Source organism: Macaca fascicularis, chromosome 17, assembly GCF_037993035.2.
Source record: "Macaca fascicularis isolate 582-1 chromosome 17, T2T-MFA8v1.1".
NCBI lineage: Eukaryota > Metazoa > Chordata > Mammalia > Primates > Cercopithecidae > Macaca > Macaca fascicularis.
Genome location: NC_088391.1, coordinates 93,402,252 through 93,542,316, shown reverse-complemented (window position 1 = coordinate 93,542,316; position 140,065 = coordinate 93,402,252). Strand labels below are relative to the sequence as shown.

Genomic DNA, 140,065 nt, shown 5'->3' with positions numbered 1-140,065 from the left:
AAGGGTCTCAATATACCTTTAAATAGGAATCTCAAATTTTAAAATATTTTGAAAACACTGAGCCTTATGTCAATACCGAAAAGTCAACTTTGAAATGAAAGGTTGTTTAAAATATTCTATTAGGCCACTTCAGAGTCTTCAAGGGGTGGAAGCTATTGCTATCTCCCTATCTTTTGTAAAAACAAAAACAAAAACAAAAAACATAAACGGGGTAGATAACCTCTGAGTAAATTTGATAGGTGCAAAATTCTCTCTTTAATTATTTCCCCAATAATTATCTATCCTTTTTATCCAACATGATAAAGAGTACTTATCTTCTTGTACCAGATACCATAGTATTTTAAAAGAACATTTAAAATATGAATAATATATCGTAGATAAAATACTCAAAGGAAAGATCTGGAAAACCTGTAATACTAGTGCAATGAAATTAACACAGCTTTGGAATCAGACAAGCCAGAATTTGGTTCTTGTAACCAATTTATCAGTGGCATCTTGAAACCAAAGCAGTCTCAGTGACCATCAGAAAACCAAGGCCACTGTGTACATGTGCAGATGGGGGAGCCTGGGACTGAAGACCTTATTCTTTATCTTATACTTGGAAGAATCCTAGAAAAATCCTAGAATTAATGTTCTGACACGAAGACAGGCAAGTCACTGACTTGCCAAAGAATCACATCATTTTTGAAGCGAGAGGTACTTTGGTCTCATCATCCAACCAGCTCTCCCAATTTGACTTGATGGTTAGAGTGGACAGAGGGTCAGAAGTATTGGTTCATGCGCTAGTTGTATGTAAGTATTGTCTGTGTGTGTGTGTGTGTGTGTGTGTGTGTGTGTGTTCATCCTTACTTTATTGGTGGGACAGTCCCAGTCCCATCTTAAACTCCAAAGAGGGTGAAACATAGGAGGAGAGCAATTCTGTTACTTTGCAGCAACCTAGTGATAGAGCTACACAATTTAACATTCAGTTTCTTCCTAGAATTCACAGTTCACTGCAGGGAGAACATACCACCAAAGCCATTTTTTCTAATTTCATTTTGAGACTCATATGCATTTCATATTTAAGATTATTACTGGTTTTACTAAAACACTGTCAAATATGTATTCCTGGTTCCTTTTGTGCACCATATGAACATACCCATGACTTTTCTAGCAACTTAAATGGGTTCCCCTTAAATATGTATAAAAGCATAACACTATGACAGGTCTTGCCCTGTCACCCAGGCTGGAGTACAGTGGCGCAATCTCAGCTCACTGCAGCCTCCACCTTCCAGGCTGAAGTGATCCTCCCACTTCAGGCTCCCAAGTAGCCGGGACTACAGGTGCACACCACCATGCCCAGCTAATTTTAATTTTTGTAGAGACAATGTCTTGCCATGTTGCCCAGGCTGTTCTTGAACTCCTGGGCTCAAGCAATCCAGCTGCCTCAGCCTCCCAAAGTGCTGGGATTACAGGAGTGAGCCACTGCGCCTGGCTCATTAGTCTATTTAAATGATGCATATCATCATAGGATTGCAAGAATTATTACAAAATAAGCCATATCACCTCTTCTTGCTGACAAAAATAGACTGGAACTCTGGAAAGGGAAACTTCCCCTTGATCCAAGAATCTGCACTGATTATGAGCTGCTGCACAGGAAATTTACCAGGCCTCAGCATTACTCTGTGTCCGTTCTAAGTTAACGTGTCATCAATTCTTCAAAACTCAGCTGTTGCTGGCATATCATTTTCCAAAGGGAGAAGATAAGTTGCAACATCCATCCAAACATGAAATAATACCGTCTTGATGTACATAGCAAAGCTAAGTAACCATACCGAGTGTGACCATTCATTAGGGAAATCTGCCTGCCCACACAGCTGGGAGGCTCATCAGCCCACATGCATTGAGCACAAGGCACTCTTTTTTTTTTTTCTTTTTCCAGACAGGGTCTTACTCTGTTGCTCAGGTTGGAGTACGGTGGTGCAGTCATAGCTCACTGCAACCTCAAACTCTAGGGCTCAAACAATTCTTTCACCTCAGCCTACTGAGTAGCTGGGACTGCAGGTGCATGTCACCACACCTGGCCAGTTTTTTAATTTTTTGTAGGGATTGAGTCTTGCTATGTTGCCCAGGCTGGTATCGAACTGCCTTGGCCTCCCAAAGCTCCGGGATTGCAGGTGTGAGCTGCCACCAAAGAACTCTTTATATATGTAAGGTCATCTAATTCTTACAGCAGCCCTGCTATTATTACTTCCATTTTATAGATACGGAGACTGAGGCTCAAAGGTCAAATAACTTGCCCAAATTTACCAATTAAGGGGCAGCGTCTCAGTTCCACCCTTGGTCTAATTCCAAAGCCTCACTTAGAGAACAGAATGTACAATTCACATCACCTTTAACCTGCACGTTGTGCACATGTGCCCTAGAACTTAAAGTAGAATAAAAAATAAAAAACGATCGGGGTGAGATTTCAAAGGCAGTTACTTCAGGCTGCACTTCCATACGTAGAGAAGAGCCAATCACTCGCTTCCCGTCTGAAAAGTTCTAGGAGCTCCAGGCTCTTTCCTTGAACTGTCCTTGAACACACTCCTGCTTTTCCAGAGCTGTTGCTCCTCTCAGGTCAGCAGAAGCACATGGGGAAGTGGCAGGACCCTGACATGGCAGCCAAGAGGCGTGGGGTCAGGCCCAGCTCTGTTACTATCAGCCAGAGCTTCCTGAGTTTTCTTTTGCAAAGTAAGAGTATTGTACTAGATCCATGATTTCAGCCATGCTATATCCAAACTCAAATAACAGATGCCCGACTTTTTAGTTAGCTTAATCTCAACAGTCTCTTTCTACCCTAAAATGCCATAGTTTGCAGTGATTTCTCACGAAGCCCTCCTTCATAGCTCACCCAGCCCACTGTGATCTCTCTCTCCTCTGAATTCATGACTCATCCTCGCCATATAAAATGCTACCCCAACATTTAGCAAGGCTGGGACAAGAATATAAAGGGAGAACCATGTAGCATTTGTCTAAATATGTAAAATTTATAAATCAAACTAATAAGCTGTCATATATGCTCTATTATTCTACCCTGTCAAAATCATCTTTAGCATGCACTGAAAGCCCAGGCTTGAATTTAGAATCCTCAGAGCTCCTGGAGGCCTGTTCTGGAAAGTGACAGTGAATGCAGAGCCACTCTCGGTCTAGGACTCTGGCCCGCAGCCCTCCCAACTTTATCTCCAACCTGGCTCTGTTTCCACAGCAAGAAGAGGAGTCCCAGGTGTCGACACACCAACACACACACATGCCATCAACCTACACACACACACACACACACACACAGAGCTGTCTCTTGCCTACCACTGGGTTCCTTGGAGAACAGATCCGAGAAGAGGCACATTCAGGAGTTGTGCCTCTTCCCAGATGTGGCTTAGAGTCGGCTCAGGACTTTTTCGACAGGGTATTCTGGAATCCCAGCAGCACAGAGCAGGGTCCAGAAGAAGGTGGGTGGCCCCTTACTTCCTGCCTCCCCTCGCCCCTCTCACACACACACCATGCACTCCTTGCTTGGAAGGTGGCCTTTGGATGGAAGAAAAGCCAGGCTCTTGAAGACATGTGTGCAGAGCAGGGGACCCTGTTGTTGGAGTGCGAAGGCTGCACTAACTTCCTGACATGACTTTCATCCTTTCTTACCTTTACCTCACCTACTTTCCTCTTGTCACATATCATCTTGAGAAAGTTCTGCTTCCTATGAGTCCCAACCTTTCCCTAACTATCAGGGGTGGATAACTGTCTTAGTGTGTTCAGGCTGCTTTAACAAAATACCACAGACTGGGTGGTTTGTAAACAATAGACATTTATTTCTCACAGTTCTGGGGGCTGGAAGTCCAAGATCAGGGTGCCACCATGGTTGGGGGTCTGGTGAAGGCCCTCTTCTGAGTTACAAACTGTGGTCCTCTCGTTGTATCCTTACATGGTGGAAGCAGGGCAGGAGAATTCTCTTGGGTCTCCCCTCTAAGGGTATTAATCCCATTCATGAGGACTTCACCCTCATGACCTAATCACTTCCTAAATGTCCCACCTCATTATGCCATCCTAATGAGAGATTTCAACACATAAATTTGGAGGAGGAAGTGTACAAACATTCTGTCCATAACATAAATAATTGAATATTTTACTTTCAGGCTATTGAGTTTTTCCTCTGCAAAATGCTTTTTCTGTTACAAAAATCTTTATTTAGAATTTATACAGAGTTCTAAAAACCTAAACAATCCATAATCAACCATTTAGATTTAACTGTAGATCACAAGAGTCAGAGCTATAAAGTATTTCTTCACTTAGTGTTTCCTCATCTTTAAGTCAATCTTCTAATTCATTTGTGGTTTACTGTAAATAGATTTCTCCAGCATATTCATCACATAGAGTATGAAAGCTATACTCTCTGAAACCATGTATATCCATGCATATGTTTCTGTTGCTACCTAGATGAAGGATACTTTGGCTGAGTATGGAAACCTTAGCGTGTAGTCTTTTTCTAGCACTAGTTAATATATACAATCCAACCGTTTCCTAGCTTCCAGTGATGACAGACGAGGCATTCCACACAACTCCAAATCCTTTGCTTTAGTAAGTTTCTTATTTTCAGTCTGGAAGCTTTTCAGTTTCATCTTTATGCTTAGAGTTCAGCTATTTTACTAGGAAGTGCCTAGATCTGGGCCTTCATAATCTCTTCTGAAGAGGCATGCACCCTCTCCTTTTATAAAGTTGTGTCTCTCTCCTACTTACGGGTCTCTTCATTACCTGTCCAGTGTTTGCCCCTCTGTTGGTTTCTTTTTCTTCTCCTGGAACTTCTATTATTTGCATGTGAAGTTTCTTAGATCTGTCTTCCAAGTTCCTCATCTTTCCCCTCACAATTTGTGTCTGTTTTGAAATTAGCTTTCATTTGATTTCCTAGGTCACAAATTTGTGTGTCAACAATAAATAACCTCTCTTCAGTTAATCTACTGAATATTTTAAAGGAATCATTTGCTTTGATGGAAGTAAAACTTTTATTGAGGGATAACACACATACATGAAAATGTACAGATTATACATGTCCAACTCAATATATTTTTGTGAAGAGAACAAGAAAATAACATAATAGATTATATAATAAACCAAAATAGAAATTATAAATCAATGGTTTATAATTTCTCTTTCATCACATAGCATATGAGAGCTATACTCTCTGAAACCGTGTATATCCACGCATATGTTTCTGTTGCTACCTGGATGAAGGATACTTTGACTGGGTATGGAAACCTTAGCTTGTAGTCTTTTTCTAGCACTAGTTAATATATGCAGTCCAACTGTTTCTTAGCTTCCAGTGATGACAGACAAAGCATTCAACACCACTCTAAATCTTTAGCTTTAGTAAGTTTCTTATTTTCATTCCGAAAGCTTTTCAGCTTTTCAGCTGATAAATCAGTGGTCTATAATTTCTCTTTTCGTTTATTATTTAATCTGTTATGTAAAAGACTTTAAGTTATTTTATTATAGAAATTTTAAACATGCACAAGATTGCAGAGAATAGCACATGAACTCTAGCACACCGCTCCCCAGATTCAACAGTTCTCAAGAGTTTTCCATACTTACCTACCCACGTCCATTTTCTTTTTCTTTGTTAAAGTATTTTAAAGAAAATCCTAGACAACATGTCCTTTCTCTTCTGCATACTTTAGCCCCTAAAGTATAACAGCATTATCTTCCTTGCTCCCGATGTTATCACACCTAATAAAATTAACGATAATTCTTCAGAGACATTTTATAATCAGACCATGATTAGATTCTTCCAGTTGTCTCAAAAATACTTGTACAGGGTCGGGTGCAGTGGCTCACACCTGTAATCCAGGCATGGTGGCACATGCCTGTAATCCCAGCTACTTGGGAGACTGAGGCAGGAGATTCGCTTGAACCTGGGAAGCAGAGTTTGCGGTGAGCCAAGATTGCACCAATGTACTTCAGCCTGCGCAATGAGAGTGAAACTCCACCTTAAAAAAAAAAAATACTTGTGCAGATTGTTTATTCAAATTAGGATCAAATCAAAGTCCATTCATTTCATTTGCATATTGTAATTTCTAAGTCTTTTTTAATCAAATTGATTCCTCCCTCTCTCCCTCGCTTTCTGACGTTGGCTTGTTTAAGAAGCCAGACAAGCTGTCCTATAGAATGTCCCATATTTTGATTTCTTTTTTGCTTCCTTGTGGTTTTAACTTCCTTCTTTAGCCCTTGTGTTTCTCTGGAGGCTTAGTTAGATTCAGGCTTAACTTTTTTTTTCTGGCAAGAATACATTACAGTTGGTGCTGTGTGCTTCATATCACATTACATCAGGAGGCACCAAATGATCGGTTTCCATTTTTAGTGATGCTGAGATTGATCAAAGAATTCAAGTAGTGACAGCCAGACCCCTCCATTCTTCCCCACCAACCAATCCTGAAGTAATGTTATCCTCTGGTGACTGCTGTGCGACTCAATTGTCTCACTAGGGATGGCAAAGCGACGGTTTTCTCATTCTGTCATTCCTTATTAACTTATTAGCTGGAATTCCTCAGTAAATAATAATTTTCTCTCTCCAATTAGAGCTATTTAATTATCCTGAAAGACAAGATGAGTGCTTAATTCATCTCTTTTAATTGTAAATTTTCAGAGTAAGGAATTGGTGTCCTGGTATTTGCAATAGTGTCCAATGAGCTGGATCTCTCTTTCTCTCATATGTTCAATTTATTCATTTACTTGAATGAATATATTTTTCTTATTCATGCCCAAATTGTGCCCTTTTGGTATGACTTTATACTTGTTTCTCTTTTGTCATACGGAAAATTTTGGTTATTAATAACATTAGTCTAATTATCTATTTTTATTATCCTACACTATGTAAAAATTTCAAAATACTAGTAATACAGTATACCTACTTAAAATTAGACTACCCAGTCAACTCCAACATTTACTCACACTTGTATTTGCCCTTAGAATATATCTCTATAAGCACGCATAGTCAAAATATTATGTTCTAAAATCACTTGAAACAACTCTTTTATCTGTATGCCATACATATTGACTCATTTATTGTTGTTTGAATTTAATTTTAATTTTTAAGCTTTTTTTTGAGATGGAGTCTCACTCTGTCACCCAGGCTGGAGTGCAGTGGCACGATCTCAGCTCACTGCAATCTCCACCTCCCAGGTTCCCGCCATTCTCCTGCCTCAGCCTCCCAAGTAGCTGGGACTACGGGCGTCCGTCACCATGCCCAGCTAATTTTTTATATTTTTAGTAGAGACGGGTTTTCACCGTGCTAGCCAGAATGGTCTCAATCTCCTGACCTCGTGATCCACCCGCCTCGGCCTCCCAAAGTGCTGGGATTACAGGTGTGAGCCACCGCACCCCACTTAGTTTTTAAACTTTTATTTTATTTTTGAATTGTCTCTGAAATCAAAGCTATATAGCAAATGACTCTCAAGAGAGTCCTGCTTACATTCCTGTCCCTTCATTCTACTTCCTCCCTCTCCATAAAAGCAGCCATTTTTGTTAGCTTTAATTTTATCTTTCTAGTCTTTCTTTTAACAAATATAAGCAGTACTTGCATTCTCCTTCATTCTCCTTGCTTGCTTGCACATTGGGTTGCATACTATATATTTTTTATTTTGAGACAGGGTCTCACTGCGTCACCCAGGCTGGAGTGCAGTGGCATGATCACAGCTCACTGCAGCCTCTACTTCCCAGGCTCCAGCAATCATCCCACCTCAGCTTCCCAAGTAGCTGGGACGAGAGGTGTGTACCACTACACCTGGCTAATTTTTGTATTTTTGGTAAAGATGGAGTTTTGCCCTGTTGTCCAGGCTGGTCTCCAATTCCTGAGCCCAAATGATCCACCTGCCTCAGCCTCCCAAAGTGCTGAGATTATAGGCGTGGCCACTGTGCCCAGCTGGTTGCATACTATATGTACTATTTTCAGTGTACTTTCTTCATTTAGCAATATATCCACCACTCACTCCACAGCAGCATGTGGTGGCCCTCCTCATGCCTCTTACTGCTACATGGCATTACATTAGGAAAATGTGTCACAGTTTATGTAACCAGTCCCCTAATTAGATGCATAAATCATTTTATATTTTTGCTAGTGTGCCTTTGGGAAATTGAATTGCTGGGTCAAAGTATAAATGCATATAATTTTTTTCTAGACATTGACAAATTATTCTCCATTTTACATTGCTACCAGTTTTAGAGTGTCTGTTTCTCCAGTCTCTTGTCAATAAAACTTATTGTCAAACCTTTGGATTTTTGTTACTATGACAGATTAAAGCTGGGGACAGTTGCTCATGCCTCCAATCCCAGCACTCTGGGAGGCCAAGGCGGGCGGATCACGAGGTCAGGAGTTCAAGACCAGCCTGGCCAACATAGTGAAACTCTGTCTTTCCTAAAAATACAAAAAGTAGCCTGGTGTGGTGGCAGGCATCTGTAATCCCAGCTACTCGAGAGGTTGAGGCAAGAGAATCGCTTGAAACTGGAAGGCAGAGGTTGCAGCGAGCCGACATCATACCACTACATTCCAGCCTGGGCGAAAGGGTGAAACTCCATCTTGGAAAAACAAAAAAAACAAAACACAGTTTAAAATGAAATCTCAATGTAATTTGACTTACATTTATTTTACCTGCGTGCAATTCAGCATTTTTTCATATGTTTAAGGTCATTTTTATTTTTCTTTGAACTTTATATTTTTGTACATTGTTTACTGTAAGTTAATTTGTACATCTTTTAAACAAATTTTCAGAGACCGATATGGTTTGGCTCTGTGTCCCCACCCAAATCTCACCTTGAACAGAGATCTAGCCCTTTATCAGAGACTTAAATTGCAAATATCTTTTCCTAGTTTGTTCATTCATCTTGTGATCTTGCATCTGAATTTTTTTTTTAGATGGAATCTCGCTCTGTCACCCAGACTGGAGTGCAGTGGCATGATCTCGGCTCACTGCAATCTCCACCTCCCAGGTTCAAGCCATTCTTCTGTCTCAGTCTCCTGGATAGCTGGGATTACAGGTGTGTGCCACCACATCCAGCTAATTTTTGTATTTTGAGTAGAGACGGGGTTTCACTGTGTTGGCCAGGCTGGTCTCGAACTTCTGATCTCAGGTGATCCACCCTCCTTGGCCTCCCAAAGTGCTGCAATTACAGGCGTGAGCCACTGCACCCAGCCTCGCATCTGAATTTTTTGTCATACAGTATTATTTAAATCTTACGTGGTCAAATTTGTACCTTTTTTTGAGACAGAGTCTTGCTCCATTGCCTAGACTGGAGTGCAGTGGGGTAATCATAACTCACTGTAACCTCAAACTCCTGGGCTCAAGCAATCCTCTTGTGTCAGCCTCCCGAGTAGCTGGGACTATGGGTACATGCCACCATCCTGGCTAATTTTATAATTTTTAGTAGAGACGAGGTCTCGCCATGTTGCCCAGGCTGGTCTCTAACTTCTGGGCTCAGTGGATTCTCCTGCCTTGGCGTCCAAAAGTGTTGGAATTACAGGTGTAAGCCACTGGGCTCAGCCTAAATTTGTACATCTTTTAGACATTGGTTTTGGATTTTCAATCATGGTTTTAAAAGTTTTCTTAAATCACAAGTTATAAAGAAATTAACACATCCCTTCTAATACTTATAGTTTCATTATTTACATTTATATTTCATCCATTTGGAATTTATTCCTGTGTATTTTTTTCCACATAACTCAATATTATTTATTAAATAATTCAAAACTTCCCCATGACTTGAGATAATACCTTCACTATTTATTGAACTTCCGTAACCATATATGTCTGTTTCCAGATGTCCTATTCAAATGCAAACTTTGGCCTGTTTTTCTATCACATATCAATACCATGAAGCTTTGAATATAGAAGTTTTATAATGTTTTAAATATCTGATGGGATTAGCCTCCCATATTGTGCTTTTTTCCAGAACTTTCTTTGATAGTCTTGTTTATTAATTTTACTTATTTATTCATTTATTTTTTGAGACAGAGTCTTGCTCTGTCATCTAGGATGGAGTGCAGTGGCACGATCCTGGCTCACTGCAGGCTCCACCTCCCAGGTTCAAGCGATTCTCCTGCCTCAGCCGCCCAAGTAGCTGGGGTTACAGGCATGCACCACCACACCCAGCAAATTTTTGTATTTTTCAGTAGAGACAGGGTTTCGCCATGTTGACTTGGCTGATCTTGAACTCCTGACCTCAAGTGATCCGCCTGCCTTGGCCTCTCAAAGCGCTGGGATTATAAGCATGAGCCACCTTGCCCAGCCTATTAATTTTTTGTTTAACACAAACACTATAATCTAGCTCCAGAGGGCAAAACCAGCATTTTTAATGGAATTGCGTCAGATTTATATAGTAAGGGGGAAATTACATCTTAAGGAATTAAGTCCTCTTATCAAGAACGTATTGTGTTTTTCCAGTTGTTTAAGCCAACTTTGTGTCTTTTATTAGTATGCTGTATAATGTTACTCCAGTCAGTAATGAGCCGCGTACATGACCAAACTACCTGACTAAGGAGTGTGGACCAGGAAGAGATGAAAGAGATAGGGTCAGAAGTCTTTTAAATCAAGTTTTCAGGAGGCTGTTCCAATGATCAACAATATCAGATGCCGGTGGGTGTTAGGGAGAGAAAGGGCCATTGAGTTTTGCTGGTGGTTCACAGAGTTGAAAATATGGCAAAGATTAACTTCCAGGGCCACAATGATGTGACCAGAGTTGGTTAATGGAACTTGAACAATAACACCATAACCTGAAAAGGTGTCAAGAGTTTCAGGGCACCACCATAGTCCCATGAAGGGCCCAAAGGTCAGGCTGTGGGGGGCGGCAGGGACAACACACCCTGCCATGAAATCGCCCCGTTGTGAGGCAAGTAGGTCAACTTGTGTCAGGAGCTTAGTGGGAACCCCGCATCATAAACATGGAGCCCTGCACGTCGTGCCCATCCACAGTGGTGGGTGCGTTCCCACATTCAGCACAACAACGGGTCCGAGGAGCAACGTGGCCATCTGCCTAATGCAGACTCCACCAGCAGCTTGGCTCTAATTGGTCTCATCAGAGAAGGGGCCCTGACCATTTCCATCTATGTGAGTGACCCAGATGTTTCTCTCAGAAGTCACGATTTGTTTCCACAGTTTGTGTGACCTGCAGACGGGATGCTGTTAATCTGGAATCTGTAGTTTTCCAAGTGAGACTGACCAAACACTTAGCCATTGACAACAGCCCAAGAATGACTAAAAATAGGGCAAGTTGCATCAAAGGCAGTCTTGGCTGGATGTACAAGAACAGCCATGCATTCTGCTTCTGAGCAGAGAGCTCACATCTGTTTTTGGATCTGTGTAGTCCCAGCAGCTCAGGGGACAGCACTGGGGTTCAGCTTGGAAAAACCATCAGTGACCCAGGCCCCTGCATTTAGGGGAACCTCTGTAAAGGGAGGGCCCCAGGAAGCCATAGCTTTGCCTCAGGTGGGAGATAGCATTCCCCTCAGAGGGCTTGTGTCCACTGTTTTGTGTACAGCCAAGATGCTGCTGGGGCCAGGCTGTCCGAATTCCATTTTCCAGCCTAGGCTTATTGGACCCTTCTCACCATGTTAGTGATTGAGTCTGGCTTTAAACAGACCAGAGAGTCACAACGGCTTTACAGGTCAGGTGTGCAGTTCAACTAGAGGACAAGACCAAGCTGATAGCTGATTTTCAGAAGGAGTCTGCCTGGTGGTCACAACAGGGAAGTGATGAGTTCAACACTTCTGGGTGTGTGTTTGGGTGGAGGGTGTCTCCCATTGCCAGGGACTCCATTTGGCATAATCATTGGTCACCGTGACCTGAAGCTCAAAGGAACCAGGAGTGCATGAATCTCCTAGGGCACTAGCATGTCTCTGCAGGTGGCTCTTCCCAATCAGAATCATCCCCTCTGGCACTTTCAGGACAGGGAGTATCAGGCATGTCAGTTCCCATCATACCTCTAGATGGAGAAGGAACTATAGCAGCTGCACTGATTAATTTTATCCCTTACAAGAAAAACGTAAATTTTATATTCCTGTTGGAAGGACCCTTTGTATGTATTTCTGCTTAGGTGCAATCAGGAGAAAGAAACCAGCCAGTAATTTAAACAGGGAAAGTTGAATGTAAAAGAATTAGATATAACAAGGGATTGGAATAATGAGGCATTGACTAGTAAAACGAGAACCCTAAAAAATGTGGAAATAACAAATATAAGCAGCAGCCTCCATGCTTAAGGCCGAGATAGAAGTTGCCTCTCCCCTCAAAAGGGCTGAGATCCAGAGCCTGTTGAGAGGGCGTGGCCATGGCTCACTGGATTGCGGAGAAGTCGCTGTGGTGCTGCTGCTAGTCACATTGGTCAGAAATCTGCCCCAGAGGGTTCTGGGAAAGCTGTTTGTAGGGAAGGGCTGAGCTACAAAACTACTCAAGGGTGCTGGTAGGGGGGTGAGTTGCTGCTGCTGGGTGCTGCTGGCTGCCACGCCTTGCGGAGACTGAGAACTAGAGAGGTGATGAGCTCTGCAGGAGCTGGGTCCTGGGGAAACCATGGCTCTAAAGGAGCTGCACACTGGGGAAGCCGCCAGTCTGCAGGAGCACACCTGAACCAAGGGGCAAAACCCTCTCCTCTGTCTAGTCCACTGACAAAGTTAAGCATTGTTCCAGCTGGCAGAGTATTGAAAGGGCCCGCATCCATTTGCAAAGAGTGGGCAAAAAGGGTGAATTTGGAGCTGAAAGGTGGTAAGTGCATGATTGACACAGTGCATCTGTTGTAAGGGACCTCTACTTGTATCTGTATCTTTAAAAAATAACTGGAAGCTAATAGGAGAAAATATTAAGTTAACATTCTATGTGGTGGGAATTTTGGTATTTCTTATATTCATTTTATAACTTTCTATATGTTTTAAATTTAGTAAAGAAAAATCTTAGTGAGAAAAAGTGATCGGTATATAGTAGTTCAATCTCTCTAAAGTAGAGAGTATAAGAGTCTTAAGCATCTCTCTACTTGAAAAGAAACTGACTTGCATAATTTTTAAAAATTGTGTGACCTAAATTCTGTTGAAGAAATAAAAAGAAGTTGTTCCCAGTTTTCATTCGTACATTCATTTATTCTTTAAACTTTTTTTTTTTTTCTTTTTTTTTTTTTTTTGAGACGGAGTCTCGCTCTGTAGCCCAGGCTGGAGTGCAGTGGCCGGATCTCAGCTCACTGCAAGCTCCGCCTCCCGGGTTCACGCCATTCTCCGGCCTCAGCCTCCCGAGTAGCTGGGACTACAGGCGCTGCCACCTCGCCCGGCTAGTTTTTGTATTTCTTAGTAGAGATGGGGTTTCACCGTGTTAGCCAGGATGGTCTCGATCTCCTGACCTCGTGATCCGCCCATCTCGGCCTCCCAAAGTGCTGGGATTACAGGCTTGAGCCACCGCGCCCGGCCTATTCTTTAAACTTTTAATGAGCATTTTTTTCCATGCCAGTAACCAGACCGGGTACAAGGTCTCAACCCTCACGTTCCTTACAGTCCAGTGGGTAGGAGGCAGAAGCAGATTCTCAGATAATTAAAGTGGACTTGATGCAGGTGATGCCTCGTTGTGATGCAGGAAACAGTAAGAATTATCTAGGTAAAGAGAGGCAGGACACATTTTTCAGATAATGAATTAAATGTTTGGGAAGAAAAATGTCTAGCCCAGTTTGTCACTTATGAAATAATTAACCCAAGAGAAAGGAAAAGGTTACACTCTAAATAAAGAATGTCTGTAGACATGAGCTATATTTTAAATAAAATCATTAATAAGTTTGATGGAGTCGAAGTTTTTATAAATGATTTATGAACCTACAGCTCCTATTGTGCCAGAAAAGCTAAAAAAAAGAGAGGCTATATTTGGGCCTCAGTCAGTTTCTTGGCTATCTGCTAATGTTGATGGTTTTAAGTGGTTGGGATAACGTGGCATACATTTCAGACTAGAATCAACACATTCTGGGACAGGTGACATAGACAGCTTTCATGAGATGAGCGTTTTATCACATTCATCTTCTGTAAAGTGAGAGCAGTGTGACATTTCCTTGCTCTCCTATTCATCCTGGGCTTCTTAAAGAGATATTACAACATAAACTTGAGGTTTTCTATGCATGTGTAACTGAGTATTTCTGACTTTATTGTCTCTGTATTAAGGCATGCTGTAATTCTTTCTTTTGGGAGCAATCCCTGTGTTGTTATTCCAATACCTAGAGTGATTCATACGTCTGGAATGACAAGACGATCCCATATTGGAGCCACTAATAATGCCATCGTTATTGCTGTGCTGGGAAGAGATCCAAGACTAGTAACTAAATCAGCTGATCTTTAATGTGTGTAAAGCACTTAAGCTACCCTGCAATTCAGGGTTTCAACTTGCACAGACTTGACGATTGAATTCTGATTTCCACTCAGGGTTTTCTATTAACATTGTGAGAAAGGATTAGTAAAATATTAACTTATGGAATTTTGTTCTGGGAGAACTAAAACAGAAGCTAACCTATTATTGCAAAGAAAGTCTCTTAACTAAAACGTTAAATCTTGAAGAATATCTTTGCTATTTACTTTTATTATGTGTGCAGTTATTAAAAGGACATTTTTAGAGTATTTTTAGGCTTACAGCAAAATTGAGCAGAAAACACATAGACTTCCCATACACCCCACATGCCACTCACCTCTCCCCAGCCTCACCCACTATCAGTATCTCACACCAGAGTGTACATTTGTCACAATTGATCAACTTACATTGACACTTTACCACCCAAAGTCTATAGTTTACATTAGGGTTCACTCTGAATGTACATTAAGACAAATATATGACATGTACTCACCATTATCCTCTCATATAGAGTAGTTCCACCACCCTCAAAGTCCTCTGGGTTCTACCTATTCATCCCCCGCAACCCCACCTCCTGGAAACCACTGATCCTTTTACTGTCTCCATTGTTTTGCATTTCCCAGAATGCCATATGGTTGGAATCATACAGCATGCAGCCTTTCCAGACTAGCTTTTTTCACTTAGTAATATGCATTTAAGATTCCTCCATGTCTTTCCATGGCTTGATCATTTCTTTTTAGTGCTGAATAATAATCCATTGCCTGGATGTTCTACAGTTTACTTATCCATTCACCTATTGAAGGACATCAGGGTTTCTTCGAATTTTTGGCAATTACAAATAAAGTTGCTTTGGAACCAACCCAAATGCCCATCGGTGATAGACTGGATAAAGAAAATGTGGCACATATGCACCATGGAATACTATACATCCATAAAAGGAATGAGATCATGTTATTTTCAGGGAACACGGATGAAGCTGGAAACCATAATTCTCAGCAAACTAACACAGGAACAGAAAACCAAATGCCGCCTGTTCTCACTCATAAGTGGGAGTTGAACAATGAGAACATATGGACACGGGAAGGGGAACATCACACATCAGGGCCTGTCGGGGGCTGGGGGGCTAGGGGAGGGATAGCATTAGGACAAATATCTAATGCATGTGGGGTTTAAAACCTAGATGACTGGTTGATAGGCACAGCAAACCACCATGGTACATGTATACCTATGTAACAAACATGTACATTCTGCACATGTAACCTGGAACTTAAAGTAAAATAAAAAAATAAAGTTTAAAAATAAAGTTATTATAAACATTCATGCACAGGGTTTTTGTGGACATAAACTTAGGGTTCCATAAGTTTTCAGCTCATTTAGGTAAATACCAAAAACCTTGTTTGCTGGATTGTATAATAAGAGTACGTTTATTTAGTTTGGTAAGAAACCACCAAGCTGGGCCAGGTGTGGTGGCCTATAATCCCAGCACTTTGGGAGACTGAGGGGGGTGGATCACGAGGTCAGGAGATCGAGATCCTCCTGGCCAACATAGTGAAACCCCGTCTCTACTAAAAATACCAAAAATTAGCCAGGTGTAGTGGTGGGCGCCTGTAATCCCAGCTACTCAGGAGGCTAAGACAGGAGAATCGCTTGAACCTGGGAAGTGGAGGTTGCAGTGAGTCAAGATCGCGCCATTCCACTGCAGCCTGGACAACAAGAGCGAAACTCTGTCTCAAAAAAAGAAAGAAAGAAAGAAAGAAAATCACCAAACTGTCTTCCAAAGTTGCTGTACCATTTTCGCATTCTCACCAGCAATGAAAGAGACTTCCTATTGCTTTGTATGCTCACCAGCATTTGGTATTGTCAGTGTTCTGACTTTCGGCCATTCTAATAGGTATATAGTGGGATCTTGTTTTAATTTGCATTTTCCTGATGACATGTGATGTTGAGCATCTTTTCATCTGCTTATTTGCCATCTATGTATCTTGTTTGGAGAGGTTTCTGTTCAGATCTTTTGTCCATTTTTGATTGAGTTATTCATTTGCTTATCATTGAGTTTTAAGAGGGTTTTTTTTGCATATTTTGGATAAAAATCCTTTATCAGATATGTCTTTTACAAATATATTCTCCCAGTCTGTGATGTCTTTTATTCTCTAGGTGGTGTCTTTTGCAGAGCGGAAGTTTAAGCTTTAATGAAGTCCAGGATATCAATGTTTTCTTTCATGTCTGGTTTGTTTTTATTTGACTCATTATTTTCTTTCTCACTGCCCTTGATGACTAATAGGGACCTCTCCTCCTCTTTCTGTGCCCCAGTTGGATTATGCCATTTCTGTGGATCCTACACAATTGCCATGGGCATCATATGACATGGTGTTTACAGATGGGGTTTTGAAACTGAAAAGCAGCTGTACACCTATCAGGTGACATTACAAGTCTCTTGACAGTACACACACACACACACATACACAGAAACACACCACATGCACATATATATCCACATGCTTTTATTTCTTTCTTCTTTGGCCAGTGGGTTGTATTCATTATACTAATTAAAAAGAGACCATCCTTCTTTAAAAAACAAAAGAAAGAAAGAAAAATGTAATAAAGAGACCAATTTTTAGTTAGGTGCAGTAGCTCACATCTATAATCCCAAAGACTTGGGAGGTTGAGGTGGAAGGATCATTTCAGCACAGGAGATCAAGGCCGCAATGAGCCATGATTGCACCACTGCAAACCAGGCTGGGCAACAGAGCAAGGAAGACCCCAACCTGTTAAAAAGAGAGGAGAGAGAGAGAGAGACCATTTTTTTTGTATTACAGTTGACAGTAGCATTTGAAATCTAAGAGATAACCAGTAAATGTCATCTTTCATTCCAGAGGTTTTAGAAGGTTAACTTTCTCCGTCTCAGGGAGAAGTGTATCTATTTCAGTGCCCTCTGTCTCTGGAAGGTACAAAAATTCTCACATGTCTCAGGTTCCTCATGCCACTTCTTGGTCTATCTGTGCGCTTCCTTGTGAAATCTAGTTTTAGCAAGAACCCTGCTAAGTCAGTTTAGCCAAAACCTTTGATATCTGATCATCTTCCATCTTCCTCATCTTCAAGGTAAGGTTCCTCATCCTCCACCATCCCTTAGGTGACGTCTCATACCCTGATCTGTCTTCAGCAAGAATCCTGTTAGGTCGATTTAGCCACAATCCTCCTTACCCGGATGTTACCTCATAGTAATTTTCTATCCACTGCCCCCTCCCTGCTCCTTGACTGTAAGTTCTTACTTGCCCCTGCTGTGGTAGAACTTGACCCTGTCAACTTGAAATAATCAGAAGAATTAGAATCCAGCTTGAAAGAGGTTATTTAGGCTTTGAAAAGCTGAGAATATAGAATATCCTTCCAGGAAACACAGACTCCAGAGAAATGAGGTGGGTGCTCTGAAGTTAAAAATTAAGCTTTTGCTTATATAGGCAGAAAACAGAGAAGTTTAGTTCAATTATAACGTTTTCTATACAAGGTTAGTTTATGAGTTACAACAATTTAAATAATGACAGTTTGTTTTCTGTTTGTTTGCATTTTCTTCCCAATTTAAAACAGTATATTTAATATTGCATCTTTAGACAATATTATGTGATAGCCATAAAGCCTTTGTGTGAGAAAGGTAGGGAGAAAGTTTATCTAGAATGAAGATCCACAGTGAATAGGGAAGAGGTCTTCCTCAGGGCCTTTAAGTCATTTACACTTAATAGAACAACATAGGGAAGGAAGAAGGCTAATCTCTAATCAGAGAAACACAGGTTTCAATTGCCTGGGTTATGTTTGCCTGCTCGCCTGACTCAGGTCCCATAATCACATTCATTTAAGGGTCAAAATAATTTAAAGTTCCAAAAGCTTAGATTTTAAGTTACTTATTTTCACAAGCCCCATCTCCCCCATCACAAAATCTCACTGCCGTAGTTCCTCCACCAACCCTGATGGTCCTGAATAACATCTGCTTTACTGTGCTGTAACAAGCATCCCTGAATAATGTTTTCTTTAACAGAAGCACCAAGAACTATCTTTGTGATTTTGCAAGATTTTCCCAGTTTACATTCATCTCCTGCTTCAGGGTTTTCTTTCCATTTATTTTGACAAAACTACATGAAACTTGCAGTTAACTTTAACTGAGTAATTAAAGACAACAAAAAGCAAACAGAGCTGGAGACAGAGAGAAAAAGAACCCCAATGAATTAACTGTGGCAGCACCAAGCGATTTGATGTTTTCTGGCCTATAGGCCTGGCTACGGGGCACCTAGAACCCTCAGGGCTAGAAGTTCCAGCTGCCCATTGACTAAGCTCTAGGAAAGGAGAGGCAGGAGCAGAAGAGGGCGGGGAGGGGAAAGGAGAAGGGCAGCATGTGAAGCTCTAAAAGCTTCTGATTTATTTTGCTGAAGATCTAGTCATCAGCTATAGAAAGAAAGGTGTCATTTGGTAACTGTCATAACCAGGTAGTTTATGATAGCTCATATTACCTCTATCCCACTGTAATGAGAGTATTTATTTGAAGCTGTCTCTCCATCAATTACAGGGAAAGATCTTGAGAAAAAGACAATTTCATGTAACATCTTTCAATATATTTTATTCCATGGTACTTTAGAATTTCTGTTATATAGCAAATGGCATATTTAAAAAGTACCCTTTCTAAATTTCTGTTATTGGTATATAAGAATGCTGTTTTTGGGGTTGGTTGCGGTGGCTCATGGCTGTAATCCCAGCACTTTGGGAGGCCGAGGCAGGCGGATCACCTGAGGTCAGGAGTTTGAGACCAGGCTGGCCAACATGGTGAAAACCCCTCTCTACTAAAAATACAAAAATTAACCGGGCATGGTGGCGCACGCCTGTAATCCCAGCTACTTGGGAGGCTGAGGCAGGAGAATCACTTGAACCCAGGAAGCAGAGGTTGCTGCAGTGAGTGGAGGTTGCACCATTGCATTCTAGCCATCTCAAAAAATAAATAAACAAATAAATAAATAATGCTGTTTTTGTACACGATCTTATACTCAGTTGATAAACTCCTTCATTAGTTCCAAATAGTTTGTCTGTAGAACTTATTGCATATTCTAGTTAGAAAATCATGTCGTCTACAAACATGAAACTTTCATTGATTCCTTTCCTATTGTTACAGCTCTTATTTCATTTCCTTGCTTTTATCATACTGTCCAGACTTCTGCACAATGCTAAAAAGGAACAGTGACAGTGGATATTGTTGCCTTTTTCCTGTCTTTGTAATTTTCCTCCATTTAATGTGTATATTATGTATAAATAATGAATATATTTAATGTGGGCTTTCAGTGGACACGTGTTGTGATGTTTATGAAGTCTACATATATATACATATATACACACACACATACACACACACACACACACATTTTTTTTTGAGACAGAGTTTTGCTTTGTCACCTAGACTGAAGTGCAAGGGCATGATCTCAGCTCACTACCACCTCCGCCTCCCAGGTTCAAGCAATTCTCCGGTCTCAGCCTCCAGAGGAGCTGGGACTACAGGCAGCCACCACCACACCAGACTAATTTTTGTATTGTTAGTAGAGATGAGGTTTCATCATGTTGTTTAGGCTGGTCTCAAACTCCTGACCTCAAGCGATCTGCCCGCCTCAGACTCCCAAAGTGCTGGGATTATAGGCATGAGCCACTGGGCCCTGCCAAAGTCCCCTAATATTTATGTTGGTTTTAAAAGACCATGAATGATGTTGACTTGTACTAAACCTTGTTTATATATCTTTCAAGATGATCATATAGTTTTTCTTCTTTAGTCTGTTAAAGGGAGAAATTACATACAAATTCCCTCTTTCTCACCTCCCACTAATATCACAGGATGTGCCCTGTATTTTTCTTCATGCTTATAGAATAATCATTTGACAAGAGTATGCACACAGCCACACACACACACACACACACACACACTATCAGGCTAGACTAGAAGTATGTGTGATAACAAACCCCCAGCATCTCAGTGGTTTGTCGCCTAAACGTTTGTCTTGGTCATATAAGATCTGCACGCAAGGGGCAGCGGTTGTCCATGAGAAGGTGCAGCTATGGAGGCAGCTTCCTTGAATGCTTTCATTATTTCTCCATCCAAAGACTTTGCTTTTTACTAGAGAATGGGGGCGAAGCAGATTGGAGAAGTTCCCAGAGGCTTTTCCTTCCAGAACCTGGTGGAGTTGGTATGAGAAAGGTGCTATGTCTCTCAGAGACGAAGGAAACAGAACCACAGAACTGAAGAGGCACATCTAGGCCACTCATTTGGAAAGGGGGAGGGCTCAGCTTCCAAGGAACAGGCTCTCTGTTGCTTCTCACCTGGCTAGATATTTAAATAATTCAGCCTATTTCCCCCCAAACCTTGACAGCATGGCCTCATGGGAGAACATGTCTCTCCAACTGAGTCCATTCCTTCCCCTGTTCTAGGGGAAGGAATGAAAGGAATTCCGCGTTGTGGCACATCCCAGAATAGTTCCACCAGGTAAACACATTCTTTCCTAATAGAAATCTGTTGGGAAAAAATGATCTTTCTGAACAGTGGTCAACTGCTGTTGCTAAAATCGGAGCATGATTAGCGACAACTAAGTCCCCTCTCAAAAGTGTCATGTCCAAGCAGCAGACGGCACTATGGAAAGAACGGACAGCGTTGGAAGCATCTGCTCCTGGCTGGGAGTCGTAGGATGTCAGAGTCATGGGGCAGTCTCTGCCGCTGCTTCCCAGGCCTCACAGTAAAACAGTAACCGAGGCATCCTTGCCCCTCCTCAGCTTCCAAGCTGAATCACTGTGAAGAGATGGTGTTTCCACACTGATACATTTATTTCACTTCATTTATCTGAGGATGAAAGTGAGCTGCCGAAAGGTATCATTTATTAAAGTGGAAAATAGAATCAATGTCATTACCAGAGTATCCCTTATTTCAAGCACATTTTCAGTGTCAGACTTTCTCATCCAAACTTGTTTCCCAAGCACGGCGTTCCTCCATGTAATTAATATCACATGCTTATAGCTCAGCTGAAAAGCATTCTTGGCTATTTTGATAACATGAAACCTGGCAGTTACCAGTTGTGATTTACACGTGGTTGCAGTTGGAGATTTTTCTAAAATTACAATAAAATTTCTTTGTGGGGAAATCTGTTTTAAGGACTGGATTGGGGAAAGAAAATAAAAAAATAGAAGTGAACAACTAAGTGTGTCTATTCACCAAAGTGCATATAAGTTTATCAAGGCAACACACTGGCCTTCGATCGGAGCCACTTTACAAGGCAGGTGATTTATGGACAGCCAGGCCGTCCCCTGCAGTGAAGCGTGGGGCTTGAATGCTTAGGGACAGTCATGTGCTATTTTTAAAATGAAAAGACTATAACTTCACTGCGGTTTCCAAACTTATTGGATTATTTTACTCCTATGCTTTATTCCCTTCTTCACTGGTAATGTTGGTCATCTAAGATGAAACGGAAGTAACATTTTCCATGTTCATAAGTCTGACAAATTTTAGTTTACAAAATTCCTTTCTCTGCAGGTGGAGATTTGACACTGTACCTGAGTGGATACGGGATTTAATTGTTACCAGAGCCAAATCCAAGGCGGGAAGAATCCCATCTGAAGATCCCAAGGCACAGGTGTTCTAAGTGGCCTCAATCGTTGCATCCCATATAGAAGCAGCTGGCAGTCTCAGCGGCTGCTTTCAGGGGACTCCCCCAGAAGTCTAGCCAGTGCAGGGATGGGTCAGGGGACATTGCAGCAGCCCTGGACCGTTCGACAGATAGGGTTCTGAGCTTTGGGTCACTGTGTTACCAGCTAATTGAGGGACCGGAAGTTATGAAATTGCCTGATTTCACTATGACCTTTTCTCCATTACACACTGAAAATCACACACATCGAATGTCAGTGGTTCCAGGGTTCTTGAAGAATGTCTGTGTCTCCAATGAAACCCTCACTTCTCTGGGAGGGAATTCCCATTGAGTCTCCCTTGTAAGTAGGCATGGTGAATATGTCTTGCATTTGTCTGATCAGTATCTCTTCCTTTGTGGACCTTTTAGGAAAGATCAGTGTGGAAATCAATGAGCCTCCTATTGATATTCTGGGATGGGAACAAGAATAGCAGCCCATGGCAAGCTGTGGTGAAACAGCCAATCACGTTATTGTCAGTGGTCCCCTGGGATCACGTGCCTGTTATGGAGGAAGCAATGGAGCCAGGGGAGAAATGGACATCATCTAGAGGTTTGGACTTGGGGAAGTGCAACTCCATTGCTTTTAGTTGTAATAGCTGGAGGAGACTTCAGGTTATTTTCCACTGTAGAAAGGGTGGGTCTCCATTGTGAAGTTGTATTTATGGAAATAAGGAAGTATGTATGCACTGGGTGAGAAGAAGGGTAGGAGGGCTATTATAACCCTTGCCTTTTATGAGTTATGACCCTGCATCCCTTTTTTGAGCTGCCAGCCTGCTCTTTGTGATTTGGTGCAAGGCTTCCCACACAACCCAGTGCTGACTATAGGGGTGAACTTAGGACTAAGTTAGAGCACTCAGAATCTTTTTCCCTAGACATTGAATCTTGACCATAGATACACAGTGATGGATGGTGACTGCAGTTGTGGCCTTCAATGGCAATGTTTAAAGAGAAGGTCTGTGAACTCTTGCTGCTGAGATCTCTGAAACCAGAGCAGCCCTGTACCCTTTGTATCTCAAGGCCGGATGTGTTATGGGACCAACAAGTTCATATTCCACTGTGTAGTAGTAGGCCAATGCACTGAGACAGCCAGGAGGCAGCAGAGAAAGTGTAATGATTGCAGGGCTCCTAGCAAGGAGATGGGAGGAGACCCTCAAATCCATTTCCCCGAGAGTTCTGAGTTGCAGTTTTAAAGGGGATCTTGGAGGGTGAGGGGCTGGAAAATTGGGGTCATTGATTGGTCAGGGCGAGGAGGATGAAATCATCAGGATGTGGAGCCTGTGTGCTTTGGTGAATCAGTTTCTTGTGGGGTCCTTCAGACCTGCTGATGCTGGTGGTTTTAGTGGCACGCAGGATGTGAAAGTATATCTCAAAGGAAAACAACATTTCATAAGGTTCCAGTTGTTATCTCTAGAGCAGATAAGGGGATCTATAATCTTGTAACAGGGTCTATGTGATTCTAGGACAAGAAACAAACAACAACAAGGAAGCGTGTCAGAGAACAGGCCGCCCTCACGATCAATGCTGGGTGTGCTGCAAGCTTGTTTCAGTTTCATTTCTCTCCCTCCCTTCTTCCCTGATTACTTTAATGAAGTTTATTGGGATGGTTTCAGATGCTCAACTTTCCACATGATTAGGTGAGTGACCCAGAACCCTTCCAAAGAACCCTGTGGACTCAACCCTCTGCTTGAACAACATACAAGATAATATGAGACATTTATTTATTGAGGACCTTCTAAGCACCTGGCACTGTGCCAGATTCTTTCAGATATATAAAATTTCACTTTCTCCTGATGATTCCGGAAAGGAATGACGGCATCTTATGAAGCTGTAGCAGATGCTGTCCTGGCCTCACTCACATCTCTCAGACGTGTTGGAGTGCCCCGGCTGCTGCTCTGCACGTGTAGCTGAGGTCCTGGTGGAAAAATACCACCGGAGCTCTCTGAAGCTGGAGTGGAATAATTCTGGAGCGTGTGTTTTGTCTCCTTTCCCAGTGTCTCCCCATGGGGCTAAACTCTGGTCACCTGCTCCTGTTGCTGGTCTTGTGGCACACATGTGGCAGGATGTCACCCTTTCCCTGGGTTGTGTCCACTTTCCTTGTTGTGTTATTCATACTGTCCAAATAAAATGCTTTCACTCAAATCCCTGCCTTTGTGTCTGCTTCTTCAAGAAACCGAACTAAGTAAGATGGGGGCTTCTGGGACGCTTGGAAGATGCAGCTCAGGGTTGGTCCTGTGTTAATCCCTCTATCAATGCGAATCCACCTCCACTGTATGGATGAGAACACTGAGACACAGGAGAGGCGAGAACAACTCACCTGACATCACACAGTCAGTAGACACCTGGGATGGCAATTGGGGTTTACCCTTCATGGCAATGTTGATCCTTTTCCTGGCCCAGGGTGGCTTGACCTTTGCACTGTAGACATTCTGAGCTGGGTAATTCTTTGCTGTGCAGGGCTGCCCTGTGCATTGTAGGAGGTTTTCCTGCATCCTCTATGCACTAGATGCCAGGAGCATCCCACCCCTTATTGTGATAACTAAAAATGTCTCCCCAAAATTGCTGAATGTCCCCTTGGCAGGAGGGGAGGATTCCCCCTTGAGAACCACAGCCCAAGAGAGCCAGATTCCATAGGAAAAAGGGCAGTGCCCATCCTGACGGAGAGAGGCGAGTGACAGCACACGGACAGCCTCCTTATGGAGACTTTGATCCAATCTTGTATCTTCTGACTCCAAATCTGGCCCACTTTCCATTATGTAGGCTTCTTGGGATCAATTGTTCCATTGCCGTACTTGTTAGAAAGTTCTTTCCTGTTGAGCCCAAATCTGCTTCCCGGTAACTGACTTCATCAGCGTGCCCTCTGAAGCCATGCAGGAGTTCTAATCCTTTTCATGGGCTGCACTTCAACTATTTGAAAACAACTTGTGTGTCCCTGCCCTGCCCCTCCCTGCCCTGCCTCCCGCCAATCCCTCCCTGAACCTTTGGAGCATCCCCGTGGCTGCTTGGGCACTCAGAGGTTCACTCAATAACAAATTCAGCAACTACAACACCTACTATGTGCCAGGTGCTACCCTATGTCAGGAACAATTCTCAGACAGGGAATTCAAACTTCTTGGTTCCTTCTCAAACCTGCAAACAAGAATTGCCAGAGCCTGGAGTTCATGCATGTTAAAGCTTCGGAGGGATTTGGGCATAGTCTGCCTACAGTTAAGTCCAGCATTTAAAAGCCTTTGATCTACTGTGGTCTAGCTCCAGGCAATAGAGCTCTGATTTGTATCTTAAAGCAGCTATCTAAAAGTTGGCTTTGAAGAAAGTATTAAAAAGGAACTCTTTTTAAAAATTATTTATTTATTTATTTTGATTATACTTTAAGTTCTGGGGTACACATGCAGAATGTGCAGGTTTGTTACATGGGTATACACGTGCCATAGTGATTTGCTGCACCCATCAACCCGTCATCTACATTAGGTATTTCTCCTAATGCTACCCCTCCTCTAGTCCCCCACCCCCAACAGACCCCGGTGTGTAATGTGTCCCTCCCTGTGTCCTTATGTTCTTATTGTTCAACTCCCACTTATGAGTGAGAACATGCAATGTTTGGTTTTCTGTTCCTGTATTAGTCTGCTGAGGATGATGGTTTCCAGCTTCATCCATATCCCTGCAAAGGGCATGAACTCATCCTAAAAATAGGATGCTAGGTTAAAGAGGTACATGTTTCTATCAAGTCACACTTTCAGTAAAATAGCTTTTAAAAAGTTTATGCAAAAAAAAAAGCCTAGAAGTTGATACAAAAACAATGTTCATGAGGTTTCCTTCTCTAGATAGTAGAATCAAAGGAGATCAACATTTTTTCCTTTGTCCTTTGCTTCATTTTAAAGCTTGTAGAATGAATGCGTATGTGTGTCTATGTGTGTGTATATATGTATATAGATATACACACACATATTCATGTACATTGCCATTAGTTTTTAAAAGATTTTTGTAAAATTGTACTGATGGCCATCTTTTTGCTATTTCTCATAGGGACTGATGACACCTGGAAGAAATAAGTCACAGACATGCAGAATGCGATCATAGACTAGGAGCATTTGGGGAATAAGAAAGCATTAGAACGACAGAGCTAGAACAAATGCCGGGTCATCCCCCATCATTTAAGAAAGTGGGAAAGGTGATTTATATGGGACCACAGCACATCTAGATGAACATCCTGAGTGAAAAGTAACTGACATAAAGAACACAAAATAGTGACACCAGAGAAACGAGTACCAAGGGTGGGTACAAAAACATAAAAGGGCTTTTATATCTACTCAAGTTAAAACACCATTCATCCAACTCCCTGGTTGAATGTAGCCTATCACAAATGATTCTTTAATTCCCATTTGTCTGAGGCTTTACTTTACATGACCTATATTCTATTTTAAGGGTTTCTGAGCTTCACAAATGAGCACATGATTTTCCTCCTTCCCTTTCGACTGTCCCTTATTTCAATCACATAAATCACAATGGCTTACTTTTTCTTGGAAGAGGTTTTCTGATTTCCTCTTCTCTTTGCTCCTTCTAAATCCCCCGGATTCAGCGTTAAGCCTTTGACTCCTGTCCCTTCTCATGGATAGACATTCTCCTTTCTTCCTCCCAAAAGCATTCCTTTCCTCTTGGTAGATCCGTGAGTTCTTTCTGGCTGCCAGGATATGGGTCCTAGGCAGAGCCTGGGTGGGCATGTCCTCCCTGTGGCTACCGGAGTTTGGTAAATGAGCACAAAATTCGCAGGTCTGTGCAACTGTCCAACACCCACTTCTTTGAAAAGTGAATTGGAACTCTAATGTTTCCTACCACATCGCAGCTACTGGATGCCACAGGGGTAGCCTCTGTTCTGTTGCAGTGATATTCCTGAAACTTTTGAAGGGAATTCCATTTAATGTTGCTAGGACTGTGTGTGTGTGTGTCTGTGTGTCTCTGTGTGTCTCTGTGTGTGTGTGTGTGAGAGAGAGAGAGAGAGAGAGAGACAGATAGAGAGAGAGAGAAAGAGAATTCTAGCAAAGTAATGTGTCTATGAGGACTGGTAGATAATGCTACCCTAAATAACTTGGGCTTCCACTGGCTGGCTTTTGTTCATAAAATGCTAATCCTTTCAGGTGTAGACCTATATAAAACATTGGGGATTAAAGGTGCACAGAAGCTCCACTCTCTTCTGCTGCATAAGGTAAAGCTATGTTTAACAATTCAAAATTATTCTGGGCTTACTAACAACGAGTCATTTCCAACTCTTTATTAACTATGAACATGTGATGTAGATCATAGACGTGCTGAACTAATAACAGTCAGTAGACTATAGCAGTTCTTTTGCAGATGGCTTTTCAGAGCACAGCTGTCTTCGGGAAAAGTTAATTTATCACATCTACAGTGATGGAGAGGTCATCATTTCATTGCACAAGGAAAACTGTCCTTGGTATTTGACTGAAAATAGTTCTTTCCTTGCATGGAAAATGAAGATGCCTTAGATTGAATGTGCACGGTCCTATGGTGACAGGTTGAAATTCCGTATACAGCGTCACACTGTGTATTTCCTCTGTAACTTTGAAAACAATAACAACAGTTGATATCGCATGAGCAGGAGGCTTTGCATGGGCGACCCCTCTTAATTCCCACAACCATAGTATGAAGCAGTCTCACCGTCATCTACGTGATTTACTTGGATTGTACATGGCACAGGCAAGAGTCAAAGGCAGGCAGGTTTCTCACCACAGTGCTGAGACGTCTACACTGCGGACCCTCCAGATACTTTCTAACAACCAGTCTGCTATTTTCTAGGGGGAACAATCCACTTCCTGCAGCTGTGAGAATGTTGGAAAGAAGGAGCAAGTGAACGCCTGCAAGAGAAACAAATCCTCCTGTGAAGCAGAGCCTGGTAGAGCATTCTTGGCTGGCTTGGTGAGCTGGAAAATCGGGGCAAGTAGTTGATTATGTGATTCTAGAGTCAATGAAAATGCCACATTACTTCCACCACAATCTCATTGCTTTGAAATCTGTTGTGCGGACACGTGTGGGGCACACAGCCTCCCCCAGGTGTAGACAGAATTACCCACATGTTGGGGGCCTGGCACTCTTTCTCATGCTTTGTTCCCTGAGGGCAATTTCGTGCCTGCACGGCTGGATTTAGTGCTGGTCTTAGGTGAGCTAGTCAGTCGTGGCGTGGCTGGCATGTCCAGTTTCCACCCTCAGTTGGATGGAACCTCAATGTGATGGGCAACTCCTGTGTGTGAGGAATAAACCCAGGACAGTAAACACAGATGAGAACCATTTACATTTTGTAAAAGGGACTAGAAAATGTCACTGTGATGGTGTAGACTTCAGATACACAAAACATGATGAGAAATGTCAGGACAAAGCAGGCATAGAAAAACAAGTCAGAACCAAGGCAACGTGGGCTGCGTCCTGCCTGCTGAGTAAGAATGGAGACTTGGGCTGGATGGCCCATCCTGGCTGTGACTCCTGGCATCATCCCTGGCCAGCTGTGCTTGGTCTTGTGCTGGTTTTTAATCTCTCTGAGCCTGAATTTCTCTCATCTGAGACAAGGCGTCATGCCAGTGTCTACCTTATAGGGTTTTTGTGAGGATTCAATGAATACACATCAAGCCCTTCAAGAACTATGCGCAGCAACAATGTGAGAATTCCTCCAGCAATGTCAGGCATCGTATTTTAGGACCAATCAATGATCCCAATAGCTAGGTCTCTTGTTCTGGACCAGGTACCATTTCCTGCACTTTAATAATCACATTCACTCTTCTGTTTCTCACGGCAGCCTTGGGAGGTAGGCAGATATTATGATCGCCTTTTCGCTGATGAGGAAATGGGCCCTGAGGGACTGAGTGAGTTGCCCAGTGTTAGAGAGGGAGCCAAGTCGAGCTCCTGGCCCCGGTCCCAGTGCTTTCTACTGTCTTGCAATAGAGCCTCAGAGGAAAGCAGAGCAGCCTTGTGTTGGCTCCAAATCCCAGCTTCTAATCCATGATGTCATTAACCCCAGAATCCACACGTACCCCCAGTGGTATGCAAGTCTGGACAGATTTTATGATTCAATTCCAGAAGTTATTAGAGATACAGTATGGAGTTCCAGAACTTAGTGATGGGCTACAGTATTTGGAGTGGGGAGGAGGATGGCAAAGAATAACTTTTCAAAAGAACAAGAACTTGCTGTAGGCCCCTGAGCAACATAAAACTGGTTTTCAGGCCAAAGCTGCTGTTTTGGCATTTCTTCATGCACATAGGTTCAGTAATGCTGAATGGTTTCTCTGCATCTTGCTCTGCAAAGCCAGGATAACAGGTCCTTGGGTGGCTGCTTTGCTCACTCAGGGAACTAAGCTGAAAAGCAGGCGTTCTTTTCAGCTAAGATAAACTACACCTTTCGGAGCCCTCCGGGAATGTCTTGGGCTGAGCGACTCGGGCCTTGTCCAGCTTTTTCCTCTCAGCAGGCTCCGGCTATGGACGTGTGTCTGAGCTCCGCGCAGCAGCCTGGGCGCCGGGAGGAAGGACTGAGCTCCCCGGGTGGCTGGTTAGAGGCTGAGAAGAAGGGGGCTTCGCAGAAAGACAGCACCGGGGCAGCCCTAGAAGGTAACCTCCTTCTTCACCACTTCAACAGTTGTCCTCAGTTGCTTTCCTGGCGATGACATATTCAAGTAAATTTCAGTGACAAGAATTTCCATTTCCTTTTAACACTAGATTTTTTACTATAATGAAGCTTAGCAGAAAAGTGCTGTTTTGCAAGCATAAACATAATTCCTGTTTTTTCATTATTTACTTTTAAAAGTAATTCCTGTTTTTTCATTATTTACTTACCAAAGTTCACACATTTGTTTTTATTGCATGTATAGATTTAAGCTTGCTATATTTTTGTAACAAGAACTTAAAAGAAGAAAAAAAAATCTAGGTTCGTTTCTGCTTTTCCCCAAAATACATTCTTGGCAGCTTTGTCATATAGCGAATCTTTAGAAATCAAACTGTATTTTCCCATTAGGACAATGTAACAGTTTAGGGTTACATTTCTGGGCATGGATTCAGTTGTAAATAAATAATAGACATAACAAATAATATAATAAAAGCCAAGATGCAGCATTTACAGTGTTTATAATTAAAGGTGGTAAAAAATACATCCCAATTCTAATAAATGAGAATGTTGTCTATTTTTACTGAATTGTTTACATAAAAATGCAACTCTACCTTATCTGAAAATCTGATCTCTCTAAAACTATCAGAATAGCACAGATAGAATAAATGAAAATATTTCAGGTGTAATAAACATACATTTCTTTATTGTTGCAGAACCTCACAGGGTCTTATGAGAGAATACATGTATGTCTATATTTCCTTGCAATGTTGATTGGAAAAGTGTAGCTGTCAAGCTTAATATTTGTCAGTTTATTTACCTGTGAAATGATGAGCCATTCAAAATCAGCCTACTTACTCTTCCTAGTCTCTAGAGAAAAATAAGTCCCCAGATGGTGACATATGGGAGGAGGGACAGGCATGGCCTGGATGAGAGTGGGGCAGGGCAGGGAAGCGGCAGGGGCTGGTACAGGTCCCTGATACTCTGAGCCACCACCCAGCAGTGTGCTGGTGATGGCTTGTACTGGCACCTGAATTTCAGTAATTTTTTTGTAGCTGGTTGTTATATATAACCATCATTCAAATTTAAGTTAGAATCTTATTATTAAATAGATTATATTAAAGACAAAGGATATTAAAGACAAAGGTATATTAAAAGCGAAGTTGATAAATACTCAAAAGTCATCATCAATTATTCTATTACCTCTTCCTAATATCTACACTCTCGAGGGTAATCGTGTCTATGGTGCCTGTATGGTAGGAACACTACACAGCGGCGAGGTACTGCACGTCTTTCCCCAGCGACGTCATGCTGCTTCTCTGAAATCGGCATGGTGGGATTAATGGTTATTAAACATTAATTACCCTATTCTTCGGCCTTCCTCCTGCCTCTGAACCAGAATTCAGAGTCAGTCTCTCAGTTCTGTGTGGTAGGAGCTGGGATTCTGTTAGATGTCGGTGGCTTCCCAAAAGAGGTGGGGAGAGCTACAGGGCTCCCTCCTTTTTCTACAACCTCCCTACAGCCTCCTACCAGGGCAGGTGACAACAAAGGACAAGGTCTCAGGACTGAATTGGCTACTTTTATTAGAGGGGTCTTGCAAGTTCACTGAGGTCCCAGGTTTCTGGAAGCTCACCTTTTTTGTCAGGGCAGAGAATTCTCCTTCAAAGCGGTAGAACATACTAAATCAAAGTCCCAGGCGAAAACAACACTGTGAAGGGCCGAAGACACCCGTGATACTAATTTACAAATGAGTCACTTCATTCCCGTTTTTTTCAGTGTGCTGCACACTGATACTTTTGTACTATACAACAAAAAACGAATTTCTAGATAAATTAAATGAAAATATATAGAGACATAGAAAATACAAGCTCCGCGTTTTGTTCGTGGATTTAACAGACATGGTCAAATGGTCATGACTGTTTCTAAAGGCTCACTCCAAATCCCTCTACTTACTGTGGAGCTGTTACTGGCATTTGCAGAGCAGTGGCATGGAACTGTTCCAGTGTGTATGGCATGAGTGACACCTGAAACACCCAGAGGCCCTGCCCCTGACCTGAGGGATGCTCTGCTGACCAGGTTTCTCCCAAGACCCACTTCCCTTTGCCTCGTATTCACCTCCTTCTGCCTTCCACCTTGAGTGCCTATTTCAGATTAAAACACTTCCAATGTTCACCGGCTGCCTCCTCTACCTTTGTCCAAAGCCCGTATTTTACCTCCTGTTAAACGTTTTACAGTCATATCCCAGGCCACAAAGGCAGGTTTCGTGCAAACAAAACTGACCTTCCTCCCCGCCAGTCTCCACACTGTTAATTCTTTCCCAACGCTGGGACCAACACCTTTTCCTCTGCTCCTGATCCTTCTTCTGTACACTTTGACTCACTGCTCTTTTTACTCCCAAACACTCTGGAAAACCTGCAAACACTTGTGATCCCTTGGTGTCGGCCCGATCAGGTGCTCTTTTCCTCTCATTTTATATGTCATTTGAGAGCTGCTAGCGTGGGTCATGGGTTTAAAGGAGTATTTAAAGCAATAGTAACTTAATAGCCAGAGCTCAGTTGACATCCTCCCCCAGGGATGTGGGGCTGGCTGGGCTTGGGTGGCTTCTACCTTTTGAGCAGCAATTGTAGGAAAGATTGAAGGAACACGCTCCAGCCAACATGTGGGAATGTTACTTCACTTCAAGACCTAAAAATAGGCAGGTCTGGCTGGGCGCGGTGGCTCATGCCTGTAATCCCAGCACTTCGGGAGGCCAGGGCATGTGGATCATGAGGTCAGGAGTTTAAGACTAGCCTGACCAACATGGTGAAACCCTGTCTCTACTAAAAATACAAAGATTAGCTGGGCGTGGTGGCACACACCTGTAATCCCAGTTACTCAGGAGGCTGAGGCAGGAGAATCGCTTGAACCCGAGAGGTGGAGGTTGTGGTGAGCTGAGATTGTGCCACTGCACTCCGGCCTGGGCAACAGAGACTCTGTCTCAAAAAGGGGGGAAAAAATGCAGGTTTGTGTTTACCTAGTTGCTCTGTATCCAGACAGCTCATTTGTGCAATTTTGCTGGTAAATTCGCCGTTTTTCCATCAGCAAAACATATGGTGGGGACGGATCCACACCTCTTCTGTCCTCCCCTAAATAAAGAAAGGGCCCAGAGCATTCTCTGGCATTTTGTCATGTGACAAAAATGTCACATCCAAATTTCATGTCCCCGTCATCCCATGTAATTCAATTTTGTGCCAATTTGCAGGCGTTCTCCTTGATAGCATCATCCCCTGTGTTTAGGGAAAGGTCGCTCAATCTAATGCCGTCTTACAGTTGTACCAAGTGTGTCTTTGCACTGGATTTTAACAAATCATGAACTCCAGTTTATTTTTCTACTTCACAGAATCCAACAGGATAGAAGCATCTCTTCACAGCCTCCAGAAATTTGTTCCTACAGATTACGCCAGCTACACTCAGGAGCATTATCGGTTTGCAGGAAAGGAGATTGTCATCCAGGAATCCATAGAGAGTTACGGAGCGGTGGTGTGGCCAGGGGTGAGAGAAGTGTCACGTTTGTGATGTCAGGATTTCTGGAGATAACAATTCCGTACTTCCGAGTTGCCTTGGACAATTTGTTAAGTTCCTTCATATCCTGTGCTTCTCAATTTGAGAAGCCCCTGGGGGTGTTGGTGGTGGGCTTGGGATCAGCAAAAACAGTATTTCTTTCAGAAACACTGGTTTTACTTTAAGCTCTGTTTCTTGAAACATTATTTTTATATTAAATAAACTCAGCTATATGAGGAAGTGAATGCAAAACTTATATACATTGTTAAGAAAAAACCCAGAGATTTAGAGTTTAGATATTGCAGTGGGCATCTCCGAGACATGCCCGTCAACCCTCAGACATTCATCTCTCTCTCTCTCTCTTTTTTTAAATTTTGAGACGGAGTCTCACTCTGTCGCCCAGGCTGCAGTGCAGTGGCACGATCTCGGCTCACTGCAACCTCCACCTCCTGGGTTCACGCAATTCTCTTGCCTCAGCCTCCCGAGCAGCTGGGACTATAGGTGTGTGCCACCACGCCCGGCTAATTTTTGTATTTTTAGTAGAGATAGAGTTTCACCATATTGGCCAAGCTGGTCTCCAACTCCTGGCTTCAAGTGATCCGCCCACCTTGGCCTCCCAAAGTGCTGGGATTACAAGTGTGAGCTACTGCTCCCGGTCACCAGCCATTCATCTCTTTTCCATGGGGGCTGTGTCGGTAGGGACGTTTGGAAGCATGACTTTGCGGCATGTTACCCCTGTCACAGCCCTGAGAGGATGGCGCTGAAATGAGGGCAGTCCTCTGGATTTTGAGTCAGAAAAGCTGCCATTTCCGGGCTGGGTGGTCACAAATGTTCACTTCACCTCCATTTGCCTTCATTTCCATGTTTAAAACCTAGGGTGGTGGTAATGTCTACAGCACTCCTGACGTGGTTGTCAGAATTGTGAGAATTAATTTCAGGTTGTGAGATTAAATGAAGTCCTAGTGTAAGCTCAAATGAGCTGTCCTCATTAAAGTAATATTCTTGCCACCTTCAGCTGAGGAAATGGGGATGCGGGCCCATATGCTGGCGTGGTAAAGCTCCCGACTGGGGTGCAGGGCAGAGCCAAGTTGGGCAGTGGCCCTCGGAGCCAGCGCTGTCGCTTTTCCCACTGCAGATGTTGTCAGCTTAGAAAGGCTCCAGATCAGAATTTCTCAATCTGCAGTCTTGTTAAAATGCAGATTCTGATTCAGGAGTTCCAGGGTGGGGCACATTTCTTACACATTGCCAGGTGATGTGTATCTGCTGGGCCAGGGCCGCCACACTGAGTAGTCCTGGTTAGTGGTTCCATAGGGCTCCCTCAGGTCATCTGGTGATGACACAGGATGGGGAGAAGGGTAGCCAAAGGGCTCCAGGCTCTTAGAGTGTCGACCTTCACTCACTCCCAAACAGGGAGCTCTATTTTTACACCTTATGCATATAATTTCCTTCAACCAAAGGCTTTTCTTTGCCTTAAAAACAAGTTTGAAAATCATCAAACTACTCACAGCTTCCTATTGTAACACATTTGGCAAATAGACGATAGCAGTGGTGTAGCGATAAAGTGGTGTAGTAAGAGATAAGAGGCCGGGCATGTGGCTTACGCAGTAATCCCAGCACTTGGGGAAGCCGAGGCAGGAGGATTGCTTGAGCTCAGGAGTTTGAGCCCAGCCTGGGCAACATAGTGAGACCCCATCTCTCTTTAAAAAAAAAAATAAAAACGAAGAGATCAGAAATTGAAAAAAGACTATTTGTCCACCTGACTGTTTTATTCTGAACAAGGTATCATTCATGTACCAAACACTAGCCTCTCACGAAACCTGTTTCCTGAAAGCTGCATAAGAAGGGTATCTAGAGTGGGATGGCACCATTTTCCTGTGCGACTTCAGGTGCAACTCTGTGAAAAGATCCCTTCGGAGTTTGCTAACAGGACTAGGGGCTGGGGGGAATGTTTACAATGTCAAAAGACATAGCTGTTCCCGAGAAAAGCTTGATCTCCAGATGACACCCTGGGGTCAGCCCCTCACAGAGCAGGGCACCAGGAAGGATGCCTGCAGCCATCTCCAGAAAGTTTCTCAGAGCTGCCCTCTGAATGGCTCCAGGTGACACTCTCTTCCTGATATTGACCTCCTCCCCCCCAGCCCCCACTACAAATACTACTCTTCTTTCCTTAAGGACCAAATAACTCCTTTCTTTAAAACTTCCCTTCTAGACTCTGGAGCTCCTTGCAGTGTGCTGCGGTTGGTGCTGTTTATGTCACACCCATGTTGCTATTTCACCCACCACCCTGGCCTTCCACACCAGCTGGCTTCTCCCCGGCCCCTTGAAGTCGGCCCTGACTCCTCGGCAGCTCTGTGGTGATCCCTCTCCCCTCAACCTGCTGTACGCTTCCTCTACAGCACTTACTTCCCCAGAATGCAGTTTGTAATTGGCTGACATGGCCCCCAAGCCCCACTACTGAGTTCCCAGACAGTAGAGATGACTGCGTCATATTCATCTTTGCTTGTAGCAGTTCAATATGAACAGATGAAGATGAAATGGAGTGACACACAGGATCAGGTTGGCTACTAAACCTACCACTGGTGATCCTAAGAGTGACACATCTCAAATCATCCTGGTTGCCCCCACTCCAAACTGGGCCCCAAATAGAAAGTAGAGTCCAGAGGAAGATGGGGGCATATCGTTAGCTAGGGCCTAAATGTGTAAGTAAATCATAGAGTTCATTATTTTTTTAAATCTCAGTGTTCACATTCCTCACTCTAGGTTATTTATACTCAAATTTAAGTAACTTTGTCATTTCTTCTCATAACTCTTCCTAATCTCTCCATTCCAGGGCACTGCTGGTTGATTCCTCATGGCCATAAATGTAAACACCTCAGCAATCAATGCAAATCAAATACCCTTTACTCTTTGTGGAAAGGTTAGAGGAAGGTGGAGGCAGAAGAGAATGAATAAAGAAGAAAGGGATGTTTGATTTCCTGTATAAAAAACTAACAATATTTAGTTATATATTGTTATATATATAACTAAACGTTGATATATAAAACATTTTATATGTATTATATATAAAATTTATATTGTTATATATATAAATGTTGATATATAAAACATTTTACATGTATTATATATAAAATTTAGTTATATATTTATATATAACTAAATGTTGATATTTATATATTATATATAAAATTTAGTTATATATTGATATATAACTGTTGATATAGAAAACATTTTATATCTAATATATAAAATTTAGTTACATATATTGTTATATATAACCAAATGTTGATATATAAAACATTTTATATATATTATACATAAGATTGTTATATATTTTTATATATTTAAATAAATGTTGATATATAAAACATTTTATATATATTATATATAAAATTTATATATTATATATAACTAAACATTGATATATAAAACATTTTATGTATTATATATAAAATTTAGTTATATATTGTCATATATATAACTGTTGATATATAAAACATTTTATACTATATATAAAACTTATATATTGTTATGTATATAACCAAATGTTGATACATAAAACATTTTAAAAAATCTCCTTGCTACTACTCAAAGTGGGTCCATGGGCCAGCAGATGAGCATCATGTCAGGGCTTGTTTAGACGTGCAGGATCTTGAGTCCCACTCTTGACCTACTGAATGAGGATGTGCATCTTTAACAAGCTATCCAGGGGATCTTTTTGCACACTGAAGTCTGAGAAGCAATTTCTGAACAGTCTGTTTCTTAGAAGAACCACATTTTAAAAAGTCACTAACCCGTTGTTCAATATGGCAAAGCACTAGCCAACCTGAATTTTGGTAAAGGAGTCAGGAAAGAGGTGTTCAAGTTTATAAAATGACATTTAAAAAAAATTATTTCTATAATTTAAAAAACTGTCTTACAAGAAAGAATTCTAACATAAAACAACATTCTTAAAGCAGCTGGAGACCTATGATTAAACCAGTGGAAGAAGTTGCTGTTTTTTCAGCCCAACATTGCCCTGATTTGAAAGAGCTAAGCTGATCTACCATTCTTCCTATGCTTTGGAGATTGAGCAAATCTGATGGAGGCAATTTTAACAAATCTGTTTCCCCAGTTCCTTAGATGCAATTTATTATTACTTCTTTATTTCAAGAGGTCTATATATGGCATTGAGTGTACATTTGGGTTCTGATGAATATAAACTGAACATATATAATAACATGTCTTTTAGTATTTAAATTTGGGTGCCAGAAAGGGTTGCTACTGACTTCCAACGTTCCAATGCCCACATGAAAAGTTATAATTATTTTTCAGGCTACGGCTTTGTGTCAGTATTTGGAGGAACATGCCGAGGAACTGAATTTCCAAGATGCAAAAATACTTGAAATTGGTGCTGGACCAGGCCTTGTTTCCATTGTGGCCAGTATTTTAGGTTTGTTTATTCCTGACCTACTATCCAGACCTTTACTGTAACAATAACAAGTGCTTACTCTATGACAGGCTGTGGTTTAGGTGCCTGGCCCTGACTTCACTCAGTGACTCTCCCAAAAATGTCATGCAGCAGGAATTACTGCTGTTATCCACAGAGATAACTGAGTCTCAGAGAGGTTAATCAACTCCAATCAACCAGTTTCCATGGGACGAAGTTGAGTCCAGAGGCATGACTCAGTCTCTGTTGTCAATCTCGGGGGTGGGGTGAGGTGGGGGAGCTACTGACCTCAGGTGGTTGGAGGCCAGGGAGGCTGCCCAACATCTTACAGTGCACAGGACAAGACCACCCACAAGGAAGAATTAGCCAGCCCACATTAGGTCAAACATGTCCAGCCCACCCACCAATAGAGCCAAGACTAAGGAATCCAGTTGTTTCTTGCGTCTCTCCCTGTGTCTATGTACACTGTGGTTGCCCAGATGTTTCCAGGTCATTGTTGCAATTTTTCTTTCTCTCTTAGGAGCTCAAGTCACAGCAACAGATTTGCCTGATGTCCTGGGAAACCTTCAATACAATCTTTTAAGAAACACACTACGATGCACAGCACATCTGCCTGAAGTGAAAGAACTGGTATGGGGTGAAGACCTGGACAAAAACTTTCCCAAGTCAGCTTTTTACTATGATTACATCCTAGCCTCGGACGTGGTCTACCATCACTACTTCCTGGACAAGCTGCTCACCACCATGGTGTACCTTTCTCAGCCAGGGACGGTGCTGCTTTGGGCAAACAAGTTCAGATTCAGCACTGACTATGAATTTTTAGATAAATTCAAGCAAGTTTTTGACACAACACTGTTGGCTGAATATCCAGAGTCATCAGTCAAACTTTTTAAGGGGATACTAAAATGGGACTAAATCCAACAAAATGCCTTTCACAACGTTAGTGTGTCTTTTGAGCGATGTGTTAGAAATTGCTTTGTTAATAAAGACTTCTTTTATAGGATTCAGAAGGTAGTGCATACAAACAACTTGTATACTTGGAACTAATGTAACAATACTGCAGAAACTTTCTAAGATAACTTAAGATTATCTGGTTAATCTAAATATCTAAAAAGAAAAACTATAAAAACATGAAAAGTAGCTTTGTTGGTTCCAACGAAGTTACATGTTTAATAGATCTTATATGGATAAATTAATAAGTGAATTTCTTCCCTGTTTCTGCTATAGAGCATATGTTTAAACTTGTCAATATACTGCTGTCACATGATTTTTGAAACTGGGCTTGACAGAGTCACTATATCTTAGCTTGAAGACTCTACTTTTGCAGATTTTTAACTGCAGCAAAAAGAGGATATTGAATGATAGAAAACAATTAATAGGCTTAAAGTTGATTAAAAGTGAAAAATAAAACTGCTGGAATAAGAACAATGTTGTCTTAAGAACTTCTTAATTTACAAAGACTCTCCCTCCGTGTCCATTATCTTAATAATTTCTAGTTAATTTCTATATTGTCTGCTTTTTTTCACAGTATTTTAGGCTCTCCGGTCACATACTGTTCTACATCATATCTCTATATATCTCTATATATCTCTCTCTATATATAATACATATTATATATATTTGCTTTTACAACCATTTACGGAAAGGTAAGAACCTTCTTAGCCTGTACAAACAGGCAAGTTAGATTTGGTTCACAGCTCATAGTTTACCAACCCCTGGAACTGCAGGCAATCCACAGTGAAATTATTAGAATTTGTAAGAGTTTAGGCAAGGTTGCCAAATGTCAATAGTGAAAGCTCAACCTTATTTGTAAATTCTAACTACAGATAGTTAGAAAATGAAATTTAAATAAAGATACCACTTACAATTGCCATATTGAAGACTGAGGAATCAGTCTAACAAAAGATGGGCAAGAAGTTGATGCAAATGTATCTAGCATTATCGAGACAAATTAAGACTAACATAGGTAAGTGGGGAGACATCAAGTTTATGCATTGGAAGACACTGTAAATATGTCAGTTTTCTCCAAATTGATCAACAGCTTATGTGAAATCATTGTAAAAATCCCAATATACTTTCCTGTGGAATTTGTCAAGCTAAGTCTAAAATCATGTGAAAATAAAAAGGCCAAGAAGAATCAAGGCGCTCCTGAAGAACCTGGTGGGAAGATCTGCTTCATAAGAAGTAGTACTTTAAAGAGGCAATAATTGAGACAGCAATTAGTATGATTTGCTATTATTAATACATATGGGTATTTCTTAAAGTGATCTTTAAATCTGCCTGTAAAACAAGAAGTATCTGTAAGTTTAAGGAACAAATGGGCATTCTAGCCATAATTCAAAAGATTTAATTGTCTCTATTTTCTCCTTTATTGATATTGCTTTCTGAGAATGAGTCTCTAAGGTAAATTTCGTGATGTTTTTAAACACTCTTCAATTTTTCTTGATGGTGATTAAGGTTTCTTCTTTTAAAATAAACAATAGCTGATTCATCAACAGCAAAATCTACCTGATACAAACCTGTTTCCAAGATTTTAAGACTAATTGTTTTTTAAAAAGGAAATCATGCTTCCCCCTACTCCCACATATATATAAGCGTGTGTGTGTGTGTGTGTGTGTGTGTGTGTGTATATATATACATACATATGGTGCTAAAGAAGTTGCCTTTCTCTCAAGCAAAAGGGAAGGAAAATGAACATTCCTTTTGCAATGTCCTTTACGATACAGAACTTATAAGATCAGAACCCCCAAAGCAGAAGATAAGTTGTAGGAAGAGGCAGTGTGTCTTCTACATTTGGATGCTATGTGAAAAGCACAGGGTGTCTGCCTGGTGACTTCCAATTATTCTACCCAATTTTACTTGGAGCTGCTTCTCTGTCTCGTGTGAGCAAGGCCAGGAAAGTCACTCAATCTGGAAAACGTTGATTTGTTAGTATGAAGCCCAGTAAGCAAGTCAGTTGATTTCAGCTTAAAAATAGATGTATACATCAATGGAACAGAGTCCAGAAACAGACTCACACATATACAGCTAACTGATATGTGACAAAGATGCCAAGGTAATTCAATGGGAAATTATAGCCTTTTAAATTAGTGATGTTTGAACAAATTGTACACACACACACGACCTTGACCCTTCTTTCATACTACACACGAACATTAAATTGAAATGGATCACAGACCTAAATATAAGAACTAAAGCTATAACAACTGTAAAACTTCTATAGGCAACATAGGGTAAAACCTTTGTTACCTTAAGTTAGACAAAGATATCTTAGATGTGATACCAAAAGTACAACTTGTAAATGAAAAAAATGCTGAGTTGGTTCTTATGAAAATTAAAAAGTTTTGCTCTTCAAAAGACTATTACACACACTGGGCCAGGTGCGGTGGCATGTGCCTGTAGTATCAGCTCCTCAGAAGGCCGAGGCGGGAGGATCACTTGAATCCAGGAATCTAGCTTGGGCAACATAGCAGAAACACACTGGGAGAAAATATTTGCATCACACACATCTAAAAAACAGCTTGTATCCAAACTCTCACAACTCAAGACAGACAATCAAACAACTGAAAAAATGGGCAAAATATCGGAATAGAAACTTTATCAAAGAAGATATACAAATGTCTAGTAAGTTCATTATTTACTGGAGAAATGCAAATTAAAATGAGATACTGTATCACAACCAGTAGAATGGCCAAAGTTAAAAAGGTGACATTATCAAGTGCTGATGAGGATGTATGAAGCTTGCAACTCTCACACATTGCTAGTAGGAATGTCAAATGGTACAGTCATTTTGAAAATGGTCTGCTAGTTTCTTACAATATAAAAAGAAATATACCATGTCTCAGCAATTTCATTCCTAGATTATCTATACAACATTACTTGAAAAGATATGCCCAAAGACTTGTGAACAAACTTTCACAGCAGCACAGCAGCATTATTCCTAATAGCCTCAAATATAAACAATCCAAACATCCATCAACTGGTGAAGGAACAAAATGTGGTACATCACACAACACAGTATACACAGCAGCAACACGGAATGAACAGATACACCCAAAGTGGCTGAAACTCAAGAACATTACACTAGGCAAAAGAAGACACAAAAAATTAAAAACTGTGATTCCATGTATATGAAATTTCCAGAAAAACTATAGGATTAGCAGTTCACCGGCTGTCTGGGGCTAGGGGTGAGAATGGAGACTGGCTACAAACGAGCTTGAGGGAGTTCTTTCAGATGATTCGGAAGTGCTAAAAACCCAGACTGTGCTGATGGCTGCATTCTAGACATTAAACTGCACACTTGAAATGGTTAAAGTTTATCATATGTACATTACACTTGAATAAAGCTGTTAAAAACCCCATGGTTTGTCCCAAATGTTATGCAAATTTTCTTTCAAATCCTAGATCTTTCAAATACATAATGTAGAGGAATCTACTAAGAAAATTAAAGCAATGAAACTCGTTCCTTTAAATCTCTTAAACTTTTCACATTTCCAGGGCAAAGGAATATGATCATATGCTTATTTTGTAAATCAAGTGTCCTTTTAGAATGGCTGAATTGATTAGTTATCTTTTTCTTTACATTATTACAGAAGATTTTAAATAGATGAAAGTAGACGAACTGTATATTTTAAATACGTGCAGTTTATTATATGGCAACTATAGCTCAATATTCTGCTAAATAATTGTATTTCAATTCATGGAAAACCGTGGTTAATCTAAACCATTACTTTCTCTGCTCTCATATTAATTTGAATCAAATCAGACAAATCATTCCTTTTGTAAATTCAGCTTGTATCTATACAAGATACATAATCACAATACTATCACATCTAAAATTTTATATTAACACATTAAAATATGCAGTGTTCAAATTTCCAATTGTCTCATAAGTGTCATTACATTTATGTTTAGTTTCAATCAGAACCCAACCAGGTACAAATTTGATTAATTAGTTATGTCTCTTAAATCTGATCCTCCCTTCATCTTGCTTTTTTTTTTTTTTGTAGAATTTCATACTACTGCATTATGCAGACTGCATCATTAGAGTGTCGTTTAACTTGTTCCTCAATCCTCTGTTGTTTCTGTAAATTTTACATCTTTTTTTTTTGAGACGGAGTCTCGCGCTGTGTCACCCAGGCTGGAGTGCAGTGGCGCGATCTCGGCTCACTGCAAGCTCCGCCTCCCAGGTTCATGCCATTCTCCTGCCTCAGCCTCCGAGTAGCTGGGACTACAGGCGCCCGCCACCACGCCCGGCTAGTTTTTTGTATTTTTTTTTAGTAGAGACGGGGTTTCACCATGTTAGCCAGGATGGTCTCGATCTCCTGACCTCGTGATCCACCCGCCTCGGCCTCCCAAAGTGCTGGGATTACACGCTTGAGCCACCGCGCCCGGCCAAATTTTACATCTTAATGACTCAGGCTTGAAACCATCTAGCCCAAGCCCAACTTAGATCTCCCAAATTCCAGGCAAGTAACTTACTAGTGAAAATAAATTATTGTAGACAGCTGAGTTTTGAGGTAGCTTAACTTTTAAAACCACACATAAACTGAAATTACAAAATATATTTTCAGTTGCTTTGTATTCTATTTGCATTTTGGGTAAGACCTGGCCGATTCTAGAGTGAATTTGTTTGACATGACTGAGTAAGCAGGCAACCCTAGCTGCACAGTGAAAACCTGACAGCTGGCACTGACACTGGACCTGTAGTTATACATGTTTGTCCTTCGAGAGGACTCGGCTTGAATTCATTACATACTTGCCTGATGTTTGAAATCCTCTCACAAATCAGGGGTTCTAAATGAAACTAAAACAGTACATTTGCAGAGCTGAGTGCAGAGATATTTTGCAGCAAAGTGCTGGCAGGCACTGCACCATCACATCCTGACCTGGCTCTCGGTACCAGGAGGGCAGGTGGAAATTCTGCTGATTGGGATGCCCAAGAACCCTTCATGTTAGAGCATCACTTACATCTTCCTCTTCTGGTTTTCAGGATTTTACTTAGTCAGCTACCCTTTCTCAGTTTACCTCCCATGACTACCGATAAATTTTTCTCCCCTTGGTTTACTATGTTAACACAGACTCAGGCTCATTAAGTTCAGTTTCTCACTTTTTCATTCCTCAGAAAATTCTCTCCATTCAAGGTTTTCTCCCCTTCCCCTTTTGGGGAGACAGCAAGGATCCCTCTTATCTCCCTATGAAGGCTTCTCTGACTTAGATCCTAAAGGGAAAGACAAAGACACATGTATTCTGAATGCTGGGTTGTTGGGAGGACAGAGAAGGAAATACAGTGGAGGCAAAGACTCAGTTAATTCAAATGAAATAATTTTCTAGTTGGAACAGTCACACTGATTCAACACCATGATTTTCTTAAGGAGATTCATGAGGGTCAAGTGATTTGGCTTGTCAGTACTTGAGCCAGGATGAGACAGCAGAGACCCAGGCTGTGGCTTCCAGTCATCCAGTCCCTGCACATTTCATTAGAGCTGGGGGTGGAGAAATGGTTTGAGATTTGTGGTGCCTAAGAGGAGGAGCAGGTGGGGCTCTTCTGGGGTAAAGAGAAGTTCTCCCAGGAAGCAGCCTAACATGAGGAAGGAAAGAAATCCCATGAGATGGCAAAACTCCTCCCAGTAACAATTGGGAACTGCCTCTTCTTATTGGAAAGGGGCCACAGAACTAGTATTGGGCACATACTATGTACTGTCTCTAATGGTTCTTTAAAATGTTATTTTTACCCAGTTTTTTCAATTGTTTTCAGTGGGTGTGCGCAAACATTGGCTACTATGACCAGAAACAGGAAAACTGCTTGACTTTTTGAAGTACCATCCTACTGCTTGTATTATTTTTAATGTAATCACATAGAAACAGTAATGATTTTACTGAGGACATCTTCTGGAGCTTACTTGGGTCCACTTGTCACCACAGAAATGCAGAATGATCCAGACAGGAAACAGGAGCTAACATGGCAGCTTTGTATAACTGCCTCCAGTTACAGGAGTCATAAATGAATAGGCATGGCTCTGTTTCAGTACAACTTTATTTACAAAAACAGGCAGCAGTCCAGTTTGGGTTAAAGGGCCAAACGTTACTGATTCCTGCTGTATGTAGTACTTACCTGAAATAGCAAAACCTGGGTTGTAAAGCAAGGTCTGTAATTTAATTTCCAACAGGTGATCAGCAGTATAACCTTGGGAAGTCATCCTACCTTTACTGGGCTTCTCCATTCTCTTACTGGACTAGACCTATACAAATGGGGACCTGTATGTCTGTGCAGGTGACAGTCTGAGTGTGTGAGAGAACATGCATGTAGCTGTTCATGAATGGACTTCAGACCCTACATAGCCCAGAAGTTGTAAACAATATGCTTATACATGTATTTATGTTTCTCATAAAGGCTCTAACACTTTCATGAGATACAGCAAAAACAGGAATGACTAGACAGGATTACTGGTAGGCCTTTTGCAGCAGTAAATTTTAAGAGAACAAGATAAAAAAATACATACACACAATTTGCCATTAGATAAGGGATCATAAACTTTTTAATACTACTTGTGTCTGTTTATTTGGTGGAGGAATGATGAGAGATGCACATGTAGTAGCCAAAGATAAAAATAATAAAAAAGTTAATCACACAAGAATTGGAAATATATTCAAATAATTGTAAGCCTATAAGAAACACTGTAAAATAGATTACCTTATGTTTAATTTTTTGTCTATGTATTTAATGTATTATTTGTTACAACCCCAAATTTTATTTATGAAAAATTAAGACCAACTTTAAGAAGCTTCAATATTCACTTTTATTATTTATAAAAAAAAAAAATTAAGGTACCAGAGTGCATATGGTGTACTGTGATCTTGGTTTTGCAAATTTATTCACGTGTTTTACATTATTTCAATTTTAATAAACATATCATATGTGTATCTTTACAATACCTGATAAAGATTCAGCTGTCTGGCACTTACACATGTATTCATAGAGTTCATTCTGATGCTCTGAACTTCTAGAGGATGTGAAAATGACTTGCCTATAATTACCCCAAGATGAAGCAATTGCCACTCATTTGTGCTGGTTCTATTTTTTCCCCTTAACTCAATGTAAACATTTGCCAAAAAGAAAAAAAAAAAATCTGGAAATGAAGTTCTGTTAATTTTTAGTCCAATAAATAATTTTAGCTACGCTTAATGTAGCTTTTTTAAGGCCTTCATACAATTGAAAAAAATTAAAGTTGAGCATGTTAAAACCCTGTTCATTTATAAAATAAAAAATAGAACTTTACAGGTTTGCAGTTAAAAGTTACCCTCCAAAACCTATCATGCATGTCATAAGCTGCAACCCAACTCGAAGTCCTCTGTGCTGGCAGGCAGGGCACATCCCCGTGCCAGCAATGTGAGGCATTAAGAAAACATCATGATGTCAGAGGTCTAGATTTACATGTATTAAGCCACACGTCAGTGAATTCTCTGATAAATACACGTCATTTTAATAATCAGTATTGGATAGTGGATGAAAACATGCATTAGACTAAAAATGCCACAAATTTGTTTTTATATCCATTCACTATAAAACTTCCTTTTTTAAAATTTAAAGTCTTGTTTCCTATTTTAGAATACGCAATAATCGGGAGGATACATGATGGGGAGCCAGTTTTCAGTAAAAGATGCACAATGGGTCCATCCAAGTAACTTCATCAGCTACAACAAAATACAATAATATATTATTATAAAGGAAGTGACAGATTTTTAAGCTCAGTATTTAGAATAAATTCTGTATTAAATATTTAGTAACAGTAAGGTAGTAGCATACAGAATCTTCCTTGCACCAACCGTCACCCACCCACTGATCTTTCTTCCCACCAACCAACTTTTAACTGTCAACCAACTTTCCTACCAACCAACCTATTCTTCTCATCATTGTCTCTACCAACTGTCCTTTTCCCTCTTTCCTATTAACCTGTCTTCCCTTCTTCCTTCCAACTTACTTGGTCCTTTCCTTCCTACCAACCTAACTTCCTTTCATTCATTTTTTTCTGAGTAACTATCATGTCAAACACTGGGAAAACAGCATGGAACAAATTCACCTCCTTTCAGGAAAAACAAATAATACGCAAATTAATAAATGAATAAACAAGTAATAAGATATTTATCAGGTGTACGGTAGACATAATATTTGATACAATATAAACTAACTGGGGAGTTAGATGGTTAAGAAAGAATCTCTATGGAGGTGACACTTAAGTGGAGTTTGAATGACAAGAAGAAATTTGTGTGAAAATCTGGGAAAGACATTCCATCTAGCCGGAGTAGTTAGTGCTGAGGTCCTTTGGTAGGAAAAGGTGTGGCTGTTTCTGCTAAGCAGAGATGCTGGTGTGGCAGAAGCAGAGTTTATATGGGCAAGTGTGATATGAAATAAGTCTGGAGAGGTAGGTAGGGGCCTTATGGACCACAGGGGAGAGTTCGGATTTTATTCCAAATGTGATGGAGATTCAACAGCAGGTGTCAAAAGACATCTTTTCCAGCTGCTGTGTGGAGAATAGGCAGCAGGAGCGGGGCAGAGTGGAGGGCACACAAATTAAGAAACACTCCCTGATGTGAACGTCGGCAGGGATCACTGGCTTTACAAACCTAAGCGCTCACGGATCCGATTCCACATGATGAGAACCACATTAGACATATCAACACCTGGCTCCAGAAAGAGTTCTCTTAATCTAGTCAAAGATCCGGAGGAGCTCATTTAAAATGTCCTGCAATTTGGACTGACTGGTGAAGGTAAACAAAAAGCTCTAAGAGTAAATATGAATATATCTTACTCTAATTATCAAACATTTTCAGAGGAACCTACTGGTCAGTTTTACATCCAAAGCGTACCTTGCATATAAGGTATAATTAACCTGGACTTGCCCTTTAGCTGAATCTGCCACCACCAAACTCCCCTGCCTTAACGTATCCTTTAGGCATAAACCAATTACGCAAGTACAAAGACGAGGTCAGACTAAACTGACTTCTGTAGAATTCAGCTAATTTTTTTTACTTGACAACTAACTTGTGCAGAAAGTTCAACTACAGAATTTCTCTGCACATAATATGATACATGGTAAAATAATTTTAAAAATGCCTACCACCTCAAATGAAGAATAAAATCAAATATAAACTCCAGAAGTTCAACCATTTTAGAGTTGAGGCAACGTGCATTTAAAAGGGTTTCCTTCATAAAGAAAAACTGGCTTCTACTTTTACAAAATTCAAAATGCATTTGCCCTTGCTGAAAACATTTGAGGCTAGTATCAGTTTTTTGGATAGCAGTGAAAAGTGTTTTTAAAATTTAAATAGCTTATGGACTGTCTCTCATGTATTTATTCTATAGTTCACATTATGCTAATTAGTGTAATAACTGGTCACAATAAAACCATGATTTCTATATCACAGTCCTAATCCTTTCTAGTTATCTTGTCACTATGCAATATCAAAGTGATGCTTAACAGTGACATTTTAAGTATCACTTACTTGAATACAATTTTTCCAGTTTTCTTTTGTTGGTTTTTCTTCCACAAGTTTAGTTGCAAATTTAAGGCCTCTCCCATACATTTTATTTACTAATGCATGTTTATATGCAAATGTCAAAACCTACAATGTAAAACATGATAAAGCTTGTTTATAAAATAATTTACATTTTAAGGCATTAGTTTTAACAATAAAATTAAGGCTTTAACAGAAGTGTAGCTTTTGAAATGAATATGGTATATCGAGTACATTTTTAAACACTTTAAAAAAGATAATTAGTGTCTTCAAAAGAGCTGAGTATTCCACAGAATGAACCATTTGTTTTTTAGGAAGAAAACTAATACGAGAAATTATTAGCTGTGGAAATCCACTTAAAAATACCTTTTCATGCATAAGAAACCAGAGCTAACATAAATAATTACAAAGACGCAAATCAGGATAGAAATACAAAATGCAGAGTCAGTATAAACTGCCAAAATTGCAAATGAGGATAGAAGTCAAAAAACAAGTATTAGATTATATAAGCATGGATTCTTTGCTACAAGTTTTTTACCTGTAATTACTGCATCTGTCAAATATACTTATAATCATTTATATATATTTTTGGTCTCTACTTTGGAATGTGGAGAATGTACTCAAAGAAAATCCTATGACACTGATTTGTATTCTTAAGTATTTAACAATCGTTGCCATAAACACAGTAAACAGGTAATAGAATGCATGACCCCTAATATAGTAGTAATATTGCAAAAATAGAATGATCTAAAACAATTTTATTATGATGTTCATCAAGTGTTTGTCAATCTCTGTTAGATTCCTCAAAGACAAAAACCAGGTTCTTATTCATCTTTATGTTTCCAGTGGTAAGCAGTGTTTGGCACATAGCAGGCCTTCAATAACTGTTCCCTTGTTTGTTCGCAGTAACAGCAAATATTGTTGGGGACACTGCATGTACTTGACACTCACTCATCACAGCCTAAGGCAGGTCATGCAGATAAGAAACTAAGGTATCACAATTTAGTAAGTTGCCTAAGGTCACATATAAAAGTGGTAGAGACAGGAGCCAAACTCAAGGGGTTTAATTTCAGATTCAAATTCCTGACCTCTGCTGCAATACTGGCTCTTTCAGTTTCCCAAATATAACTGAGTACCTTCTATAAATGCACAACCGTACTGTGCTGGAAAAATCTGAAGCATATAAGAATTTTCTTCCCACTTCCAGGGTCCTTTACTGCAAATTACCAGTTAATTCTGAGAACAAGCATCTGTCTACTAAAACAAAACGATGGTCTGTGATAAGTGAAGGGAATCCTACTGACTCCATTTACTTTATTTTCTTTATTTTCACAGGAAAAGAAGATTAATGACTTGTATAATCTCTATTGCAAGAATTATAGTAGAGACCTAAAAGAAATTAACCATGTTTTTGTAACCAAAATCCAAAAAAGTTCATCAACAATGCTTTTCCGAATTGGGTTTTAAAACTGATTAGCTACAAATCAAGATGATAATTATTTAGAAGTTCAAGAGTTTTGAGGAAAATAAGTAACATCTAAACTAACCAGTATGCCCCCTCAACCTGCCCCCAATCTCCTATCACCAACAAATTAGCATATAAATAGAGAAGGGTAGGCCTGAAGGCATTTTCTAGAAGACTGTCTTAATTTAGCTACATACATAACTGGTTTAACTAAAAGCCTACTACATATATTCTCAAACTTTTTAAAATTATCATGGTTTAACAGCCAGTTTGCAGGCCCATAAAATAATGTTTTTTTAAAAAAGGTGAGACAAACACGAAGTACTATGCTAAACATGTCATATTCAGAGCCCAGCTTAACTCTTTCCATTTACCTCCTTCCTCTTGTAACCAGCAATGCGGCACAGAGAGGTCTGTGAAGTAACCCCGAGAACTTTGCCAAAACAAGAGGCAGAAAGGTTACCTTATTGTCAAAAAGATCAGTCCATTTAGTAGTTTCCCAAAATGTTTCTGCCAGAGAATCCAAAGGACTTTCTCCTTCTTCCTCTTTTCCTTCTGCATCAGTGGAAATGGCTCCATCTTGAGCCTGGGTGTGAAGAAGATGGTCTGCCAGGGCACAACCTTTCCTACAAAGGGCATCTACGAGGGTGGATTTTTGTTTGTCCATGTCACTGTACAGCAAATTAAAAAATATTTCAGATATCAGTAAACTGTCTTTAAAAGTAAATTTTTATCTGAACTTAAATTTATGTATTCTTTTGCTTAAGATTTATAATGCAGAAATACTGTATATCCAGGTACATATGCTTGTATTGTACATCAAATAAGATGCCTTATTAGTAAACATCAAATGAGCTACTATATTACACATATAGATTAAATGAGTTAGGGTAGCTGCACCTTGTTGAAACAGAATGCCAGAAGCAACAGAGTTGAAAGGTGAATCACTATTCTAAATTCTTTTAGCTATGAAACTCTTAATGAGGTCAATGTCGTCTGAGTTTTCAGATTTCGTACAGACAGCAATCATTATGTATTTGTCTATGTGTACACACAGAGGTCATGTCTTAAAACTTTCAGTTCACGACTAGGACAACCAAATATAATGCTTTACTCTGAATGTGCCAGCAACTGTCTCAGCATTTTAACACGTTAATTCATTCACATTCAAACCACTCTGAGTAAGAGAGACTATTAATCACTGCCACGTTGCAAAGGAGGAAACTCAGGCCCAAAGAGACTATGCTATTTGTTCAAGGTCCTCCACTTAGGAAGTGGCAGATCCAGGATTCTAAGCTTAGCAGTAGAAATCTGTAATCTGTGCTCTTAATCACTATGGCACACTGCCTTGATCCAGGGCAGGCATCTTTGTTTTCTTCAATGCATTCCAAGTGCCTAGGATAATGCCCGGCACAGAATGGAAACTCAATAAATCATTGCTGAATGAAATACAACCACCACCTACACTCCAGGGGAAAGTGTTAGTCTCTAGAATGTATGCTTATTTGAGGCATTCTGTCCAACTCACGTCAGATACACGTGAAAAAAATGTGGACTAGAAGTACTGAGAAAATGATGATGAGGCACTTAGCTGTGGAACAAACTAACGGCTAAGAGTGACTCTGAAAGACTCAGAGTGAAACGTGTAGCATGTGAAACCTGCCGGGACTATACCATCAATAAGGATCTGCAGTAGGAAAGGCAGCCATCAGCCCAAAAACTTGACAGCTCAAGGGCTCACCCACATTAATCTGTGCACCAAAGAGTCCTGTTAATCTAAGAGGCCGCATGGCAGGGAACATGAATGCTAAGTACCACGGAAAATGCTGTTGCTGAAACATTGCCGGAGACTGGGGTATTCTCAGAGGTTCAACGCCCATTTGATCCGGTACCTTGAAAGTGAGCAGGGAGGCAACGTGGATAGTAGAGCTGCTGAGAAATTCCTTCAGACTGGCAGAGTTCATCAAAGAGGACAATTACCAACCCCAATACATTTGCAATGTAAATGAAACTATGCCTAAAAGATCCCTCAGTGCTTCTCAGCACAGCATTTCAAAGCTTTAAGAACCAACTTTCACTCCCTTTTTGTGGAGATGTTTCTGGGTACTGCTTGTACACACTGGAATTAAGAAGAAAAGGATTTACAAGTAGACTTTTGGGGCTTCCAAGCTGTGGGGCATCTGCATGGCTTGTCATCGCCTGACCCACCCTCCTTCTCCTCCTCCACTCTTAGATGCCAAGTGCCATCCTTAAATGTCTTCTCAGCAGTTCTTTGTTTATGCCTTCCAACAACCCAAGGTGTCAGGCACAACTACTATCCTGATTTTGTGAAGCAGAAAAGGGGCTTGGAACAGCAATGGGTTGACAAGGCAGGTTTCCACACCCAGGCCAATGCTTGTAGAAGATCGATCAGGGTGGTGGGTAAAAGTTAGAGGGAAAGATGGAAACCTTCTTGGAAGGCCGGGGGGTTTTGCAAAAGCTTTGAAAGAGGATTTGGTTGAAGGCAGCCAAATTCTCTTGTCTAGAGCCTGAGAACAAAGGGCAGATAACAATGGAATGTAAAGAAACTTATCAGATAAATTTGTTTACTCCTGTCTCCAAAAACCAACCTTTGATCATTCACTCTACTTGGGGGTCGACAATGTTTATTACCCACAGATTGTGTTTGCTCCAAGCTTTTGTCATTAAATCTGTGCTAAATAAATGTGAACATCGCTGGCTTGGGGGGACTGCTATCTCTCTTCGGCCCCTAGTGCTGGCAGACCCCTAGCCCGCTCTTTCACTGGATACCTGTGCCTGAGTACTCCTTTCCTTTCATCCGTCACTCAGTCAGAGTCTGCAGGACAGACTTGGCAGGTGGTGCCCCGTGTGAGGAACGCCGCAATGGATCACAATGGAACCCTCAAAAATGAAGGTGAAGAGACTGCGCAGTCAGTAAGTCACTGGTGCCCGCTTGGGATTTCCAAGTTCGAGGGAATTGTTCAGGCTAGGGTTTCATCATGGGGCAACAGTTATCAGCTCAACAGCAACAGTATATAAAACTATTGAAACAGCTGCTTAAAGCTAGTGGAGCCTCATTTTCATAGGCTCAATTAAGGGACCTAATGCAAACTGTTGTTTCCCATAACCCATGGTTCCTGGAAGAATGTACGCTAGACATAGAGCTCTGGGAACAAGTCGGGAGAAATCCTAAACATCATGCACAAGGGCAACAGGTCCCAGTAACATCTCTAAGGTTACAGGCCTTAGTTAGGGCTGCTTTGGTCCCACTGTACACAGAAGAGCCTACAAAGGGAAGGGAGGAGGAGCCATCATCTACCTTACCACCTCCTCCTTCTCCCTCAGCCCCGCTGTTACAGGGCAAAAATAACAAAGACAGAATGGAGGTTTTGCCTGAGCTCCCTCCTCCAATAAATTGGAGAAAAGACAAGGAATATGCTATAGCTATGGGACCCTGTCTTAGGCAAGTGGCATTAGAAGGGGAGCTCTTGGCCTGCCTGGTAATGCAAAATCGACAAGGCAATTAAGTGTATGAACCGTTAGTTTTAATGCTTAAAAAGACATAAGGAAAAGCATAAAAAAACAAAAACAAAACAAAACAAAAAAAAACAGAGCTGCTAGCCCATTTACAAGAGGGTTGAGGTCACTCTGCAGATCTCTAATACTGTTATTAGAGATCCACTGTTACTCCTCCCCTACCCCTGACGAGGTTCTCTCAAAATCTTATTTGGGTAGAACAGTGACCTTTAAAGGGAGAGAAATTACAAAGAGCCCATGAATCAGCTGAGGAACCATTAAAAGCCAGCCATATACAACCGTCAAACAGCACTTGGAATTCGCCTATTTCTGTCATTCCCAGAAAGTCTGGCAAATGGAGACTTTTGCATGACTTATGGGCTATCAATGCTAATTTGCAAACTATGAGGCCCCTTCAACAGGGCCTCCCTTCCCCAGCGGCGATTCCTATAGATTGGCCTATAGTCTTATTGACTTTATTGACTTAAAAGACTGCTTTTATACTATTCCCCTTGCAGAACAGGACAGAGAAAAATTTGTGTTTACAATAGCAGTTATCAATAGAGGCCAGCTCGCCAATTTCATTGGAAAGTACTTCCTCAAGGAATATTGTGTCAGTATCAGGTAAATCAGGCTTTGCTCCCCAGTAGAAAAGACTTGCCTAATTGCAAGATTATTAATTTTATGGATGATATTTTACTAGCAGCTCCAACAGAGCCAGTACTTTTAAGTTTATATGCCGCTGTCGTAAAGAATACACAGTTAAGAGGTTTAATCATAGCATTTGAAAAAGTACAATTGTCTTCTCCTTGGAAATATCTTGGATACATTCTAACTTACCGGTCAGTAAGACCTTAAAAAGTTAAATTAAATACTAACAACTTACACACCTTAAATGATTATCAGAAATTACTAGGCGATATTAGCTGGCTTCGCTCCACCTTGCGCATAACTACTGATACATTACAAAACCTGCTTTCTATCCTAAAGGGCAATACAGCCCTAGACTCTCCCAGGTATTTCACTCCTGCAGCAAAAAGGGAAATTGAGGAAATACAGCATGCTATTTTTCAGAGGCAACTGGATCACAAAGACCCACAATATTCAATATTCAGTTCAATTGTTTGTTTTTCCTACTAAGCATTCCCCAACAGGATTAAATAGGACAGATGTCCCCAGGGCTATGCTTCCTAAAATGGGTTTTTTTGCTCATACACCGGAACTAAAACTCTATCTCCCTATATCCAACTAGTTAGTAAAGTCGTCTATTTAGGCTGCAGATGATGCCATCAGTTGCTAGGTATGACCTTGATGTCATCAGAATTCCTTTAAGTAAAAAGCAATTCGAGGCAGTCTTGCCCTTATCTCTAGACCTGCAAATAGTACTCTCTGATTATACAGGCCATATAGAGCATGCCCTTCCTGCTGATAAACTACTTCAGTTCTTATCTTGTACTCCTGTAGTTATGCCTACAAAAGTGGTTCACCCTCACCATACCTAATGCTTTAATGCTTTTTACTGACGGCTCTGGTAAAAAATGGGAAAGTGGCTATTTGGTGGAGACTGCGCAATTCCCTCATTCGTTCTGGATTTAATAACACTCAGAGAGCTGAGGTTGGAGCCTTAATATTGGCCCTGGAGACCTTTTCTGCTCAGCCTATCAATATTATTAGTGACTCTGTTTACTCTGTTTGTTTATTGCAAAACCTTGAAACAGCCCTCATTAAGTCCACTCTTGAGCCCACCCTGTGTGTAGTTTTTCTTTGATCTCAGCAATTGGTGGATCAACGTACACATCCTAGTTTTATTACACACATTTGGGCCCACAGCTCACTGCCTGGCCCCCTAGCTTATGGCAATGATCAAGCAGACCTGCAGATTATGATGTCACTGCTTGACCAAGCCACCCATTCGCATCAACGTTTCCACCAAAATTGGAGAAAATTATCTAACCAATTTCAACTTACCCAAAGACTAAACACATTATCCTGCAATGCACAAACTGCCAGCTCACAGGCACGTCCGCTCCTTTAACAGGTGTTAACCCTAAAGAACTAGATCCTAATCAGCTATGGCAAACTGATGTTACACACGTCCCTAAATTCAGAAAACTAAGATATGTACATGTATCTGTTGATACCAATTCTCACCTAATCAGCACACATGCTCTTCCTGGAAAGTCTGCCTAATATGTTATTAAACATCTTCTTTTAACTTTTGCATTTATGGAGTGGCCCACAAAAATTAAAACTGATAATGGTCCAGCTTATGCCAGCTCAACATTTCAGCAATTTTGTCACACGTGGAGCATCCAATATTCCACAGGCATCCCTTACAACCCCCAAGGACAGGCCATAGTAGAACGTGTCCAATCTGCCCTTAAAAATACGCTCAGAAAATAACAACAACAACAAAGGAATATGAGTAAGGACCCTGCAACACCACTGGCACAAGCCTTATTTACCCTTACTTTGTAAATCTAAATGATGAATTTCAATCAGCTATAGAAAAGCACTTTGCTAAAACCTCTCAAGACATTAAACCCTGCAGTTTTATGGAAAGATATAAACAGTAATGTATGGTGTGGTTCAAATGAATTGTTAACGCTGGGAAGAAGATATGCTTGTGTTCACACCCCCTCAGGTCCTCTCTGGATTCCAGCATGAGGCATCAAACCATACCATAGCATGGCTAGGACCCAATCTGGTACCAGAAATGAATAAAATGACCCTGCAGGACCCATAGCCCTGGATGATGCGGCTTCTTCAGACGACACAAGCCCCGGACATTACCTGGGGGATGCTGAAGAAGAAAACTCAGGAGGCTAAGCGAATCCTGCTCCAGACATAGATATCATTCACTCCAGATAATCTGTTCCTTGCTATACTTTCTGCTGTACACTGCAACTCTCATAGGGTATTAAACCTTCGTATTCTCTCACTCTGCCTGCAACCCGTACCTGCTACCTCTACTGGGCTCATCTCTTAGATTTGCCTTTCTTCTGCCCTGTTACCTGGGCAGACACCACCTTCCCAGGCTCTAATAATGTAACTGCTTGGCTGGAAGGGGTTAATACACCCCCAGTGGGGTTCCTTAGTAACAGCACACATTGGACTGAGGTGCCAAGAAACACTACACGTCACTCCTTGATTGGAAAAGCATGTTACTGATTATACTCATGTTTGTCTTATATTATTTACTAATTCTAGGAATGCAAAGCTGGAATACAAGCAGTAATCATTATGCCAGACAAACTGATTACTGCACACATCTGTACTCTTCAATCGACAAAACCTGATGCAAAAAACAGAAAAGGGGGAGATGTAGGACACCAGTCAGGGTGGTGGGTAAAAGTTAGAGGGAAAGATGCAAACCTTCTTGGAAGGTTGGGAGGTCTCACAAAAGCTTCGAAAGACGATTTGACTGAAGGCAGCCAAATTCTCTTATCTGGAGCCAGAGAGCAAAGGGCAGGTAACAAGGGAATGTAAAGGAACTTATCTAGATAACTTTGTTTACTCCTGTCTCCAAAAACCAACCTTTGATCATTTGCATGCAGGACTGCTCTCTACTCGGGGGGTCGACAATGTTTATTACCCACAAATTGTGTTTGCTCCACGCCTTTGTCATTAAATCTCTACTAAATAAATATGAGCATCACTGGCTTAGGGGGACTACTCTCTTCGGCCCCTAGTGCTGGCAGTCCCCTAGCCCGCTCTTTCACTGGATACCTGTGTCTGAGTACTCCTTTCATCCGTCGCTCGGCCAGAGTCTGCAGGGCAGACTCGGCAAATGCTGCCTGATGGATCCTGGCTGCCCAGAGAAGGGCTGGAATGATGCAGAAATCAGAAGGCAACCTGGAGGTGACATAGGTAATCTGCATTTGTCAGACCTGGGTTAAATTAGCCGTAAGAGCCCTTTCTATTTTAGCATCCTCTGATCATGTACTCTAAATGCTACATATCTAGAGTATTCCTTTCCTCTCCTTAGGTTGTGTACTGACTGGCTGAGATTGAATACCTTTTTAATACATGAGGCTTTTTCCACTCAGGAGAAAGTCAGCTTTTCTTTCTACAGGTTTTTACAATTTGAAATATTTATTAAAAAATACTTGTATTTCATTATCTCTTAATAATTTCCTATCTGGCAATTTCATCTTCTATATTAGATGGTAAGTTTCCTAAAAGTAGAGACTATTTTGTTCATTTTTTAAGTCCCAGTCAGTGATGCCTTACATGAAGTATTTGCTCAATAAATACCTTGAAATCAAATTAACAAAAAGTTAATATCATTTTTAAGATTAGAAAATGGCATTTTATAATATTTGATGTTAGTGATTTAAGAGAAAGCAATTTTGCATGGAAATGAGAAATTAATGCTTAAGTTGGCTGCTACTTGCCCACAGATGACATCTGTAAGAAATGTTAAGTATTTCCTGATAGCATCTTGTAAAATATTTCAACTCTAAAAATTGTCTTCTGTCTAAACACAACCTGGCCAGAGTCTATTTCAGTCCGGCCAAAGCAAAGGCCTGGAGAGAAATTCTTTAATTACAAGGATAGACAAGTTGACCCAGTGTTGCTAAAAACTTAACGCAGCTCCACTCTCAGCATTTTTACAAAGTTTTATGGCTTCTTTCTAGTTTTATCCCGGCTTATTTCCAATAGCCATGATAGTCAGTGTCTAGTAATCTCCAAAGAGTAGAAATTAAAAAAAAAAAAAAAAAAAAAAAAAAAAAAGAGATTAAAAACAGTGATTAAAAAAGACCAATAACAAAATAAAACTAATTTTGTATTAGTTTATGGCTCACTGTAATCCGAGATTGAGTTTCCTCTGTGGATGGTAAAATTGAGAAAACCATATGTGTTATTTCATGTAATATCTGAGTTTGAGAAAATCATATTATTTTCACAAAGTATAAAAAATAGCAAAAGCTAGAAAGTATATGGGATAGTTAATGTCAGGGGCTGCAGAGAGCTCAAGGGAGACTCAAAATGGGCCATTCTTTTTTAGCAACTGGTTATCACTGGTGATCTGCAGAAGACAGTTTTAAAGTGACCAAGGCCAGCCTCCTCTTATAATAAGATGAACAATGATCACCCTGAGACAGAAAGGAACACAATGAGGATGTGTGGGAGGCAGATGATGCTCCTTTTTCTGTGAGATAATAATGAGTTATGTTAACCTTCTCAAGAAGGCAGTAAGAATATACAGAGAAAAGAAAGGGCATGGGCTGTGGAGGCAGACCCTGATTTGACTATGTGCTTTCCAACGTCCTAGCAGTGGCAACTGGGCCAAGTCATCTAACCCCTCTGAGCTTCAGTTTTCTCTTCCTTAAAAGGGGGATACAAAGGCCTCTGCCTTTCATGTTGTTTGGAAGACTAAATTTAAATAAAACAATGTATTTAAAACGCCCTCAATAGTCCCTTGTATATAATCGGCACTTAATAAATGGCGGCTGTATTTTCTATTATTAACAACAACAACAAAATGGCAATGGTCTGAGACTATTCTTTTGAAAAATATGAAAAGGTAATAACAGTGGCCAAAGAACTAATTTTAAATACATTCTATCCCACTTGCAAATTATAGCTTGTAAGATTCGTAAGATCCTATAGTGTCAATATAAATGATATAATGGAAAGAATTCTAGCAGTTTAGAATCCAACTATTTTATGTAGAAAAAATACTAAAACTGATAAAATTTTTAAGGAAAATTTAGTATTTTCAGGCAGCCTGAATAGTTTTGGTTAATTAGTTATAATAACCACAAAAGAATCAGGATATTTCTACTAGTTAACGATCTTGTTATGTTGAAAATGAACCAAACTGATAAACAAGTAACTGACATTGGAAGAGCTACCATGAGGTGATGGTTTAAGAGTTCATGGAAGGGTGAAAGTGACCAAATGGTAGCTTGGTTCAGAGTCACTGCACCATTATATCAACATATGGAAATCACACTCTTGCACAGAAGGAACCATACCAACCACTCATAAACCCAGGGAAGCTTCTCTATTTACACACAGCATTAGGTTTTCTAAAGGCAAAACTCTAAATTCTTTCCTTCTATTCTCCCTAAGTAATACTATAAAGCCAGTTTCATAAAAGTTGCCAGATAGTTTTACCCAATTTTATTTTTTATCATTTATTTCACTACAAACCAAATATTGGGTTTTTCATGTTATTGGACCATAAACATTTTACAAATTAATTTTACAGTGTTAATTTTTGTCTTCCTGATATGGTCCAATTCACATAAACCCTCTCAAGTGGTTGGACTGCTTGATCCCAGATACTCATATCTCTCCACCTTGACAGTACTTAATAGCAGAGAAGGCAAACTACTTTTCTTGGGCTTTTAAAAAGATTGGACAAAATTATTTTAAAATTTCTAAGGAGAGAGTATCCAAATAGTGTTAATTCCCATTATAAGGATATAACAAACATCAGAAAAGCAATATTCTCTATATTATTAGTCCCTACTTTTAAAACAAGTTAACTAAGAAATGAGATGCAAGAAAGATTATTTACTGGTTAGGTACTTTTTTATAGTAGCTGCATCAGGCCTGGGATCAGTCTTCATCGCAATATAAACTGCTAGGGCTGTTTGATCTATATGAGAAATAACAGCATTTGCCGCGTCAACAATTTCATTAAGTCTTTTCATTCGTTCCTGGAGATGAAAAAAGAAGTAATAAAAAATAGGTACATCAATCAGCATATGAAAGAAATTACACTTCTGCTGTCTCAACCATGAGAGCTACAACTGCAATGTGAGTAAACTACATAATTGAACCCAGGGGGCTCCATGCTCTCTCCTAATGTGATTTTTCTAATTGCTGATATCTATAAAACTTGAGCTCAGATGTATAATAAAAATACCTTATTTACATTCCCTGCTGGAGTACAATGGTAAAGTAAGCAAAATATAAACTTCATAAAAATGTAAAGTTTTCTTTTTTTTTTTTTTTTAACAAAGGTAATTCCTTTTCTATATTTCTTAAGATTCTAGAAATGTGATTGGCTATTGTTATTACTCTAGTTGCACACTACCTGAAAACAGGGAGGAAAAAAAAAAGCCCTAGCTGATGAAACCAGTTCTTTCTGATCCATCATGAAAAACACAAAGATGACAGTAAACATTATAATCAACAGTCTAACTGTGATTACCATGATGTTCCCAACAATTTGCCTCTTTCTTGTTAAGGTCCTTTAAGAAATCTCCTTTAAACACCCTTTGGTTCACTCTGAACCCTTGATGATTTTTATCTGATTAGGACAGCACTTTGCCACTGCTTTGATGACTAATGAGAACTGGTTCATCTCATCACAGGCTAGAACTACAGCCAACTCTCACAAATGGGAATCATTAACAAAGTTAATGCAAAGTAGGAATTCTTTCAGCGAAGGTGTTCAGATTTCCACCTGGCCAGGATTACTACCTTCTGCCCCTTACCCTTTAGGTTAAGGTAATGAAAACAGTCCTTAGGGTATCTTCTCTATTACTAATCTCACTGACCAAGAATCCTAAACTAAACTCAGAGTAGTGGCTAGGTCTTATAATAACCTTCATGAAAACAGCTTAATACAACATTCAATTTGAGAAAACATGTTTTAGTTAGCAAGAACAGAAGAGAAAGATAATAATGCACTTTTCCTCAAAACACAAACCATATCTAATTACAAACAAAATAAGATGTATTAGAATGAACATGTCTAACCTTTTCAGCATCCAATTGATGAAGTCGAGCAACGTACAGAGGAAGATAATTAGGATATGTTTCTTTCAATTCGTTATAAATGTCACTAGAATCCAGCCTAAGTATGTAAGAAGGAGATAAATATTTACTTTTTCTTTTAAAAAGAGTATTTATGTCTTCTCTATTATTTAACATTGCTTGGAAGTTTAAGCCAATAAAATAAGACATTAATCTGAAATGTATAGTCATTGACAAGGATTATCATTATTGGCAGGTAGTATAAATGGTTAACTAGAAAACAAAATAAATCAAACTGGGCTGGGTGCAGTGGCTCACAAGGTCAAGAGATCAAGACCATCCTGGCCAACATGGTGAAACCCCATCTCTACTAAAAACACAAAAATTAGCTGGGCGTGGTGGCACACGCCTGTAGTCCCAGCTACTCGAGAATCACTTGAACCTGGGAGGCGGAGGTTGCGGTGAGCTGAGATTGAGCCACTGCACTCCAGCCTGGTGACAGAGTGAGATTCCATCTCAAAGAAAACAAAAACAAAAAATAAAATAAAAACTGAAAATCATTTCAATTAAGAGTTCAATAAGATATCCAAATAAAAATATGCATCAATAGCTTTCTTATATACCAGCTATATTTATTTAAAAGGAAGAAAAGCACATTCACAAATAGCTAGAAAGATGAAAAGATTTAAAAATGTCTAAGATCTATTAAACTCTTCTGAAAATTCTAAAAAAAAATAAAAATTTAAACTTTTCTGAAAATTCTAAAGTCTTGAATGAATACAGTTATTCTACATTTCCTGATGCAGAGGCTGAATAACATTCTCAATTCTACCTGATTATATGTATCAGGATAAAAACAAATTAACATACAAATGCTAAGTAACTAGCACCAGAAATGGGTAACTTACATTAAAGTCACTTACTATATCAACAAAACTCCATAGTAGCATAAAAATAAGGTTGACTGGGATTTTGATACTCTTTCTTTTTTTTTTTTTGTTTTGAGACGGAGTCTCGCTTTGTTGCCCAGGCTGGAGTGCAGTGGCCGGATCTCAGCTCACTGCAAGCTCCGCCTCCCAGGTTTACGCCATTCTCCTGCCTCAGCCTCCCGAGTAGCTGGGACTACAGGCGCCCACCACCTCGCCCGGCTAGTTTTTTGTATTTTTAGTAGAGACGGGGTTTCACCATACTAGCCAGGATGGTCTCGATCTCCTGACCTCGTGATCCGCCCGTCTCGGCCTCCCAAAGTGCTGGGATTACAGGCTTGAGCCACCGCGCCCGGCCCTAACTTTCTATGAAAATAAATTTAACTTGTAGACAACAAAATTTACACTAATTCTTAGTACAAAAAAAATTAAGTCCTGTTTTTCTCTTTTCCCTAACAATTACACAAGGGCAAAATCAACACTTTCATTTTACATGTTAAAACTACTGCACCTTAATTATAAATTTTTTTTTTTCCAAAAAACGTTCTAAGGTTTTTTAAGTTTTGTAAGGGAATGGTAATAATTTTTTGCTGTTTTCTTCTAAAACACCTATTAGGTAAACCTTTTCAATTTTTTCTCCACACAATTTTCCCATTTTAAGTGTGAATTTCAATGTTTTCCAGCATAGTAACAGATATATGCAACTATCACAACAGTCAACTTTAAATATTTTTCATCAGTACAAAAAGAAATTGACATACCCTTTAGCTATCAGATCTCCCCAACCTCCCCAGCACTAAGCAACCACTAATCTACTTTCTGTCTCTATAGAAAATTTCCTCATTCTGGACATTTAATATGAATAGAATCATATTAATACAAGGTATTTTGTGACTGGCTACTACCACTTAACATACTATTTTCAAGGTTCATTCATGTTGGAGCCTGTATTAATCCTATTCATGGCTGAAGAGGAGTCCCCTGTATGGATATATCACATTTTGTTTGTCCATTCATCAGCTGATGGATATTCCACCTTTTGGCCATTATGAATAATGCTGCTATAAACTGTCATGAACATGTTTTTGTGTGAATATAGGTTTTTATTTTCCTTAGGTATATACCTGGGAGTGGAACTGCTGGGCCATATGGAAACTAAGCTTAATCATTTGAAGAGCAGTCAGATTGCTTTCCAAAAAGTCTGCATCATTTTTGTATTCTTTACCATCAATGTCTGAGGATTCTGCCTTGTCCACATACTTGCCAAAACTCATCATCTGACTTTGTGATTCTAGCCATCCTAGTGTGAAGTTCTATTTCATTGTGATTTTTATGTGCATTTCCCTGAAGACTACTGATTTTGAGCATCTTTTCATGCACTTACTGGTCATTTGTATATCTTTATAGAAATATCTATTCAGATTCTTCACCCATTTAAAAAATTGGGCCATTTGCCTTTGTATTACGAAATTGTAGGGATTACTTATGTATTCTGGGGGCTGGGTGTGGAGGTGGCTCATGCCTGTAACCCCAACACTATGGGAAGCTGAAGCAGGAGGATTACTTGAGGCCAGGAGTTCGACTAGCTTGGTCCACACAGTGAGATTCCATCCCTTAAAAAAATTAGCTGGGCGTGGTGGCGTGCACTTGTAGTCCTAGCTATTTGGGAGGCTGAAGTGGGAAGATCCCTTGAGCCCAGGGGTTCAAGGCAGCAGTGAGTTATGATCGTGCCACTGCAGTCCAGCCTGGGTGGCAGAGTGAGAGAGACCCTGCCTCAAAATATTTTAAAAAAAAAAGGTCAGCATTCTTTACATATTCTGCATACAAGCTCCTTAAAAATATATAACTTGCAAATAGGCCTTTTTTTGCACTTTCTTGATGCTATGCTTTGAAGCACAAAAGCTTTTAATCTTGATTAAGTCCAAATTATCTATTTTTTTCTTATGTTACTTATGCTTTTGGTATCTTTAAAAATTGTTTGCCAAATGTGAGGTCATGAAAGTTTACCACTATGTCCTCATTGAGGAGTTTTATAGTTTCAGCTCTCTGATACATTTTGAGTTAACTTGTATACATGATGTGAGGCAAGGGTCCAACTTCATTCTTTTCACATATGGCTATCCAATCCCAGCATCCTTTGCTGAAAATACTATCCTTTCCTCATTAAATGGTCTTTGCATCAGCACCCTTGCCAAAAATAAAAATCAGCTGACCATAGACACATGGTTTTATTTCTGGACTCTTAATTCTATTCCATTAATCTATATATGTCTTACCCTTGTGCCAGTATAACACTGTCTTGTTTACTGTTGCTTTGTATTTAAGTTTTGGAATCAGGAAGTGTGAGCCCAACTTTGTTCTTAATTTTCAAGATTGTCTGGCTATTCTGAGTCTCAGGGAATCACATATGACTTTTAGAATCAGCTTGTTAATTTCTATAAGAAGTCTTCAAGGATTCTGATGGGAATTCAACTGAATCGTTCGATCAATATGAAGAGTAGTGTAATGATGTTAAGTCTACTAGTCCACAGACATGGAATACCTTTTCCATTTACTCAGGTCTTTTAAATTTCTTTCAACAATGTTTTATAGTTTTGATGTGTAATTCTTACATCTCTTTTGCTAAACATATTCCGACACATTTTATTTTTTTCAATGTTATTGTAAATGGGATTCTCTTAATTTCCTGTTAACTTTAAATTATTGATATATTTGGACTTAGGTCTTCGATTTGATTTTTTGTTTTTGATGTATCCTATGTCTTTTTTTGTTCCACTGTTCCTCCTTTACAGCTTTCTTTTGTATTAAGTGATTATTTTTAAATGAACATTTAAATTTATTTAATGATTTTTTTCAGTTTATTTTTAGTTTTCCTTAGTGGTTGCTCTAAGGCTTACCATATACATCTTAACTTATAAGAATCAGCTTCAGATTTTTCCTAGCTTAATTTCAGTGAGATATAGAAATGTTATCCATTTATAGCTCTACTCCCCTCTCCTTCCTTGTGTAGTATTATTCTATCTGTTGTATCTATTACTGTTATACACCAATCAATTGTTATAATAATTACTTTACTATCTGCAGTCATTTCTTTAGCCCAATACAGTTTTGCTCCTTTGTGCTATCAGTAAATATATATTACAGAATATTACATTTAAATATTACATAGGCCTAATATATACACAACATTCATAGAAGAGCTTTTTAAATTAGTTAACAGGAAAAAAAGGAGAACTTCATGCTTTTATAATTCCATAATAATTAACTTTACCAGCATTTCTTTCCCCACTCTCACCGACGTAGATTCAAATTACTGCCTGAGATCACCTGCTTTCAGGTTGAAGAACCTCTTTTAGTACTTCTTATAAGGTGGGTTTGCTAGCAACAAATTCTCCGGTTTACCTGGGAATTTTTTATTTCATTTTCATTTTTAAAGGATAGTTTTGCTGGATATAGGATTATTGGTTGAGACTTTGAGCACTCAGAATCCCACTGCTATCTGACCTCTACTGTTTCTGCTCAGAAGTCAGTTGTTAACCTTACTAGTATTTCTTTATAAGTAATGAGGAGTTTTGTCTTGCTCCTTTCAAGATCTTTTCCTTATCTTTGACTTTCAGTATCTTTAACACGCTATGTCTATTTGTGGATTTCTTTCCATTTACTTTGAGTTCATTGAGTTCCCTGGATATGTAGGTTAATATCTTTCAATAAATATGGGGTGTTTCCAGCCATTATTTCACTGGATATATTTTTGCTTTCTCTCTGTTCTCCTGGTACTCCTGTTCCATGGATTTTGGTGCACTAATGGTATCCCACATTTCTCTGAGGCTCTGCTCTGTTCATTTTTTTTCATTCCTTTTTTCCCCGTTTTGGAGAGAACCCTTAGGTACAGGGACTTCTCTATCTTCTGTTGCAAATGAAGTCAATTCCTTCAGGAAGAAATTAGGAGTTGTCAGTTTTATGAACTCCTTAGGCCCCACTGGCAAAATCACTAAGCTGAAGCTCTGGAACAGGGAGTGGAAGAATGGCAGGTTTTTCTTTGAGTCACACGCCCACTTAAGGAGCTTAGCACTCTCCTGTGGTCTTCTCAGCTTGCCTCGTGTGCTATGGAACCACAGCCTCCTGGATATTAGGGCCCCAGTGTTCCCAACAGTACTTCACAAGTAAGGGTTAGCAGAAGAAGAGAGTCCCCACCTTTTGACAGCACTCAGCAGAACTGAGCCGCTGCAACTGGCAGTGGGTCAGGATGAGAAATGATGACATCCTGCTCCTCCAAGGAGGAAAGCCTTTCCTCCCCCAGGAGCTGGAGCTCCTGAAGGCAAGATCGGAAGTAAAGTTTCTGGCTCACTGAACTGTGAGAGGAAAGGGAGGCAGTGGTCTTGGTTCAAATATCACAGACTCTTGCTTTTCTTACCCAATTTTTGTAGGTATTTTTGAATAGATGTTTCTTCATTTGCTGTATGTCCTTTGGACCATTTCCAGGGGCTTTTAAAAGTTGTTTTGTTTTGTTTTTAAATAATTTTCACTAGTTTTACTGGGGACCAGCATCATGGGTCTCCTCAGGCTGTCATGCCAGAAGACAATCTCTGCAATTTCACTTTTGAAGAATTTATATTTTATTGTCAACTGTTTACGACATCCTAAAATCAGGCAGAGACAGACCTGAAGACTTTGACTTCCAGTGGAGATACAACTTAGTTTTAAGTGGGAAAGGTATATTTGCATGTGAACTGACATTACAATGGTTCAATCTCTGGGAAATATTTTCACATCATGATGACTTCTATTCCCTCTAAAACCATGTAACTGCAAGGATGCATACATAATCAGCTAAAGAGGATTCCCATAAAATATCAGCAGTAAAAGAAATATTGCACAACAGATGGAAAAAGCAAATGATTTGACTACATAGAATAAATTTCAAGTAGAAAGTAAGCCCAAAGTCAAAGAGTAAACTAGAGTAAAATCTGTGGCAAGTGCAGAAAAGCATTAATATCTTTTATGTAAAAAGTTTTAATCAACCAGAAACATCTAATGTCTCAACAGGAAAAAAAGGTGAAGAATACGCTCAACTGTCAGAAGCTACACTAATAATGAATGATACCATCTAAAAAGCTCTCCTTTAATAATAACTAGAGATGTAATTTAAGACAGCAGCAATGGCCCGCTTTTGCATTGTGTAGTAGCACACATACATGGCTAGATGAGTGTAAATTATTATACTCATCTCAGAAGGCAATCTGGCAAAATATAGCAAGACGATTTTTACTTTTAAGATGCCACATGATGGAAATTTTTAAAAATCACCTTTATGTATAAAAATGTTTATCACAGCATCAGGAAGAAAAGCTATAAATATATATATGCAAAATAAAACGTTTAAATACATTATGTTGCATCCATAGAACCATATACAACACAGACATTACAAATGGTATTTCACAGGGCTGTTAAATCATAATAAAAAAGTAACTGAAAAATGGAAACTAATTTTATCCACACTTCTACATGTACAAACACAGAAGAAAAAAATAATATGAGGACAATGACTATTTATGAATTGTGGGCAAAAGTGATTTTTCTTTTTTATACTTTCCAATATAATTATCTTCCAAGAACAAATTAGAGTGATTAAAATAAAAATTAAAACATTTAATCACAAAATTACAAATTTATAATTTAAATAAATTACACATTTATATAAAAAGAGGAAAATTTAAAAGCACCTATAATCCTACCATCTGCTGTTAACATTTTAAAATACGGTCTATGTATATATACACAATATTGTTATAGTTGAGAAAACAGAACTAAACATTTAAAGAATTAAAATACATTTAAAAACCTACTTTGTCATCCACTGAATTTTAAGATCTCGTAATGCTTCAGTAAACTCTTCTTTCAAATCTTTCTCTTTTTCTGAATCTTTTTCCTTATCTTTGCTGCCGTTCTTAGTCTTTGTTGGTGGAGGTATTAAGTAGTAATGAACAGGGATTACATCCTACGAATGTGGAGAGAGATTCTTAGATTAATATGCTTAATTTTACATATGTCAAAATCATCTTCAATAGCTACATGTCATGTAACATGGGCTGCACCTGAGTAGTACTACACTGTATTCTAGATTCTAAGGGTCACAATACACCAAAAATTCCAATCTCTGGTCACAGTAATTTTCTCACAAACTGATGCTGAGTACTGATACTTCAAATATCTCCTTTAAAATAAAAGAGAGAAGAACCCACTTTTCTCCATTTGAGTATATTTGGTATTCTTGGCTTTACTTGGCAGACAGATGACAAAAGTACCCTAACCTTTCACATTTTAAATCTGAGAAGAGGATGAAATTAGTCCAAAGTAAAAAAAGATCCTCTGAGTAAATTTAAGGGGACATTTACACCTTCATTAAACCAACAGGACTTACTGAGTCCCCGCGACGTGCCAGGTAATGCTCGAATAGGTAAAGAACACACCAGATGCTGACATCTGATATAAAGAAAACAAAACAGAATAAAAGGATAGAGTGACTGTCAGGTAACAAGGGGGAGCCGATGTACACAAAGTGGCTACGGAAAGCCACTCTGAAGAGGTAATATCTTATGCAAACGACCCTAAATGAACAAGGAGAAGATGAGCAAGTGTAAAGACCTGAGCTGGGTATAAAGCAAGCACAGCTGTATCTTCTGAGAAAGCAGGTGGCAGCCAACTTAAGTAGGGCTTGAGAGCATATGGTTTAAAAAAGAAAAGAAAAAATACTATATATAGTATTCTAAGCGCACTAAGAAGCATACCAGAAGAGTTTTACAAAAGACAGTGACATGATTAAAGATTTCTGCTTTCTGTTTAATGACTCTAGTTCCTGTATGGATGAAAATTTTGGTTTGTGTTCTATTTGGAAAATAGATTATAGAGGGTAAACGTGGAGGCAGGAAAACAAGAAGTTAGGAAACAAACCTAGGAAACCCTACACTGCGCCTTAGACTAAAAACAAAATTGGAGAAAATGAACAGATTTGAGATCTTTAAAGGTAGAACCAATGCGTTTGCTGACAATGCTGAAAAATATGTAGATGAATAAGATTAGGGATGGAGAATGGAAAAAGCAGCTCTGTGAGTGAGAAAGGGAAAACAAAAAGCACCTGGGATCATGGAAGCCTTGAGGAAAAACCAGCAAGAAGGAAAATGATCAACTGCCCACCTAGCTGAGAGGCAGTGTACGATGAAGTAGGAAGGAACTGAAAACCTGGCAGCACAGAGCCTGCTGACCCCCCTGGACAAGAACAGTGTCAGGGGACAGTGGAACAGTCCAGGCCAGAGAAGACAGAGATGAAAAGAGAATGGAAGTCAATATGTCTGTGGGTCTTTTGAGAAGTTTTGCTTTGAAGATAGCAGCAGAGAAATGGAGAGTAACTGTATTTATTTTATTCACAGATAAATCTTGACTTGTGAAAGGTAAAGCATTATTTGGGAAATGAAATCACATGCTATACCTGCTAGATTTGTTTTTGGCACAATAACTGGGTGTCCTTAATTAAGCCATTATTTATTAAGTCAGTTCCTCAATTTCTATCTTTGGGTTTGTATTTAAAATGGTGCTAAATTAAAATACTATATTCATTTTAATTAACAAAGTTCATAAAATTGAAACAAATGTTACCAAAAAGACATTCACTGAAAAAGCTTTACTCTGGTTGAGTAAAAAAATAATATTGCAAGTCCCCACCTCCCTGTAAATAGGATGTTTAGGAGCATATACTACACAAATATTCCCATTTTAACAATTTTCACAAATAAACACAATTTCAGGGTATAAAATGATGTAACAGTAAACCAGGAACTATGGTTGTAGTTCTAATAGTATTCCAACACAAAATAATAACTGCTATCTCCATACTGATTCATTTAAAGCACAGAAAACCACTTTGACATCAGATATAACCATATAAATCCATTCATAGCCACTGGCTGTCATTCTCCCTCTGAGGTCAGGGAGCCAGAACCTGTAAACAAAGTCCTTATGTGAAACATGAGACTGGGAAAAGGAAACAGGTCTACTGCTTGGGCTAGCTCTTTCAGGACCCAGCTGCCTGTCCTTCTCCTCTCCTTCTCAAGGTTCACTCTCTGGGCAGGCACTGCCCTGAGCAAAGCCAAGGTAAGCGCAAAATCTGAGCTGATCTTCTACCAGCAAGTTCTTATGAAAACAGACTGCATCCGTGTCATCAGTACAGTAAAGACAACACATCTAGGAATTGAAGGGGCTAAGTGGCCTCCAATATTTACTTTCTGTTAATATAGCTCCATTTTCCATGGAATTGAGCTTCTCTGCCACCCAGTGTGCTAGAATGAGCGGTCTCCAGTCTTTCTCCCTGAGCTTCCCGCACCTCCTCGCCGTATGAGGGAGAGAGGTCTGCTGCTCTTAGGGAGGCAGCCTGTATGTTGTGAGGCACTTCCTCCTCAGACTCAGAGATATGTGCTATTGTTTTAGTACAGAACAGAGAAAAGAGAATTGAATTTAAAATGAGCCATCTTTAAAATTAATTTAGGATTTACAATGAACTCTAACAAAGACCTATCAAAAGTAGGAAAAAAGATATCCTAGCAACCTTTAACTATCATTAAAAGCAAAAAAGAGACAAAGAAAGTTTATGATGAATTATCTCACGGAAACAAAAATCAAGGTTTTGTAATCAGCATTTTACGTATTAAATATATCAAATTAACTATAAAAGTTAGTGTAATCCTACAAGATGTTTCAGGACAGGGAATTTTTTTATTAGTAAAAATTATAAACCTGGTAGTTTTAATTTCTAATCAAAAGAAAAATGGCGCTATTTCTCACTTGCTGTATCACAATAATTTCTTCTTTGTGCCAATATTAATATTTTTATGACAATTCTCAAGGGGTTAACGTAGTATCAATTTAATAGAAATAATTTTGTACCTTTAATCTTGAGAAATCTTGATTATGGTTTAAAGAGACAGTCAAGAAGAATCTTCAGAGCAGAAATGCTATGAAGATTTCTCTACAGTACATATTTAATGGTTACGTTTAGAAAAAAAGCATTCCAGCTACTCACGAAGTATTTCAACAGTGTTCAAACTGAACAGTGTTATTTAGAAAGTCAAACTCACCTGCCAAACCAGTAACTACTCTCTGGGCAACACAATGCACTGTAAGTTAAATTGTGGTTCCAAATAGCAATTTCTTTAGTTCTTAAAATTATTAGTAACTGAATATTCAAAATTTTAAAAGCTTCACATACACCATTTTAAAGATGTATATCATATTCGAGTGCTATTTATGATCTGTTAAAAGTGACAATATTCAGGCTGGGTGCAGTGGCTCATGTCTATAATTCCAGCACTTTGGGAGGCTAAGCCAGTAGGATTGTCTGAAGCCAGGAGTTTTAGACCACCTTGGGCAATAAGACCTCTCTCTACGAAAAGTAAAACTTAGCCAGGCATAGTGGCACATGCCTGTAGTCCCAGCCACTCCAGGGAGGCTGAGGTGGGAAGATCACTTGAGCCCAGGAGCTGGAGGCAACAGTGAGCTACGATTGTGCCACTGTAATCTAGCCTGGAGTGTAGAGTGAGACTCTTTAAAAAAAAAAACAAAAAAAGTATATTATTGCATTTTACAAGGAATTTTAAAAAGGGTGACATACTTTTTCAAATCAAGTCACTGAAACCCAGAGAAAAAATCTATTAAGAATTATATACAAAATGCTATTTATCTTCATCAACCGGGAATTATACATGTATTTTTTTCTTCGTAATGTGACTGTAAAACTATAATACTAATTATTTCTAAAATAAGAGCTTTATTGTGTACTTGCATTGAAGACAGAAAGGAAGAAGCAGAGATAACTCTAGCTGCTAAGTTCTTCAAATGAAGCTTTACTAATCATCAAGTAAATGCCTTTCTATTCATTCAATGTTTTCCTAACTATACAATCTAATTCAAACAAAATCTACCAAAACTTGCAAAAGGTCAACTAAAATAAGAAAAATAATTGCTATGGCTTTCGTGGTAAGTGCCTTCTATTTTTAATAGATTCCTAGAGTACCTTTTCCTTGTTCTCTAAAGCAGTGACTTGCAAACTATTTTCACAATGTCCCAAAGATATACACATTAATACATAAAATGAAATTACAATTTTATGAGTCTGATGAACTGACATTTCCTATTTTTAAAAAAATGTTGTTTTTATCCCATTACATGGCCCCCAAATCGGTCAAGACACCCAGGTGAGAAACACTGATCTTTAGATCTTTCTCCAGAAAGATGATTCCTAGTTATCTGTATTTTGTTTGGACAAATTATTTACTATTATGTAATAATATGGACATTTCAGAAGACATCTTAATAAAGGAATTTAAGCTGTTTACAGAATGGTGATTCCCCAGTTCCATATCACTATGAAATAAGAAATATAAAGTTATCTTTTGTTTATACATTGGGACATTACTGATTTTCCCACTGTAAATCTTTCTGTTTAAAAGGAAATCATGAAAATGCTGAATGATGTAGCAGGTCTTCACCAGAAAGCGTATTAAATATGCAGTCCCTTTCATACACACACACACACACACACACACATATTTGTTTTGAGACAGGGTCTCACTCTGTGGCCCAGACTGAAGTGCAGTGGTGCAATCTCAGCTCACCGCAGCCTCCGCCTCCCAGGCTCAAGCGATCTTTCCACCTCAGCCTCCCATAGAGTAGCTGGGACTATAACTGTGTGCCACCACGCCTGGCTAATTTTTGTATTTTTTTGTAGAGATAGGGTTTCACCATGTTGCCCAGGATGGTTTCAAACCCCTGAGCTCAAGGGATCTGCCCAACTTGGCCTCCCAAAGTGCTGGAATTATAGGCATAAGTCACTGTGCCTGGCCCTAAAATATATTTTTAGCAGAAATTTTCTTTTCTGAGTTAAATCTGGCTCCAGCAGTAAATCAAAGATTGCTTAATATGCTGCAGAGAGGCTGATCAGACCACTTAGTAGCGATGGCCTTAAACTCTGTGGTCTTAGCGTAAGCTTTAATTGTCAGTGAACAGTCCTTATTTCTGTTCCTGCTACGTCCATCGCTCTTTCTTGTTTCTGTTCTTTCAGAACCAGAATTGATACAAGAGCAGGGAATAAAGTTCACTTTAAAAAGCTGCAACATTTTATTAATCAAATCACCCAATTTAAAAGTGCTTTTAGACTTTAAAAATAATTAAGCGCTTTAGCTTATATGGCTAAAAAAAAAAACTATCACATCCATCTCTCTGTAAAATTGTAAATATGAAAAATTTCAAATATTGTTACTTGTTATCATATCTGTAGCAAGAAATGAATAGCATTAAAATGTCTGTATACACAGAGAAAATGAGTCTTCCAGGAATTTATGGTGGGGAAAAAAAAACCCTTTAGAAAAGCAGTATGTCAACAATGCTTGTAAGTAGAGCTAAGAGTACTATACTTCAGAATGCAAAGAAAGGAAACTAAGGGAGACTTATTTAAAAAAAAAAAAGGTTTATAATAGTGACAGAAAAAAGTTTAATATGCAAATAAGGCTTTAAGACATCTTTTTTAAGAACTGACAATCAGTACCTTTTTAAATTTTCCTTGTCGTTTTGCTGCAGACTGCCCCTGGGAGTTAGAACGACATTCTGTAAGAAAACATGCATAATCTACACAGGATGGAGACAGAACCTCTGTCTAATTGTCTTTCAGTTTATGTTCCACCTGTGTCACACCACTTAGAAGGCTCAGGTCTGTGATCAAGATGGCACGCTTTTAAAGAAAGCAACATTGCCACTTTCATTTCTTAAATAAGAAAAAGTACTCAAATATGTTATTACTAAGAGTACCTGTCAACTTCTTATTGAAAAATTTAGTAGATCAAAATCCATTACTTATGAAAGCATTTCTTAAAATAGTAAATTTAGTTGATGATCTAATCTGATTAAAGGGTACCACAACAACCCCACAGCCTATGCATTCCTATAAAAAGCAACAAAGTTACTGTGAAAGTCAAAGTGAAGTAAAAGTTACCTTCCCAACTACCAAAAAACAAGAAATGCTAAACCACTGAGAAAAGATTACATAAACAATGTGATGGAAGTTACTATGAACTCAACAGCTTTAAGTTACTGCTTTCTCCCAGGAAAGTCTCCCTTGATAAAGAGCCACCATAGTTAACACCACATATTTGTAATTTAATTTCACAATTGTCTCCTAAAACAATATAGCTGGGAAGTAGTAACTATTTCTGAATTGCTAAAAGCCCATTATTTTACTAATAATGCTTTTCTGTTACACTCTTCACAAGTAAACAGACTCTTCAGAAGTGTCATCTGTCATCTGAATGAAAATTCAGAGCTGAAGCCCAACAGCTGAAGCCCAATAGCTGAAGCAGCTATGCTTCCTGTGAAATGAAATCTACAAAAAAGACTACCAGGGTTTCTTAAATCAGTGCATGTATTAATTGCAAATCATTAACTATTGATTTACTTCAAATTATACTAAAGTATGTATGTATAAACAGTCTAAACTGAAACGAGACCCAAGAAATGTCAGGGTAGGCAACTTTTTCTAAGCACAAACTTCCCCAATTATGCTTCAATGACAGTAAATAAATGGCCTTTGATTCAATACTGACAATAAATATATATAATTCTTAAGATATATGAGATCTACTCATTCTGATAACAGCATTTATGTAGCAGGCTTAGCTCTGTAAGAAGTAATAGTAAAGAGAGATACAAAACTGTTAAGAATGACAACTTTTACTGGCATTGAGCTAAAATGATTTTTATGACAAAAGGTGATAGATCTATATAAACACCATTCTCATAATACATTTTTAACGAAAACACAGAAGGAAAAAACAAAAACAGGTAGGTACTTGTAAAATTGTAACATTTATCTCTAAACAACAATAAGAAACATATTTCTAACAAAAAGCATCATTTTGAAATTAAAAAGCAATACCAAAAGAAGTATCTCATATTTTCCTACTTGGAAACCATGGAACCATGTTTCCATGGTTTCTACATTGGAACCATGTGAAATTCCAATGAGAAAGGTCTGTAGAAGTGTGAAGAAACATGTTTTAGAGTAATAATTGTTCTGACTACTTTTTAAAAGCACCCCAAGATAATCTGATTTATTCCTATGTCCATAATCTTATATTGGTTAAATTTCTATAACATGTTCTAATCTTAAACATCATATTTTTTAAAGCCAATTTTGATTTGTATTTATGTGTTTCACGGGAAGTTCAAGTGTATTAGCCACAGGAGGTAAGACAAGTTCAGGGCCTGAGTACTGCCGGCTTGTGAAAAAGAAGCCTAAATATTTCAAAAGTAGTATACATTTTAAAAGACAACTAAATATTAACTGACCTTCACTAGTAACCTGGGAAAAAAGGATTAAATTTGTTTTCCCAAGAGTATCTTCTCTTTTACCCATTCTGAAATGTAGAATTAATTCTTATCTTTAAAGAAATGGAAATTTTGTAATAGGTAATTTCAGTGTTTAAAAAACTAATACTTACAGCTTTCTTTCCTAGTTCAGTCTTTGACAATGTTAAGGATCCTGCAAGATAGCATCCAGGTCCTGCCCCTTTAGGTATTCTAAACAAGAGAATTCAAAGAGAAAAAAAGCAACAAAAGAGAAAGTTTCACAAAGACAAGTAAGGGGAAAAACATGAAAACAATTCCATATTGAATTCATTCCCATAGCTAAGACTTCAAAAATCAAAGGAAGAAATGACTTCAGCCAAAAAAAAAAAAAAATGACAACATACTCCAAATTTAGCCTAGATGTCATAAACTTACATTAAAAGGACTACAGTGTATAAGATGGGCAGTAAGTATAAGCAATGTTATCACTTACTTATCGTCAGGTAAGGAAGTAACAAAGAATGGCTGGTTATATTTGGGTGGTAATGTCAAGTTGCTCGATTTCTTCTTCCCTAGAAGTGCAAAACTATGATTTTCATGAATATCTAAGCTCAAGGTATTAGACAATCTATGAGAAACAATAAATGGAAGGTCTTTAAGGCGTTCCAAATCACTGATTTGCTCATGGCGAATTTGCAGTCGAATTGTATAATCTCCTTTCTCCAGTTTCAAAGAATACTAAAAAAGAAAAACAACATTTGGGAAAAGTTAAGTTTAACCAAGTCAATGGAAATCACTGAAAGAGGATACAGTGAAAGTTGCCATTCACAGACTTGCTTATAATATGTGAGGTACAGTGCAAGGCACTATCCAGACTTTCATATACACACAAAGTCCCTAGTATGCTGGTCAGCAGACAGGACCAGGGACATCAAGTGACTTGCCTAACATCACACAGAGTAAAGTATAAGAGAGCTGGAGTCAGGTCTGACTTCAAAGCCCTTATTCTTTCCAAAAATATTAGCAAAATTGGGGCACCACAGAATATCTAAGACAAATACACACACGTAACTTATGACTACTGGTAATCCTTATTTACTTTTAGAGACGGGGACTCGCTATGTTGCCCAGGCTGAAGTGCAGTGGCTGTTAACTGGTGCAATCATAGTGCACCATAGCCTAGAGCTCCCGGGCTCAAGCGATCCTCCCATCTCAGCTTCCTGAGTAGATGGGATCACAGACATGTGCCACCATGCCCAGCTGATCTTCAAATTACAACCAAAATGTCACTCCTTTATTACAGACTTGAAACAAACAGGAAACCAATAGAGATCAAGGAATACAAGTTCATTACCCAGGTAACAGGTTCAAAAGGATGAGATGCTGTATCCTGTGTCAGCCACTTTTTCTGAGATTTAAAAAGTAACCAAAGTAATAGCACTGCAGTAGGCCATTCTGTAATGAGATGTGACTGCTACTTGCTTTGAGGAAAATAGATTATCACTCCTTTAACAACGAATTGAAAAAAATCTCCATAAATTATTTTCATTTGTCAGCATAAAATTATACATGTTACAGGAAATGTCTCATTTCTTTGCAGTAATCTCTAAGGGATAAAATATCTATAAATTATGTGATTTTTCTCTTCAATAAAACAGCACAAAGCATAGTGCCTGGTATGTAGTAAGTGCTCATTACAGAGTTGTCCAGTAGGGTAGCAAATTTAAAAGTACAAATGAACCGAAGACACGTGGCCACTGCTGCAGTGCTCTCTTTAGCCCCCTCAGACTTAGGATCATTTCAAGAGGTTCACGTATCTTTGATGTATGCTTTGATCTACCTTCAGGTAGGTAGAATCAGTGTATAGGAAGGAGAAACACTACACACACCAAAAGTTATGCTGGCCAACGTGGCAAGCTTCACCTTTGTCCTCCTCTAATTCAGCACAACTACATGGTGAAAGAGTTGACACAATCTGTTCCTCACCAACTACAACAAACAACAGGCTCTTATGGTTTGTGAAAGTACTAAATGCAAAGCTATCATTTTCTTTTTTTAAAGTATGAACGTTACCATAACAAGAAACCAGGATTTTGTTAGTTCAGGAATGAGCTTCTGTATTTTATACCTGATGTGGATAGGCATCACCTGAACCCATCTGTCTTTTGTTCTGGTCAAAAATAATCCACAGTTGGCTGTCAAATTCAGATTCATATAATAGTTCGCAAAGTAGTGGGCAGCTTGGAGTTACTTCCCCACTCTTGGGCTATTAAAAAAAAAAAAAAAAAAAGGATTACTTTGCATGATTTGCATATAATTTCTGATACAAATTTTTAATATTGTTATTGACATGAGACTTTTTCATTTAAAAATGAAAAGTACTTGTGGCAAAAAATTTTGAAAATATAGAACACATAGTATTTTGGCACTTATAAAAGTCACTGCTCTCTTACAAACTTTTGAAAACACACACCTGGCTATGTGTATTCATTAATAAAGCAATATATACATATTTCAGGACCTCTAATTACTTTATAAAACTGTAATCTGAAAACTCACTGAAACCAATTCATTTCCCTAACATTATAACCAAACTGATCTGTGTTTCAGTAACAGTTTTATTGAAATCTCATTGATCCAGCATTTACACTGGCCTCCATTACTTCCGCCACCCATTCCACCTGGGAGCTACTCTGATCTTTTCCTGTTCCAGTGCCTTCTTCACAGAAAGCAATCAGGCCCAGCACCATCATCAGAAGACAGATGGTATTTCTGAGCCTTCTAATCATCCCTGGGTCAGATGGACAGTGATCAGTGATTTTATCAACTAAGGCTCAAGGTTAGGTCACCACTCAATTACATTTTGTGACTTTACGACTGAATGGTATTTAATTACAAATTATAATTTCCTAAAGAGTAATTCCAAATTAACCAATGTTAATCACTTGATTCTGTTTTATATATATACACCATATACACTGTCCTTCCATTTTTGATTTTATGAATCATAAATAAAACACAAAAGTTCATTCTTTACTAGGCAAACACTTACTTGATGAAAGTTATATGTCAGGACCATCTCATAAAGTTGACGGTTATTTGGCAAAACATCTCTTGATCCTAAAGGTTTTGTTTTTGCACTCACTGGGCTGTAATGAGGAAACTACATAACTGGTTTGATTCAAGAGTTCATTGAAACAGACAAAACCATAAGCAACAAAATCTGTAACATATTGCAAAAAGTGACAGATGAACCTTCCTGAGAGCTATCCTTTTCAGTATACTCTACAATATTTTAACCATTAACTTACATAATTCTTTGATTGAATCATATCAATACATACAGTTTAAATTTTGCAATAAATATTACAAAGGCAATCTTTTCATGGCAAAAACATTTTCAAATACCAACAAATACCTCTTAACACAACCAAATCCCAACACTAGGGTGACAACTAAAAGTGTTGTAAGACAGGTTCTGATTTGTACTCCTTGTGCAAACTATTGACAGTACTGTGTTGTGCACAGCACAGACCTCCCCAGGCCCCGGGTGCTCACCAGATAGCAGGTGCCACACTCAGCCCTCCTCCTGGCCGAGGGAATGGTATTTTATATTTTTAGTAGTCCTCTGAAGGAAGCTGCTAACGTTCAGATTTTATAAAGGAGAAAACTGACACTGAAAAGCACGTTTTAAATATAGTTTAAAATGTCAGTGAAACATAATCTACTCCTTTAAATTTAGCTCCAATTTTTTAGATTTAGGAAGACAACATTAGAATGATATAAATTGGATCTATCTTCAAAGTTGTATGTTTTAATTTTTATTGATAATTCTAGGAAGCGGTGTATCTTTAGACATTACCGTGTCACTGACGATTGTCCCTAAATGGTTATTTTAATGCACTTATGACTAGGCTGCATGCTGATGAGCAACAGAAACCAGGTATCTTTATAACACAGTGAGTATGTGAACACAGGTCACAGTGCCCTGCTTTTGTAAGGGGAGGTGCTGAGGCACAAACAGCAGGCTACAGTACTTAAGTTTCTACCATTCAATAAAAATTTCAGTATTGCAGTTTCTACAAATGATTGCATTAGGACTCACAAAATAATATCAGAGAGAATGTTAACTTGCTATTTTACGGCAAGAAATAAAAAGGTGAATGTCCACTGATGCAACCTAGTCACGACAGGGATCGGCTATCCACCATCTTTGACTTTGCTGGTCAGGTGGGACAGTGAGGCTGGAAGCTGATACTGGGACTGCCTTGCAGAGATCGGCAAGGATAAAATTCTCACCTCTAGCATGCAGATGGGTTAAAAAAAAAAAGGCTCTTTTTTCAGAGTGTAAGAGATCCCCCCAATCTCTATTCAATATTTGTAGTCCCTAAAACATTGAATGATACCGTAGTGTTTGGACCCAGTTCTTCAAAGTTATGCAGGGAGCCAGATCTTCATATTTCAAGGAGGACTGAACATCAAAACGGTTGATTCCTTCCGACGCATGCTACAAAGGATATTTGTCAAATTACTTTCTCAAACTTTACGAAAAATAAGCAATATTTTGTACCTAAAATAAATGTGTCTAATATAAAGTTTGTAAGTACCCACACACAAAGCCTACTATTATCTTCAGAACCACAGGTAATTTCCCCTCATTAAAGTTTAAATCTAACCAATGAAATTACTCTCCAATAACACAAGTAACTGACATTAAAAATCATGAAAATGTTATGGAACTTACAATGTTTAACTGAGGAGCAGTACACACTATCCCATGGAAAGAAATGGTATAATCAATGTTGACATCACTGAGACTTGCCCACCAACGAGCAATGCAAAATTCAATTGCTTTTCCACCCTGCAAATAAAAGTAAATAAAATATATCTCTTATTTTTCTCAAATTACAGAATATAAATACTAGCTGTTTCAGAGCAATTCCATGTTTTCAAACTTTTCCTATTTGTAGCAAGAAAACTCAAAAATTTGAACAGCTATGCTAAGAGTTAGACAAATCATTTGCATGTATATTTGCAAAGATATGGTGCAAGTATTTAAATATACATAGTTATTTACTCATAACCCTATGCTTCTTGTCATAAAAGATCCTAGGCAGCTTCTGAAAGCACATATAATAAAGCAAATGTGATCTGATTACTTCAAAGTGAAATAAAAAATTAGGACCAAAAGAAAAATAATCAAGTATAATGACACAAGAAAGATACTACAACTTTGTAAGGTATACTCAATAGGCACAGTTGAGTTTGGGCTCAAAGCTGCCTGGCAGCTAAAACAAAATGACATTACGGTCATTTACATCTTTCTCCCTGTTAAAAAACAAAGATAAGAAAAGAAGAAAAAATTGCTCTTAGCACTGAGTTTTAAAGTACGTTTTCTAGCAATCAGTGAATTTAAAAGTTTAAAAAGATGAATCATGCAACACTGATCCATGGAAGAACACAAGTGAAAAGTAACCAGAAACAAAGAGATACTGCAAAAATCCCACAACCAACTGAAAACACAAAGGAGCGAGTTGAAGGAAGAACATCAGTACTCTTCCTTCTGTGGAAGAAAGACTAGTCATCGTTTCCAACACCACAGATAAGAATGTAGTGCTGCCATCATTTGAGATAACTTAGATATGAAGCAGTAGCAGTCTTCCTCTAATGCAAATTAGCCTCATAGCTTCTTAACAACACAGCATTAGTAAAATAACTTAAGTGACATGCAAACAAGTCTTAAAGAAATTAATCTACTGTACAACAAAGAATAATCTAAATCAGGGTCCAAACTACAAGACACCAGAATCTACCAGACTAGTATGTTTCTTTGATTAAACTATTCAAGAATTACAGAGATAATTACCTCTAACTTGATTTCAAGTACCCTAATTAGATTTTCTATCTTCCTACTTCATTTTCTTTGGCATTAAAAAATATATTATCCCAATGTGCTAAATACAAAATATAAAATCAAATGCAAATACTTAGTCTTAGCCCATACCAAAAAGGCAAATAAATTGTTTTAGGATTATAAACTGTAGTTAAACTTACTAGGACAGGAAAAGCTTCAGTCAGTGTTCCTTTCTCTGGAAGAGAACAAAACTTATAGAATTCATGGCTTCGATATGCTCTTTGCTTCACAAGCTGGACTGCATGAAGAACAAACTTTGCTGACACCTCAGAAGAACATGAACACACTGTCACTTCTAAAATGAGAAAGAAAGAAGCAAAGCTTTAAACTTTTAAGACCTAAAATTGACATAGAGTGGCTTTAATAATGCCCACTTAGGGAATAATTCCCATGTAGGGAATTAATAGGAATCAAAAATAAAATGATACACTCAAATCTGCATATTTCCATAAAAACAAATAATAAAATATTAATAAAGTTAGAGGAGTAGAAGATTTTCTATGGGAAAGAAAGAAACTGGTATTAAAATGAACCAATATCATGATGCTGTAAACACCTGGAAACAGCAGGCTGTCCACAGATGCATACACAGTTATATTAATTGGGTACCTTTTAAAATCCCTCCTCGTTTTAGCTGCAAACCAATCAATTCCAGATAAAGGTAGGTAGGTTATACTTTTGGGAACCTTTATTTGTTATCATGCCTCAATTCCTCATTGATAACTCCTCCTAATCTCTCTTCTTGGTCTACTTGCGTGCTGTGTGCTTCCACAAAGCCTGGCAGGACTACACATGCTTAACTTTACTCTGAGGCAGCGCTGGAGGTAAGCCAAGATCACCACAATGCCAGATTGGCAGCTTCTCTAAAGAATACCCAAGCTAATTCAAGGGAACTGAAGCAAGGCGCAATCCCGTGGCTGACAAAACCAAGTGGGCACAGAGCTCTCAGGACCTAGTCAGTTGCTAAGAATACAAAATCTAGTGTTATGACAATATTTCTAATTATTTGAAATAAAACTAAGACTGTTAAATGCTCTGAACTACTTGCATTCTAGATCACTGGATAATTTTTATTCAAAAAACAAATTCTTTCCAATACCGACCTAAACCAATCATAAATCAGTGCCATTTATCACTAAACAAATACCCAATTCAGTATTATAGATTTGTATTCTTTAATTTACTAGTGCACAGGTTACCAGAGCCTGGAGCTGTACAACTCCAAGGGGCCCTATGAGAATGGTACCCCAGAAATGTTGAACACAGCAACTCTGAGTCCACTCCCTAGAAGTACTGTCAAGTGTGAGCGAAATCCCAACGAAGACAAGCTATGTATCAAGTACTCTATAAAATCCCTGATCCTTACAACAGACTAACAACTATATTTATAGTTGAAACAGAAGTTCAGAAAATTTAGAAACCTGCCTTCAGGTAACCATTAGTGTATGGCAGTGTGGATCCAAACTCAGACTTCTCAATTTCCAAAGCCCATGGCCTTGCCGCTACTCTGTGCTGTCTCCCTCTAATCCAGTTCTCTTAACTACGATGTCTTGGACTAGATGCTTTTAAGGCCTCTGGAAGCAGGGTCCTTGTCTAAGTAGCTCACCACCTTAGCCCGTTGAAAAGGGCCTGGCACACAGATGGTACAGAAAAATATGCTTAATGAACGAGTCTAGTACAACCCCTGATTATCCTTAGAAGCCTCTCAATGCTGCAATAGCTCCATTATAACCCAGTATGCAAATTAACAGGCAATATTGGGTACTGTTCAATTCATTGCTTTAGCTCTCAGCTTTTGCTATTATTTTGCCCTTACCTAGTTACATAAAACAAGGAAAGTCTTGTATTTCCTGTGATACCAGGTAACAAACAGATGGACTGCATACAGATAGATGACCACAAGATGGTATGGGGAATCAAATACAACCAGTTATTCCCAAACCAGGTCATACATGTGTGGTATCAATATTGCATTTTCAATAAAGTCTCAGATGTAAATATATTTGTACTTTCATACAAGTACAAAAAACACACTCCGGAGTAACATACAAGCCATTTTTACTAATGACACCTATCTACCTTATAGGGTTCTGATGGGACTAGACAAGATAATCTCTGTAAAGTGCTTAGCAGAGAGGCCAAATCCAAGAAGTATCAACAATGCTGGCTGCTAATTTAAATTGGGTGACACTTGCTTGACTGCCCATATTTGCTTCCTTCTACCAATGTGAGTGAGCTCTGACAATTGACACACCCCTCCATACTGACTGTTAAATTGTAAATTTAGGACATATAACTTGTGAAGGAAAATATGGTATACCCACAGCTCTTGTATAAAAGAATGACATGAGCACTCTCACAGGACTATAACATGTTAATTCAAGAGCTTTGTGTTAGGCAATCATTTACTCTCAACATTTCAGAGACACTGAAGTGAAAATCTCTCATAAACAGAGCTTCAAAGATTTAAAAGCTCTATTTCTAAAATTGTAAGAGTTTAACAGTTTGAGGTTTAAGCAACGCTGCATTGTTTAAACTGATTTGTAGTATTTTAAAAACTAGGCCGGGCGCAGTGGCTCATGCCTGTAATCCCAGCACTTTGGGAGGACGAGGCGGGTGTCTCATGAGGTGAAGAGATCGAGACCACCCTGGCCAACATGGTGAAACCTCGTCTCTACTAAAAACACAAAAATTAGCCGGGCGTGGTGGCGCACGCCTATTAGTCCAAGCTACTTGGGAGGCTGAGGAAGAAGAATCGTTTGAACCAGGGAGGTAGAGTTCGCAGTGAGCCAAGATCATGCCACTGCACTCCAGCCTGGCAACAGAGTGAGACTTCATCTTAAAAAAAAAAAAAAAAAATTACTACCAGATAAGGCATTATTCTAAACTAAGCTCAAACCTTAAATACTAAAAACATCTTAAGATGCCTTAATTTGCTGTATGGGCCAATGCAAAATATTACTAGATCTTAAAAACGTTTTGAACTTTACAGAAAGTCTAAGGTGCCCAAATATATATATATTAGTACCATTAGTACCAGGGAAATACATGTTACAGATAAATGAACCTCATATAGCTATAGTCATTAGAATGTAAACAGAGATAAGTGGTCATGTGGATTTTAATTTTACCTACCAGCCCATGTTGCACCCTCAGGAACCTCAATAAAATGCCTTCGAATTTGGCCAGGTTTAAAGTGTACATCTGTAAAGGCTAGATCGTAATGTGATGATTCATTTACTCTGAAAATTAATAAAAATAATTAAATGTATATATTTATTATAAGACCACAGATACTCTGGATTTTATTGGATAAATGCAAAATTTATCCAATTCATTAGAAATAAACACAGGGACTTAGAAGCTGGTTACAAAACAGTATGTACAATATTATTCAATTTCTGCAGTAGGTTAGCAGAGACAACCTCTGAATAGCAGAGTACAGATGATTCTATTTTTTGTCTATTTTATGATTTTTAAGATACATTCACACACACTATTTAAAAAGCATTCTCTTTTTTGTTAAAGGCATTCTACAACATTCACAGAATTTTCCAATTACCAGATTCTAAACTACAGTGAGTCCTAGATATTAAAATCAGTGACAAAGTTTTATGTCACTGATATTATAGCTATGAGACTAATGTTAAATTAAGCTCCTCCTGTAGCTTCAAAACACTCCCATGATGTAAAATAGTAAAGAAAAGGCAAACTACTTTCAAAGCATTTTTGTAAGAAATCAATGAAACAAAGTTTAAATTCATAACTACCCACCATGGAAACAAATTTTATGCTAGAGACAAATTCTTGTCAGTAGGACAGTTAAGTGAGTGCCTACGACATATGAGGCCCTGTTATTAGGAGCTAGAAAAGGTAACAAAGAAGAAAATATGATTCTTTACCCTAGACAGTCTAGCATGGAGAGAATCATCATCAGAGACATTTAACATAAGATGCTCCAGATAGACAGGAAGAGTTAGGGAGCCTGGGAAGCTTCCTGAAGGAGATTGCGTGGCAGCTGACTCCTGAAGGTCTTACATATTACCTTGTCTAAATTACTACTGGATTTTGAGGGAATATACGGCTGAGAATTTAACTGCTGCACAATTTTCCCATGTGTACACCACTTTTTAAATTTATTCTCCTCAATTTCGTCCTGTTTCTCATGGGCAGGTATCTGTTGCATACTTAATATTTACCAGAGTAACTAACAGAACTGTTAAAGTTTAGAATTTCCACTTGGCTTCCAGTACTCTCACAATCTCAATCTCACCTTCATCCACTAGATAATTTATTTCATACATCCTGTATAACAGTAGTCCCTGTGCCTTCAGTGGGCTCACAGTCAAATAGTGTAAGTTAAATAAAAAATTACAAAATATTGGCTGAAGTCTGTTCAGGGGCATGTAAAATGTGCCACGAAGCAGAAAGAAGGGACTCCCTTCACCCAGGGGTGACCAGGAATGCACTTGGTCATTAACTGAAGAGACAGGAAACTGAAACCAAGTTATCAGCTGTGTACATGCACAAATCCTGAGAAACCTGGAGTGCCAAAATCAGTGAATTGGCCAAAATGTGTAATTTGGTGTACGGAAAGGCAGGAAACACTGTCTACAGCTATAACTGTGAGGGAGATTGTGTGCTATTTTAAGGAGCTTGAACTTGATCCTTGGAGGTGCCACTGATATATTTTAAGCAGGAAGTAATATAATCTGCTGATTTTTTCCTTGGTTCCTGGGGAATAAGATGGAAAGTTAAGACTTTCTTAACTTCTGTTTCTACAGTAGATAACTAGAAAAGTGGGAGCATTAAGAGAAGAGAGTAAATCCCAAACATGAGGGAGACAAAAAGGGCAGGAATGGAGGCGAATCAAGTAATATTGTCAAATATTGCAGTGGGATCAGATCAGATGAAGGCTGAGTTAGCCTCTGAACTGGGCAATACAGAGCTCAGAGTGACTCTGGTGGAAACAGTTTTGATGTAGAGGCAGGGGAGATGCCAGGTGCCATCAGTTACTCTCAGAGTGCACAAGACACAGCATGGCTGACTACATGACACCTAAAAATGCTAGCTGGGAGCAGAACTAAGACAAAATCCCCACTACCCGGTTCTGCATTAGTGATCCCTTAAAAGTTCACAAGACTCCATGAATAGCCATTAAAATCTTAGAAGTAACAGTAAGCTGTGAGTAACCTGTTACTTACTTGGCTGCTATAACTGCAGTGATGGGAACTCGGAAGAGCGGACCTGCGTTAGGGGATGCTATATCATAGCCACATACCTTGAAAAAAGAATTGGTAAGTTTCAGTATCCATAAACAAACGTTTAAAAGGGGGGAAGAGGTCTAAACTATTGACAGAATAAATCAATCTACTCTTAATATGTCAAGGTCTTAACCGCAGGCTGACACCAGTTTCCTGACACTAGGTCACATAATTAATAGCAAACAGTCCAAACAAATGTATAGCAACATTTGACTAGTTCAAATGGGAAAATGAGACGTCAAGTACAAAGTAAGTGCATTTTAATTACTCCCAACTGAAAATTAGCTCAAACTAGTACTATAGATAACTTTAGATGTGGAGACACTGTTGTGATACTATTCTATGCCTGGTTTACAACTATTTGTTTAACAGATGCTTTCTTCATCTGAGTACTAAAAGGTATAACTAGCTGGGTGTGGTGGTTCACACCTGTAATCCCAATGCTCTGGGAGGCCAAGGCAGGAGGATCACTTGAGGCCAAGAGTTTAAGACAAGCCTGGGCAACATAGAGAGATCCCATCTTCACAAAAATAAAAAAATTTAGCCAGGCTTGGTGGTGCACGCCACTAGTCCTAGCTACTCAGGAGGCTAAGGTGGGAGTATCCCTTGAGCCCAAGAGTTCAAGGCTGCAGTGAACTACGATCACACCACTGTACTCCAGCTTGGGCAACAGAGCAAGACTCTGTCTCTTAAAACCACAACAACAAAAAACAACAAGAAGAAGAAGTAACTGCAGCTTTGTGTAGCTGACAAAAGACCAGTTAGAGGAAGACCTAATTGAAAGGTTCTGCTGTACCTCTTCTTTCTTTCTACTTATTCATACAAGGACAAAAGATATTCTTTAGAAACTTCACTGCTTAAATGAATACAGACACACCAGAAGAACTGCATAACCTGGCAGGTGGATAGGTCTAGCTATTTCTTAGCAAGAAAGCAATACATTGCAAATATACTTTGGATTTTTTTTTAACCTTTTAAACATTTTAAAGAGTGAAGAAAGTAAAACTGAAGATACATCAATACCTCTGTATAATGCAATCCTTCTCTTAAGCCCCTGGGATCCACACGTATGTTTATGTGTCTACATTGATTCATGAGTTCCAAATGGCTAGGACACTGAACCCAAGATGAATTTGAAGTCAGAGCTAAATGAAGCTGAAGGGATATTTTTTCAGAGTTTTCTGGCATGAAAAAGACCAAAAATTAAAGATGAGTATTTTTTTCTTTTTAAAAATGTTGCATCTTCCCAAATAAATTTAGCAACTTAGTTTGGTTGGCGGTAAAATGCATCCAAAACACAGCTTAAATAAAACAGTCAAACAATCTTCCTTACAATTTAGATTATTCATGATTCATTTATACTTTCACCAAGCACTGGTATGACCTTAAAATAAAGAGTTTAAGTGAATGTTTTCATTACTGCACACAGGTAATAGTATTCAACTGAAATGAAGACAGCCAGATAATAGTGATGACTATTTTTTTTCACACCTAATCAAGCTGCAATTCTCCTAGAGTGCTTCTACTTCTCATTCTTCAACTGAAAGCTCTCTCTTATACCTAAGCAGGTAAAGTGGAAAAGGAATTTGATGTTTTATCATCCACAATTTAATAAAGCTGCGGGTCACTGAGGCTCATTCTACTGTTTTCTTTGGTAGTTTAAGATGCTAACTAAATTGCCATTGTACAAGGACCCCAAATTGCTCTAATATTTTCTCTTATGACTATAAGATTTAAAATAATCATACTGGCAATTCATGTATTCTCTTCATAACACTGGCCCAAACAGCAATTCTTCATTATGATACCACTCATTCAAATAGCAAATGTGAATACTTCAGCTTACTGCCAGCCTATTACTGACCTGTGTTCTCTGGAAATACAGGTTCAATGCCAACGCCATGATCTGAAGGTGCAGCCACCTGAACAGGATCTCGGAGGTAGATGCCACGGTTATTTCCAACAGTAACAGTAAAACCTAATTTATTAGCAAATGATGTATTCTGAACGAGGTAGTCATAGGCTTTATCAACCTAGTGAAAAGAATATACATGGTAAGATATAAACAGTTGGGTCAAAAAATATTTTGTTGCAAATTACCAATCAATTTGATTTCAGTTGTAAAACAAATAGTGTTTATATTCACTTCTCAAAACTACCTGGTACCCCAACTAAGAGGATAATTCTACATTTTTAGAAACAATACCAGTCACATCTTCCACTCCACCCTATTCACACTGTTATTCTCAAGTGACCAAATTTAGGAACTAATCCCTATGCCATTATGATTGGACAGTTTTTGACCTCGATTTCTTTGCTTTGAATTTCTAACCTCTACATGGCCTCCATCTACTACATTTCCTGATCTTAGTGCAATAGATTTGTCTTAACCACAAAATTTGTTTGTGTATCCTTTTTGCTTAGAGTTATATGGCCATATAATCTATAATTCAGATACACTGAATCGTTGTTATAAAATGAAATATTACCCAATAATACCTAAGATATTATCTTAATGATACTTTACAACCCATTTTTCATATAGGCAACAATACCTGAATAATACCATGTCCTTGAGCAAATACTTCTATATTGTCAGCCTTCACTGCAGTGTTTTCTAGAGCTCTTCTGACTGAATGAACTGTGTAGTCAATGTTATTAGCTTTCAGACCTAAAATTAAGAAACAAAAACAAGTAGTGTAGCACTCACTATCTGAAACCTTAGCCGCCCAACAGTATGATCACCTGTAGACTCTCTGGTTTTAATGTCTTGTGTTTTAACACTCATTTAAAAATCTTTTTTGAAGACCTGAACTAAACAATCTGACTCAAACTGCTTGCGTCATATGAAGGTTTTATTCCACAAAAATCACGTGTTCTCATTATGTGGTGGGCAGAGACTCTGGTGTGGGTTTTGTACCGTAATATAAATGTACAAAGCAGACACTGAAAGGCATGTGAATGACATTTTCTTTAAAACACTGCTGGGTTAAACTAAACAAGATGGCTGTTGGCGTTATAAGCCCCAGGGGAACTCAAGCAAAAAAGATGCTGAGGTCTCAAGACAGACCAATAAAATCAGAATCTCTGAGGACTGTCCCAGAGATTGCTATTTATTAAACACCTCTCAGATGATTCTAGGGTACAGCCAGGTTGGGAATTACTGTTTTATGGGAAGAATACGGAGGCCACCAATTCGTAAGATGAGTGCTGTATCATTCTTGTCCTCTCCAGAGCTCATCAAACACATATACATCGATGATACTGTCAGACACAACGCAAGCATGGAAACACTATGAAGTTATAAAAGCAAATCAAGGAAATGACCAGTTTTGTGAGAATCTAAAAAAGGTGAAGCTCCATCAGAGGAACTGACATATGAGCCGCCTCTTAGAGAACGTATAGGAGTGTTCAAGGCCACAACATGGCAGAAAGGAGTACACCCAAAGATGGAGGCCAAGAGGCCTTGAAATATCTGGTGAGGCTGAAGAGAACTAGAAAGAGGGTCATGTTAGGATCCATCCTAAGAGTGTGGGCTCAACCTAGAAAAGGATGGTAGCACTTGACAGTGGTATATCATCACAGGTTTATGCTGGTAGCACCAGTGTGGACAGGCCATGCTGAGGAGATGTGGTCAGCAGAAGAAACTGTGGTGTGGGTCAGAAAAGGGGTGAAGAAAGGAGGCAGAGGAGAGACAACTTAAAGAGGGACATTTCTGTGGAGGGAGTTTCATAGCAGCCTGGCTACCCTAAATATGAGTCCTGGCTAAACCCAGTGTCACTCTATTTAATCCTGGGCACCACTCTAGAAACCCCTCCTTCTCTTTCTACCTCATTTTGCTCACAGTATCCGTTAACTTCTAACACGCAACATCTACAGTTTTTTATTTTGTTCAAAGTCTGTTTATCCCAACCATAATATATATGATATAAACTCCACATAAGCAGGTAGTTTTGATGCTTTGTTCACTAATTTAGCCCCGGAGCTAAAATACTGCTTGATAGTCGTTAACAAATATACTACTGAATGAATAAATACACATTCAAATTGTCATTATCACATAAGTTGTTACCTTAAATTCTACTTTGTGCCAAGGGAATTATCAATTCTACCACATGTTCTTACCATGAGAGCTTCAGAAAACAAAAATATCTGTCTGCAATAATGTAAGGACAATAAGGAACATGCTTACCTGAAAGGATCAGGGCAATGCCTCCACATGCATTGGGGGAAGACATAGATGTTCCATTCATTAGCTGCGTCCCTCTCAATGTCCAGTTAGGAACAGAAGCAATGGCTCCTCCTGGTGCACTGATACTCACACCAAGGGCCCCGTCAGCACTAAATGAAAAGCCATTGAAGTTTGCTTAGGATGGTGAAAGCTCAACATAACACGGGCATTTTTAAGACAGCCACTGGTTAAATCCAATAGTATAACACTGTGTACTAACTGCACTCATTACAAATAATGACAAAGATATTATTATGAAGAATCAATGGGGGAAAAACACCCAGCATAGCCATTTTCCCATAGGCAGCATTTATTTTTTCCTTATAAGCGTACAGAAATGTCCGTGTGTATATACATATCTGGGCATGTGTGACAGGCCACAGTGTCAGGTATATTTAGAGAGATGAAACAAATGTCACTGTTCTGACTCTTTGATGAATGTACTTCTCTCTTATCTGTAATAAGAAACTTTCCTTTTGTTTAACGTCTAATATAGCACTGTACAATAGAAATATAATGTGGGCCATATAAATTAACATTTTCTATAAGCCACATAAAAAAAGCTAACAAGACACTAATGCAATTAATTTTAATACGTTTAACTAGACATAGCAAAAATATTAGCATTTCAACATGTAATTAATAGAAAAAAAAGAAAAATGAATTCATTTACATTTTTTTTTGTACTAAGTCTTTGAAATCTGGTGTACATTTTATACTTACAGCACATGTCAATGCAGACTAACCTCACGTCCCTGATTGCTGCAATACTGGATAGCTCATGTCTAACAGGACTGCCCAGCTGACAGCTTCAACCAAGCAAAGTCTGATGAATTAAAACCCTTAGAATTCATAACCACATTATCATCCAACAAGGCTCTGTTCTCTGCCCCAAGTAAAGAAGGAATGGCACAGAACAGCACACTACTTCCACCTTCCTGGCAAAGTGGCCATACATTCCCCCACAGAGGCTGCCAGACTCTCCTTATACCAATCTCCCAACTGAGTGAACGATTTTACTCGCGTAAAAACACTAGGGCAATTTGGCTTTACATTTTTATAGAGAACTGAAAGCAATACATATATATTCCTCTTGAAATGGGCTGATGGCACCTCTTTTAGGAAATATCTTAGAACGATTATTATTAGGGAAATATCTGTTGACCTGTGAAGATGTTCACGATGTAATACTGAATGACAAGTAGGTTACAAAAGTGCCTGAACAGTGTCATCTCCCACTAATTCATGGGAGAATGACTAAAAGGATGTTCATCAAAATGTCACCTGTACATATCACAGATAACAAGGTTTAGGGTGATTTTCTACCTTCTTGTTTGCACTGTATTGACTAATGGTATTCAAAATGAGCATTGGTATTTGATAGCATTAGAAAAAATAACTGGAAAGAATCATGAATTCTGACTACTTATTGCTCTTTACTAATTTTCCACTAGCCTGTTAAAGTGGTAAATGATAAAGCATTTCTATGTGTTTAAATCAGTATTCTAAAAATGAGTCTCAGCTGGGCATGGTGGCTCAAGCCTGTAATACCAGCACTTTGGGAGGCCGAGGCAGGCAGATCACGAGGTCAGTTCAAGACCAACCTGGCCAACATGGTGAAACCCCGTCTCTACTAAAAATACAAAAATTAGCCAGGTGTGGTGGTGGGCGCCTGTAATTCCAGCTACTTGGGAGGTTGAGGCAGAAGAACTGCTTGAACCTGGGAGGTGAAGGTTGCAGTGAGCCGAGATCATGCCACTGCACTCCAGCCTGGATGACAGAGCAAGACTCCGTTTCAGGAAAGAAAAAAAAAACAAAAGTCTCATGAAACAGAAATGTTTCCTTAAAATTCAAAAAAAGCCAGTAATATTTTTCTTCTCAATTTATATAATAAAACTTCACAACCTGTTTATGTAGCTGTGATTACATGTGCCTCCCACCATGCCCGCCTAAATTTTATATTTTTAATAGAGATGAGATTTCACCACACTGGCCAGGCTGGTCTCAAACTCCTGACCTCAAGAGATTCTCCTGCCTCGGCCTCCCAAAGTGGTGTGGTGGGATTATAGGCGTGAGCCACTGCACCCGGCCCAGACATTTGGTAATACGTCTTTAAGAAATATGCCACACGTGTAAATGCCTGGAAGTAGTAGATGCTGTGTGTCTCAGTCAATGCTGATGTGAGGCAGTGTTTTCCAAAGATAACAGAACATGCTCTGCTCAGTGACCATTAGTCAATGCTTTATGTTTTGTACCATCTAATGTAATAATTAAAGCAAATTATTTCTAATAATATTTCATGTTTATGAAAAATGAAACAAATTCAATTCTTAGAACATCTGGTTTGTGAATCAGTATCTACTTTAATCCAAGCTTCCCCCATAATTCATGAACTCCTTGGTATTTTCTTAAAATAATTCTTTAAATGCTCTATGGCAAATATCAGCAAAGGCTGGTTTAAACATTCTCTAATACTTTGTTTTTACATTGACAATAAGATAAAACTTAAAATTCCAAACTCAGTTTTAGAAGAGAGTAAGTTTAATAATTTTACACTTTTATTAACTGAACATAAAACACATCAAGCTTTGCTGACTTTTGGCTCTTATCCTAAGCCACTCTTACTGAGTGTCTTCAGCTGGGCTGGCAGGGGCAGTCTACAATGACAGTGCAAAGCAAAGCTTTTTGATCCATGTGGATGTCCACAGCCTGGTTGTTTTCAATGACATTTGATAATAAACTACTAAGATTAAGTTTATTTTTTAAAGAGGAATCACCTAGAGAAAATGAGGAAGATACCTGTAACTCAAAGAATGTAACATTATTGCATCTCACCTGAACACAATTTTTCCAATCTTATCTTCCAATATTTCCCACTAATCTTATACTTCAAACATACTCAGTTACTAGTTATTTCCTCAAAAAACTTTACTCTAAAACCTGCTCATCTTTGGGTTCATGTTATTCTTGGCATATAGAACTCTTTTCTTCTGTCTCTCAACATCCTATCCATCCTTTAAGGCCAACTTCAATACCATCTCCTCCATGAAGGGGTCAAGTGATTGCTCCCACCTCTGGAGTCCCATCATACTAAAATGGCATTTGAAACTCAGATCACAGACTGTTCATTTATGCCTTGCCCACTGTAGGCACTAAGGTATTTGCTGAACTAAATTCAAAGTCTATTCTTTTTATAAATTAACTCCAAAGAGATGAATTAAAATAGGCTTTATTTTTCATAAGGTTTATGTACCCGTTGATGGTATAAGGAAGAATTACATAATTTAGGACTTAATACACCTCTTGAGAAAATTAGTTCCCAGAATCAGATAAATATAGTTCAGAGGGCTTCAGGGAACCAAAAGAGATAAACTTCATTTCTCAATCAGAACTTGTTTACTTACAGATCTCACCCAAAATTGCTCAAAGTAAGTTATAATTTCAAAAACATGAGCCACAGGTATGTGGGCCCTATAACTGTGATGCTTTATAATAAAGCTCAGGGCTTTTGTTTCACCAAAGTTCAAATATCAAAAATTATTTAAAACTAGGCCATCACTACTATATAAAGATAGCCAAGTCCCCACTTTTTCTTTAGATTCTTATAAATGAAGAATTATGGATATAGGAATAAGAATTTATACTCAGAATAGTGATGTTCTCCATGTAACAACAACACTATTTCATTTATTTTAATTATCTGTCTTTGAGATAAGACTGTTAATCAAAATGAAAATACTGAAAAAAAGTAAAAACCAACAGAAAAAAACTAGCACACTTATCTAAAACTCTGCCCTTCTCAACAATGTAAAGTTTAACCAAATATACGTACTGGTCCCGTGTTCTACCTATACCTACCTAGGTCCTCTAGAAGACCAAGTGTATTGATTTGCAGGTAATTTCTCTCTCAGTGAATACTCAGCAACCATCATATCAGGAGAAACATAAGCACCAACACCTATGGGACGGATTTAATCATTAAGAAAAGAAAACAAATAGGGATTCTGATTCTAAACCCACTGTTGGCTTGAGTGAACTGCCTAATCTCTCAACACCAGTCCTCTCTCTAATACAATGAAAGAATACAATTTAATAAGGAAACAAGGAAAGTCTACTATGTACCAGACATTTTACTAAGAACTTTGCTTTTGGATACAAAATACCTATCTCCCAGGATTATTTTACAAATTAAATATGCTAATGCACCTAAAAGCATGCGTTTATATTTCTATGAAACAACTTATTTCAGTCCACTTTAAATTACAGTCAGTTCTAGATATGCCAGTTCCCCTACTAGACTGTAAGTTTCCTGAGGACACACTTAAAGTGTACAGTGTCTTACACGTAATAGAGATACAAGTAACATTTTATTAATTATTGTTTTTTGTTTGCTTGTTTTTAAACAAATCTATTTCTAAAACAGGAAACTAACCTATCACACTTGATGTAGTTCCACCTGGACAACCAACTGTAGACAGGCATGGACCATTATTTCCAGCACTTGAAACATAAATTATATTATGCTTCCATACTGCTTCATTAATTACTTCACAAATTCTCCTGAAAAAGAGATAATTCCTTTGAATATATAATCAGCCTCTATTCCCAAAGTGTATATAGTACCAAAACCTTGTTTAAATATATGGTTACATAAATTTTGGTACACCCACCTTTGGTGGGACATGATACAGCTATTCTAGGTGATATACCCTACTTGGGCTTCAGGGTGGGGAGGCAATTATAAGGCCAAATTAAATGTGGGGAAAAATGCTAGATGTAAAACAAAAATATATGGGAAAATATACTACAAGGTAGCAAAATATTAGTAGTGACTGGGGCAATAGGTGGTTCTATTTCCATTCCCCAGTTAACATACTCCTGAAGACACACCTCAGAAGATTCATACATACAATTATGAGCAGAAATTGACCCAAAGAACTAGTATCTTTTGTGGCAAAGGTAACTAAGGCCCTAGGAAGAACTTAAGAGCAAGATTTTAAAGTGTAAGAAACCTGCTTAAAGCTTGATAGCAAACAAGAAAAATGTACTGACATTAAGTAAAGGAGATGAGGTTAGACCATGAAGAAGTGAGAGAAGAGGGAAGAATGAAATGACTGATGATAACAGGGTGCATGTTACAAGGACGGTAAAGTGATGTCTCAAAAACCAGATGATAGCTTGGTGATGAGAATGGGGGAGAGATGATCAATAAGTAAGTAAATACTCAAGGTAATTTCAAATAGCTACTAATATGAAGAAAAAAAAGGAAGGTAACATTAAGGTCAAGGCCATGACACGATTTGGCAGCAAAAAGACAATGAAGGCAACAAGGAAGGAGGGGAGTGGGGGTACATCCTAGACACACTCGAATGGATTGAGGAGATGTGAAAACTGACCGAGTCAGTGAATATATGACACCAACAGTAAGTTTTGCCGATGAGATGCAAGTCAGTAAAGAGAACAGCAAAATTTTAGCAATTCTGGGGGTCTGTTGGGTATGTATATACAACTGGGGATGGCTTCAGAGGGAACTGGGTTCCCACATGCACTTGGGAAAAAGAAAAAACCACATTGGTGCGTCAGGTATCGGGGGAACCCACCCCAATAGTTCAACATAGGTTCTTTTCTATTTCCCTAAATGTCGGTCGGTCTGAGAAATACAGGGAAAGAGTACAGAAGAGAGAGATTTTAAAGCTGGGTATCTGGGCACACATCACATAGGCAGGTTCCGTGATGCCCCCCAAGCTGCGAAGCCAGCAAGTTTTTATTAGAGATTTTCAAAAGGGAAGGGAGTGTACGAATAGGGTGTGGGTCACAGAGATCACATGCTTCACAAGGTAATAAAATACCTCAAGACAAATGGACGCAGGGCGAGATCACAGGACCAGGGCAAAATTAAAAATGCTAATGAAGTTTCATGTCCCACTGGGCACGCACTGTCATTGATAACATCTTATCAGGCCACAGGGTTTCAGAGCAGACAACCAGTCTGACCAAAATTTATTAGGTGGGAATTTCCTCATCCTAATAGGCCTGGGAGCACTACGGGAGACAGGGCCCCGGCTTATTTCATCCCTTATCTGCAACCGTATAAGACAGACATTCTCAGAGTGGCCATTTCAGAGACCTCCCCCTAGGAACACATTCTCTTTCTCAGGGCTGTTCCTTGCTGAGAAAAAGAATTCAGCGATATTTCTCCTATTCGTTTTTGAAAGAAGAGAAACACGGCTCTGTTCTGCCTGGCTTTCAGGCAGCCAGACCTAATGGTTATCCTCCCTTGTTCCCTGAACATTGCTGTTATCCTGTCCTGTTCTTTTTTCAAGGTGCCCAGATTTCATATTGTTTTTTTTCAAGGTGCTCAGATTTCATACTGTTTAAACACACATGCTTTATGAAAAACGTGTACAGTTAATGCAATCGTCACAGGGTCCTGAGGTGACATACATCCTCAATTTATTAAGATGACAGGATTAAGAGATTGAAGACAGATATAGGAAATCACAAGAGTATTGACTGGGGAAGTGATAAATGTCTATGAAATCTTCACAATTTATGTTCAGAGATTGCAGTAAAGACAGGCATAAGAAATTATAAAAGTATTAATTTGGGGAACTAATACAAGTCCATGAAATCTTCACAATTTATGTTCTTCTATCATGGCTTCAGCCTGTCCCTCCGTTTGGGGTCCCTGACTTCCCACAACAGTAATGATAATGATGGATAGACTGTTAGACCTAAATTGCCTGGGAAGAGAAGTGAGGATGCAGTGAATCTGACAGTGAAAAAACACCAGAGGAGTCTGTGGGTTGCACATCTCAGAAGAACTGTGAGGGAGACCTAACCAAGGAAGGGTCACAAAGGACAGCACAGGAATGCTCAGAGTTGAGACTTTAGGCATGATGCAATGAATGGCATCAACATCATCACAGATGTGACCACAGGAATGGGGGCATGAGGCCTACAAGACACACAGTTACCATCTAACCACTGCAACTGTTCTTTCTTCCACTGTGACATTCAATCCGCTTATGAAAAACATCTAATGCTCTTCACTGGCTAAGGTTCTATGGCTAACAACTGTCAAGGAACACTCACCCAGAATTTGGCCAGTGAGTTGCTTCTCCGTAACTGTAGTTGACAAGATCACACTTATGATTTATAACTTCTATCATCTATTAAAAAGATTAAAGAGTCTAGTTTAGGCAACAATTTATAGAAACAGATTAGCCAGTAAAATAAGGGCATATATATAATCCTATAGTTTCTTAGCCAATCATATTCTAATTTATAAGTTACCTCCAGGCATATCACCATATACCTGGACATATAAGTACATAAACACAAAAAGGTAGGAGGAGACACATAATAAAGTAGTCAATGAAAAAAAAAAAGCTAGCATTTCTAGAAAAGAGTGGGGTTAGAGGGGGAGAGTGGTATAGGGAATGGAATGGTCCTTCCTAGGTTAAAAAAATCACTAAAATTAGGGCCGGGTGCGGTGGCTCACGCCTGTAATCCCAGCACTTTGGGAGGCCGAGGCGGGTGGATCACGAAGGCAGGAGATTGAGACCATCCTGGCTAACACCGTGAAACCCCGTCTCTACTAAAAATACAAAAAAAAAAAATTAGCCAAGCGTGGTGGCGGGCGCCTGTAGTCCCAGCTACTCGGGAGGCTGAGGCAGGAAAATGGAGTGAACCCGGGAGGCGGAGCTTGCAGTGAGCCGAGATCGCGCCACTGCACTCCAGTCCAGCCTGGGCGACAGAGCGAGACTCTGTCTCAAAAAAGAAATCACTAAAATTAAATATACTTTCCTACGTTAAAATGACGTACAGAATATTAGCTGAGGTTTTAAATTCCTCTTAGGCTAGAGAAAGCTGGCTAAGAGGTCTTTCAAGTATCTCAAAATTGCTTGTTAGGAGATTTGCTAGAAATGACGAGTATGAAGTAAGTAATTTTTTCACAAAGGTTAGGCCAAATAACTTACCATAATAATATTTAATAAAAATAAAAATAAATTAGTAAATATTTTTGCTTTGTTAAACAAAGTCCTGTATAGTATATATATTTCAACGTATTCTTGGTAAACCAGGAGCACTTATAAACCTAAAAATATCCAAGATCATTAATCATTAATCTTCTGAATCAACAACTCACAAACACTCACAGCTCTTATGAGGCCTGTGCCTGTTTCCATTGTGCTTAGTCTTGTATCACCAATCTTGATGGAAAGAATTTGAGCACCAGGAGCTACCCCATTCCGTTCAGGTTCTTCTGGAAAGTGTCCAGCAGCTATACTAGCTACATGTGTCCCATGAGCTCCTAGAGACATAAAGGTGGGGAAATGACAAAACATTCTCATGGACTGAAAGGTCATTCAATTCAATTTGTACATTATTAATCATGATAAAAAGAATACACATTACTCTGCTACCCTGTTCATGGAGAGCAAAAACTCAAGTCACAAAGGAAAAGTATTTGCAACATATATAGCTGACAAAGAGCTTATATCTGGAATATATAAAAATCTTTCAAATTCACAATAAAAAAAGGGAGAATCCCCCCTTCAAACATTTGAAAAAGCATTTTATAAAAGAAGATATCCAAAGGGCAAATAAACACACGAAAAGATGTTTAATTTCACTCGTCATCTGGGAAACGCAAATTAAGCCACAAAAAGATGCTTCTACATACCTTCTAGAATTGCCAAAATGTTAAAGGCTGACAAAAGCAAGTGTGGATGGAAGTACATACCACAAACTGCTGGCTGAAGTGAAAGCTGAACACTGCCACAGCCTATGAGCCAGCCATAACTACCTCTAGCTACACACAATACAAAAATGTGTGCATACATAACTAAGACACCCGCAAAAACGTTCATGGCAGCACTGTTTATAAGATTCAAAAACTTAAAAACAACCACAATATCCATTAATAGTACATGGTTACACGTATATCAATTCATAGAACTGACAATTATACAGCAATATATATAAACTACTACTATGTACTATGAGATAAAGCTCACAAAAATAAGGCTGAACTAAAGAAGTCACACACAGAAATGTATATTGAAATTTCATATAAATGAAAAAAAGGCCGAACCATCTGAAACTGGCACTATTTTATCATTTCTGATCATAAAAAGAGCAACATCATATGGTCCAAACTAATGTGGCAAAGGAGATCAGGTTAGTAGTTAACTGTAGGAGGTGGGAGGGTAGGTTACTGATTAGGAAGGGGCATGATGGGAGTTTCATTATGTTTTATTTCTTGACCTGAGTTACGGTTACAAAGAAGTGTCCACTTTGTGGTAATTCGAAGAGTTGTACAACTTGTGATTTGTAACTGTTTTTATACATGTTATATATAAAGTAATACTAAAACAAAAAACTAGCCTTTTAGTGAAAAGGTTTCTTAAAAGACATGAATATAGAGAAATACTCCACTACTCTCAGAAAAACAATAATACAAGCACAATGATAAATGACAACTGGCACTGGGCCTTAACGTTTGGGGACTATAGTGTGTTAGAGCTCCGGGGGAAGTAGGCAGGCATCTCTATGTGGCTTTGAATGGGGTCTGCAGCAATGTTGAGTCTCCTCTGCTCTAGCCAGATGCTGTCATGCAAGAAAACATTCACCCAACGTTGCGGATTCTGGCTTTCTTATTTTTTTCCCCAAACAAAATTGGGAAAGCACAATTTTAATGTGATTTTTTTCCAAAATACCTTACACCAGTTAGAATTACTACTATTAAGACTGACCATAGCCAAGTGTTGCTGAGGATACGGAGCACCTGGAATTTTCATACACCACGGTGGAAGTGAAAAGGGTATAGTCCCTTTAGATAACAGCTTGGATGTTTCTTAAAAAGTTAAATGGCCGGGCATGATGGCTCACACCCGTAATCTCAGCACTTTGGGAGTGCAAGGAGGGCGGATCACAAGGTCAGGAGTTTGAGACCAGCCTGGCCAACATGGTGAAACCCTGCCTCTACTAAAAATACAAAAACTAGCCAGATGTGGTGGTACGCGCCTGTAATCCCAGCTACCCAGAAGGCTGAGGCAGCACAATCACTTGAACCTGGGAGGCAAAGGTTGCAGTGAGCCAAGATTGTGCCACCTGCACTCCAGCCTGGGCGACACAGTGAGACTCTGTCTCCAAAAAAAAAAAAAAAAAAAAAAAAAAGAAAAAAAGAAAAGAAAAGAAAAAAGGTAAGTACATATTTACCATATCCAACTAGTTCTCTCAGCTATCAGCCCCAAAATAAATAAAAATATATGTCGACAGATACCAAAACAATCTAAATGTCCATCAATGGGAAGCTGGATAAACAAACTGTGGTGTAGCTATATAAAGAACTATTACTCAGAAATAAAGAGCCAACTTTATAATCATAACATGAATGAATCTCAAAATCATTATGCTGAGTGAAGGAAAGAAAACAGTATTTTTTATTCCACTTCCATAAAATTCTGGAAAGTGTGAAATACTCTGGAGTGACAGAAAACAAATCAGCGGTTTCCTGGGATGTGGGTGGAGAGAGGCTGGATAATAAAGAGAACAAACTTTTGGGGGTAATGAGTATGTTCATTACCTTGATTGTGGTGGTTTCCTGGATATATTTATATATTTACATAAAAGTTTATCAAAGTATATACATGTATGTATGTGACGTTTTTGTACTGAAGCTATACCTCAATGAACTGGGAGGTAGGAGGGGGGCATTAAAGAGTTAAAGTCATTCCACTTCATTCTCCTTTCTCCCCCCACCCAAGGAGGGAGAACCTCCCCCAGAAGTAGCCATCATCCTACTTTGTGCATAATCTTTCCATCTATATATTTAACATTTTCACCATACAAACACACATATCCATAAACACTGCACAGTACTATTAGGCATGTTTTAGAGTTCTACATGTTTTATCATCAATATAATTTATGTATTGGGGTTCATACATATAGCATTTTGATTGCTATATAATACATTCAGCCCTCTGGATCCACAGGTTCCACACCAACTAGATGCAATTTAACCAACCACAGATCAAAAATATAAATATTAAAAAAAATAGTATAACAACTATTTATATAGCACTTACATACTATAAGGTATTAGAAGTCATGTAGAGATGACTGAAAGCATATGGGAGAGCATGTGTGTAGGTTATACACAAACACTACATCATTTTATATCAGGTACTTGAGCATCCAAGGGACATTCTAGAACCAATCCCCCCAGATACCAAAGGATGACTGTATGATAGTAAGAATAACACACAGTTGTTGAAAAAATCTGTTTTTTTGTTAATAGGTATTTAGTTTCCAACTCTTTGGAAATCACACAACGCCATAGTGAGGATTCTTTTATCTGATTCTCTGTACTCATGGGTGAATTTCTCAAGAGTTAAGATTTCGAGGCAACATTGCTGTTCATAAGATAAATTCTACTGATGGATTTTTTTTGAGATGGAGTTTTGCTCTTGTTGCCCAGGCTGGAGTGCAATGGCACAGTCTTGGCTCACTGCAACCTTTGCCCCCCAGGTTCCCCAGGTTCAAACGATTCTCCTGCCTCAGCCTACCAAGTAGCTGGGATTACAGGCATGCACCACCACACCCAGCTGATTCTGTATTTTTAGTAGAGACGGGGTTTCTCCATATTGGTCAGGCTGGTCTCAAACTCCCAGCCTCAGGTGATCCGCCCGCCTCGGTCTCCCAAGGGATTACAGGCCTGAGTCATCGCACCTGGCCTATTGATGGATTTTCTGATGTTGGACCATGCTTATATTCTTGGACTGGATCCTATATGGTTATGACCTTAAAAAACAACATCTTGCAGGTGAATTAAATCACATTTATGATTCTGGACCTAGTCCTTTAGCTGGGATCTCTAGCTTAAAATTCTCTAGAAGGTTGCTGTGGGCTATTACAATGTACCACTTATCACCTCATATATCTATATCTCATTGGTCAGTCTGAAATGGGATACCTCCGCTGGTCACAATGGAGAGCAGGTTTCCATCATCGTATATATTAACGGAGTAATTCAACATCTCAGCTGTGCCAAAAGAGCCATATTCTTGGGCTTCTTTGTAGTTTCTCAATACGGTAGATTTACTCAAGTCCCCATCTTCATTAGAATCAATGCAGGCTCTATTAATTAAAGAGAAACGGAGACAGTAAAATTTATTTTCTTATCTTTTTAAAAATCATGTAATACAGTCTCTCTGCTACTTTACTACATTACTACTTCTACCATAACAAATACAATGACTACCTGGTTTAGGCTGTTTCATAGAGCGGGCAGTAAGGATTAGGTAAGACAGCTTACAGGAACCAGTTCTTAAATCATGCACAAAGTGCTTTAAAAATACTGTCCTTCACAAAACTTTAGGTTGAAAATCACCTGAACTCTTAAGAATTAGAGCTAAAACTTGGCTTAGAGTTTTAGAGCAGTTTAGGATAGTTCAGACACGTGGCCTAGGTCTAATTTCCAGCGGCTGCTTTTAGTAATGGCTTCGAGAATCTAACAGTTTACACAAGTTCTTTGAAACTAGGTGAATTTTACTGAGCTTCAGTCCTATAGTTATAACAGACTTTTATTTATTTCTCACAAAAGCACTTTCTACATTATTTTATGGTTGTCTTCCTTCATGTTTTTTCCATTTTACTAGCATTTTAGTTTTTAAATTACATTCCAAACACTTTAGAAGATAGCCTGATTAAAACAAAATACACCTAACATTCAAAAAGTCATAAATGAAATGAACATCATTAAAAGTTCAATATTATGTTTTTAGCTGTAAGTATGTTTTAGCCGCAAGAACTGTGGTTTTTTTTTTTTTTTTTTTGAGACGGAGTCTCGCTGTGTCTCCCAGGCTGGAGTGCAGTGGCGTGATCTCGGCTCACTGCAAGCTCCGCCTCCCGGGTTCACGCCATTCTCCTGCCTCAGCCTCCCAAGTAGCTGAGACTACAGGCGCCGCCACCACGCCCGGCTAGTTTTTTGTATTTTTAGTAGAGACGGGGTTTCACCATGTTAGCCAGGATAGTCTCGATCTCCCGACCTCGTGATCCACCCGCCTCCGCCTCCCAAAGTGCTGGGATTACAGGCTTGAGCCACCGCGCCCGGCCAAGAACTGTGTTTTAACAAGCTATGCAAGTCAGTCAAAATTGCCAAGTAAATTAATGGAAGCCTATTGGTAGAGCACAGAGAGAAGATTTATCATAAATACTGAAGCATATTTCATTAACAAATTACAACACTTTGGAAAAAACGATTCTTAAAAATTTGTTTTTATGCATGCCCTAATGCGACTGATGTCATTTCAAATAATCCAGAATATACCAACGTATAGGAAACTAAACACTTATGGGGAAAATGAAGCAAACAGCAAACAAGTCACGTATTAAAACAGAATCAGGCTTGAGACTGGTTGGTAAAATGCATGTCGCCAAATCTTCCATATGCTACAGAAAGTAGCACTTGTCTCCAAAATGTATGCAATCGGCCAGCATCCATCCTGGAAGTCATCCATGAAGTCCTCCCTCTGCCCTTCCCCAGCCCATCTAACTGCACAGTCCCATCTCCACAATGTGTCTGCCTATTTCCACTGTCTCTTCCTTACCTCTGTTGCCTGACGAGCTGATGGCCTGCTCTGCCTCTACGTTTGACTCCTGCTTTTTAAAACCTTCCATGTCTTCCAACGGCTCTTAACACTGAAACTCCAGAGCAAGGCCCCTAATAATCATCTGCTCACCTCCCTTACCTCTTGCTCCCATCATATCCTTTGTGGCCACACCAAACTTCTCACAGTTCCTCCAACATCCTCCGGATCTTTCCCCCACCCTTTCTACCTCTCTGCTTAGTTTACTGTGATGATCCTTCAAGTCTCAATTTAAGATGTCATTGCTACTTTTGGGAAATCTTTCTCAATGCTTCCTAGACTGGTTCAGACGTTCCCAACACTTGCTTCCATGGAGTCTAGAGTCCATAGAGTAGCTTCTATAGTGTCAACCTGATACAAAGAAGGTACTCAATAAACATCTGCCACATGATTAAAGAATTAATGAAATCATCATCTTTAACAACATTCTCACAGCAAATACAGTGACACATTCCACAGGTCAGTTTCTTATAACCACCATCATTGGAGTGACTCAACAATACAACCAACACATCAAAACATAAATTACTACTGACTTCCCTAAATAACTCGACAGGAGAACTATGAATGTGGTGCAAGGTTATAAGTTTCTGAAGGTCTAGTTGGCTGAATTCAAGTAGTAGTTAGAATACAGAGAAAGGATACGAAAATGAGGCTCATACACAGAGCAGGGTACATGTAAGCTGGGAGGATGATGAGGAAAGACTTTTGTTTTACGTATTTCTCGACCTTTTTACACATCTCTCAATTTTCTATGGAAAGAAGATAGAGCTTTCATCAAGAAACTAAAGGAAACATGACATAAGCAAGGTCAAAACCCACCGTAAAGAAATCAACTAATAGCTTCTCCTTTATGTAATCCTCTGTAAACACTGCTTCTCTCAACCAGTTTTTGTTCCATTTGGAGTGACAGTGAGTCTGAGGCTCTGCGTCCTGACAGATGCTCAGAGCAGAGTCATCTGAGGCCACCCGTTAAATGCAGAGATATGTGCTTAACAATTAGCAGAAATGTGGAAGAGAGAGCACCCGCTGGACATTCGTCATCAAACAAAACAAAACAAAAAACCCAAAGTACTTAAAAGAACAGTTCACTTTACCTCCCTTCGGAAATGGTTGGCATTTTTGAAATGTGAAATGAGAACATCTGCAGACAGGACTGGATTAACCTTATGTACCCTGGGATCTTCAAGGTTCTCTTCAAAAAATTTTGATCTAACCTGGAGATCAAAGCCCTACAGGATATACTGTATTATGCAAAGAAGTTACATTTTATCTAGTACCACCTGAAAGTATAATTATGCCATATTCATTTATTATAATAAAATGTTCTAAAATGTTATTCTAAGATTTCAGATTTTATTTCATTTAATGTTAGATTAAATTTCATTTCTAACTCAAAAACTCTAAACAAAACCCTTAGAATAGTTATCAACAAACTGCTACAAGTGAGTCACTTATCAAGTACTGTGAAGACCAAGGAAACCCTGTGGAAACACACACTGGCACCCTGAACATCCTGACTCCGGATTCCTTTTCCTAGGACAAAGTCATCTGCAGTGTTTTCAGAACCTAGAGCAAACACTTTAAATGAAAACACCTACTGCCTCACTACTCAATCCCTGCTAGTATTTTAGTATTTCTCTAAGTCCTTTTGTCGTATATACTTTCCTAAATATGTGGTTTTGTATTTAGCATTTTCCTTGAATTTAACCTTGCCTCCTTCCCCACACTAAAACGCACCTAAGGCTTATCACTGAGTGTGACTGTATCATGTTACCCCAGATGGTGGATGTACCAAGGTTTATTATTCTTTATAAAGCCTCTAAAAAATAATTTTTCAAAACGTGCATGCATGTGCACACATCAAAACAACATATGTGAATACACATAAAAGTGCATTAATATTTAATATCATCTAGATTGAAAGTAATGTGCAGCAGCCATTTTATTAACACCATCGTCCCCAAATTGAGCCGAAATTTCTCATTCAACTGAACATTGTATATACCTTTGATTAAAGATGAGTTAGTACCTGCACACGTGGGAGAAGGGTGCATTGTGAAGGTAAACAATTGCGAGAGCAGTGAGGAAGCTGTCATGGCATGATCTGTATCTGCCCCACCCAGTGATGCAATTCTTTGCATATAAGCAGGGACACAGACTACAAGTAATTCTTGACTACAAGTTTAAGAAATAGTCCCTGTTTTTTATTTTGCAGAAATCCTAAAGCACACATATGGCTAAATATGTGTATTAACATGTCTTCCTGTTTTCATGCAGATAGTAACTCAAGAAGGCAGACTAACCAACTCCAAGAAGCACTATGCAGTATATAAGGCACTAAAAAAGAAACTGAAAAACGTACATGATAGGTAACTTGGTATAAATCACATTATTATTATTATTTTTCAGTTTTAGTACTAGAAACAGCAGCAGCAATAATAGCATACACTGATTGCTTACTATATCTAGAAACATCAAATTTAGTTTTCTCAAAGCCCTGTAAGTACCACTATCTCAAGTAACAAATGAGAAAACATTTACAAAAATACAGATGGCCAACATACTAATAAATTATTAATGAAATAGGTTTCTTTAAATCAGATAAAATTCAGGTTTAGTGTCAAAAATCATAACTAGAAGTTCAAGGGGCTTGTCCAAAACGACCCAGATTTGGCCCTCAAATGATTCTGCTGAGTGATACTGTCACGAATAAACCAAAATTTTGTGCAGCTCTGAGCACTTAATGTTCTTCAGAGTAGATAAGAAAACATTTGTAAATGAAGATCTATAAAATACATCAAGTTTACCTCCAGACTTCACCATCATGCCACACCAAGCAGTCATATACAGGGCCAGGATCGCTGTATTTCTTCTCGAAAGAATTCAGCAATTCCACTTGACTTTGAAGCTCCTCCTTGATGAGTTTATTTGCCTAGTCAATTGGAAAACTGATTAACATTAGTACATTCTGTACTTCTGAAAGTTGTATTAACATACAACAAAAGATACAATGTTAATCAATAGTAAATTTATTTTACCCTGAAAAAATGTAAGAAAATTTTGTTCTATCTATGCAACTTGTCATTCAATTCAATGAAGCAGATATCCATTCATACAGTAAAGATCTAAACAACAGTTATTTTACTCAATCTCATTTACTCACTCACTAGGCCTGCTTTGGGAACTACATTGTGCTACATGTTGGTGATTCCCTTTAGCCAAGATATGCTTGTTACGTATTTCTCATCTAACTCATTTCCAAAAGCAACTCTAAAACTGCTACAAAATAGGTTATCTATTGACTTTCAGATTTTTATATCAGGACCTTTTCTATCTCAAATTTATTTTCTTAAGAATCCAAATAAATAATAAAACCCATGAATCATCTTATCTCTTTTAGAAACTGCTATGTTAAAAAGAAACACTTAATGGGGTAAGTGAAACCTTATTTTAGCTCTGTGGTCATTAATAAAACCAAGTACTTTACATTCGATAATGTACAAACTAGACAACAACTGGCACTAGCATGTGTTACCTCTCCAAAACATTTCTCTAACCTAGAGTATATATAAAAAATAAGTTAGGTACTCAAATAATTAGGGAAATGACTGGTTTAAACAGAAATAAGCTGGGAGATAGAAAGGCATATAAATACTGATATTAAGACGAATAATATCTCTAGACTCACTATGTTACTATATTAAGATCCAGCAGGGGTTGACAAATCATGGTGCATGGGCCAAATCCAGCCTGTGACAAAGTTGTGTAAATGAAGCTTTACTGGAACATGGCCTTCCTGGTTCAGTTACATATTGCCTATGTTTTCATGATATAAGGGGAGTGTTGCGTAGTCATAAGAGAGTACTAAAAATATTTACTATTTGGCAATTTATAGAAAAAGGTAGCAGTCTTTGATCAAGAGCACCTAATATTGCTTAAAATCAATCTGCCTTCTATAAATAGCATGGTGTGAGTATTAACCTAGAGGGAAGAAATATGGATTCAATTCAGAAACTTAGCTGTGCAATCCTGAGCAAGTTATTTGTCCTTATGATAATCTGAGGCTGTCACATCAGAAACTAGTAGGATAGCAAATTATCTTGGCCAATGATTACTAAATTCCACGCAAATCACAATCATGTAAAACCTACCACAAATATCGATGCTATTTCTCATCCCACATAGTAAATCAGAATTATCAGGGGATAAAGCCCAGAAATCTTAATTACTTTTAAAATAATTCAGGTGATTTAGAAATAATCAGTTCATCAGTATCAGTTCCATAAATCAGTATATGGGAACCAAGGACTACACCCTCTCATGTTTTGAAACAAGGACCATGAGGTCTAACATATTAACTGAAAAATGAAGTATTCTGAAATCCCTTTTTAGAAAAGTGACAATAATACATATAATTAGAGAATACATAGGCCAGGCACGGTGGCTCACGCCTGCAATCCCAGCACTTTGGGAGGCCAAAGTGGGCAGATCACGAGGTCAGGAGTTCAAGACCAGCCTGGCCAACATGGTAAAACCTCGTCTCGACTAAAAATGCAAAAAAAAAACCAAACAAACAAACAAACAAAAATTAGTTGAGTGTGGTGGCACATGCCTGTAATCCCAGCTACTTGGGAGGCTGAGGCAGGAGAATAGCTTGAACCTGGAAGGTGGAGGTTGCAATGAGCCGAGATCACACCACTGCACTCTAGCCTGGGACAGAGCGAGACTCCATTTCAAAAAAAAAAAAAAAAAGAAAAAAAACCAACAAAACATACTATATAGTTCCATTTTACACAAATCAAAGTAGGCAAAATCATCTGCAGTGTTAGAAGTCAAGGCGGTGGTTGTCTTTGGGAAGAGAAAGGGAGCAGTGATGAGGAAGGGGCACAAGAGAAATTCCCAGGTGCAACTTTCATGGGAGAATTCATAACTAAACACAATTTTTGTACTTTTACCCTATATGTATTATATGTTAAGTTTTAAAAATTCATACACATGTACATTGACTTGAGGATAAAGGAAAAATTAGTAAAATTAACTAACTTAAAAGAAAATTTGTGAAAAAAGAAAACTTGTGAAAAACAGTCTATTAGTTCTCTAAAAACTCTATGGGAATATGGTTCTAGGATAATGTTTAAATGAAATCGACTAGCACCAACTTGAGAAGACCCGTTGTTGGCAACATCAAATTCTTCCTGTTTCCTACAGGCTTCTGCAAGGGCCACTCTGTGAACAGGGTCCCAGATCTTTTCCTTCCGTTCTTTCTGCAAAGAGAGAAAAATTGTTATAATTAGGCTGACAAATGCTCAGGTAAACCTAGACAGGCATTTGTATGTGAACTTTGTTGTTACAGCTGTGGTGCTACACAATTCTCATAGAGAGGTTTTAAAAAATCATTTCTGGCTGGGCGTGGTGGCTCACGCCTGTAATCCCAACAATTTGGAAGGCTGAGGTGGGCGGATCACCTGAGGTCAGGAGTTCGAGACTAGCCTGGCCAACTTGGTGAAACCTCGTCTCTACTAAAAATACAAAAATTAGCTGGGTGGGGTGGCAGGTGCCTGTAATCCCAGCTACTTGGGAGGCTAAGGCACGAGAATAGCTTGAACTCAGGAGACGAAGGCTGCAGTGAGCTGAGATTGAGCCACTGTACTCCAGCCTGGGCAACAGAGTGAGACTCTGTCTCAAAAAGAAAAAAAAATCATTTCTAATGAAGAGGATAAAGCCATGGATCACTTATTAAAAACTGGTTAGTCAATTCATTGCACCTACGGTTTAAGAGAAGTTTACCAAGACATATCCAGATGTATTGTTATGTGTCATATTCCCCAATTTAAAACCTTCTCTTCTCCAGGAATACCTAGTACTACCTCAGAAAACTGACTGAATTCCCAGTCATTAAAAGGAAGAAAATGTTGTATTCTGGGCCCATACAAAATTGGGAAATGCCATAAGCCTAGCAGAGGACTAGATTAAGACTACAGCTGCACTTTGACAGATAATGCAGGCTTCCTCAATTTCCTCCCTCTCTATTTTTTTTCCATCCTCTTTGACTTGATAGGGTTCTGTATTACTGAAATTGGTTTTAACCTTATCTCCAGTGTCTTTAACTCATGGTATCTCCCCACACAGCTAAAGGAACAGTCCACGTTACTTTAACAACACTATATTTGCATATTAAATTATATCCTATCAACACAGCTGATTAAATTTAATAAACTGTATAAAATGCAGTCATGCAATGGTTCACACCTGTAGTCCCAGCACTTTGGGAGAATGAGGCAGGGGGATCACTTGAGCCCAGGAGTTCGAGACTAGCCTGGGCAACATGGTGAAACCCCATCTCTACAAAAAATACAAAAATTAGATGGGTGTGGTGGTGTGTGCCTGTAGTCCCAACTACATGGGAGCATTGCCCAGGAGGTTGAGGCAGTTATTAGCTGTGATCATGTCACTGCATTCCAGCCCGAAATTTTAAAATAACATATTATGCAATAAAAGTTATATGCATTATTCTTGTTTATTTTGCAGAATGATGAGAAACTGACAAATAAGGTAATCTGAGTAACTTCTTACGCTTCACAGGCCCTTGGGGAAATAACACTACAGAGGCAAGGGCCCATACATCTTATTCATCAGGCTCACTTCCCAAGATTATACCTTATCTTACAGCTGCAACCCTGGACTTGTATTAGGTACTTGTATTAGCTACTTGTACCAGCATTCTCAACACAGTAGTCACTAGCCACATGACACTATTTAAACTTAAATTTTAAAATATGACATAAGATAAAATTTCAATTCCTCAGTCACACTAGACATATTTCAAATTCTCAATAGCTACACAGCTAGTGACTACCATAATGGTCAGAGCAGAAACTGAACATTTCAAACATTTCCATTATCACAGAAAGTTTACTGAACTGTTTTAAAGCAGGCTCTTTATCATTCTGCTTACCACTCTTATTTTTCTAACGGCACACTGGTGCTTCTTACACTTCAGCAGTTTTAGGTCTGATTAACACTTACCTTAATACTAAATGATGACTAAGTGGGAGCAAGAAGGCTAGTTAAACAGGGGACGGACATTATCACAGAAACTACAGGAACAGAAACGAAAAGGTGGTCTGGACTTTGAATTCACTGTCTTTAGCCTTTTTCAAGTAAAAAAGTCCTTCAAAAATCCAGCGAAAGCTATATCCCATCTCCCAGAAAAAAACACAAAAATCTGAATAAAATTTCAGTGTATTCACAGATTCCCTAAGCTTATCCATGTACTCAAGATTAAGAATCACGACTTTACATGGATGACATTCCATTGAGCAGAATCTTTAAGCAGTCATTGTTTGAAAGCCACCAATCCCCCAAAAAACTAAGAGTTAATAAGATTTTATGAAATATTTCTTCAGTAGGAATAAAATCTGAGGAAGAAGACAAGTCAGAAGAATATAAGTCATTGGTACCAGATTGTACATTACCTGTATCCTTTCCTTGAGAGCCTTAGGATAGAAGTCATAGCCATTTTTTATGCCAATATGATATTTGCCTGAGGGATTTGTCCAGCTTGCAGGAATCTACAGAAAAAAAAAAAAAAAAAGGGTAACCTGTTCATTCACTAAATGCTTTCCAATTCCAATGATACACTACTGAGCAAAAAAGTATATTACTTCTACTCTAACAAGCTTAAATTGGATAAGGATGCTCATGTATGACAACAATGTGTTTAATACTCTTAAGTAGTTAATGTCTTTATCACTTTTTTTCTTGTCCATAAATAATTCAACTAGAATAATACCTTTCATTTATACAATGTTTCGTAAAAAGTGCTTTCAACATACACTGTCTCAATAAACCATTAAAATCTGGTAATAATCTTTTAAACTATCTCAAAGTATTTTAAAACACTTTAAACTTTTAGTAGAGCAATGCACACAGTATGCTTAGTTTACAAATAGAGAAAGCAAAGCAGCAGAGAAATCAAATCACTTGCCCGAACAACAGGAAAGTTGAAAACTGGAACCTAGTTCTATCATGGAAATCAAAAATTCTGTATAAAGGATATGGGATTTAAAGTCAGATAAATCTGGCTCTGAATCCAAACTCTATCACTAACTAGAAGGAACCCACAGGCTTCTACTTCGTTATCTGTAAAAAGAAGAAAATCTCTACCTTATTCTTGTGAACAACAAAGTGAACTGAGCGTCAACCAACATGAATCATCAATCAAGAAAATGTAGGGAATTTATACTCTTTGCAATCATGGAACCGTGGTCATCAAAACCAGCTTTTAAATATGTATAAATGACAAGGTTGAAACACGCAGAGCTGGTAGCCTCATCAATCCTCAGTTGTGCAGTATCTTTAACTCATCCCCATGTCCTTCATCCAATTACTTCCCAGGCAGAAAACTTTTGGATGAAATTTCCTCACAACTAAATAGAGGAAAACAATCATTCACAGAGCTTCAAGGAGCTATTAATACTACGTAGTGACCTTTTGAAGGCCTATGTGCTATTAATCACTTCCAAATCAACTGGATGTCTGCAGAATGTATAATTTCAAACATGTTGGCATACAAGCTAGCACTTTTCACTCAAAACTTAACCTTCTTTAGAGAATAGGAATTCTGAACTTTAACGTTTTTGGAACAGCCCATGGCAAAACAGTAAGCACTGCAACAACAAAATGGGAAGGAGTCATTAGCTTTTAAATTCAGAGTATTTATTCACCCGTGTCCCCTACACAGGTGGCTTTGTAACCCTCAGCAAGCAGCAACTTCTTTGTACAAAGACATTACAGAAAATCATGAAATGCCAAAAGATTAAATGAAGTAACTAATTAAAATAACTGCAAAATAGAAAGGCGTTAAGTTATATAGAATCACACAATAAAAACAATCCAACAGAATTTATATTTAAATATAAATGAGATCCAAGTCTGCACGGTTCATGGAAACAGATACTTCTCAAATCACAACTATGTATTTTTCCTTACCACGAAGACAGACTAGTTACAAAAAGTACACCAAAAAAAATCATATAAAAGTTATAATCAGGGCTATCTAACTTTAGGCGAGTAAGAGTAAAGCTAACTTTATGAGGCAATTATGAAATTTTATTTTGCATATTTGAGTATTCTACATAAAGTTATTTTTATTTCTAAGAATAAAATCTTTACATTTGACCATTTTAAGTTGGTATCTTAAAAATAGTTCTAATTACACAGTAACTACAATGTATTAAGACTGATTTTCATATGATACAAGTAATCTTTTTAATTACCAATTACACCTCATTTCTCTGACTCTCTTAAAGAGAGGATGCCTAACAAATCGAACATTTTTCTTAATGGGCCAAGTGTCACCTGAGTGTTAGGGCACCATGTGGTGAAGTCCTCTTAGAAGCTTTTTTTGCTTCCAAATGATTTCAGTCTTGCCAGCCTCATCACACAGGCCAGGGCACATGCACACTGTTTCCTTTGGCTGTCACTGCATCTAAGTACCATGCTGAATCTGGCCAAGTCATTCAATATACCTGGATTTATCTTTATTTATTTAAAAAAAAAACAAACCAAAAACATTTAAGACTAAGTGTTGATTTTTAAAATGACTTCCAGTTAAATGTGGTAAAAATGAAAAAAATTCCAAAATGCTACTAAAATTAGAATAAAGGTGGGGGAAGCATCCAAAACCAAAGGGACAAAGAGAATATGAAAGAGACTTTAGAAGCTCACCACATTTTGAAGGGTGCCAACTGAAAAGAAGGCACTAAAAATTAGAGTGAAAATTGTGGAATACATGGTGCTGGGTGAAAATTGTGGAATACATGATGCTGGGACAACTGGGTCTTCTTACAGAAAAAAGTAAACAGAACTCTTCAAATTAAGCATATAAAATCAATTCCAGGTGAATTCTAGAACAAACGAGAAAAGCTGTGAAACTTCTTAGAAATATAGGAGAATATCTCTATGATCATGGGGTCAGAAAACACTTGTTATACACTGCTAGTGGAAATGTCTTTTTGTAATTTTTTTGAGAAGGAGTCTTGCTCTGTCGCTCAGGCTGGTGTGCAGTGGTGCCATGTTGGCTCACTGCAACCTCTGCCTCCCAAGCTCAAGTGATTCTCCTGTCTCAGCCTCCCTAGTAGCTGGGATTACAGGCGCGCACCACCCTGCCTGGCTAATTTTTGTATTTTTAGTAGAGAGGGGGTTTCGCCATGTTGGTCTGGCTGGTCTTGAACTGCCGACCTCAGGTGATCCACCTGCCTTGGCCTCCCAAAGCGCTGGGATTACAGGCGTTAGCCACTGCGCCCGGCCTGGAAATGTCTTTCAGTACAAACACTTGGTCAAGGAGATGTCCTGTCCAATTAAAAAACACACAGTTGGAAAAACTGTTTGGCATGACCTAGTGACATATCTCCATGATTCAGCAATTCTACTCCTAAGAACACATCCTGGAGACATCCACACACATGTGCACAGGATACACACACATCACAGCAGAATGGATAGAATGTGGTAGGTACAAACCATGGCATATTGCACAGCAATGAAACTGATAAATCATTGCTGCCCGTGACAACACGGGCAAGTCTTACGAAACTGAAATCTCACAACACCAAGGGAAAAACGATGTATGACGAAATTTTATGAATGAAATGAGACTGTTCATGTAAAGTTCAAAACTGAACAATATATTTTATGTAGCCACACAGATGTGGTAAAACTACACACAAAAAAGCAAAGGAATGATTATCACAAAAGTTGAAATAGGCTGTGCTGTAGGAGGATGCAGGAAGTTTCTGATGTACGGCAATACTCTTTATCTTGATCTGGGTGGGTACCATGGTGTTAGCTATACTATTCATAAAACTGTATATATGTGTTTTATGTACTTTATGTATGTATATTTTATAGTAAAAGGTTTTAAAGTTATATTCCCCTTTCGTACTTTCATCTGCTCATGGGAATACCATAGGCCATAAGTAGCTTACCATTGGTTTCTCAAGGAGGCCTAGGAATGTCATTCTCAGAGAATGAGGTTACTGAAGTGTTCAAAGCACGTAACAGTTATCTTAAACTGACAGAAAAATAAAAAGTCTGTTAGCAGTTTACGGGCTATGTGAAAAAAATAGACTATAAACATTCAATTCATTTCAAAGCATGATGGCTGCGTGCGAAGGCTTACGTCTGTAATCCCAGCACTTTGGGAGGCCGAAGCGGGTGGATCACCTGATGTCAGGAGTTCGAGACCAGCTTGGCCAAGATGGTGAAACCCCACCTCTACTAAAAATACAAAAAATTAGCCGGGCTTGGTGGCGGGCGCCGATAATCCCAGCTACTTGGGAGGCTGAGGAAGGAAAATTGCTGGAACCCAGGAGACGGAGGTTGAAGTGAGCTGAGATTACGACACTGCCCTCCAGCCTGGACGACAGAGCGAGACTGTCTTAAATAAATAAATAAATAAATGCATGACTATATCAAAGAAACCTGAAGACTTCATTGTGCTGCTTTCTAAAAACTGTGTACCAAAGAGTTGCAGAGATGCAAGTAGAATCCCAGTGATTAATAATTTTTCCTTTTATTGATTACTGCAAAATATCTAAACACCTGCACATCTCTGAAAAAAATTAAACTGAACATGTGTGTGAGTACACTTTATGGATGGATGGAGAACAGAGTTCTAAGAAGACTGGTGGAAAATTTGTGTAAGAACACTCCCATTGCCTCATCTCACATCCCGCCCAAACTTCACCAACCAAGCAATCTCCGGAGCTGAACCGGAGAAAAGCTGATACGTCAACTTTGTCAACACAGCAAAGAAGAGGTGATATGTCTTGGCTGTGTGTCTCTACCCAAATCTCATGTGGAATTATAATCCCTTCCTGTCAGGGGAGGGACGTGCTGGGAGGTGACTGGATCATTGGGGTGGGTTTCCCCCCGCTGTTCTTATGGTGATGAGTTCTTAGGAGATCTAATGGTTTAAAAATGCATGGGGGTCAGGCACGGTGGCTGACGCTTGTAATCCCAGCACTTTGGGAGGCTGAGGCAGGTGGATCACCTGAGGTCAGGGGTTTGAGACCAGCTTGGCCAACATGGTGAAACCCTGTCTCTACTAAAAATACAAAAATTAGCCGGGCGTGGTGGCAGGCGCCTATAATCCCAACTACTTGGGAGGCTGAGGCAGGAGAACTACTTGAACCTGGGAGGCGGAGGTTGCAGTGAGTCAAGATCATGCCATTGCACTCCAGTCTGGGTAACAAGAGCAAAACTCCATCTCAAAAAAAGAAAAGAAAAATAAATAAATAAATAAATGCATGGCACTTCTCCCTTTGCTGGCTCTCTCTCCTACTCAATCATGATGAGAAAACACATCTTGTTTCCCCTTCACCTTCCACCATGATTGCAAGTTTCCTGGGACTCCCAAGTCATGCTTCCTGTTAAGCCTGTAGGACTGTGAGTCAATTAAACCTCTTTTCTTCATAAATTCCTCAGTCTCAGGTAGTTCTTCATAGCAGTGTGAAAAGGAACTAATACAAGATGGATGAGACATAAAAATGAGTCTGCATGACATCACTCCAGACCCCTTGCATGGTGTGGCTACCTGAATATCTACGGCCAGACTTCTTGCTCATTCCTCTCCTAAACCCCAGGTCAAATGAGCTAAGGACTTCTTTAAGGTAACAGGGCATCCCAGTGGAAAAAATACAGTGTATACTGATATTACGAAGGTCCCCCTAAATGTTATCATTACCCTACAGTGAAACCCACCAAAAGACCCCACACAAGCAGAGGAGCTTCGAATCACTTTTTCTTGTACCTTGCTAAAATAAGACAGCCAGGAATGATTAGACACCTAAACAAAATATCTAATGTAAAAAGCAGAGAACAAGGAAAAGGAGGAGGCAGAGAAGGAGGAAGGAGAGGGTGAAGAAAAAGGGAGAAAGAAGAGAAAGCAGAATAAGAGACTAAGAAAGGAGAACAGGAGGAAGTGGAGGGAAGAAACAATGAAATAGAAATAAGTTAAAATTTTATCTCAGAGATAAAATGTTGCATACATGATACAAAAATATGCTCCCAGTGAACATGAAGGGGCTTTTGCAATTAAAAATAGGCAAAATTTAAAAAAATTCACACAAGGGTTACAATGTTGAGAAAATGCTGGAAATCTCTCAGGAAGGAAAAAGATAAAGGCAGTGAAGAAAAGGAGGGTGGAAAAGAATTTAAAAACTGGAGGATCGGCCGGGCGCGGTGGCTCAAGCCTGTAATCCCAGCACTTTGGGAGGACGAGGCGGGTGGATCACGAGGTCAGGAGATCGACACCATCCTGGCTAACATGGTGAAACCCCGTCTCTACTAAAAATACAAAAAACTAGCCGGGCGTGGTGGCGGGCGCCTGTAGTCCCAGCTACTCGGAGGCTGAGGCAGGAGAATGGCGTGAACCTGGGAGGCGGAGCTTGCAGTGAGCCGAGATCGCGCCACTGCACTCCAGCCTGGGTGACACAGCGCGAGACTCCGTCTCAAAAAAAAAACACAAAAAACTGGAGGACCAAGTCAAGAGGTCCAATGTGCAATTAACCAAAAACAGCAAAACAATGGAGAGGAAGTTACCTATGAGAAAATGCAAAAAAATGTCTTGGAAATAAAGGACCTGAGAATTAAACTCTCTTCTTCCACATATTAATTCTACAAATAAAGACTAAGACTAGAAAAAAAAAATCAAGAAATAAAAACTATTAGCATGTTATTTTAAACTGAAGAGAATTTAATGTATCAATGCACTGCTGAAGTAGAAAACAGTAGGGGAGAGGTGTTACGGGGATTTAACTCTTTTTGTTAGAAGCCTTGTAAAAATATTTGTCTTTTTAAACTATTAAGACATACTGAACACAATTAAAAATTAAGTGTAAAAACCCACAATGAAGGGCTGAGAATACTTAATAGTAGAGCTAAAGAAATATGTCTCCAAGCTGAGAAAAGACAAACCTTATAATTTTTTTGACTTTATATAGATATCAATATTTATGATACATATATAATTCTACCTTTGAACACTAGTGATATTGTTAGTTCATGTGGTTTATCTAAAGCAGGGATTACTACAGCTATTTAAAAACAAATGAGACCACGCATGGTGGCTCATGCTTATAATACCAGCACTTTGGGAGGCTGAGGCAGGTGGATCACTTGAGGTCAGGAGTTTGAGACGAGCCTGGCCAACATGGCAAAACTCCATCTCTACTAAAAATATCAAAAAAAAAAAAAAAATTGGCCAAGTGTCGTGGCACATGCCTGTAATCCCAGCTACTCGGGAGGCTGAGGCAGAAGAATCACTTGAATACAGGAAGCAGAGGTTGAGATGAGCCGAGATTGCACCACTGTATTCAGCCTGGGCGACAGAGTAAGACTCCATCTCAAAATTAATATAAATAAATAAATAAATAACTGAGTAATAATTTTATATGGTTCTAAGCCTGCAGGACTTACTGGGAATTCTCTCTAGTTTCCCAGAGTGCCATAACTCACAAGAATCCCAAGTTTCCCTTTGAAACATATTCTAACAATAAGGTTCACTTGGTGGAAGACGGGCCAAACTCTAGAGCAATTCAGATGGCTGAGCATTTGTAATCCGAAAATCTGAAATGCTCCATTTAAGTGTAATGTTGGCACTCAGAAAGTTCTGGATTTTGCAGCATTTCGGATTTTGGATTAGGGAGGCCCAACTGGTATATACAATGCAAATATTCCAAAATCTGAAACCTAAAACACTTCCGGTCCCAAGTGTTTCAGATAAGGGATTCTCAACCGGCAACATAAACTGGATGACTCTGACAATTGAAACTTTTTCATAGTTCCAGCGGCTGGAAGCTCAGCATCAGGGTGCCAGCATGGTTGAGGGCAGGTGAAAACCCTCTTCCTGGCTTACAGAGGCCACCTTCTTGCTGTGTCCTCATATGCCCTAGAAACAGCCTGCTCTACAGAGAGCTCTCTGGTGTCTCTTCTTACAAGGGTACTAATCCTATCCTGAGGGGACACATACTCATAACCTCATCTAACCCTAAATACCTCCCAAAGGCCCAGCCTCCAAATACCATCACACTAAGGGATAGGGCTTCAATGTATGAATTTTGGCAGGGGGTAGGGACCCACATAATCAGTTCATAACACATGGAAAAGGAAGTATAACCTGGATTATTAATGGCTGCCATCTGCCCATGACAGCCAGATTTCTAAGAAGAACCAAGTCCCTCCACTAAGTGAAGGCAGGACCTAATGAGATGTCACTCCCATGATTACATTATGGTATGTATAGAAGGTGAAGGGATTTTGCAGATGTAATTAAGGACTCTGAGCAAAGCAAAAGGGAGATGATTCTCAGTGGGCCTGAACTAATCAGGTGAGTTCTTTAAAAGAAAGACTGGAGTCATCACCAAGGTCAGAGATTCTCTTACTGTCCTTGAAGAAGCAAGCTATCACGAGTTTTACAGTTGCAATGAAATGAATTTTTCCAACAATCATGTAAACTTGGAAAAGAAGCCTGAGCCTCAGCAGAGCCTTTAACCTTGACTGCAGTCTTGTGAGACCCTGAGCAGAGATCCACAAAAAGCCATGCCTGGACTCCTATCCCATGGAATCAGGGATATAATAAATACAGAAATACACAAGGTTTTAGGCTGCTAAGTCTATGGTACTTTATTACACGGCACAGACAACCAATATGCTGCCACAAAAAGTTTATTTGAAAGACAAGGCCTAAGTACAATTCAGATAGATGGTAAAAGGTGGGAAAAGCTAACTAAATAATCATAATTTTATATTCCAAACTAATTCTGCTTATTGCTTTAAATGATAGAGTACAGGATCACAAATTATTGCCATCCTTCATGTTCCTTAGCTCATGAGCCGCTCTGTGCTTGTTTTATACTTATTTTTCATGTTTAGCTTACCCAGGCCTTTCTACCAAGGACATAGAATAAGACAAAGCTGGTAGGCCAGGCACCATGGCTCACGCCTATAACCCCAGCACTTTCAGAGGCTGAGGCAGGCGGATCACAAGGTCTAGAATTCGAGACCAGCCTGGCCAGAATGGCGAAACCCTATCTCTACTAATAATACAAAAATTAGCTGGATGTGGTGTAATCCCAGCTATCTGAGAGGCTGAGGCAGGAGAACTGCTTGAACCCGGGAGGTGGAGGTTGCAGTGAGCCAAGATAGAACCACTGCACTCTAGCCTGAGCAACACAGCAAGACTCTGTCTCGAAAAAAAGAAGTTTAAAAAAAAAAAAACAAAAAAGACAAAGCCGGCCATTTAAGTTAACAGCTACTATAGCCTAAGTATTTCTTCAAGTTCACTGGGAATACTATGAAGGGACAATAAAAGATGAAGGCAAAGCTATGATGTGGTTACTTTCTCTACCTTTATATTCAAAACAAAATTTGGCAACCTCATTGAAAAATACAGCCCAATTCTAAGCACCTCATCAAACAACAAAATAATGGCTTCTTCTAAGGCAGCCCCAATGACTCACTTCTTGTGAAACCCCTTCCCCTTCAGTGTGTGCTGGATTTCTCAACTCACTTCCAATAAGCTGAATATAGTCAAGTGACGGGTGGTCCCTTCCAAGATCACTTTTACAAAAAGTCTGTGGCTTTCATTGTGGGGACTCTCTCGGCTCACTTCCCCAGGGAAGGTGCTGCCAGGTATTGTAGCACTGTGGAGAGGCCCAATGGCAAGAAGACAAGGCCTGCCAGTGACCCTCCAGGCTTGGAAACAAACTTCCCCTCCTCTCCCAAGCTGAGCCTCCAGCTGAAGTCACAGCCATGGCTAACCGTTTGCAACCTCCAAGGCGATTCTGAACTACAGGAACCCCATTAAGCCACACCCAGATTCCTCACTCACAGAAACTCCAAGGTAATAAATATTAGTCATTTTAAACCAGGAGGTTTTGAGGTAATCTGTTATGTGGCAATGGATAACTAATACCCCATCACTAAATGTAAGGTAAAAACATTAGATGCTTTGAGGCAAGAGTAAAAAAAAAAAATTCAAAAAGAAGACAAAAGCTCTGACCTTAAGCACTCTTCCTGAAAGGCCAACAATTTCACCATCCTTCGGCTCTACTTCCGTAGCAGTATTCACATCGCCACTTCCTGTTGTATCAATGATATCAACAATTTTTGGTTTTCCATCAGTTGTAACCTGAAAATTAAGAAAATTAAAATATGAATGGTAGATTTTAGGTTTTTATTCCTAAAGAAAACAATGCAAACCCACGCATATATGTGTGTGTGTATATACAAAATCTGCATTCACTTAAAAAAGAGAACTGAATTGTTTTAAGCCAAAAGCCTGGACATATACTAGTAAGAAAATTTAATTGTGGAAACACTACAGAATCCTTCAAGTGGTTTCATATATTCAGTTAACAAATATTTACTGAGCATGTACTATAGGCGACACCCTATTTTAGGTGCTAGGGATATGGCAGTGATCCATACGCAAAAATCTCTGATGATCTTATAGTGAGGAAGCAGTTCAGTTAATAACAAAGTAAAATAAAGAACATGTCAGATGTGCTATCACACTGGGTATTAGGGAAAAAAATAAAAAGAACACGTCAGATGGTGAGAATTAACTACACAGAAAAATTAAGCAGGGAAGGGAGATGGGTGGTGTGGAGTTTTCAATGTAAGTTTGACTGGTCAAGGAAGATCTTACAGAGACGGTAACATTTGAGAAAAGATCTGAAGATGGTGAGCTGTGGGTTGGACAAGTATAGAGCTTTAGGGGGAAAAATGTTTTAAATGGCACCATTATTGGATGCCACACTAGCACCTCAAACACAATGAAGTTCAAGCTTAACATGCCCCCCCCAACCTGATTTTCTCCAGGCTTTGCCATCCCAGGAATCCCCACACCCAGCTGTTCACCCCGGAAATTTAACAATCCTCCTCTGATACTTTACTTCAGTTGACTCCTCACAGTGAAGCTAACAGGAAATCCTGTTAATTCTTTGTCTAGAGGATAGCTCAAATCCATCGCATTTTCACTACCACTATCTTAACACTCCAAACCACCACCATCTCTTGCCTCCATGAGGTGAATCACCTCCTAAGCGGTCCCTCGGTTTCCACTCTTGGCTCCACCAAAAGTAACACAGGCTGAGTCCCTAACCTGAAAATTCCAAATGCTCCAAAATCAACATGAAGCTCAAAGGACATGTTCATTGGAGCCTTTCGAATTTGCGATACTCAACCTGTATTAAAACAAGCTGTATTTTATCGGTCCTCTCCTTTAAGCCCATCGATGTATTCACGGAGCCCTCAGAATACTTGCATAAAAAGCCTCGCACCATCTGATCCCTGCCAACCCGTTACTCAGGAGTCTAACCACACCAACCTCCTTTCAATTCCTGAAACATGCCAAACTTTTTCCTGCCTCATGACTTTTTAAAACAGGTTCCTTCTGCCTAGAATACTTTATCTCTTCAGTCATTCCACAGGACTCTATCCTCTCAGTTTTCTATTAAAGTCCCTCCTGCAGAAAGGCCTCCTCGATGACCTCCTTTAGGTGGCTGCCATCCTAAACTTGATTATTCTTTCTCATTGTACCTCATTTCCTTTACAGAACATAATTCTATTTCTAATCATACAGGTGGGTCATCTTCATCTGTTCCCCCTATTAGAATAGAAAGCTCCATGAGGGCAAGAGCCATGTCTACTTTATTCACCAACATATACCCACTACCTAGCAGTGCTTGTCAGGCATTCAATGAATATTTAATTACTGAATTACAAGACATAAGTTACTCAGCACTAAGACTGATTTTCAAAGGTTTGATTTCTTGCCAGTCCACAAATTTTCATTTGAGCCATAACATGATTGCTACAAGTAACAGTATATATTTTCACACATTTTTGTGGGAAAAATAATTTCTGGGCTCTTTCTTGGCTAGCTTTCCAAAGGAAATATGTTGCATTCGGGAATATGTACTGAGTTACCAGTAGGAATCAGACAGAAAACAGAGACACAAAGACTGAAGGAAAAAAAAAAAAAAAAAGACACCATCCTCAAGAAAGAAACAGAAACATAAAAACCATAGAAACTGTCAGTAAAGTGGAAGAGCCCAGTCTTCAGACTCCAATTCCACCTGGAAATTCACACTCTTTAAGAAAAAGCTTAATGTCCGCTGCTCCAGGTCTTTCTGACCAACACCAAGTATTTCCTCTGCAATATCCTCCAAGCTCTGTAATTAAGGTACATCCTAAAGAAGGAGAAGGAAATTCACGATGTGGAGAAAACAAAGGCACACGTTTTTTTTTTTCTTCCTTTACCAGACAAAGCAAATGGGTGGCTGGTGGACCCCAAATCTCATTTCAATCTTGTTGCCATGGAACAACTGAGGGCCTGATAGCTGAAGGGGCCATAAAGGCCTCCCAGGCACAGCTGTTATTTTCATGTATGGTAATTTTCAAGTTGGATGTTTACTTCTTGAGAACTGTCCTATAATCGTAACAAATAAGAATTCTAATAACTCAGAAAGCTCAAAGTCATAATTCAAAAAAAATCACTGTGGGAATCATACCAAACCCTGATGATACAACTATAAAACTCAGATACTGATTCTGAAGAGATAGACTATGTGTCTCAAAAATATAATTAAAAAAGAGAAAAATGTAAGAAAATCTACCAAAATAAAAATGGAAACAAAGTTGATACTACTCTATAAAATTAAAACTAGCTAGGTCATGTACTAATCATATAAAAAAAAACCTATTTTAAAATGTACCCCAAATAAATACGAAATTTGAAAGATATACAGTAGGACTAAGAACCCAAATCACCTATCTTCACCTCAATAGGCAAACCTGAGTGACTTGAGATCAAGAATAACAAGAGAGCACTAACAGGTCAGACAGATCCCTCTCCTTAGAAACCTCATTATCGATATATGAGCAAAGGAAAAAAGTCTATTGGGATTTAATGGCTTATTTGTCACCTATTTCCACACGCTTATAAGGATCTCTCTCCCACACACACACATTTTCATTACAAATTATTATACGTGCAATTATTCTATCCATGAATTTCTTACTTTAACATTAGATAAAGAAAACCACTTCACTAGAAATAAAAAGACAAAAACAGAAATGTAGGGTCAGAGGAGGGTTTTAAAAAGGCAAATCCCCTGAGGATTTTGCCATGGGGTTTTCGGAGAAGTAAAGGAAAGGAGGAAGGTGAACTGCTAACAATGGAACTATATTCCTCATCTCTGAGAATGGGGAGGCTTCACATGAGAAAGAGGGACTACAAGCATGGGCAGTTAGTATGGGTAGAGCTTCAGTACTAAATCCTGGGTCCTGGGGTGGAAGACTGGGAAATGCTTACTGGGCTATGTTGGCTGGATGAAACAGAAATCGCCCAAAGCTTTTCCCAAAATGTCAAAAATCTTTGTGTATGTCTCCACTGTAACCATTAAGGTAGAGGAGTTAGTGAAGGTTGGAAGATTTGCCAAACATGTGCAGAGAGGATCAGAACAAAAGGTGGGGTGTTTGCAGAGAGGACCAGAACAAACCTCGGGAAGTTTGCAATCTACCATAAACAACACAAAGCTAATGAATTTACTTAAAATTTCAGGAAAGATACTGAAAATATTCTTTTAAGCAAATAAAGATTTAATAAATATTAACCAGTGACTTTTATTCTGATATTATAAGGATTAATATAAATAAGACAATCTTTGCTTTCAGAAAGGTTATTGTCAGTTGGAAAGAAAAGTAAGTAGAGAGATGATCACAAAACAGGACAATAAATAATAGCGGTCAGGCCAGTCTGGGTAACACAGTGAGACCCTGTCTCTATAAAAAAATAAAACAATTAGCTGGGTGTGGTGGCACATGCTTATGGTCCCAGCTACTGCAGAGGCTGAGGCAGGAGGACTGCTTGAACCCAGGAGTTTGAGGCTGAAACGAGCGGTGATCCTGCCACTGTGCCACTGTACTCCAGTCTGGGTGATAGAGACCGGGTCTTTGAGGGAAAAATAATAATAATAATAAAATAAAAGAGGTTAGGACACTATCTATGAAAGCATATAAAAACATGTAAGAACACAAAACCAGCTTGGGGGGAATGAAGGAAAGCTAACTGAAAGAGAGGTAATAAAAATTTTAGTGCATGTAAAAATAGATTTTTATGAAACGAATTGTAACCTCCTCAAACCTCAAACTTCCTCAAACCTCCCTCCATGAGGAAATTATATTCCTTCATTATGCACACACGTATTTTTTCCATTCAACAAAAACATTTAACATTACAAGCACATTTCATACAATTTTGATAGATGCTTTCGAAGATTTTTAAGTTAACCAGGAAAAAGTTATCTAAACAGAAATACTAAAATAAGTACTTCAGGTGCTATTAAGGGGATCTGAGCAAATTGCTATAAGAACAAAGGGACAAAAAGCCTAAATAACTCTTAGGAGGGATTGGGCCTTACTCACCTCTGAAGCTGCAGGCCCTAACACAATGGCAAACACACACATAAATATGAGGTGGGGTGGGCACAGAATTAAATCAGTTGATTTCCCAAAACATAACTGTGTCAAGACCCGCCTGGATCTTAAAAGGATGAAGCAGGAGTTTACAGATGATGGGTAGTAGAAGTCTGATGGAAGATGAAATGCCACATGCAAACGCATGTATTGGCAAAAAGACCTGAAACATCTGGGTAAGTGAAAGAGTGAAACGGTCAAGGAGAGGCAAAAGATGAAAGATGGGATGAAGGGGCTGTGGACATAAGAAATGATGAGAACTGAGGCTACGTGAGGAGGGCAGAGTTGGATGGCAAACGGCCTCATATATATACCATTCAATTTTTTTTTTTATTTTTACACAAAAGCAATTGAGATTCCAAAATGGCTTTGTTTTAAATGGGGGTATAATACAAGGTTTGTTTTTTAAGGAATATAACTCTAGAAATGTGAAGGATGTATCAAAGAGAAACAAGACTGGTGGAAGGAAGACCTTCTGGCTACTGTGTATATATATTCTGGACTAGTCCAAGTTCCATTTGGTCTGTGAAACCTGACCAGCCCAGCTCTTACTGGCCAGTGCTCCCCACCAATCCCCGCCCCATCCCCCCAATAACCCCTGTCAATCTCTGTAACAGTGACAGTTTGCAAGACTATATCATTTAACACAAACTTAGCCACCTAGTAGGTGCCTGAATACCTGCTGAGGAAATATGAAATCAGTTACGTAATTACTACTCTTCTCATGCCACCCATCCTCCACTTTATCATGCCCACAGAGCTGTCACAAAAGAATTGGGGCCAAGGAAGTCACCAAAGACTGTGACAACTCACTATGTTCTTCCAAGTTTTCACTTGTGCCTCTAGTCCTTTACTCAGACCCCACCTGGCTTTCCAAACGGCCAGTTCAGCCTCACCCTCCTCCTATTTCATTCTTTCCTTCCTTTTTATTTCTATCCATCCTCTAATCTTAATGATGTACACATGTATCTACAAAACAAATCTGTTAAAGGTACAGGAAAAAAAATTCTCCTGTTTGTAAGCCACCTTACCCAATTTCTTTTAACTGGCTATGTTTAGGTAAATATCTGAGTCAAGGCTGTTAAAAGAGAAAGAGTTATGCTTTCATTTGATTTCAGTATTTTATTATCTGAATATTTATTACATGCAAATATCTAACGTATATTTACCCTCCAAATAGTTGGTGATGAAAGATCCAGCATAAACTTCTATTCACTTATGGTGGGAGCTAAACACTGGGTACACATGGACACAAAGATAGGAACAATAGATACTGGGGATCCCAAAGGGAAGGGGAGGAGATAAGGCTGAAACACTACCTACTGGGTACTATGCTCACTACACCTGGGTGACAGGATCAAACACACCCCAAACCTCAACATCAGGCAATATCCCCATGTAACCAACCTGTACTTCTACCTTCTGAATCTAAAATAAAAGTTGAAATTACATATAAAAAAAGAATAAAATAAATATCATTGCGAAAATAGTTTAATATTTTTCTTGAGCATTTAAAAAAGTCACATGTAATTAGTCCTCTTATAACCAATTTTCACAACAACGCTGTGGGGTGAAAATTATTGTTACTTTAGAGAGAGAAACACAAGAATGTGAGAAACAGATCTGGAAATTCTACCAACAAATTCTACCAAGCAGCACTTCTCCAACCTTTTCTGACCCTCTTATTATCCTGACAAAAGAACCGGTGAACTACTTATCCCAGCTGTTTTCCTCCCACTCATCCTATAAAAAGTAAACACACTCCACAGCAGAATGGAAAGCATTACTACTTTGTAATAAAGCCTCAATGAGTTGATCGCTGCCATTGTTTTAAGTCTTTAAGCTATTAATACAACGACAACTATACAACGCCAGTTACTGGAAGGGAATTCAGTACCTGCTCCTCTTCTGATTCATCAAAGGTGTGCAGTACTCCAGAGTGGTGCTGAAGAACACACACCAGGAATCAAGATTCTCAGGGGTTTCTAAGCAGATTCGGCCAGACTCCCCCTAGTTACTTCCAAAATGCTACCTCAATAATCAGAAAGCACGATAAAGGATCCAGAAGGGAAGCGATATTGTGGGGAGGAGGATGAGTGTTTAGTGTAGAAAGGAGGATAAGATAGCCCGAGGCTGATCAACGAGAGATCAGCATACAGTAGGATTAGTCAGGGATGCTGGGAGATGGATCCTGAACAATAGTGAAATTTATTACTGGATTTCAGCAAAGGGCTAAATGTACAAAAGTTAAACTTTACAGACTTTAAACAGAATGCTTTCAACGAGAAACAACATACTTAAAAAAAAAAAAAAACTACCTTCTGGTATGATACCCTGAATCTACAGATTTTAAAGTTGCTTAAGGCAAAACTAAGTAATTTTTAAAAACCGTTTTATGCTTTCAGGTTTAAAAAAAAAAAAAAAAGTCACACCATTTCATAAGGTCTGAGAGGCTCACCAAAACCAAACCTAACTGAATTCTCCTTATGTAAACGAAGACTAAGCCACAAGATTCAATGACCCTAAGCAAATACGCTGCAGAAGATCGTTTAAAAATAGAATACACAAAACTACCACAGGAAACAATTCCGGAAGCGGACTGGGTTATCTTCTGGAAACCCAGCTTTCGTGCTTAAAGACAAACTATTCTTCCCCAAACCAAAGCTCCCGATCCCTAAACATTAAGTTCTCATGTCACTTGCCTATCTGGTGTCCCCACCCCACCCCAATGATAAAAGCTGTAAAATTCTCTTTAAAAACGTCAGGCAGGGACCAGTGTCCGAGGCACGAGGGGTCTGCAGAGGAAGGCGGCGTGGAGGGAAGGAGCCTCTGGGGGTCCGGCCTGGCAGCGCCGAAGCGAGAAGGAAGGGGGGTCCCTGGGGCCAAAGGCGGACCCAGGCTCCCCCTAGCCAGCCGCGCCGGGCACGCTGCTTTTGTTGGGCCGGGAACACGGCCCAACCTGGGGTCCAGGCCCTCGCCCGCCCAGCGACCCTGGCACGGTGCGCCGTTAGTACCCTTGGCGGGCGCCGGTCCCTCCAGCGCCCGGCTCTGACCTCTGCCCACCCCAGTGCTGCCCACCCAGGCCTGGACTCGGCCGCAGAGCGGGGCTTTGGCATGCCGGGCTCCGAAGCTGTGTCCCCACCCGCGTCCCCGGCCGCCCGCGCCCCCACGCCCGGGCTCTCGGGGGCTGCCTCACCTGCATGCCCGGAGCCCCCGGGTCCACCCCCGTGTCCAGGACGGCGATGAGTACCCCCCGCCCGTCATACTCCGGGTAGCGGCAGAGGAAGGAGGCGGCTCCGGTCTCCTTCTTCGGCAGGAGACCGTGAAAAGGGAAGGGCTCCTCAGTCGCAGCAGTGGCCATGGACGCAGGATGGAGGACGAGGAAGCGGCAAACTGCCAGGCTGCGCGCGGACTAGCAGCGCGAGGACACCCGTGCGGCCTCGGGCCGGAGGCGGGGGCGAGGGGCGGGGTCGGCCCCTCTCCCACCAATCCCGACCTGCCAAGGAGCGGTGGCCAATCACGTACTACTACGTAAGCCAACGGCGCCGCTCTCAGGAGCTAGGCCCGAGTATTGCCCGGGCTGCAGTGAAGGGGGCGGAGTCTGAGGCTATTACTGGAGGGTTCGGATCTCGAACCTGGGGTCCTAAAGAGGCCCGCGCTTGGGGTTTTAGGCAACAGCAGGCCTCTAAGCAAAGAGTCCTGGTGTCTCGGACCGAAACACTCCCCGAGAGACGGGCAAGGAGATAGACCGCCAGCCAGGAATAGTGGGAACCCTTCGCTGGGCAAACGATAGTTTCCAAACTTAAGGTTGTGGATGAAACTTTTCGGTGCGGCTGCTGCAGGGGCCCCAGACCCGGGGTGCTGACCCGAGGCGAGGGAGCCGGCGCACGCACGCTTAGCTGCTAAGGAGCCCGCGGTGTCGGCGAAAGCTCCGGACACGAACTTGGAAGGTCGCAGGTTAAGGGGTGTAGGCTTTGGGTTCCCCTGTGTTGTTATGCGCCTTTGATGGGGGTGAGGTGGTGAGGGGGAGCAATAGGGTGGAGACAGGCAATAGTTTCAGTCAACAGGAAGTGAGTTGTTGGCCATTCCGTCGCCTTTGTAGCCAGTAACAAAGCACGAGACTGAAATGGGCCCCTCCTATCTGCTGATCCTTACCTTCCAGGATTTCTGAAAAACATCTTTTTTTCCCCCTCTTACACTGAAGTTTCTGATTGCTCTTTACGGCTCTCCACTCAATTATAGAGCCATAATTTGTAGTTTTCCAAACTCACAGTGCCTGCTGTCAGTTGCTGCAAGCTGCACAGTGGTCCTCTAATGATCTTTATGTCTATGCTCATGCCAGGGTAATCTTAGCCTTTTATTGTGCCAAAGACCCCTTTGGCAATTTGGTGAGGCCTATTTCTCAAGCAGTGTTTTAAAATGCATACAATGAAATATATAGGATTACCCAAGAAATAAATTATATTGAAATGCTGTTATCAAAAATAGTAAAGGCAATTTTGTTATATAACAATAGCTTTACATGTGGTATATAGTTACAGGTGTGCTTCTTTTTCATTAAATAACAGGAGCGAGGGCCAAGGCTAATAAACTACCATAACTTCAAAACAATGAAGAATATAATTATTTGGAGATAGCAGTGAAAACTGCACTATGATGAACTGATTTTTATTGGTAACGTAACAGCAAATGCTACCCTGGTTTTGCCTACATTCATACTTGATGTGAAAAAAATTAAGAGGTTTGTATCTTTTTTCTACAGAAGTTTTTGAACCCCTTGGATTCTGTCTATGGACACCAAGTTAAGAATACCTGGTATAAAGGAAAGCCTTATGCATGTGGTTTCCAACCCACAGAATTTCAGAGATCCTCCATGAAGTCTCAAAAATTATTCTCATGGCTGTGAGTTTCATGCAATGGTTTCAGCTGATTCCTTGATCATTTATTCAGTTCATAAGTCTTAGAGAAGCATGTTCTCTTTAGTGCAGAGGAAAAAGAGAAAAGTTGAATGTTTTTCTTCTTATTCCCAATTGTTTACCTCTAGAAAAGAATTCAAATTAACACAGAGGAAAACAGAATAACAAACTCGCAGAAGACATTCAATATAGAGCTTACAGTGACAGAATAGATTGGCTCCCAGTTTCAAATGAACCATAGTCCAATCACTTCATTTTACAGATGAAGAAACAAAGTTAACTGTCATGGCTTACAAAACAGGTTAATGAAAACACTGGATATGTCTTCTCACAGTCTCTCCCCAGTATGTTCTGCCACACCATGTGCGTGACTTTGCCAGAGTATCACCCAATGAATAAATGGGGAATGAACAGTTCCTTATGAAACCTAAGTGGCAGACTTTTTATTAGACTGCTGTAACCATGTTCTTTAGATTTTTCTTTTCTTTTCCTTTTCTTTTTCTTTTTTTGACGCAGAGTCTCACTCTATGGCCCAGGCTGGAGTGCAGTGTCACAATCTCCGGTCACTACAACCTCCACTTCCCGGGTTCAAGCAGTTCTCCTGCCTGAGCCTCCTAAGTAGCTGGGATTACAGGTGTGTGCCACCACACCCGGCTAATTTTTGTATTTTTAGTAGAGATGGGATTTCGCCATGTTGGCCAGGCTGGTCTTGAACTCCTGACCTCAGGTAATCCACCCACCTCGGCCTCCCAAGGTGTTTGGATTACAGGCATCAGCCACTGCGCCCAGCCAGATTTTTCTTTTTTTGCTTACATATCTCATAAACATGTTCTTTAAAAAATTATGTATCCCTTTGTACAGCTGTAAAATGAAGTCTAAATTTGTCCTTTTTTTTTTTTTCTTTTTGAGACGCAGTTTTGCTCTTCTTGCCCAGGCTGGAGTGCAATGGTATGATCTCGGCTCACTGCAACCTCTGCCTCCCAGGTTCAAGTGATTCTCCTGCCTCAGCCTCCCTAAGAGCTGGGATTAGAGGCATATGCCACCACACCCAGCTAATGTTTGTATTTTTTTAGTAGAGATGGAGTTTCTCTATGTTGGTCAGGCTGGTCTCGAACTCCTGACCTCAGGTGATCTGCCCGCCTTGGCCCCCAAAGTGCTGGGATTACAGGCGTGAGCCACTGCACCTGGCCTGTCATAAATTTTAAAAATTATAAAGGATGTAATTTTTGGCGTAGTATAAATATCGTCTTTCTTTAAGGAAACTTTCATGTTTCTCATGTAAATATACCCAGTTGAATGTAACTCAGATAGCTACCATCAACTATTTATAAAATACCTGAACATTTAAAATCAGACATTTTACATCATTATTTCTTCTGGAAACTTTATTTCCATTCTATACAGAATTTTTTCCCAATGTAATTTGCATTTATGATGGAAAGGCATATTGATAATTTATCATCATCTGCAAAAAAAATATTAATTTTTAAAATTTTCCTGGAAGAAAAATGTTAAACTTATTCTCTTGGGTTATCTTTCAGTTATTACAAAGTTGATTACAACAACATGAGTAAGTCTTAAGCTTTGATTAAAAATTATAGGACAGAAAATTTTTTATTGAAAATAGAGCTCTTAAAAAGATGCTTGGTGTAAATAAGTCATGCTTCCATTAATGACAGGACTAGTTAAAAGGATAAGATTTGTATGTCTGTGTCTCTTGTAAAATTGAATCATTGATTCTCAAGAAGCAAAACCAGGATATGTAAGTATTACATAATATGCCCAGAAAGTGATGTGAACAAAATTCAGACTTACGTTGAAGCTCCCATTTTAAGAATCACTCATGTGACAAATGTCATCTTTTGCTATATAACCTTTGCTTAAATTGGAGAAAAGATGGATTTAATGAGACAAATGAAAACTGGTTTAACGTAACACACAGCAGAGCATATGCTGTTATGCTTTGGTGTTTGTTCTCTAGCCCTTGTTCCTCATAATAGATTCTGGGATGTTTCAAAAATGCTGTCTTTTTCGCTAATTGTGGTCTTAACAAAAATTGTTCTTGATTTAAAAAAAAAAAAAGATGAATAGAACTGGTTATTGGACTTTGATATTAAATAGAGTTTTACTGATGGTATTTCAAATTGTCCCTTTATTTGATGCCCCAGATGCTATTACACCTGCAGATGGTACATAATAGTAAGATTCAGGATGTGTTCCTTTTCCCTAAAAAGGTGCAAAAGATAATCACGTCTTTCCACCACAGGCACGCTCTCAGGCAGATAAGCTTAGAAAAAAGTGGATGACTTCAGGCATCTAGAAATTGATTTCGTTGGCCGGGCGCGGTGGCTCACGCCTGTAATCCCAGCACTTTGGGAGGCCGAGACGGGCGGATCACGAGGTCAGGAGATCGAGACCATCCTGGCTAACACGGTGAAACCCCGTCTCTACTAAAAAATACAAAAAACTAGCCGGGCGAGGTGGCGGGCGCCTGTAGTCCCAGCTACTCGGGAGGCTGAGGCAGGAGAATGGCGTGAACCCGGGAGGCGGAGCTTGCAGTGAGCTGAGATCCGGCCACCGCACTCCAGCCTGGGTGACAGAGCGAGACTCCGTCTCAAAAAAAAAAAAAAAAAAAAAAAAAGAAATTGATTTCGTTGAAACTATCTATTACTTTGTACCAGTTTGAAACCCACTATTTTATATAACCCCTGAAATCTCAATACAGTCATTTACTGTTTTTCTTCAAGCCAAGTATTGTACATAATATATGTGCTTACATTTTTTCCTCCTTTGATATAATGACATTATCACTGGGGGGAATTTTTAATGCTAAGTCAGTTTGTGTGACAGTTCATTGGAAACAAATAGAGAATATAAGTAGAGAAACATGGATAATCTGTAATAATAGATAATAATAAAACAAGGGCTTAGACATAGGAGGAGGAGGAGGAGGAGGAGGAGGAGGAGGAGGAGGAGGAGGAGGAGGAGGAGGGGCAGCAAAAACAAGGTCAGTAGGCCTAGGCGTTAGTCACCTTATGGAGGGTAAAGTATTAATAATAGGCTGGACGCACAGCAACTTCTGTCACCCAGCATTGTTCAAAGCAGGAAGCGCTGAGTCAGATGTTTTTCCTATCACCTGCCCCATTCAGGCTGTAATCCAAGGCACAGGTGCGGTGGAAGGCAATAGCTTTCTATGAATCGCCTTCTTTGTAACTATTGCTGCATCCTATCGTTTAGAGAATATTTTAAAATTCAATTTCCCAAGACTCTAGAGATTGCATAAGCATCCTACATATGCCAGCCTCTGGGCTTTGAAATCTTCCTCAGCATTGCAGCGAGGCCGCACCTCCCGTGGGCGGCTCCCAGCCTGTGATTGATGCGGGAGGGATGCTGGAGCATATCTGTTCCGGGAGGCGGGCAACTTCGTGGACAGCTGTCTCAGGCTCCAGGACTCCCCAGCCGGCTTTGCCAAGTTGGACTGCGTGGACCTCGTGGTGGTCCAGGGCGCTTCCACCCAGCCTCTCTGCCTCTCCTACTTACTCGGGGTCGGACTTGCATCGCGACCTTATGCCTCTCCCAGCTGTTTGTGAACCCTTGACTACCTCACCTCGCGCAGGCACTAACGTGAATCCTTGCTTCTTAGAACCCATCTGTCCCCACCCCAAGGACCGGAAACTAAAATAGCTCATACCAAAGCAGCAGGTTCAGAAGCATGAAGCTTCGCCACTGCTGCCGCCCAAAGGCAAAAGCCGTTGTTACCATTTCTACCAAAGGTAACAGAGTCCAAAAGCCAGGGCGACCTGATCAGCAAAGTTTCAGTCACAAGGCTGTGCCTGGCTGTATGGAAGCCTGATCAAGTAGTTCTGATTTCTTACATGGAGAGCAGGACTGAAAATGTGGGAAATTCCGTCCACGTAGGAAGGACTTTCCGGTGATTCCAGCAAATCGTGACAAATACCCACTTTGCTAACAGATACACCTCCAAACCAAAGTAAATTATACAACATCAAGTTCCAGGTACTTGAGCCTCCAGTAATAAAATGGTAAACTAAGCAATTTGGACCAGGTCTTCTGGTGAAAGTGAGAACTGGACAATGTATGAAAAATATCTGCTTGAAAGATACCTCCCTGAAGGATCAGAGAGCTAACAGCGCGGTGAAGAGTTTGTGTAAAAGACATAAATTCAGAGACTTAAGCTTAACATTTGAGACAGCTTTGCCTTTCAGGGCTTTTGCTAGTGCATAAAGAGGTAGCTGAGAGGCAGATTTTTGTTTGTTTGTTTTTTACAGCCTTGCAGGGCTATGGGTACAAGGGTGGAGGCTAGAGCCTGCCAAGAGTGGGAACAGCATGGAAAACCTGTATTTTGGGTTGAGGCTGCAAAGTCCACACCTGAGAAGTAGGAATAAATTGAAAGTAAACTTCGACTGGCCCCCAGAGGGATATCACATTATAAATAATATTAAATCCTGAACTTGGATCAAGGTGATTATTCTCAATGGTATATGTTCATTGGAATCATCTGGAGAGCCTTAAAAATATTGCTACTTGAGCCCACAGATTCCCAGAATTCCAGATATTCTGATTTAATTGGTCTGGGTTTTTGCCTGGGCATTGAGATATTTTATATCTACCAAGATTATTCTAATGGGTAGCTAAGGCTGAAACCCACTCAGCTAGTGCTACTTGGCAGAAGCAAAAAACTTTAAAATACCTACATTTACTCCATTCAGGAAGATAAAGATATAATTGAGCATTTGGGCAGAAAATCAGAAACTTAAAAAAGACTAAACCAATTTAGAAAGAGCCAAAAGGAAATTTTAGAACTGAAAAATACAAAAGCAAAACAAAATTAAGAACTCAGTTTCTTAATTAAGAATGAGTTTCATAGTTACTGTCATTTAGCCAAAGAGAATTATAGATTGGAAGAAAATACTAAAAAAATACCTGGAGAAATAAAAGGATGAAAAACACAGAAGAGATGAAAAGAGTGATAGATGTAATAGTGGGAAGTTCTAACAAACTTTTAGGAAATGAGAAATAAAATGCTTTAGAAGCAATAGCTGAAGAGATAATTTATGAAAATTTTCCAAATTGGTGAAAGCCTATATATTCAAAAAGTTCGATGGCCCTAAAGCAAGATAAATTTTAAAAAGCTACATCCAGGGACATCATAGTAAAAAAAAAAAAAAAAAAAAAAAAAAAAGAAAGAAAAGGCAAGAGTAGCTGGAGAAAAAAGATTATTTTCAAAGGAGCAGCAATTGATTGACAACTGATTCCAAACAGAAATGAAGAAAACCAGGAGACAATGAGACGACAGCTCACCCATGCTGAAAGAAAATAATTGCCAGCCCAGAATTCTGTAGCTAATGGAAACATCCTTCAAGAATGAGAATGTGATCAAGTGATCTTCAGAGATAGAAAGGCTGAGGCAATGTGTCACCAGAAAGGCAGCAAAAAATAAATACTAAAGGATAGTCTTTAGGCAAAACAAAAATGGGCTGGGCGCAGTGGCTCACACCTGTAATCCCAGCACTTTGCGGGGCTGAGGTGGGCGGATCACGAGGTCAGAAGATTGAGATCAGCCTGGCCAACATGGTGAAACCCCATCTCTACAGAAATACTGAAATTAGCCAGGCATGATGGCAGGTGCCTGTAATCCCAGCTACTTGGGAGGCTGAGGCAGGAGAATCGTTTGAACCTGGGAGATGGAGGTTTCAGTGAGCCGAAGTCGTGCCAGCGCACTCCAGCCTGGGTGACTGAGTGAGACTCCATTTAAAAAAAAAAAGACTCAGACACCCCAAAAGCTATATCAAATTTGAATCAATTTCAAAATGGCGTCCCTTATTGTCAGTTAATGCAAGAAAATTTTTAAAATGCCTTCCTAGGCCAGAGATGGGGAGATGTACTTTTAGCATTATAAGGTTAGGGTTATTACTTTACACAAAAAATAGCCAATGTTATGTAAATAAGAGAAATGTGATTTTTTTCATACAGGAAAAATAGGTGCTTTTGATAGGAAATTAATACTTGGAGTGGTGAGGTGTGTTTAATTTCAGGTATCTCAAAAAACACCGTGAAATCTCTCACCATTTTCCTCTAATCTGTGGGACCAGAGCTGCCTTTTCTCCCTTTCTCCCCAACGGCTCTGAACGGCTGTCCCAGGGACCAGAGGCTCACCCTTTCCTCTGCAGAACCAGTAGAAACTGGGCAGAACAGGCCGGGCGCGGTGGCTCAAGCCTGTAATCCTAGCACTTTGGGAGGCTGAGACGGGCGGATCACGAGGTCAGGAGATCAAGACCATCCTGGCTAACACAATGAAACCCCGTCTCTACTAAAAAATACAAAAAACTAGCCGGGCGAGGTGGCGGCGCCTGTAGTCCCAGCTACTCGGGAGGCTGAGGCAGGAGAATGGCGGGAACCCGGGAGGCGGAGCTTGCAGTGAGCTGAGATCCGGCCACTGCACTCCAGCCCGGGCGACAGAGCGAGACTCCGTCTCAACAAAAAAAAAAAAAAAAAAAAAAAAAGAAACTGGGCAGAACAGTGAATTCATTTACTTCCAGAGGACACTAGAGACTGTAGGTTTAAAGACATAAGAGAATTATGTGGCAGATGGCCTTGATTATTTGTGTAGGGCAGATGGTATGTACGGGGAAACACAGAGGCTTAGGCAGGGGCTTCCCTTCGTGGGCAGCACAAACAGATGCAAGCTCAATCCTGGGCATGAGGCCCACTTCTATGCTCCTCTCTGTTGCCTTCTCCAGTTGTGAGACATTCACTGGAATTTTCAGTAAATAACTGCTTGGGACCTCTGTCAATCAGGGATAGTCCAGGCTATGCTGTGGCAGAATATAAGCCCAAATTCCGGTGAGCTGAAGAACATTGCCCATGTCTAGTCATGCAGCATCTCTGCTCCGGTTGGCTGAGAGCTCTGCTCCAAGTTGTCACAGCCTTGGATCCAAGTAAGGGCTGCACTGTCTGGAATGTAGCTGGTCACCACGGCAGGAGAAACAAGAACATGGGGAAACAGGCATCAGCTTACAGACCTTCCATCACTTCTGCTCACATTTCATTAACCAAAGCAAGTTTCATGGCCATGGCCAAGTTCAAGGAGGCAGAGAAGTGCAGTTCTATCATGTGCCCATGAGGACAGTCTTAATCCATTCAGGCTACTATAACAAAATACCGTAAACTGAGTGGCTTACAAATAATAGAAATTCATTTCTCACAGTTTTGGAGGCTGGGACATCCAAGAGCAAGTTGCAGGCAAATTCAGTCTGGTGAAGCCCCATTTTCTGGTTCATAGACAGCTGTCTTTTCACTGTGTCCTCACAAGGGAAGGAGTAAGGGAGGTATCTGGGGCCTCTTTTATAAGCATGCTGATCCCATTCTTGAGGGCTCCACCTTCAAATACCATCACTTTGGGGGATTAGGTTTCAACACATGGATTTTAAAGGAACACATACGCAGTCCATAGCAGGAACAGTAACTCAGACTTTTGGATGGTCCTGATTGCCCCCACACCCTCACTGGTGTCCACTTTGTTTTCACTCTAGTGAGCATTGGTCATGGAGGATCTGTGAGGTGGGGGACTGGCAGGACTTATTTCCTGGTCCCAATGAATGAGGTGAAGAAACTGGTAGGAATCAGCAGATGGTGACAACAGTGATTCCTTGCTGCCCTCATTGCTCATAACATAAAACAGTCCCACCAGTGCCATGACAATTCTCAAATGCCATGGCAACAACCCAAAAGCTACACCTCTTTCCATGGCAACTACCAGGAAGTTACCTCCCCTTTCCTAAAAAGTTCGAAATAACCCAACCCTCAATTTGCATTAGCCCACCCCTTAATTTGCATGCAATTGTAAGTGGGTATAAGTGAGTATAAACACAGTTGCCAAGAGCCCATATGCTGCTGACTCTGGGTGCACTGCAAGGAGCAGTGCTGTTCAATAAAAGGTTGCTGATACGACTGGCTTGCCCTTGAATTCTTTCCCGGGTGAAGCCAAGAATCCTCGCAGTTTTGGTGCTGTCTTGCCCTGCATCATCCACAACAGGAAGTGCCCCCCTCCATGGTTAGTAACCTTGTGTGAACTGCTAGACAGACAGTGGGAGGCTTCTACTCATGGATAATCCCCTGGATAGAAGAAACTACCCCAGGTCATCTGAGAGTCCTATCTTCTCAACTGTATACCCCCTAGCACTTGAGTGCTTCAGAAATAGTGGTTGAACTACACTATGTCCTCCCTGCCCAAAGAACTGTGTTCTACGATACCCAATGATGTCTCACACTGCTTCTAACTCAGAATAGATTCTCAAATCTTTGTGCAGTCGCACAATTTATTTTAATATCAAATGTTTACACTATTTGTAATTACTGATTGCATAGTCTCTAACTTACTACTTGGTGTTCTTAGAAGTGAGAAAAAAGAATAATACGAAAACAGTATAACATTATGCGTTGTAGTATCATAGAGAGAAAGGAACGCCCAGAAACATTGCAGCTTGAAGAGTGGAAAATTCTCTAGACTTCAATTTTATATCCTTCCAGAAATGTCGTATGCATACAAAGAATATTATATATATATTTCCTCTTTCCTTTTCTACGCGAACTATAGTATACTATACTCACTCTCCTGCACTTTATTGTTTTCTTTGTTTTTTGCTTCACAATATTTGCTAATGAACATTCGTACATAGAATTTTATTCTTTCTTTTTAGTCATGCGTACTATTAATTTGTTTGGATATATCTGTATATTTAACTCTATGTGTTTGTTTTTAAATCACTTGAGAAGCTGGAAATGGGTACCTTCTTGCAAGAAGTGTTGCTTCCAAAACATAAGCCTTTTGGGTAATAAAAGTCTTCATTTACTTTAGTTCTGACATAGTTAGATGCCTGTATATGGCTTAAGTTCCACTGCCATCCTTAGAGGCATGCAACCCACAGTCCCTGCTAAGTGGGCAGGAAGAAAGTAACCCACTTACCTTCTGGCCACAGATGATGGACCAGGAGTAGAGTCCTGACCTGAGGCAGAGAAGAAGCAAATGGGTATGCAGTGTGTGATGGGGGCTTACAGTGAGCTTCTGGTCCAATCAGCTTCTGCTTTTGGGTTGACAGGTGATTCCTTTGTATCCTTACATTTGACACTTTTATTTGACATCATATGGGATTTTCCCTTACTTAAAGCAGCTTTTGCTAGAACAGGGCATATAGTACTTATTTTGTTTCCTTTCAATTCCTGATGTATATTAATCAGCAAAAACATTCTCTCACTGAATTCTATGACAATAAATCACCATGAGGATGGCAGACATGTATTAAATCAGACAGTGAAGCCATTGTTCCAGGTGTAGTTCCTGCCCTGTGGTGTTTCACTCAATGGGCTCATGC

At 39.5% G+C, this 140,065-nt stretch overlaps 2 protein-coding genes, 1 long non-coding RNA gene and 1 other non-coding gene across 14 annotated transcripts in view; 1 reads left to right on the top strand and 3 right to left on the bottom strand.

Annotated features, from left to right (window-relative positions):
• Nucleotides 1-6, bottom strand: part of LOC123569910 (small nucleolar RNA U13) — a 104-nt gene extending 98 nt beyond the window's left edge. The window contains exon 1 of the small nucleolar RNA XR_006693793.1: nt 1-6. This exon is cut by the window's left edge and continues 98 nt beyond it. This is a non-coding gene — a small nucleolar RNA (small nucleolar RNA U13).
• A 27,287-nt stretch (nt 7-27,293) lies between these two features.
• On the bottom strand, nt 27,294-32,084 carry LOC141408906 (uncharacterized). Its single transcript, XR_012426492.1, has 2 exons — nt 31,920-32,084; nt 27,294-29,693 (listed from the first exon to the last, which is right to left on the bottom strand). It is a non-coding gene; the product is annotated as an uncharacterized lncRNA (long non-coding RNA).
• Nucleotides 27,854-38,657, top strand: METTL21C (methyltransferase 21C, AARS1 lysine). Of its 2 annotated transcripts, XM_065533456.2 has the most exons (5): nt 27,854-27,970; nt 29,509-29,647; nt 33,019-33,170; nt 37,491-37,608; nt 38,126-38,657. In XM_065533456.2, the coding sequence occupies exons 2-5, from the start codon at nt 29,518-29,520 to the stop codon at nt 38,518-38,520; spliced, it is 795 nt and encodes a 264-aa protein (XP_065389528.1). In that variant the 5' UTR covers nt 27,854-27,970; nt 29,509-29,517; the 3' UTR covers nt 38,521-38,657. The 2 variants fall into 2 exon arrangements, with proteins under 2 accessions (XP_065389528.1, XP_015294979.3); XM_015439493.4 differs by lacking the exon at nt 27,854-27,970 and having other exon boundaries at nt 29,279-29,647.
• Nucleotides 38,658-45,380: 6,723 nt separating this feature from the next.
• TPP2 (tripeptidyl peptidase 2) lies at nt 45,381-129,216 on the bottom strand. Of its 10 annotated transcripts, XM_005586189.4 has the most exons (31): nt 128,954-129,216; nt 121,277-121,405; nt 111,687-111,782; nt 109,371-109,475; nt 107,019-107,143; nt 102,534-102,697; nt 98,710-98,864; nt 97,643-97,719; nt 94,980-95,107; nt 94,406-94,505; nt 90,509-90,657; nt 88,872-88,987; nt 88,181-88,349; nt 87,340-87,497; nt 86,257-86,333; nt 84,188-84,294; nt 81,193-81,347; nt 79,883-79,999; nt 79,545-79,645; nt 78,191-78,287; nt 77,267-77,404; nt 75,632-75,876; nt 75,291-75,369; nt 73,343-73,381; nt 67,596-67,747; nt 60,824-60,920; nt 59,645-59,775; nt 56,831-56,956; nt 50,049-50,256; nt 48,109-48,228; nt 45,381-46,299 (listed from the first exon to the last, which is right to left on the bottom strand). In XM_005586189.4, the coding sequence occupies exons 1-31, from the start codon at nt 129,116-129,118 to the stop codon at nt 46,210-46,212; spliced, it is 3,915 nt and encodes a 1,304-aa protein (XP_005586246.1). In that variant the 5' UTR covers nt 129,119-129,216; the 3' UTR covers nt 45,381-46,209. The 10 variants fall into 10 exon arrangements, 7 of the variants coding, with proteins under 7 accessions (XP_005586246.1, XP_005586248.1, XP_005586247.1 ...); XR_012426490.1 differs by lacking the exon at nt 56,831-56,956 and having other exon boundaries at nt 59,634-59,775; XM_005586191.4 differs by lacking the exon at nt 56,831-56,956.
• Nucleotides 129,217-140,065: the final 10,849 nt, after the last annotated feature.

Bases quoted from the DNA above. Each gene is read 5' to 3' on its own strand.
- METTL21C (XM_015439493.4), top strand. From the start codon at position 29,458: ATGTCTTGGGCTGAGCGACTCGGGCCTTGTCCAGCTTTTTCCTCTCAG. The intron at 29,648-33,018 runs GTAACCTCCTTC...TCTACTTCACAG, and splicing joins CACCGGGGCAGCCCTAGAAG to AATCCAACAGGATAGAAGCA. The intron at 33,171-37,490 runs GTGAGAGAAGTG...ATTATTTTTCAG, and splicing joins GAGCGGTGGTGTGGCCAGGG to GCTACGGCTTTGTGTCAGTA.
- TPP2 (XM_005586189.4), bottom strand. From the start codon at position 129,118: ATGGCCACTGCTGCGACTGAGGAGCCCTTCCCTTTTCACGGTCTCCTG. The intron at 88,350-88,871 runs GTATTGTTGCCT...TCTTTTCACTAG, and splicing joins AAGGACATGGTATTATTCAG to GTTGATAAAGCCTATGACTA. The intron at 75,877-77,266 runs GTATAAAATACA...TTTCTTTTTTAG, and splicing joins GTGATGCCTATCCACATCAG to TATTCTTTGAAACTGGAGAA.